The 144,179-nt window shown below is 45.5% G+C and overlaps 1 protein-coding gene across 1 annotated transcript; it reads left to right on the plus strand.

Annotated features, from left to right (window-relative positions):
• The first annotated feature begins 9,928 nt into the window (after positions 1 to 9,928).
• On the plus strand, positions 9,929 to 73,385 carry LOC137504658 (vomeronasal type-2 receptor 26-like). The gene is made up of 5 exons (XM_068233242.1): positions 9,929 to 10,058; positions 20,869 to 21,110; positions 50,316 to 51,095; positions 67,457 to 67,580; positions 72,472 to 73,385. Exons 1-5 carry the CDS (start codon positions 9,929 to 9,931, stop codon positions 73,383 to 73,385), a joined length of 2,190 nt encoding a protein of 729 aa, XP_068089343.1.
• Positions 73,386 to 144,179: the final 70,794 nt, after the last annotated feature.

The following is a 144,179-nucleotide window of genomic DNA, read 5'->3' on the forward strand; positions in this document are numbered from 1 at the left end:
TTACATGAGAAATCTATTCCTTTTCACAAACAGACCATCAGGGGGCGCTGTATGACTGATTTTGTGGTGAAACCCCTCCCACAAAAAACTCTGAGGACCATGGTACTCCTGGCAGTTTCCTGTCTGTGAACCTTGTTGCATTGTGGGAAATAGCTGTTTACAGCTGTTTCCAACTGCCAAAAAAGCATGCAGCAGCTACATCACCTGTCAGCAGTAAAAATGTCACCATGTAATAAACGTCAGAATGTAAATCAGGGATTTAAAAGATTTTACAATGGGCAAACACTGACTAAATCATTTATACATAATTATTGTAAAAATGAAGCACTTTTTTATTACATTATTTTCACTGGAGTTCCTCTTTAAATCTGAATTATCGCAAATACCTTCTGTTTAAAGAAGGCAACCCACACTAAGCATTCTTCACGAAAGCAAGCCACTCATGCCTTCATTTTTTTAATGGTTTTTAGGTATTTTATTTTTTATGGGCGCCTCCTGTCATTCTACCTTCAGTTTGCACCATAACTACTGATTTTACAATGACGTTTTATGTATGCTAACACTTTAAAGGACACCTGAGTGAGGGGGATATGGAGGCTGCCATATTTATTTCCTTTTAAGCAATACCAGTTGCTTGGCTGTTCTGCTCATCCTCTGCCTCTAATACATTTAGTTACAGACCCTGAACATGCATGCAGCAGATCAGGTATTGCTAACATTTTCATCAAATACGACAAGATAAGCTGCATGCTTGTGTTGTCTGATGCAGCCAAATAGATCAGCAGGGCTGCCATGCAACTAGTAATGTTTCAAAAGTAAATAAATATGGCAGTTTCCATATACTTTTTGCTTCAGATTCCCTTTAAGTTTGGGGTGTGGGCGATTTTTCCAGATTGACGCATCTTTCGCATAGATTGTGTTCTAACGGAACGAAAGGCCATGGATAAAAAACTGATGCCTTTTAGAAACTGACCTGTTTGTACGGATCAGTTTTTTCTATCCTGCAGTGTCAACCGGCCCTAAGAAATAAAACGTAAAAAAAAAAAATAAACACACACACAAAAAAAAAATTAAAAAAAATTGTGTGTTTTAATTTTGACCAAATGTAATCCTAATATGAAAAACCAACTCATATTATTGTTTTCCTCCAAATAGGAAAGATTTGCGATCACCAAATTATTGATTCTCCTCATCACTGCCAGATGCTGCTCATCCCTTCCTATGTGTGGTCTGGAGATGATTGATGATGTCCAGCAAGTGATGGAGCCGGGAGACCTCACGTTGGGCGGAATCCTACAACTTACTACATCTCGGTTGTCTAACAGCTATCACGATGTATGGGAAGGATTGCCCAAACACCAGTGCATCCTGTAGGAAGGCTCTAATGAAGATAAAAGAATGTGAAATTATCATTGTGTAAAAAAAAAAAAACACAGTATTTTTATTTGGATGGCCAAGTCCATTCACATATAAGCAATGCCAATTAATGCATGCAGTTTGGAACCATTACCACTTGCTGTGATGGCATGTGGTGTGGCCCAGATTAGTATCTATAGGAGTGCAGGCATGGCTCACGCCATAGGTGCCACAGCACTATGGGTGCCATGCCTGCCCCTTAGGGCGCTTACCAGATGTGTATGCACACCTATTGGTAGTGAGATACAGGCTTGTAGTGATTATCGCCCACCATGGCTGCAGATGGATATACACTGCTTACCCCAAATTATGCCCCTGCTCGTCAAAGTAGTGGGTATGCACTTTTTATGTCATAAGGCCCCCGGAACATCCTTCATTCCATTTCAGACTCCAGCTCCAAAATTGTCAATATGTTATCACATAGTTGAAGTTGTAAAATTATACAGAAAAGCGCACTTGGGGTATCAAAAACCTATCAATACAAATATGTCATTGCTACTGGTGGGATAGGAGCAGGGAGTGAAGGCCTTAGGGGGCTATGCAGAATGTATAGGGGAGCAGTGAGCACTGGCACCAAATTTATATTTACCTTGCACAGTGTTCAGTAGACATCAACACAGCCTTCTATTGAAAATGTATAAAATTAATCTCAACGATCTCACCTCATCCCGCTTCCAGCGGTGCTTCTGCTGCTTTCAGGAATCATATTACTTTCGATGGGATGCACTCCTGTATGTCACAATGTAATGTGCCTGGTTTTTGGCTTCAACAGCACAATGAGCCAATAGCTGCTTGTAAGGAGATGAGACCAGCACCTTCAATTTTCTTTAATTTACAAGCTCTTTTATTGTATAGCACATAGTAATCTAATTGTTTCGGAGGATATTTCTCCATTGTCAAGCTCTGCAGCTTGACAAAGGAGGTATACCCTCCGGAAATGTTTCGATTACCATGTGCTATACCTGTCTACAATAAGAGATTCATCAAAATGTATTGCGCCAGTCTCTTCCAGAGGTGCTCTCATAATAATAATAATCCGAACATTTATATAGCGCTTTTCTCCTGTTGGACTTGTAGCACTCACCCCCTAAGGAGCGGCTGAAGATAGATTTGGGTTCCCTACCGTACCAGCTGCAACTCACTTCAGAAACTGGACCCGACAATAATCATAGTAAAACCACTAACAGTGCGGCTTTAATAATAGCATATGAAGCCTTGTTAGAGCGGAATTTAGATAAACAGCAAACACATAAACATCAAACATGCAATAATAAACTGAGTGTGGGATAAATCTGTCTATCACTTTAAGTCCCTGTCTTTCCACTGGCCAGTGGCTATATAAGTTCTATGATGGCCGGCGTTGGGGCCCTTTGAGAGCGCTCCGTCCCTTTAAAGAGGGCACTTGTAATCCACAGGGAATGAAGGCAAACTATATAAAATGTATTCCGAAACAGAGGATAAAAATAAAGGGTTTCTCAATCCTGAGAGTCAGCAATAAATCCAGAAAAAGAAAAAGGGATCTCTGTTATGGCTCCTATAGAAACTGTAATCAATTCTCTGCTTTCAGTCAGAAATAAACATGGCCGTGAGGCCTCTCACCAAATCACTGCTGGCCACAGTCTCAGATGAACCTGGGTCAGAATGCAGGCAGATAGTCCACAAGTCCCTCTGTCCAGATGGAGGTTCTCCTTCCCTCTCAGATGATGGAGGTACTCTCACCCGCAGCAATGTTTTTGTCCTGTGCCAACAGTCTGGCTGGAGGGGTTCAGTTCTGTGTCCTTCCCACACCACTCTCTTCCCTCTCCACACCCTGTTCCCCGTTCTCACTCCTCCCTCGGGAAACAAAAATCAGCTCTAAAAGTTCCACTCTGTTTAGGGGCAGGCAATGCATTTTGGAAAACAATGAAACAGCACCACCTAGGGGCTACACACTCCCCCCACTAAAAGTCTTTGGTCCCCAAAGATAGGTTGGTAAGTTACAAACTAACCAAACTTTTGAGCTTAACCGTTATATGGGGCCAGATAACAATTTGTAATATATTCATTAGACAGAGGTACTTTCCACCATGGGATGTCAGGAGCAGAGTGAAGTGAGTCACAAACTGATACAGCAGCTTGGGGTATTTGAGCCTCTAGGTTCCTGCGAACAGTGGTGATAGCTTGTTCAGAGCTCTTCCCCATGAAGTCATAGGTCAGCCTTTTGGGGGGTTGAATTGCACGCTTTCCTCTTTGTTCCAGAGGTAAAGGTGGTTCAATTTCAGCCAATTGTTCTGCAACTTCAGTAGATGGAGGTGAAGGTACTGCTACCGAGGTATTAGGTTCCAGTTCTTGCTCAGACCCAGGTAGACTTTCTTCAGGTTCTTGATCACAACTTTGTGGCATGAACTCTGGAGCGTCAGCTCTCAATGGGCTAGAATGAGGTTCAGCTACAGTTAAAGGGTTTGTATCTGCATCTGTTGGCCACAACCACTGCGCTCCTAAGTAATATTCCCAATCATTGTCCTCATCTTCATCATCATCTTCCTCTATCAAAGGGGGTGGCGAAGATCGAGTTACTGGAGCTCTTCTAGGAAGAATTCGTTCTACTGGTTGTGACACTCGTACGGCTTCACTGAGTGGTAGAAGGTGGTTGCGGTGCCAAGTCTTCAGGGGACCAGTCTTTCCCTCAGGACGAATTTGGTACACAGGAAGACCAGGTAGTTGAGCACACACAATATAGGGCTGTGAGCTCCACCTATCACTGAGCTTATGTTGTCCACGAAGACCAAGATTTCTCAGAAGGACTCGATCACCTGGTTGCAGATGGTGGATCCTCACTCTTAGATCATAGCGTCTTTTATTCTGCTGTTCCCTACTACTGGATGCAATTTGGGCCTTCTCATAAGCAGTCTTGAGGTTTCGCCTAAGTCGATCAACATATCCCTTGTGGGACGTAATAGAGGTATCATCAGGTGAGATGCCAAAGGCTAAGTCCACAGGCAATCTGGCTTCCCTGCCAAACATCAATAAGTAAGGGGAGTGCCCAGTAGAATCATGCTTTGTACTATTGTATGCATGAACCACAGCAGATATATGACGACTCCAGTGCTGTTTCTTTTCTGAAGGTAATGTCCCTAGCATATCTAGGAGTGTCCGATTAAATCTTTCTGGCTGAGGGTCCCCTTGAGGGTGGTATGGGGTAGTTCTTGATTTCTTCACACCCAACATACTCAGTAACTCTTTGATGAGTTTGCTTTCAAAGTCTCTGCCCTGATCTGAATGTAACTTTTGAGGCAGGCCATAGTGAACAAAGAATTTCTCTATCAGGACTTTGGCTACGGTAGATGCTTTCTGGTCTTTGGTAGGGAAGGCTTGGGCATAGCGGGTGAAATGGTCGGTCACCACTAGAACATTTCCCTGTCCGCTAGAGTCCGGTTCCAAACACAGAAAGTCCATGCACACCAGTTCCATGGGACTTTGACTCTGTAAATGGCCCATTGGGGCAGCTCTGGAAGATAGGGTCTTCCTCTGTATGCATCTCAGGCAGGAATGACAGTAGCTTTCGACCTCAGCTTTCATGCAGGGCCAATAGAAACGGTCTCTGACTAGATGAAAAGTCCTTTCTGCTCCAAGATGGCCATGTTCATCATGTAGGGCTCCCAACACGGTAGTTCTGTGTTTCTTTGGAAGGAGCAACTGCCACTTTTCCTGTATGTCATCTACAGGTGCTTGTCTATAAATCAGTCCATTTCTAAGCTGAAGTCTGTTATATTCCTTGTAGACTAATTTTGCCTCCTCTGGAACTTCAGTTTGTAAGAGTTCTGGTTGCTGGCTTTCTAAAGCTTTCAATGTCAGTCGGCAAAGAGGGTCTTCTAATTGATCTCTCCTTAAATCTTGTCTGCTGAGGATGGGCAGACCTCCCTTCTTTACTTGAGTCAGATTGCAGTAGAAATCAGGGACTCCTGCAGCACTTACACCAACAGCTCCTGCCCCTGCAGCTCCTCTGACCCTATGTTCAACCCCTTGACACAGGGCTTGGATCCCTTCTGGGGTCAATCGTATCCACTCTTCTTCAGATACCTCTGTATTGTAGGGTCTCCTAGACAGTGCATCAGCATCTCTGTTCCCAACGCCTGGACGATACTTCAGGCTGAACCGAAATCCAGCCAAGGCTGCCAACCACCGGTGACCTGTTGCATCTAGCTTGGCGGTTGTGAGAAGGTAGGTGAGTGGGTTGTTGTCTGTCTTGACTTCGAATTCAGCACCATACAAATAGTCCTTCAATTTGTCAACTACTGCCCACTTCAAGGCCAGGAACTCAAGTTTGTGGGTAGGGTAGTTTTTCTCTGATGGGGAGAGGCTTCGGCTCACATAAGCCACTGGTCTCAATTGTCCATCATGTTCTTGGTACAACACTCCACCGATCCCCTCTCGGCTAGCGTCAACATGTAGTTCATAGGGGCGAGCTGGATCAGCATAGGCTAAGACTGGTGCATGTGTCAAACCCCACTTTAACTTCTCAAAGGCTTGCTCACATTCATAAGTCCATTCGTCTTCAATAGCCTCTTTTGACTTCCGAGGTCCTTTGGCTGATTGGCTATGATTAGGTGGCTTAGAGTCATCTTCTTCACCATAATTTTTCAAGAGCTCATTGAGAGGTCGGGCAATCTTAGCAAATCCTTCTACGAATCTTCTATAGTATGAACAGAATCCCAGGAAGGATCTTAGCTCTGATACAGTTTTCGGTCTTGGCCAGGTTGTCACTGCTTCAAGTTTCCTGGGGTCAGTGGCCACCCCTTCAGCAGAAACTACATGCCCCAGGTAAGTAACAGAAGGCATGCAGAACTGGCACTTTTCCAAGGATAACTTCAGCCCCTCTTCCCAAAGCCGGTCTAGCACTTTTTCTAAACGTTCTTCATGCTCTTCTAGAGTTCTTCCAAAAACAATTATATCATCCAAGTACACCAAAACTTCCACCAGGTGCATGTCACCCACTGTTCTTTCCATCAGACGCTGAAATGTAGCTGGGGCTCCAGTCAGGCCTTGAGGCATTCGGTTAAACTCAAAGAACCCAATGGGACAGATGAAAGCAGTTTTTTCTTTGTCTTCAGGATGCATGGGGATCTGATGGTAACCACTTCGAAGGTCCAAGACACTGAACCACTTTGCCCCTGAAAGGCAGTGCAATGCATCTTCTATGCGTGGTGTGGTATACTGGTCGGGAATGGTTCTTCGGTTTAGAGTGCGGTAGTCGATACACAGTCTGATTGACCCATTTTTCTTTCGCACCACCACAATGGGGGAGGCATAAGGACTCCTTGATTCTCTAATTATTCCTGTTCTTTTCAGTTCTGCAATCTGCTGTCTCAAGTCTTCTAAGTCACCAAACGGGATCCGACGTGATCTTTCTCGAAAGGGCTTGTCATCTTGCAGACGAATCCGATGTTGGGTACTATTGGCACAACCCACATCAAACTCATTTTTGGAAAATAGCTCCTGTTTTCTCAGTAACAGGTCCTGAAGACTCTTCTTCCATTCAGTGGGTGCAGGAGAATTTTCTGGATAGAAGCATTCTGTGGAAAGCCTATCTGCTGCTCCCCCCACTAAAACAGATGGTGAAACAGGGGTGGCTGAATTCACTTGTCCAAGCAGCATTTGGGAATTAAGTTTCACTGGGGAATCAGTAGTGTTACGAAGGCTTACAGGAACTCTTCCTTTAGTTCGCTGCAAATCTTTAGTTGGGACTACTTCAGGCACTAGCTGTAATCCAGTTTCTTCACCCTTTTTTCGATCTGCTTCTAACATAATATAGGGCCCTGGCTGTTTCCAACTCAGCCGTACTTCAGCTCTGAGACAGGCTACTTCACCAGGTTGCAGAACTCTCTCTTCTTTACCAAGCAGCCATAACTTCCCCACTCCCTCAGCTGGAGCTTCCTGTTCCTGGATCAGACCTTGGTATATGGGCCGCAGCAATGGGTGTAATTCCCCCTCAGCTAGATGAGCCTCGCGGGACAGTAATGGTTCTAGCATTCTCCTCACTAGATGTGTGTTTGTTCCCACTATCATGGAGCTCCTATCAGACCCTGGGGGTCGAGAGCACACAATCGCAAGGGCATCAAATGTTCCAGACTGTCCGAAGATCAATGGATCAGCTGATATCTTGATCTGGAGATAACCATCATAGGGAAACTTCTTAGCACTAAGACCCCAGATTTCAAGATCTTCCAGCTTCTGCAAAGGCAAGTGTTTTAAATGCTTATCATAGAAGTCTTTGTACAAAAGGGTCACTTGTGCACCTGAGTCAAGGAGGGCTTTGGTGTAAATTCCTTCAACCTGAACAGGTATCACTGGTGATGGTCCTATTAGCTCAGCTGGGAATCTCCTGGAAACACTTGGGGCAGCGGGTCCTGCAGGTTTAGCATGTATCCTTCTCTTTCTCCTGACCCGTTTGTAGCAAGGTATCTCACAAGGTATTTTGGATTGTAGTGTATTTCTTTCCTGTTGAATGGAGTCAGACACAGAGGCAGGGGTTTTAAAATCTCCCTTTACTTTGTTCCTAATTTTAGGGATGGAGCGGACAGAGGAAGGTGGGCACCCGGGTGGCTCCTTCACCGAGGCCCTCTGTAGTTTCCCTGTGGCTTTCCAGGGCATCCTTGGTTCTTGTTGTACTTTAACCCAACCTCTTCTTTGATCCCAATGGGACTTGAGCAAGTGCTTTTATAATGTCCTAGCCCTCCACAGTTGTAACAGATTCCTGGACTAGCTGGCTTCTTTAAACCAAGGGAAGACACAGCCTTTGTTTGCTCTAATACATCCTCTTTCATCTGATCTTGATGTTTGACGGTTAACTGGGTCAGCATGTGCATCATTTGGGACATTTGAGATTTAAGAGTGTCTATTTCGGAATTGACATCATCAGCACCCACTACTGCAACTTCAGCTGATCTTCGTGCATTGCCTTGTTCTCTGTCTTTAGCTTCTAACATAGCTTCTTCCTCTCTCACTGTCCTTATCAACTCAGGATAATGTAGTTCCTCATAATCTTTACTTGTCCTAAGTTGGAGCATGATGGGGTCTAAAGGCTGCGCCCCTCTCAAGACCTGTCGAACTCTAATCTTGTCCACCGTGCTTGGGACTAAGCCTTTCTTGAGTAATATTTGGTGCAGGATCTTATCCAGCCGTCCCATATATGAAGACAATTTTTCTCCTTTCTTCTGATAAGTGTGTTCAAATTGATACAGAAGGTCTGAGATCTTTTCTGTTCTCCCAAATACATCTTGTAGAATACTGAGATAGTCATAGGCTGTGCATTCAGGCTGACTGAGTTTTAGATTTCTCACTGCATCAGAAGCAGCTCCTCTCAAACTTTCAGCAATTCTTTGTTTCTTTTGCGCCTCAGGGACATCCCACTCATCCAGCCCCTGCATAGCCTGGTCCATCCACCCCTCAAAGTCTTCTTCTCCAGATGGGACAGGTGTTTTCCCTGAAAAAAACCGCAGCTTTCTATAGCCATATCCTGTTGGGGCATCAGGGACCTTCAGGCAGCGCTCCATGACTTTCTCAAATTTTTCAAAGAAGTTTGCTTGTGAGTCTGTGCTAGGTGCAGACATGCTAGGGGCTAAAACATTTGGTGGGCGTGCCTGTGTTGTATCAACTTTGCTTGCTTGTGAACCTGGGTGGCATTTAGGGGTTATGATATCAGCTTCTAAACCATCGGACAGCAGTATTTTCTGAGCCTGAAAGCAAATGGGTACTTCATCTCGCCACTCTAACAGTGCATAAGTCCGAGGCCCTTCAGAGTCCTCTGTACAGTCCAGAACATAAACTCTGCTTTCAGGCGAAAGTGCTGTGACCACGTGGCGAATGCGGGCTGCAGACCATTCATTTCCTGGAAGGCTAAGTATAATGCACAGTTCTGGCCTAGCTTTCTGATGGTCACACCACTTGGTAGCAGCTTCTGGGTCCATTCTGCCTTCGCTCATTTTCTCTGGCAGAGGGGTAGTAAATCCAAGGACGAGCCCCCACGTGTAGCACTCACCCCCTAAGGAGCGGCTGAAGATAGATTTGGGTTCCCTACCGTACCAGCTGCAACTCACTTCAGAAACTGGACCCGACAATAATCATAGTAAAACCACTAACAGTGCGGCTTTAATAATAGCATATGAAGCCTTGTTAGAGCGGAATTTAGATAAACAGCAAACACATAAACATCAAACATGCAATAATAAACTGAGTGTGGGATAAATCTGTCTATCACTTTAAGTCCCTGTCTTTCCACTGGCCAGTGGCTATATAAGTTCTATGATGGCCGGCGTTGGGGCCCTTTGAGAGCGCTCCGTCCCTTTAAAGAGGGCACTTGTAATCCACAGGGAATGAAGGCAAACTATATAAAATGTATTCCGAAACAGAGGATAAAAATAAAGGGTTTCTCAATCCTGAGAGTCAGCAATAAATCCAGAAAAAGAAAAAGGGATCTCTGTTATGGCTCCTATAGAAACTGTAATCAATTCTCTGCTTTCAGTCAGAAATAAACATGGCCGTGAGGCCTCTCACCAAATCACTGCTGGCCACAGTCTCAGATGAACCTGGGTCAGAATGCAGGCAGATAGTCCACAAGTCCCTCTGTCCAGATGGAGGTTCTCCTTCCCTCTCAGATGATGGAGGTACTCTCACCCGCAGCAATGTTTTTGTCCTGTGCCAACAGTCTGGCTGGAGGGGTTCAGTTCTGTGTCCTTCCCACACCACTCTCTTCCCTCTCCACACCCTGTTCCCCGTTCTCACTCCTCCCTCGGGAAACAAAAATCAGCTCTAAAAGTTCCACTCTGTTTAGGGGCAGGCAATGCATTTTGGAAAACAATGAAACAGCACCACCTAGGGGCTACAGACTCAAAGCGCTCAAGAGCTGCAGCCACTGGGACGCGCTCAGGAGGCCACCCTGCAGTGTTAGGGAGTCTTGCCTTAAACTCCTTACTGAATAGGTACTTGACCTAGCCAGGATTTGAACCCTGGTCTCCCATGTCAAAGGCAGAGCCCTTAACCAGTACACTATCCAGCCACTGTACTCTATTCAGCCTCTATTCAGCCACTCTCATGATTCAAATGAGGCTTATTTGGTGCAAGTGTGCACAGGCCCGGATTTCTGCAAAGGCCGCAGAGGCCACGGCCTAGGGCGATAAAATCAGAAAAGATCAAAAGGGCGGCATGACTTGGAGAGAGAAGAAGTCATATGTCAAAGTAAATCATCTCCTCTGTTCCCGCAGCGCAGCCAGCCAGCGCCCTGCTCTGCACTAATAGAGGAATTCCAGAGTTCCCCAATCCCTGCACCTCTCACTTCCTGATGTGTTATAACAATCAGGATCAATCATAACTGTCACCTGATGATCCAATTATTTATATGGATCGACATACAGTACAAGTGGATGTGAGAAATACCAGGGATTTACATTACAAAGAAGATAAAACTAAGTTCCGCTGAGTTCTAATGCAGGCATTCACAAACATTTCTGCTAGTTTCTTCGCCTTCTCTTTTAGAGCTGTGACACTGTCTGACCCCAGCAGTTGTAAATTACACTTTCTTATCTAGGCCTAATTTATTGCTTTTTTTTCTTTCTAGCCAGTAATCTCGTCTCTGCTTAAGTTAACTCTTTCCTGACTCATTTTCTGTCCTTCATCTCCGACCATCTATGATAACTGCTGCAGCCTGGAATAAAAATGCTGTATGCTTCCCTTTCATTGCTACACTGTCACTGTCGCCTGAGCTGTTACTACCTCTATGCTAGTGTGTATGAGTTGGCATCCTTCTGCTTTCCTGTAGCAGTAGAACATTGTACCATCTTAGCCATCAGCAAAAGCAGAGAGTTTTGAATCAGGGTGATACCATTTATTGGCTTAAAAGAAAAAGAGTAATCTTTCTGCTAATAAGCCTTCTTCAGACTTTGTTCCTGTATACTGTCTATATGTTAAAGCACACCGCCATATGTACATTCAGCATTCAAAAGAGATACGTAGATTTTTCAGCAAATATAAATAAATGTTATTCAGATGCTTTAAAGTGGAGCTGAACTCTTGCACAGGACAGAAGGAAACCATGCAGAGACATGCACCATGTATGTATTTAGAGAGCCTTTCTAATTCCTCCACATCTGTGTCTAATCACAAATTTGATATCTTCCCTGTGTCACCTGACTGCCACAGCATATAAGCTTATTTTAAAGCACAAGATGTTAATATATTTGCTTCCATGAAAGTAGGAATTAGACACACTGTCTATTTATTGCAGGATTTGTATCAGCTGTAACAAAGAAACGTTTTTTCTTTAAAGGTTATGTTGTTGAGTATCTTTTAGAGCAGAGAGGAAGTTCTGAGTTCAGGTCCACACTAATTACAACCAAACATCCAAAGTGGGTCCTGACAGGATGTTTGCTACTTACCTGTTCTCTGTTTTGTTTGGGCTTTTCTCCATTGCTCTGCCCTGCCACCTGTCTGTGGCTCCAACTGCAGTCAGCCGCACAGAGGACAAAGAAGCAGCGCATGCTCTGGCCACTCGCGCTCCCTGCCACCTGTTTGTGGCTCCAACTGCAGTCAGCCGCACAGAGGACAAAGAAGCAGCGCATGCTCTGGCCACTTGCTCTCCCTGTAATTTCCTGCTCCTGCCCAGATGTGCACAGCAACCAAGGCCGGTACAGTGTTATGCATTCTTGACGAGTACCGATCATACATCAGCGTAATTTCTCAAGTATGCATTCCCAGAACACTATCGGCTGCTGTGCACATTCGAGCAGGAGCGCAAATTTCCATCGTGAGAGGACAGAGCATCCACTGATTCTTTGTTCAATGAGGGGCACAGCAGCACAACTGAAATGAGCCCATTCAAACCAGTCATCGCTAGTCAGATAGTTGGACAGAATGTTTTTTGGTGGTGGTGGTGGTGGCGGGGGGGGGGGGTTGGGGGGCGCTTGGTGACAGCAGGCCTAGGGCACTGGTAAGTACAAATCCGGCCCTGAGTGTGCAGCGGGGATACAAGGGGTTATTTACCCATAATTCCGCCATCAGCCTCGTGTTCCAAACAGCTTGCATGCATCCTATTGGTCGCGTTGCAAGTCTCACCATGGCGCACTTCCTCCTTCAAGCCTCCTACAATCATGAGTAAGAGCACCTCTGGTCTTTGCTTCTGGTAACCAGCATGGGCGATTGTGCAGCTCACAGCAGGGGAGCATGTCAGATCGTGCTGCCCTAAAATGTATGCTGCCCCGCATGCGCTGTACGATCCTGTGATGTGAGTTTTCCCTGTTCTATTATGCTGCGGGTGATATCTCCACAGCCATGCCTCCTGCACTCCCTAAATGTTGAAGGTATGGAGGGGACCCCTCGAACTACCTCTGTGTTGCAGCTCCCCAGCCCCACTTCTTCTCAAGAGAAACTTGTTTACTCTTGGGAAATGCAATTTGGCACAGAGGTAGTTTGGGGTGTTCCCTCCATACCCTAACAATTTGGGTAGTGTAGGAGGCATGGCTGTGGAGATATTTGGAGTCATTTTTTTAAAGTTTCCACTGATCATGAGTATCACTCAGTGAGGAAGGCAACTTAAAAGTAGTACGATCAGAAACAGCAATAGCATTTCTGAAAGTCCCTTCGGATTCCTTCAATGTGGCTACATGAAGCTCTTGGCGTGCTCTCTCAAGCGCCTTGGCTGACCAGGAAGTGATTGACTCTTGGCTCAGAGTCAATCACCATTGGCCATAATGTGTGTTCAATTGGCTGTCTATGTGCTTGGCTCCTTCTCATTGGCTGATGCTAGTATTTCACCTCCCCGGCGGGATGATTATTTCCAGATTTTAGGGTCTATTTAAAAGTTTCAGACCCTAAAATCAGCAATAGTTTCTGCAGCAGCCCCTGCTCTCACTGCAGCAGCCCCTGTTCTTACTCACCTCCCTGGGCTCCAGTGCTGCAATTTTTCCTCCGTTCTCTAGGTGGGGCTGTAACTATGTAGTGCGATCACTGACACCTATCTCAACAGAGTGATTCAGAGCCTCAGAGGACAGGAAGGGGAATGGCTACCGATGTCTGGATCCCCCGGGAGGTGAGTAAAAACGCTCGCAGTGCGCTATACTCTGCATTAAGCTCCCGGCAGCTAGCCTGAGCGTAGCTCGGGATTACCACCAGGTAGGTTAAAGGAGTCATCAGGGAAATTCTAAGAAAATAAGTGCTACTTACCGGGGGCTTCCTCCAGCCCCAAGCTCCCAGCATGTCCCTCGCCGCAGCTCCGTCCCGGTCCCCGGCGATGAAGTCAGGGCGACCTCCAGGTTGGCCTGTACTGCGCCTGCGCGACCGGCGCTGTCAATCAGCCCCACGTGGGCCGGAGCGGACTGCGCAGGCGCAGTAGTTCTGGAGACCTGGGGGTCGCCCTGACGTCATCGCCGGGGACCGGGATGAAGCTGCGGCGAACGGCTGCGTGGAGAGCTGCGGCGAGGGACATGCTGGGAGCTTGGGGCTGGAGGAAGCCCCCGGGAAGTAGCACTTATTTTATTAGAATTTCCCTGATGACGCCTTTAAGACAGACTAACAGACCTGTTAGTTGCCTGTGACAGTGTTAAGTTGCTAGAGCTAGCTGGAAGGTGGCCATACAAAATTCAACCAAAATGTTTGATTTTTCCAGATTAGTTGTACAGAAAACTTAATTTGATGGAGACTCTGTTTAACTGTGTTATTTGTGGGACATTTTGTCTCATTGTTTTAATTTGTGGACATGCTGCTTAATTTTAGTACAATGGCTGCCTTAATATAATATTTGGGGGCAGAGGTGGCCTTAGAGTACGCGGGGCCTGGGGCGAGTGTCATATGCAGGGCCTAGAGATATATGCTGTGGATACACACGTTGTGGAAGCCCACACTCTGTATAGGTGAGATAGGTAGGTGCCCCGAAGTATAGATTAGATAGGTAGGTGCCCTGCAGTATAGATTAGATAGGTAGATGCCCTGCAGTATAGATTAGATAGGTAGATGGGTAGGTGCCCCGCAGTACAGGTTAGATAGTAAGGTGGCTGCAGTGCTGGGGAGAGCAGGCATAGTTGTTAAAACTCACGTGTCTCCGATGCTCCAGCTACCATCTATTTCCTCTCCCAGCATCGCATCTGTGTATTGGTAACAGTGCCCCCCTGTGGTGACATGCGGTCACGTCATCATAGGGGGCGCTGTTACCAATACACAAATGCTGGGAGAGGAAATAGATGGTAACTGTGAGTATCGGAGACACGTGAGTTTTGCCCGCTCTCCCCAGCACTGCAGAGGGTGCGGGGCCTCCTCAGACGCAGGGCCTGGGGCGATTGCCCCACTTGCCACCCCCAAAGGCCGGCTCTGTTTGGGGGAATACCACTTAAATGCTTATCCCACAACTACAGAATATCTACGTCCTCTGACTTCAAAGACATCAAAGCCATGAGTATGTAGACATACAATTTAAATTTCCAGCCCAGCTGTGCACAATCAGCACTATTAGCTACATTACTAATTGGGAAAAGGGAACATGTTCCCTTGTAGCCAATTAGAGATCCTACTTTTTAAGTTTTCACAGTTTCATTGTGTCTGCTCAATGACACATGGTACGGGGTAGTGTAGTGCGCTAACATGCATACACTGTTTACTTGTGTTGCTATGGTAATGCTCTCACGCTATTGTCGCAACGAGCGATACTAGATTCAGTGCAGGCCGGCAACACTGTTGTGCGGTGTGCAATGTTATTGGCGTTTTCTGCATCAACCCCATAGGGCCTCATGCACATAAGGTCAGCAGTTTTACCAGGAGCACCATCCGTAACTCTACGAGTGCCACGTGCATTACCATGGCAAGGCATGCATTGCTATGGTAACGTGTGTTATGCCACTTGTCCCCATAGCAATGTGTGCATTATCCCTTTAAAACCCATGGCGCTAATAAAGTAATGAGTGTTGCTCCCCTGGGCTTAGGACCAGTAAAATTGCCGGGTGCTACCTGCGCACATCAACACTACCGGTCTCTCATGCATCAGGCACATGCTATCTGATTTTCTGATTTAGGGAACTTGCTGTGTAACTTTTTCATTACAGTTGGGTTTGGCTTTAAAGAATCTATCTCAGTGGGTCACTGGATCACTGAAGGCCAAATATGTCAAAGAAAATGTTTGCTTACACCAGATTTTCATCTTAAAAGATCATGAATGACCATTTTGGGCACCCCCAAATCTAGTACAATATTATTTTCGTACATATGCTCTGCTATCAACACTGCTGAGAGTAGGGTATTCTCAAATTAAACCTGAACTCAGAACGTCCCCTCTGCTCTAAAAGATACACAACACCAACATAATAACCTTTGTTACAGCTGATACAAATCCTAAAAACAAATCTGCACTGTTTCTACTGATTCAGGGAAGCAGACATATTGTTAGCATCCTGTGCTTCCAAATGAGCTTATCTACCACTCTGCCATGGCAGTCAGGTGACACAGGGGAGAGATCAAATTAAAACTTGTGATTACACCAATGAAGGGGAAAACAAACAGGCTAAACCAGGCATGGGCAAACTCGGCCCTCCAGCTGTTACGGAACTACAAGTCCCACAATGCATTTGCCTTTATGAGTCATGACTGTAGCTGTCAGACTCCTGCAATGCATTGTGGAACTTGTAGTTCCGTAACAGCTGGAGGGCTGGGTTTGCCCATGCCTGGGCTAAACTCTCTAAATACATACAGGGTGCATTTTGCTACGTTTTCTTTGTGTCTGTGCAAGAGTTCAGGTCCACTTTAAAAAAAAAAAGAAAAGTGCAACTTCTTAATTAAAACAATTGAAATGAATCAGTTTCTGAATGTATCTTGTAAATGTGACTTTTTCTTTTCATTCATTTACATTTTATTTTACATTTTGTAAAAGTGAGGTCAGAATAGAAACTACAACATTATCTCCACAGAAAAGCAAAACCAGTAATGTGTTATAACTGCATGTTGATCAGGCAGCAATTTGAGGTTAATTTAAAGTGGGATTGTCAGCCATTAACCCTCTGGGCGATACAATTATATCGCCCAAGAGGTGGCGCAGCACTATTTTTTAATTTTTTTTATTTTTTAAATCATGTAGCGAGCCCAGGGCTCGCTACATGATAGCCGCAGCGCAGCGGCATCCCCCCACCCACTCCGATCGCCTTCGGCGATCAGAGTAAGCAGGAAATCCCGTTCAGAACGGGATTTCCTGCTGGGCTTCCCTGGTCGCCATGGCGACGGGGCGGGATGACGTCACCGACGTCATGGACGTCGTGACGTCATAGGGAGTTCCGATCCACCCCTCAGCGCTGCCTGGCACTGATTGGCCAGGCTGCGCAAGGGGTTGGGGAGGGGGGGCTGCGCGGAACGGCGGGTAGCGGCAGATCGGCGGCAAGCGGCGGCGAATCGGAAGTTACACGCAGCTAGCAAAGTGCTAGCTGCGTGTAACAAAAAAAAAATTATGCAAATCGGCCCAGCGGGGCCTGAGAAATCCTCCTGCGCGACATACCCCGAGCTCAGCTCGGGATTATCGCTCAGGAGGTTAAATCAAATTCCATTTACCCACTGCTCTGCATTTATTATGCAGCCTGTAACCTGACCCTGCATTGCAAGCATTCCAATCTAATCAGAAATGTTTCTGGCTATAATAAGTCTAATCTCAGTCAGCCTGGCTCTATTTGATACATTGCCCACGAGAAGGAAGCTTGTCATCTCCCCTCCAACATTCCTGTTCCTCGCTGATTGGCTGAGGGCAGTTCAGTGAGCTGCTGAAATCCGATCTATGCTGTGCTCACACGTGTTTACAAAGCAAGCTAGATATGACAGTGCAGTTTCTAGGAGAAAAAAAAAGAGTATGGGAGAACATTACATTAGGATTGGCTTCAGTCAGGTGTAAAAGATGGAAAATGCCTGAAACAGTTTTGTCTTTATTTACTATATAAAATGCACTGACATCAAAACGTGGACAGTACAATAATTATTTATCTACTTAAAGGACCGCTTTCGCGAAAATCTTAAAAATAAAAATATATATGTTAACATACACAATTAAGAAGTACGTTTCTTCCAGAGTAAAATGAGTCATAAATGACTTCTCTCCTATGTTGCTGTCACTGACAGTAGGTAGTAGAAATCTGACAGAAGTGAAAGGCTTTTGGACTAGCCCATTTCCTTATGGGCGGTTCAAAGGGATTTCTTTATTTTCAAAAAGCACTTCGTGAATGGCAGTTGCTCCGTCCAACTGCCAAAAGAGTTTATGTTGAGCAGGGAGGCTGGCCAGCATCTTTGTATGAATCCTTTTCAGGGAGTGTCCTTATAAAGAATAAAGACCATGCTGATAATCCCCAGCGAAGATATGGACTAACCCAAAACCTGTCAGTAATGTCAGATTTCTACTACTTACAGTAAGAGACAGCAACATAGGAGAAAAGTAATTAATGGCTCATTTTACTCTGGAAGAAACGTACTTCTTATTTGTATGCGTTTTAAATTTTAAGATCTTCGCGACAGTTCCTCTTTAAAGGGACACTTAAGTCAAACAAAAAAAAATTAGTTTTACTCACCTAGGGCTTCCAATAGCCCCCTGCAGCTGTCCGGTGCCCTCGCCGTCTCCATCCGATCCTCCTGGCCCCACCAGCAGCCACTTCCTGTTTCGGTGACAGGAGCTGACAGGCTGGGGATGCGAGTGATTCTTCGCATTCCCAGACACATTAGCACCCTCTATGCTGCTATATGGTATATGATATACAGTATGCTATAGCAGCATAGATGGCGCTATTGTGGCCAGGAACGCGAAGAATCACTCGCGTCCCCAGCCTGTCAGCTCCTGTCACCGAAACAGGAAGCGGCTGCCGACGGGGCCAGGAGGATCGGAGGGAGATGGCGAAGGCACCGGAAAGCTGCAGCGGGCTATTGGAGGCCCCAGGTGAGTAAAACTCGTTTTTTTTGTTTGACTTAAGTGTCCCTTTAAGTATGTGTTTTGTTTTTCCTGGGGTAGTATGACTGATCGTGCTTCTTTATTACATTTATTTTATAATGCACTTTTTTGGGTTTTGAAATTTGTTGTTTGACAGTACTAATTCCATTCTCTGAGCACACAAGTTAAGGTGTACTTTTGTGCCGCCTACAACCTGGCCTGATACTGGAGTATTTCCTGTACTTCCTCAACAGCAACCGGACAGGCAAAATAGCCACATTCTTTAATACAAATTACTGGAAATCTTCAAAAATCACAATAGATTAGGGGTGAGCAATAGAATTCCTCAGAATTCCAAATTTCGAGTTTACAATCGCAATTTGTAATGACGGAAAACGGGGTGGTCAAAATCACAAGAAATTCTACCATTTACATTACAGGCAATACTGCAAACTCTAGTGGTTAATTGAAAAGCCCTCACACATGCTATTGTCACCAAATTTGATGTGAGGTATTAGGGAGAGTAGTGAGAACACTTCAGAAAGACCTTGTAGCTTTTGAGAAAATTGATTTTAAAACATTCAAAGAAAAACTTTTTTTATATGCATAAAATTATATGTTTCTGTAGTTCACATTAATATGTACCGCGTTGCAAGCTTTGTATACATTATAAGAAGCCCCCCCCCAAGCCCGTTTAACCCCTTATCACCCAGGAAGGCTGGTACAGGCAGAATTTGAAACTTGGGCTTCATGGGACTCCACACCCTCAGTATACCAGCCTGCAAAGTCCATGACCCGGGAGGGGGTTCGAAAAGAGAGGGGCATCAAAGCCACCCCTCTCCCACCTTTGGCGACAATAAGGAGGTAAGGATTGCTATTCCTAGCCTGTGAATGTAGGCCAGGGAGGGTTCATGGTGGCATCTGGGGGTCCTCTTTAAGAAGATGCCCACCCCCTGTCCCAATTCTTATGAGGATTTGCGTTGGTATAATAAGTGAACCAATAGAGGGCCCCAGCAGGACATTTAGCTTAGTATAGCAAGTGCCAGCTGCTATACTATGTGTCGTGGATCTTCAATCAAGGTCTGGAGGATATTGTCATGGGATAATTTCTGAGAATATTGACAATACAAATAATGTTTATTTCTCCAGGTGGAGTCAAAGCACTTTAGCTGCTGCCACTAGTAGGCACGCTCATTAGGCCACCCATTAGGAAGTCTAGCCCAAGGACAAGACTTACGGAACAGGAAGAGCCAACTCCCAAATCCCCTGTGTCAGAGGCAGAGACTTAACCATTACACTATCCAGCCACCACATGGGCATGCAATTATTAATTAAGTGAAAGTATTTACGGTTTATTAAAGGACAACCGAGGTGACATGTGACATAATGAGATAGACGTGTGTGTGTACAATGCAAAGCACACAAATTACTATGCTGTGTTCTTTTTTTTTCTTTCTCTGCCTGAAAGAGTTAAACTTCAGGTATGCAAGTGACAGTTTCTGTCTGGGTCAAGGCTGGGTCAGACTATAGCATAACCCTCACTGATAAGTAATTACAGCCATAAAACACTTTCCTGCCAGTACATGGCTTCTGGGAGCAGGAAAGATATAAAAAGGGTTAATAGTTCATAGATTTAAGCTCTGGCATACTGCAATGAATGTGTCATTGAGTAGAGACAATGAAACCGTAAAAACAAAAACTAGATTTAAATATAAAATTAATCTATGAGATATCTAAAAAAAGTCATTTTTAGGAGAAGGATCATAGATACAAATCTTTATTTCAGCACTTTATTTTCACCTCGGAAGTGCTTTAAGAATATTAAAATAAGTTTTGTATTGTGGTTTTATAATTAAAAAAATAGCATATATATAATTTGTGGAAATGGGTAGGGGTACATTAGTATCCCTATACCTATTTCAGCTGGAGAAGGGGTGAGCATCTGGAATCCCGCTGTAAAAAAGGACCTTAGATGTCGCCATGAACCATGAACCCCCAGGGACCTTCAGCCACAGGCATAGGTAGCTGCCCCTTGTCCATGGTATGGATAAGGGTTTTTGGGTAGAGGGGGAAGCTTTGCTGCCCCTCTCTTCCAGAGCCCCTCACACATCATGGACTATGTGGGCTGGTATAGTTCAGGCTATGGATCCCCACTGCAGTATATAACTTTAAAGTTTTGAAAATTGACTTTCTCAAAAACTTCAAGGTCTTTTTGAAGATTTTTTTTTTTACTTGATCACGACAGCATGTATTTGACTTTGCAGTATTGACTTTGCAGTATTGACTTTATTGTAAATAATGGAATTCTGCAAAATTCTACAAAATTTCTAAGGAAATTCCTAGGCGGAGTTCAGAATTCCATTGTGTTTTCTGACTATCCCTACAAAAGATTATTTATATTCATAAACCCTGATTTCTATTATGAAAACATTTGTGCCAAATAGATGCAAAACGTGAAAACAAAAGTGAGGTTTGAGATACAAATGTTATTACTTTTAGGCCAAATGTTCAATATCTTCGGCATCTCCTGGCCTTCATGTTTGCTGTAGAAGAAATAAATAGAAGATCTGACCTCCTACCTAACACCACGCTGGGATATATGATATATGATGCCTGCATGTTAGAAGATAAAGCTGTACAGAGTGCTCTGAGTATATTATCTGGGGTGGAGGAGGCCGTGCCAAATTACAGCTGTAACCAGAAGAGCAAAGTGGTGGCTTTCATTGGACACTTGGAGTCTTCACCATCACTCTCTATAGCTGGAGTAACCGGGATCTACAGATATCCACAGGTAATAATACTGCTATAGCAGAATTATCCTACAGCTGAAAATCTCAAAGTGCTTTTTTTCAAAGACTTTTATCTTTTCAGAAACTTTACGGTGGTGCTCGTCGTAATGGCTAATTTCAACTTTGAGTAACTTTGTTGTAAATTTTCTGTAATTACGGTTCGAGTTGTAATTAAGTTTTGAATCAGATTGGACTTCCGATTATGATTATGATGCGTAATTACAGGTGGAATTTCGACTTGAAATTTGCTTGCATTGGGCACTGTTTCATATATATATATATATATATATATATATATATATATATATATATATATATATATATATACATATATATATATATATACATATATATACATATATATATATACATATATATATATATATACATATATATACATATATATATATATATATACATATATATACATATATATATATATATATATATATATATATATATATATATATATATATATATACATATACATACACTAGCTGATGGCCCGGCATTGCCCGAGTATGTATTCCGCTGGTGTTGGCTCCTCCACTTTTTCTAACCCTAACAGACCATTACTTAAAGCCAATGGGTACCGTTTCTAAAAACAAAAAGTCAGATACTCACCTAAGGAGAAGAAAGGCTCGGTCCTAATGAGCCTTCCCTCTCCTCTCCCGGTGCCCTCGATGCTGCGCTGGCTCCTCCGTTCGCGTCCGCCGCCGCAGGGACTTCGGAGGTCTTCGGGAGCACTCGGGCTTCCGAAGACGGGCCGCTCCATACTACGTATGCGCGAGCACGTCATAGAGGGCGCTCGCGCATGCGTAGTATGGAGCGGCCGCGTCATCGGGAGCCAGAGTGCTCCCGAAGCCTTCCGAAAGCTCCCGAAGGCATGCGGAAGTGGCAGTATTTGACCGAACTGGTCGAATACTGCCACGGGGGATCCTGCGCGGGACCGGGCACCGGGAGAGGAGAGGGAAGGCTCATTAGGACCGAGCCTTCCCTCTCCTTAGGTGAGTATCTGACTTTTTGTTTTTAAAAACGGTAAACATTCACTTTAACCACTTGAGGACCGTGGGCTTTACCCCCCTTAAGGACCAGGCACTTTTTTTCCATTCAGACCACTGCAGCTTTCACGGTTTATTGCTCGCTCATACAACCTACCACCTAAATGAATTTTGGCTCCTTTTCTTGTCACTAATAAAGCTTTCTTTTGGTGCTATTTGATTGCTGCTGCGATTTTTACTTTTTATTATATTCATCAAAAAAGACATGAATTTTGTCAAAAAAAATGATTTTTTTTTACTTTCTGTGCTGACATTTTTCAAATAAAGTAAAATTTCTGTACACATGCAGCACGAAAAATGTGGACAAACATGTTTTTGATAAAAAAAATAACCCATTCAGTGTATATTTATTGGTTTGGGTAAAAGTTATAGCGTTTACAAACTATGGAGCAAAAAGTGAATTTTCCCATTTTCAAGCATCTATGACTTTTCTGACCCCCTGTCATGTTTCATGAGGGGCTAGAATTCCAGGATAGTATAAATACCCCCCAAATGACCCCATTTTGGAAAGAAGACATCCCAAAGTATTCACTGAGAGGCATAGTGAGTTCATAGAAGATATTATTTTTTGTCACAAGTAAGCGGAAAATGACACTTTGTGACAAAAAAAAAAAAAAAAAGTTTCCATTTCTTCTAACTTGGGAAAAAAAATGAAATCTGCCACGGACTCACCATGCCCCTCTCTGAATACCTTGAAGTGTCTACTTTCCAAAATGGGGTCATTTGTGGGGTGTGTTTACTGTCCTCGCATTTTGGGGGGTGCTAATTTGTAAGCACCCCTGTAAAGCCTAAAGGTGCTCATTGGACTTTGGGCCCCTTAGCGCAGTTAGGCTGCAAAAAAGTGCCACACATGTGGTATTGCCGTACTCAGTAGAAGTAGTATAATGTGTTTTGGGGTGTATTTTTACACATACTGATGCTGGGTGGGAGAAATATCTCTGTAAATGACAATTTTTTAATTTTTTTAACACACAATTGTCTATTTACAGAGATCTTTCTCCCACTCAGCATGGGTATGGGTAAAAATACACCCCAAAACACATTATACTACTTCTCCTGAGTACGGCGATACCACATGTGTGGCACTTTTTTGCAGCCTAACTGCGCTAAGGGGCCCAAAGTCCAATGAGTACCTTTAGGATTTCACAGGTCATTTTGAGAAATTTCGTTTCAAGACTACTCCTCACGGTTTAGGGCCCCTAAAATGCCAGGACAGTATAGGAACCCTACAAATGACCCCATTTTAGAAAGAAGACACCCCAAGGTATTCCGTTAGTAGTACAGTGAGTTCATAGAAGATTTTATTTTTTGTCACAAGTTAGCGAAAAATGACACTTTGTGAAAAAAAACAATAAAAATCCATTTCCGCTAACTTGTGACAAAAAATAAAATCTTCTATGAACTCACCGTACTACTAACAGAATACCTTGGGGTGTCTTCTTTCTAAAATGGAGTCATTTGTGGGGTTCCTATACTGTCCTGGCATTTTAGGGGCCCTAAACCGTGAGGAGTAGTCTTGAAACAAAATTTCTCAAAATGACCTGTGAAATCCTAAAGGTACTCATTGGACTTTGGGCCCCTTAGCGCAGTTAGGCTGCAAAAAAGTGCCACACATGTGGTATCGCCGTACTCGGGAGAAGTAGTACAATGTGTTTTGGGGTGTATTTTTAAACATACCCGTGCTGGGTGGGAGAAATAACTCTGTAAATGGACAATTGTGTGTAAAAAAATCAAAAGATTGTCATTTACAGAGGTATTTCTCCCACCCAGCATGGGTTTGTGTAAAAAATACACCCCAAAACACATTATACTACTTCTCCCGAGTATGGCGATACCACATGTGTGGCACTTTTTTGCACACTAACTGCGCTAAGGGGCCCAAAGTCCAATGAGTACCTTTAGGATTTCACAGGTCATTTTTGTTTCAAGACTACTCCTCACGGTTTAGAGCCCCTAAAATCCCAGGGCAGTATAGGAACCCCACTAATGACCCCATTTTAGAAAGAAGACACCCAAAGGTATTCCATTAGCAGTATGGTAAGTTCATAGAAGTTTTTATTTTTTTGTCACAAGTTAGTGATTAGTAGTTAGAAATTTATTTTAATTGTTTTTTTTCACAAAGTGTCATTTTCCGCTAACTTGTGACAAAAAATAAAATCTTCTATGGACTCACCATACTCCTAACGGAATACCTTTGGGTGTCTTCTTTCTAGAATGGGGTCATTTGTGGGGTTCCTATACTGCCCTGGCATTTTAGGGGCCCTAAACCGTGAGGAGTAGTCTTGAAACCAAATGTCGCAAAGTGACCTGTGAAATCCTAAAGGTACTCATTGGACTTTGGGCCCCTTAGCGTACTTAGGGTGTAAAAAAGTGCCACACGTGTGGTACCGCCGTACTCAGGAGAAGTAGTATAATGTGTTTTGGGGTGTATTTTTACACATACCCATGCTGGGTGGGAGAAATATCTCTGTAAATGACAATTGTTTGATTTTTTTACACACAATTGTCCATTTACAGAGAGATTTCTCCCACCCAGCATGGGTATGTGTAAAAATACACCCCAAAACACATTATACTACTTCTCCTGAGTACGGTGGTACCACATGTGTGACACTTTTTTGCAGCCTAGGTGCGCTAAGGGGCCTAACGTCCTATTCACTGGTCATTTTGAGGCATTTGTTTTCTAGACTACTCCTCACGGTTTAGGGCCCCTAAAATGCCAGGGCAGTATAGGAACCCCACAAGTGACCCCATTTTAGAAAGAAGACACCCCAAGGTATTCCGTTAGGTGTATGGCGAGTTCATAGAAGATTTTATTTTTTGTCACAAGTTAGTGAAAAATGACACTTTGTGAAAAAAAAACAATAAAAATCAATTTCCGCTAACTTTTGACAAAAAATAAAATCTTCTATGAACTCATCATACACCTAACAGAATACCTTGGGGTGTCTTTTTTCTAAAATGGGGTCACTTGTGGGGTTCCTATACCGCCCTGGCATTTTACGGGCCCAAAACCGTGAGTAGTCTGGAAACCAAATGTCTCAAAATGACTGTTCAGGGGTATAAGCATCTGCAAATTTTGATGACAGGTGGTGTATGAGGGGGAAAATTTTGTGGAACCGGTCATAGGCAGGGTGGCCTTTTAGATGACAGGTTGTATTGGGCCTGATCTGATGGATAGGAGTGCTAGAGGGGTGACAGGAGGTGATTGATGGGTGTCTCAGGGGGTGGTTAGAGGGGAAAATAGATGCAATCAATGCACTGGGGAGGTGATCGGACGGGGGTCTGAGGGGGATCTGAGGGTTTGGCCGAGTGATCAGGAGCCCACTCGGGGCAAACTAGGGCCTGATCTGATGGGTAGGTGTGCTAGGGGGTGACAGGAGGTGATTGATTGGTGTCTCAAGGTGTGATTAGAGGGGGGAATAGATGCAAGCAATGCACTGGCGAGGTGATCAGGGCTGGGTTCTGAGGGTGTGGGCGGGTGATTGAGTGCCCTAGGGGCAGATAGGGGTCTAATCTGATGGATAGCAGTGACAGGGGGTGATTGATGGGTAATTAGTGGGTGTTTGGAGGAGAGAACAGATGTAAACAATGCACTTGGGAGTTGATCTGACGTCGGATCTGCGGGCGATCTATTGGTGTGGGTGGGTGTTCAGATTGCCCGCAAGGGGCAGGTTAGGGGCTGATTGATGGGTGGCAGTGACAGGGGGAGATTGATGGGTGGCAGTGCCAGGGGGTGATTGATGGGTGGCAGTGACAGGGGGTGATTGATGGGTGATTGACAGGTGATTGACAGGCGATCAGTGGGTTATTACAGGGAAGAACAGATGTAACTAATGCACTGGCGAATTGATAAGGGGGGGTCTGAGGGCAATCTGAGCGTGTAGGCGGGTGATTGGGTGCCCGCAAGGGGCAGATTAGGGTCTGATCTGATGGGTAACAGTGACAGGTGGTGATAGGGGGTGATTGATGGGTAAATTAGTGGGTGTTTAGGGTAGAGAACAGATGTAAACACTGCACTTGGGAGGTGATCTGATGTCGGATCTGCGGGCGATCTATTGGTGTGGGTGGGTGATCAGATTGCCCGCAAGGGGCAGGTTAGGGGCTGATTGATGGGTGGCAGTGCCAGGGGGTGATTGATGGGTGGCAGTGCCAAGGGGTGATTGATGGGTGGCAGTGACAGGGGGTGATTGATGGGTGATTGACAGGTGATTGACAGGTGATCAGTGGGTTATTACAGGGAAGAACAGATGTAACTAATGTACTGGCGAATTGATAAGGGGGGGGTCTGAGGGCAATCTGAGCGTGTAGACGGGTGATTGGGTGCCCGCAAGGGGCAGATTAGGGTCTGATCTGATGGGTAACAGTGACAGGTGGTGATAGGGGGTGATTGATGGGTAATTAGTGGGTGTTTAGGGTAGAGAACAGATGTAAACACTGCACTTGGGAGGTGATCTGACGTCAGATCTGCGGGCGATCTATTGGTGTGGGTGGGTGATCAGATTGCCCGCAAGGGGCAGGTTAGGGGCTGATTGATGGGTGGCAGTGACAGGGGGTGATTGATAGGTGATTGATGGGTGATTGACAGGTGATTGACAGGTGATCAGGGGGATAGAGGTATACAGTACACAAGGGGGGGGGGGGGTCTGGGGAGAATCTGAGGGGTGGGGGGGGTGATCAGGAGTCCCCAGGGGGCAGTTTAGGGTTAAAAAAAATAGCGTTGACAGATAGTGACAGGGAGTGATTGATGGGTGATTAGGGGGTAAACAGGGGTCTGGGGGGTGGGCAGGGGGGGGGTCTGAGGGGTGCTGTGGGCGATCAGGGGGCAGGGGGGGGGGAGATTAGTGTGCTTGGGTGCAGACTAGGGTGGCTGCAGCCTGCCCTGGTGGTCCCTCGGACACTGGGACCACCAGGGCAGGAGGCAGCCTGTATAATACACTTTGTAAACATTACAAAGTGTATTATACACTTTGTATGCGGCGATCGTCGGGTTAACATCCCGCCGGCGCTTCAGTATGGCCGGCGGGATGTTGCGGCGGGTGAGCGGAGACAGGCGCCGGCGGAGGATCGAGTCACAGATGACGCGATCGCTCCGCCCATGCCCCTACAAGGACCGCCGCCTTTGGGCATGAGCTGGTCCTTGCGGGATCCACTTCCCGGCCGCCTCTGTGCGTTAGGCGGTCGGGAAGTGGTTAATGACAATTACTTAATGATTCATAATATTAGTATAATATTAGTATATATCTGTGTATAGCCACATACATTCATTTATACATGCATACCAATATGCATATATGGAAAAAAAATTGGCATAAGCGAACCGTTTTTTTTTTTTTTATTCTTCTTCTCCAACTCCATCTTCTCCTTCTTCATCTTTTTCTCCAACTCCATCTTCTCCTTTTTGATCTTCTTCTCCTTCCTCTTCCTCTTCTTCTTCGCTTTGGCAAGTAAGGTTGGCATGAGCGCACTTGTTTCTTCAACTCTACTTCTTCTTCTTCCTCTTCTTCTTCTCTTTGGCAAGTAAGGTTAGCATAAACTCACTTGTTTCTTGAACTCTACTTCTTCTTCTTCTATTTCTTCTTCTCCTTTTTCTTCTGCTTCTTCCTGTTCTTTTTCTCACGTAAGGTTGGCATAAGCGTTCTAATGTCTTCTTCTTCTACTTCTTCTTTTTCACTTGTCTTTGACATGTAAGGTGTGCACCTGTATCTTGAACACATTGTCTTCTTCTTCTTCCTTTTGGCATGTAAGGTTGCCATGAGCACACCTGTTTCTTGAACACAATTGGTTGTAGCAGAGTAGGTTGTGGAACCTGGTGGTAGTAGCACCCCTGCAATAATTATGTCAGCACAGCAGCAACAGCAGAAGGAGTTGCTATTAGCAAAGTATCTTGTGGAACCTGGCGATGGTACCAGAGTAAATAATAATAACCACAAATTATGACAGGTGCAGAAAGAGTAATTGGTGGCAGCAAAATGTGTGCTGTGGAATCTGGCGGTGGTAACACAGCAAATAATAATTAAAATTATGATAGAAGCAGGAGGAGGAACTGGTGGCAGCATAGTAGGCCATAAAACTTGGCAGTGGTTAGAGATGGGCAAAGTATTCACCAAGTGAATCATTCACTGCGAAAATTGCGTATTTGCATTCACCACCTCAGGCGAATACATGGTGGATTTGGTTCGCACCCTATACATCATCATTGAGCTACACTTTGACCCCTTACCTCACAGTCAGCAGACACATGGTAGCCAATCAGCTAGCACCCCCTCTTGAACCCACCATCTCCCTGTAAATACGCCAGGACAGCAGTCATATTGGATTCATTCTGTGACTGCAGTGTTAGGGAGAGAGCTGCTGCACATAGGGAAAGCATTAGCTAAGTCTCTGCTCTGTGTCCTCAGTTCAGCTTCATGCTGCTACCAGCTAAGCCCTTCTTAGGGCTGATTCATAATTTTTCTTGCTATTGTATTGCTCTTCTGAGGCCAGTGCAAAAGTTAGCTGTTGGAGACAGGTCTGCTGGTCCTAGTAGTACACCGACCACAACCCACCTTCACACTACTACTGGCATCTAGTATCCACTGGCCCCTGTGTAAAACCTCAGTGTTGTGGGAGACAGGTCTGCTGGTCCTAGTAGTGCACCGACCATAACTTAGTAATGCTTCACACAATTACTGGCATCTAGTATCCACTGGCCCCTGTGTAAATCCTCAGTGCTGTAGGCAGGGGTCCCCAACCCCCGGTTCGCGGCCCACTGCTGGTCTGTAGGCTGTTTTGTGCTGGGCCGCGGGTCTAGCCTCTTCTCTCTCTCTTTTTTTTTTCTTCCAGCAGAGCAGCATGTATCAGAGTGTCAGTAGGTGGCGCTGTTCTCATTACAACATCAGTTGTGCTTCCTCTGAACAGCTGATACTAAAAAACTCTCTGCTGCATGCTGCTCAACTGAAAGTAAATAGAAGATGACAGACCCGCAGTGATAAGGCTGACAGGGGGGGCACATCTAGATACCTAACCTGGGAGGGGGCTACAGAACGCTGGGAGCACATCTAGTTGCCTAACCTGGGTGGGGGGCTACAGAACGCTGGGGGCACATCTAGCTGCCTAACCTGGGAGGGGGGCTACAGAATGGTGGGGGAACATCTAGTTGCCTAACCTGGGTGGGGGGCTACAGAACACAGGGGGCACATCTAGCTGCCTAACCTGGGAGGGGGGCTACAGAACGGTGGGGGAACATCTAGTTGCCTAACCTGGGTGGGGGGGGGGGGGGGGGCTACAGAACACAGGGGGCACATCTAGCTGCCTAACCTGAGAGGGGGGCTACAGAACACTGGGGAGACATCTAGCTACCTAACCTGAGAGGGGGTCTGCACAATGCAGGGGGCACATCTAGCTGCCTAACCTGAGAGGGGGGCTACACAATGCAGGGGGCACATCTAGCTACCTAACCTGGGAGGGGGGCTCCAGAACGCTGGGGGCACATCTAGCTGCCTAACCTGGGTGGGGGGCTACAGAACGCTGGGGGCACATCTAGCTGCCTAACCTGGGAGGGGGGTTACAGAACGGTGGGGGCACATCTAGCTGCCTAGCCTGGGAGGGGGGCTACACAATGCAGGGGGCAATTCTAGCTACCTAACCTGGGAGGAGGGTTACAGAACGGTGGGGGCACATCTAGCTGCCTAGCCTGGGAGGAGGGCTACACAATGCAGGGGGCACATCTAGCTGCCTAACCTGGGAGGGGGGCTACAGAATGCTGGGAGCACATCTAGTTGCCTAACCTGGGTGGGGGGGCTACAGAACGCTGGGGCACATCTAGCTGCCTAACCTGAGGGGGGCTACAGAACACTGGGGGCACATCTAGCTACCTAACCTGGGAGGGGGGCTACAGAACGCAGGGGGCACATCTAGCTGCCTAACCTGAGAGGGGGCTACAGAACGCTGGGGGCACATCTAGCTACCTAACCTGGGAGGGGGCTACAGAACGCAGGGGGCACATCTAGCTACCTAACCTGGGAGGGGGCTACAGAACGCTGGGGGCACATCTAGTTGCCTAACCTGGGTGGGGGGCTACAGTATGCCAGGGGCACATCTAGCTGCCTAACCTGAGAGGGGGCAACAGAATGCTGGGGGCACATCTAGCTGCCTAACCTGGGAGGGGGGCTCCAGAACGCTGGGGGCACATCTAGCTGCCTAACCTGGGTGGGGGGCTACAGAACACTGGGGACACATCTAGCTACCTAACCTGGGAGGGGGCTACAGAACGCTGGGGGCACATCTAGTTGCCTAACCTGGGTGGGGGGCTACAGTATGCCGGGGGCACATCTAGCTGCCTAACCTGGAAGGGGGGCTCCAGAACGCTGGGGGCACATCTAGCTGCCTAACCTGGGTGGGGGTCTACAGATCACTGGGGATACATCTAGCTAACTGGGTAGGGGGCTACAGAACACTGGGGGTACATTTAGCTATCAATACTTGGGAGGGGACTACACCATAGCTCCCAACTGTCCCTCTTTAGGAGGGACAGTCCCTCTTTGAGAGCCCTGTCCCTCTGTCCCTCTTTCCTCCTCATTTTTCCCTCTTTCAGTGTAGGGGACAGGTCTGCTGGTCCTAGTATTGCACCAACCTTAACCCAATAATCCTTCACCACAACTGCTGGCATCTAGTACTACTGCTGGCATCTAGCACTACTACTGCCCCCTGTATAGGGCCTCAGTGCAGAATCAGTGTTTTTTTTGGTTTCTTAACTGTCAGTGAACTACCTCAGCCTGAGCATAGAGGCTGGAAAACTGTGATCGCCTGCACTCCCACGATTGTGCGCACAAGCACGGCGGCCACTACGCAACCACTACACAAAGATTGCCACTGAGAGGACCAACATTTATGTCCTGGAGGTGTCAACTAGTAAAAACAAAGATATGCTCACCTGATGTAATCACTGAAAGTTTTTGCAGTTGTTTGCGGACTGCGGTGCGTTAAACGCGGCGTTTCGTCTGTCAGTGTGAAGCAGGCGTAACCCTTACACTACCTGATCAACATGTACACACACCGGATGTTTAAAGCACTTTATTCCACCAATTTAGGAATGTAATGTGATTTCTACCCTTTAGCAATTGAAACATGACTCTGTGCCATGATCTCCCTCCGGCATGCCACAGTCCAGGTGTCAGGCCCCTTGAAACACATTTTCCATCACTTTTGTGGCCAGAAATGGTCTGTAGGTTTTAAATTCTACTGTTCATTGAAGTCTATGGAGATTTGCAGATTCGCCAGATTCGTGAATTTTTGTGGAGATTTGCAGTTGAAATTTGCGAACCCAAAATTTGATGTTCGGCCCATCACTAGCGGTGATCAGTGCTGCTCGGATACCCCTTTTCAAAATCCGGATCCGATTCGGATCCGAATACCCAGATATTCGATCCGGGTTGGATATCTGATTTCAAAAATTTCCAATCCGAATCGGATATCCGACCCTAGTGTCAAAAACCTGAGCGCTTCTTGCCTTTTTCATGATTGCTAACTCAGTAAAGGACCAGCCCTTAAAGCGTTGCTATCATATAAATCCGGCATAGTGGGGTCTGAACCCTCTATAACAGTAATTATAGATTGATGGTGTACCTTGAAATGAATCAGAGCACTCAGTATATGATTTTATATAAAAAATTGTATTTGCTTATCATACAGCATATACATAAAATATGAACAGTTCCAAGTAGTGTTTCCTTCTAACAGTATTCCATCTTATCAAGGCTTTATAGCCAAGTGATCATCAATCTTCTAAGTACATTCAAAAAAGAATATAACAGTTGTGTTATGTAGAATAAGATCAAAAGTAGTCTCATCGGTATCAATAGCTGTGTATATAGTAGCTGTGTAAAACTTGTAGTAATCTTCTTAAAGAAATAACAACAAAAATAACTTCTAAAAAAACTTCTTACTAACATCTTAACAGAACTTAATGCTGAAAAATTAATAAAGTAAATCACCAGAATATTAAGCATATTACCCCTTCTCTGTCATCTCTTCAGCATATAGAACCACTTGTGGGAAGGTAGCCTTCTGCCTCATGTGTCTTCTCAGGAGATTGTTGGGCTTCTGCAAACTATGAGCTTTCAGCTCCTACTTTTATAGGGATAGGATGCAATATGGCTGCCTAATCTAGAATTTCCCTGAATCCCAGGTTCTGATTGGCTAAAGCTTCCGTGCATCAATGCTTTATCATGTTTTGAATACCTAAATCATAGTATTATTGTTTATAAATTCTGATTAGGTCATTTCTGACGCAGTTGATTAAAAATGGACGTCACCAGCCATCTTGTCTGCTGGTTGACCTTTTTCCCAAGACATTGAGACTAAACAATGTCATTTATGACGCATTTCTGATAAGATGTCCTTCTGCTAATTAGGTTCAGGTTGTAATGTGTCTATACTTTCCCAGGTCAGGTTGACACTATAACACTGTACACGGACCTGTAAGAGCCTTCAGGCTTAATGAAGCATACAGGGCTTCTAATATACTCATTTGAATATAAAGCTTATTATATAATTCTTCTTAAAACAATTCATATAATATATAGTTGCATATTAGAACTTAATAATATAAAATCATGTTCTATATATTTGCCTCTCTTTATGAACAAATAAATGTTATAATTCCACCGACAGATGTCACTATCTCATCATAAATAACAAGCAGTATTAATAATATTAATTATAAGCCAGGTGGCATAATTTGTCCTAAATACGGGAAAATACAAAACCCATGGAACTTCTATTGACATTCCAAAGAACAATCATAGTCTAAACAACTTTGTGGAAAACAGCTAATGTATTTTGAAACTTTCACTGCAGAATCCAGCTTTTTAACTGTATTTCAAAGTATTTAAATTATATTATATAGGGTTTAACAATATTTTTTTCTCTCTTTAGAAGGACTGTATTGATTATTAATATTTAGATCAATAATATGTATATGTAATAATTGAACAAATGTGTATATATATATATATATATATATATATATATATATATATATATATATATATATATATATATATATATATATATATATATATATATATATATATATATATATATATATATATATATATATATATATATATTAATGTGACTTTTAAACTAGCATTCTGTCTTACACATACTGCGCAGTCTACCCTTGACATAAACAAAGAATGTTTTAGCTTCTTGTAACCAGTACGTCAACAATCTTCCAGCTTGCAAGTTAAAATAATCTTATAAGGTTTACAGCCTGGGATATGCTGAGATGTCACAGAGCAATATAAAGTACTCTAACTTAACAGTTTACAATGACTTTTGCATAGAACATTAAAACTTAAAACCTATACATATGACAGCTTTTCCTGCATAAATAAAACCGCTAGAATTCTGACACTAGTATTCGAAAAAATTTGGATAACCGGATAGAAAAAAATGTAAGTGCCCTTTAAATTGCTTTAAAAACTTTTTTTAGGGTATATGAGGCATGTAGCATCATTATTTTTTAAAGGGGAACACTAATTGATGATGTGGGACTTAAAATCCCCCCCCCCCAAAAAAAAATGGCTGTGTAACAATTGGTGTCAGCACACAGAGAGAATCTGATTATTGATGATCTGCAGAATCATCAACAATACAGATGTATACTCGATTTTGGATGATCTGCAGAATCACCAATAATACAAGTATGACTAACCTCTGGACACCTAATAAAGTGTAAGTGTTTGGTGTAACTGTAGGATATCTCCCGTGAGGCGGGAGACACAGACAGCTCAGCCAGGAACCACCTGAGGGGCAGGTGGTCCTCGCCTGTGCAGGAACTATCCTCTCTCTCGAAAGAGGAAATAGAGAGAGCCTGACCACCCATGATACTTGGTGATCAGTTCTTGGCTGTATTGCAGCCAGGGGGCTCCAAGGAGCAGAGGCCACTGGCTGTCAGCAGGCCGGACTCTCTGAGGAGCAGGAGTCCTAACAGCTAACTGACACTTGGTCACAGCTAGTACAGACAGACTGAGCACTCAAGGGATGAGTGACAGCCTGGAGGGTCGGGCAGGCCAGGTCGGCAACACACGGGCAGATAAGGTACAGAGACAGAAGGCTGATTCGGTAACCAGGTACAGGCAGGGTTTGGCAACAGGTAGGCAGATATGCAGTGGTACCGAATCAGTAAGCAAGAGAGAGGTCGACAAAGCAAATAGTCATAACATATATAGAACAGAGTCCTAGCCTGGGGTGTGAGGTCCTTGGTCTTGACACCCGGGAACTAGTCTAGAGAATAACACAGTAATGACACAGTATTCCTAAGCTTGGGTGTGAGGTCCTTGGTCACAACACCCTGGAACTGGTCTAAAGTATAACACAGCAATGACACAGTATCCCTAAGCTTGGGTGTGAGGTCCTTGGTCACAACACCCTGGAACTGGTCTAAAGTATAACACAGCAATGACACAGTATCCCTAAGCTTGGGTGTGAAGTCTTTGGTCACAACACCCTGAAACTGGTCTAAAGTATAACACAGCAATGACACAGTATCCCTAAGCTTGGGTGTGAGGTTCTTGGTCACAACACCCTGGAACTGGTCTAAAGTATAACACAAGCGTAATTTGGATAAGTGTGAATTCCCAGGTCCTCCTGGTTCTAACACACTGTGGGATCTGACTGGTCTGAGTGCTCACACGTAAGTATTCGCAACGGCAGACAACCAGCAACTGACAGGCAAGATGTATATTTAGTGCAGCGCTCCACAGCGCCGCCCAGCACCACTCAGCCAATAACCCACTGCGCTGGAATCAGCTGACCGTCCTGATCAGCTAATCCCTCTTCTACTGGCATAAAGGTCCTGCCTCCCAGCGTGCGTGCGCGTGCGTAGCTCTCCATCTGTGTGCACTAGAAGGCTCAGACAAACCAAACATATGCTGCTGTGCGGAAACCGCCTGTCTGAACGCGGAGACAGCCGCGTGGCGGTGTCTCCACAATCCATTACAGTACCCCCCTAAGGAGTGGACTCCGGACACTTCCCACCAGGCTTCCCTGGATGTGAGTCATGAAATTCTTTCTTTAATTCCTCCGCTTGCATGCGACAATCTGGCACCCAAGTTCTTTCCTCCACACCATATCCTTTCCAGTGGACCAGATACTGCACGGAATTCTGCACTAACCGAGAGTCCAGAATCTTTTCAATCTCATATTCTGGTTGGACATCAACCAACACAGGGGGGGGGGGGGGGAAGGAATCCACGTACACTGCTGGCTTTAATAGAGACACATGGAATGATCTCACACCTCGCATACTGGCTGGGAGATCAATCGCGAAAGTGACATTATTAATTTTCTTGGACACTGGGAATGGTCCTATGAATCTAGGACCAAGTTTGGGTGACAGTTGCTTCAAGGCCAAATGCCGAGTGGATACCCACACCAAATCTCCTGGAGAGAACTTCCACTCTACGGACCGCCTTTTATCTGCCTGTCTTTTCTGGGTCTGGAAAGCTTTCACCCGGTTCTTCTTAACCATTCCCCAAATCTCCTTCAAAGCCCTCTGCCAATCTTCCAGGGCCGGAAATGGTGTAGATGCCACCGGCAATGGAGCAAACTTAGGTGATCTTCCCGAAACTACCTGGAATGGGGAAAATCCTGAAGAGGAGCTTTTCAGGTTGTTGTGCGCAAATTCTGCGAATGGCAATAATTTTACCCAATCGGATTGCGCATCTGCAACATAACATCTGAGAAATTGTTCTAGGGATTGGTTAACTCTCTCGGTCTGGCCATTGGTCTGTGGGTGGTAGCCTGATGAGAATGCAAGGTCCATATCCAGCTGATGGCAAAAGGCTCTCCAAAACTTAGATACAAATTGGACTCCCCGATCTGACACTACATTTTCCGGAATGCCATGCAGCCGGAAAATGTGCTGGATGAAGAGATCAGCCAATTCCTGGGCCGAGGGGAGTCCTTTCAAAGGAACAAAATGAGCCATCTTACTCAATCTGTCTACTACCACCCAAATGACTGTCTTGCCCTCAGACCTGGGGAGTTCTCCCACAAAATCCATGGACAAATGGGTCCATGGTTCACTTGGGACTGGTAAAGGTTGTAAAGTACCAACAGGAGCCTGACAAGAAGGTTTACTCCTAGCACACACTGCACACTCTCTTACAAACTCCTTACAATCTGTTGCCAATGTAGGCCACCAAGCACATCTGGCCAGTAAATCCTGAGTTCTGGTGGCCCCGGGATGACCAGCATTCTCGTGGGAATGAAACAGCAGTAAGAGTTGTAGACGGAAAGGCAGTGGCACAAACATGACCCCATCAGGCTTCCCCTTTGGAACATCCTGTTGGTAAGGACTCAGAGTGACTGTCCAATCCTTTCAGGTCTCAGTGGCTGCCAGAACTACCTTCTAAAGTAGAATGGTCTCAGGGGCTGAGGGCTGTACTGTCTCGGGCTCGAAACACCTGGACAAGGCATCGGCCTTGATGTTTTTACTACCAGGGGTATACGTAATTACAAATCTGAATTTTGCAAAGAACAGGGACCACCGAGCCTGACAGGGGCTAAGTCTCTTAGCACCCTCTATGTACTCCAGATTTTTATGATCTGTATAAACTGTGATAGTATGTTCTGCACCTTCTAGCCAATGTCGCCATTCCTCAAAAACTAATTTGATGGCTAAAAGCTCCCGATTGCCTATATCGTAGTTTTTCTCTGCGGGTGAAAACCTACGAGAGAAGTAGGCACATGGATGGAGTTTGCCCTGCAAGCCTGATCGCTGAGACAATAACGCCCCCACCCCCACCTCTGAAGCATCAATCTCCACGATAAAGGGGAAGGTGACATCTACATGTCTTAATATAGGTGCGGAACAGAACAGTTTTTTCAGTGTAGAAAAAGCAGCATGTGCCTCTGCTGACCAGTGGTGAGTATCAGCCCCCTTCTTGGTGAGACTGGTGAGGGGCGAGACTACCGTAGAGTACCCCTTTATAAACCTCCTGTAGTAGTTGGCAAAGCCCGGAAATCTCTGGAGTGCCTTCAGTCCCACAGGTTGAGGCCACTCCAAGACAGCAGAAACCTTCCCTGGATCCATAGAGAGGCCAGACGTAGAGATAATGCACCCCAAGAAGGCAACAGAGGTTACTCGAAAAGGCATTTCTCTAATTTAGCGTAAAGCAGATTCTGTCTTAACTTCCCTAGAACAAACTTAACATGCTTTCGATGTTCCGAAAGATTGGATGAGAAGATCAGTATATCGTCCAGATAAACTAGGACAAACGTCCCCACCACCTCCCTGAGTACCTCATTAATCAACTCCTGGAAGACGGCCGGAGCGTTGCACAACCCGAAGGGCATCACCAGATACTCGTAGTGCCCGTCGGGCGTGTTAAAGGCCGTCTTCCATTCGTCACCATCCCTAATACGAACTAGGTTGTATGCACCTCTCAAATCTAGTTTTGAGAAAATCTTGGCATTGGTAACCTGAGTGAATAAATCGTCAATCAAGGGTAAAGGATAACGATTTTTCACTGTGATTTTGTTTAAGCCTCGATAATCAATGCAGGGACGAAGGCCTCCATCTTTTTTTTTTACAAAAAAGAATCCTGCCCCTGCTGGTGAACGAGAGGGGTGGATAAAACCCTTAGCCAAGTTTTCTCTGATGTATTCCTGCATTGCAAGTTTCTCAGGCTCAGACAGATTATAGAGGTGACCCCTGGGAGGCATACAACCAGATCTTAAATCGATGGGAAAGTCGAAGGTACGGTGGGGGGGGGGGGGGGAGTTTATCTGCTGATTTGGGACAAAATACGTCAGCAAATTCTGCGTATTGTTTTGGCACACCTTTAATCTGAATCTTGGTGTTACCCACGGTTACTTTCGCTAAACAGTGATGATAACAATGGGTAGACCAGCTCGTTAGCTGACCTTAAACCCAATCTATCTGAGTAGAGTGAAGTTGTAACCATGGCATGCCAAGAATGACGGTGGAGGTTGCCATACGCAGGACCAAAAATTGTAGATTCTCCTTATGTAGCACCCCAACGCTGAACCTCAAATTCGGGGTTCGAGACAGGGGATGTCTACTTTGCAGAGGAGAGTCATCTACTGCAGTGACCAAAACCTGTTGGTCTAATGGGAGTATAGGAACCCCCAAGTTTTTTGCAAACTCGTAATCTATAAAGTTAGCCGCTGAACCAGAGTCTATGAAAGCTTCAGTGGTAACAGTCTGTCCCCTGAGAATCCCCTGACAAAAGGGTCTTAATAAATGTAATTCTTTGTGCCTCAGTTCCTGATAAATTGGGTCTTAGCTCAAAATACGACATTACTCGATTTTTAAAGTTCTGAAAGTCAGATCTATGACCAGAAAACCTTTCGGGTACAGACATACGTAAGTCTGTAACTGGAGAGGATCGCACTGCATTTACAGCCGTCTGAAGGACCTATATGGACCCAGACAATGCAGTGATCTGGGTCTGATGACCGTCCAGCACCCTGATGAAATTCTCCACCGAGGTGGTGAGTGCATCAAGACGGCTGTTGAGTGCGTCCATTTTGTTTTTCAGGTCTGCCGTTCTGTAACGATTGGTGTCAGCACACAGAGAGAATCTGATTATTGATGATCTGCAGAATCATCAACAATACAGATGTATACTTGATTATGGATGATCTGCAGAATCACCAATAATACAAGTATGACTAACCTCTGGACACCTAATAAAGTGTAAGTGTTTGGTGTAACTGTAGGATATCTCCCGTGAGGCGGGAGACACAGACAGCTCGGCCAGGAACCACCTGAGGGGCAGGTGGTCCTCGCCTGTGCAGGAACTATCCTCTCTCTCTCGAGAGAGAGGAAATAGAGAGAACCTGACCACCCGTGATACTTGGTGATCAGATGTTGGCTGTACTGCAGCCAGGGGGCTCCAAGGAGCAGAGGCCACTGGCTGTGAGCAGGCCGGACTCTCTGAGGAGCAGGAGTCCTAACAGCTAACTGACACTTGGTCACAGCTAGTACAGACAGACTGAGCACTCAAGGGATGAGTGACAGCCTGGAGGGTCGGGCAGGCCAGGTCGGCAACACACAGGCAGATAAGGTACAGAGACAGAAGGCTGATTCGGTAACCGGGTACAGGCAGGGTTTGGCAACAGGTAGGCAGATATGCAGTGGTACCGAATCAGTAAGTGGTACCGAATCAGAGGTCGACAAAGCAAATAGTCATAACATATATAGAACAGAGTCCTAGCCTGGGGTGTGAGGTCCTTGGTCTCGACACCCGGGAACTAGTCTAGAGAATAACACAGTAATGACACAGTATTCCTAAGCTTGGGTGTGAGGTCCTTGGTCACAACACCCTGGAACTGGTCTAAGGTATAACACAGCAATGACACAGTATCCCTAAGCTTGGGTGTGAAGTCCTTGGTCACAACACCCTGGAACTGGTCTAAAGTATACACAGCAATGACTCAGTATCCCTAAGCTTGGGTGTGAGGTCCTTGGTCACAACACCCTGGAACTGGTCTAAAGTATAACACAAGCGTAATCTGGCTAAGTGTGAATTCCCAGGTCCTCCTGGTTCTAACACACTGTGAAATCTGACTGGTCTGAGTGCTCACACGTAAGTATTCGCAATGGCAGACAACCAGCAACTGACAGGCAAGATGTATATATAGTGCAGCGCTCCACAGCGCCGCCCAGCACCACTCAGCCAATCACACACTGCGATGGGATCAGCTGACCGTCCTGATCAGCTGATCCCTCTTCTACTGGCATAAAGGTCCTGCCTCCCAGCGTGCGCACGCGTAGCTCTCTATCTGTGTGCACTAGAAGGCTCAGACAAACCAGACGCATGCTGCTGTGTGGAAACCTCCGGTCTGAATGCGGAGACAGCCAGACCGTGCGGCGGTGTCTCCGCAATCCATTACAGGCTGTCAATTAACATTAGGTCTATGTTCCAGACAGCGGTCGTGCAGCCTACATTGTGTCCAAAATCCAACCGCACAACTGGGACATGACAGTTTTCAGCCAAGGCACCTCCAAAAAATTACGCAGCAATTGTGTTTTGGGTTAAATATAGGTGGTATCAGTGGCATATGGCACCCTAGCCTGGTGGTGGGAGCTGCACAGGCATCAGGAGCAGGGCAATGCAGCAGCAGCAGGTGTAACGTGTGCAAGGAGCATGCCGGATGTGGCACGTGGCAATTGGCACGTGTCATGTGTCACTTGGCAAGTGTCACGTGGCACGTGTCACGTGGCAAGTGCCACGCGACACGTGCCACGTGCCAAGTGACAGTCAGACAGCAGAGGAGAAGACACTAGTGCACACTAACTGTCACACTGGCACTGCTCACAGCACAGCAGTTCTGTAGAAAGCTAACACTGTAGTACTACTACTCTAACAACTACTAGCACTGACTGCAGTACTACAGTACTAACTACTCAATAACACAGTAATCCTATCCCCTAATCCCTAACCTAACCTATATCTAAGGTTAATAGCTGGCCAGCAGGCAGCTGCTGGCCTGGTCTGTGCACAGCACACACACAGACACATAGCAGCTGCAGCAGCACTGGAGCACACACTCTGACTGTCACACAAATGACATCAAGCTAATTAATGATAATAGTGACAATGACAATAGTGTAGTGATAGTGAAGGGGTTAATCACTGAACAGCTTTCAGTTTATCACTGTGTACAGCCCTTGCTAGGCCAGCAGCACTGGAGCACACACTCTGACTGTCATGCAATGACATCAATCAAGCTAATTAACAGTTTAACAATAGTGTAGTGATAGTAGTGAAGGGGTTAATCAATGAACAGCTTATCACTGTGTACAGCCCTTGCTAGGCCAGCAGCACTGGAGAACACACTCTGACTGTCACACCAGGACATCAATCAAGCTAATTAACAAATTAACAATAGCGTAGTGATAGTGATAGTGAAGGGGATAATCACTGAACAGCTTTAAGTTTATAACTGTGTACAGCCCTTGCTAGGCCAGCAGCACTGGAGCATGTCTCTCAGTGAGCATTCAGCAAGTTAGGACGATATGTCTCATCATGGCAGCCCTCCTTATTATACAGGGGCACTGGCCAGTGTTCCTTTCTGTGATTGGGTGCCAGGGTTTAGGCTGGGAGCCCTCTGATTGGCTAAATGAGGTCAGGTGGGTCTGGCCAGGGTTCCCCTCTGTGATTGGTTGCTAGGGATTCTGCTGGGAGCCCTCTGATTGGCTCCAGGACGTCATCTCCTTAGTTACAGTATTTTGAATCCGGATATCCACAATATCTGCGGATATCCGCGTTATCCGCGTTAATATTCGCAGATAGCTATCCGGATTTCTGTAGATATCCGGAATCCGGATCGGATAGCTGAAAAACGGTTGGATATCCGGGTTACCTCACATCCGCAACTGCTGCTGCTACATGCGTTGGTGTGCACACGATCGCTTGGTCACGGAGACAATCTGTGCTTGTGCAGGGAGAATGATCACTATTTTTGTTCAAAAACAGTGATCATTCTTATTAGATGTAGGCGACGTGCGTGTGATCATGCTGCTGCACACTCTTGCTCACTCCCGCCGCCCATTAGAGGGGAGATGAAAGCGTTCCCATTCATTAACCACTTCACCACTGAGGGGGTTTACCCCCTGACCACCAGAGCAATTTTCACCTTTCAGCGCTCCTTCCATTCATTCGTCTATAACTTTATCATTACTTATCACAATTAAACGATCTATATCTTGTTTTTTCCACCACCAATTAGGCTTTCTTTAGGTGGGACATTATGCCAAGAATTATTTTATTCTAAATGTGTTTTAATGGGGAAATAGGAAAAATGTGGGAAAAAAATTAATTATTTTTCAGTTTTCGGCCATTATAGTTTTTAAATAATGCATGCTACTGTAATTAAAACCCATGAAATGTATTTACCCTTTTGTCCCGGTTATAAAACCATTTAAATTATGTCCCTATCACAATGTTTGGCGCCAATATTTTATTTGGAAATAAAGGTGCATTTTTTTCAGTTTTGCGTCCATCCCTAATTACAAGCCCATAGTTTATAAAGTAACAGTGTTTTACCCTCCTGACATAAATATTTAAAAAGTTCAGTCCCTAAGGTAACTATTTATGTATTTTTTTTATTGTACATTTTTTTAATTTTTTTTTTATTACAAAAAAAAAAAAATTGGGAGTGTGGGAGGTAATGAGTTAATTTTTTGTGTAAAAGTAATTTATTTGTATGTGAAAAATGTGTAGGGTGTAGTTTTACTATTTGGCCACAAGATGGCCACAGTAACTTTTTGCTTTAATGCGACCTCCAAGCTTCCTTCCGGAAGCTTGGAGGAAGTACTTGGAGGCTGGGTAAGTTTGTATCGTTTCACAATGATCGCGCTGCCCATCGGAGAGCAGCGGATCATTGCGGGGCTAAGATCAACGAACGGGAATGGATTTTCCCGTTCATTGATCTCCGGGCGAGCGGGCGGCGGCGTGTTTACTAGCGGCGGGCGGCGTGTTTAGGAGCGGGAGCGCGGGCAGCGGCGGGAGTGCGCAAAGTACGGATTTCTCCGTCCCTGGGGGTTAAAGGATGGAAAAAGGGACGGAGAAATACGTACGGGCGGGGGTAAAGTGGTTGATCTAAGTCTCCCTGTGAATGATTGTCGGCATTTATGAGATGCCGCGTTCATTCGTAACTTCTGACGTACCATGTCCGCGCATTACTTCCTATTTGCGTACTTAAAAGTACAACACCAATAGGAAATAATGCCATCTTGTGACCAAATAGTAAAATTACACCTACATACATACACCTACATACCTTAAAGGATACCCGAGGCGAAAATAACCTAATGAAATAAATGATTGTATCTATCTTCCTTCTCCTAAAAATGACTTTTTAAGATATTCCACGTTTTTATTTTATGTTTAAATCTCTTTTTTAAGTTTTAACTGTTTTATTGTTTTTGCTCAATGACACATTAATTGAAGTATGCCAGAGCTAAAATGTATGAACTATTGACCCTTTTTATCTTTTCCCAGCTCTCAGAAGCCATTTTATGCTAGGAAAGTGTTTTATAGTTGGAATTTCTTATCAGTGAGGGTCACACTGTAGTCTCTTCCTGTCTGAGTCTGGACTGAGTCAGCCACTTACATACCTGATATTTAACTCTTTCAGTCAGAGAAAGAAAAAAAGGAACACAGCCTAGCTATTTGTGTGCTAGGCACTGTACATGTCTATCTCATCATGTCACATGTCACCTCGCGTATCCTTTAATTCTAATAAAAAGACCCACACAATTAAATTATGGGCTTGTAGTTAGTGATGGACGTAAAACTGAATAAATGCACCTTTATTTCCAAATAAAACATTGTCGCCATACATTGTGCTAGGGATATCATTTAAACGTTGCAATAACGGGGACAAATTAGCAAATAAAATGTGTGAGTTGTATCCACACTAGAGCATTTTATTTAAAACTATAATGGCTGAAAACTGAGAAATGATAAATCTCTTCAATTTTTTTCTTATTATTCCCATTAAGATGCATTTAGAATAAAATAATTCTTAGCAAAAGGTAACACCCAAAGAAAGCCTAGTTGGCGCTGAAAAAAAACAAGGTATAGATCATTTTGTTATGATAAGTAGTGATAAAGTGTGGCTGGATGGTGTAGTGGTTAAGGGCTCTGCCTCTGACACAGGAGACCAGGGTTCGAATCTCTGCTCCGCCTGTTCAGTAAGCCAGCACCTATTCAGTAGAAGACCTTTGGCAAGTCTCCATAACACTGCTACTGCCTATAGAGCGTGCCCTAGTGGCTGCTGCTCTGGCGCTTTGAGTCCGCCAGGAGAAAAGCGCGATATAAATGTTATTTGTCTTGTCTTGTCTAAAGTTATTGGGGAATGAAAGGAAGGAGCGCTGAAATGTAAAAATTCCTCTCGTCCATAAGGTGTAAACAACCCGCAGGCTGAAGTGGTTATCCACTTCAGCCTGAAGGTGTTTTTTACCTCTAGGACAGAAGCAATTTCCCCTGTCATTGCTCCTTATATTCATTCACCAATAACTTTATTACAACTTATCACAACATAACGATCTTTATCTTGTTTTTTTTTTTTTTTTTTTTTTTTTGCCACCAATTAGGTTGTGGTACATTTTGCTAAGAGCTATTTTATTCTAAATGCATTTTAACGGGAATAATAAGAAAAAAAAACGGGGAAAAAATCATTATTTCTCAGTTATCGGCCATTATACTTTTAAAATAAAAAGGCGTTACTGTGCATAAAACCCACACATTTTATTTGCCCATTTGTCCAGGTTATTGCAACGTTTAAAATATTCCCCTAGTCAATGTATGGCGCCAATAGTTTATTTGGAAATAAAGGTGTATTTTTTTTCAGTTTTGCATCCATAATCACAAGCCCATACAGGCAGAATATAACAGTAATATACCCTCACAATATGCATATTAAAAAGTTTAGCCCCTAAGGTAACTATTGATGTATTTTTTAAAACTGTCTTTTTTTAAACTTCTTTTTTCTTCGCTTTGGAGGGGGGTGGGTCAGTCTTTATTAAATGTGTATTTTTTTCTACTTTAATTTTACTCTTTGGCTAAGTACTCTCCTGGAAGATACAAGGGAGTACCAGATCTCTTTTTTTTTTTTTTTACATTTCGTGACATTACGTTTTCATGAGTCAAGATGCCTCCTGATTGGAGGCATCTTGAATAATTCACAGGGGATCGCTTGCCCTGGGGGAAAACTCATTTCCCTTTCGCAATCAATCGCCTGTAATAGCGGCAGGGAACAAACTGCCTGCACACCTATATGCATGTGCAACCGCCGTAACACCGCTGGATGAATATATTTACTCTGATAAGGGGTTATGCTGACAGTCTGTTTATGTGTGGGACAGGGGATGTAATTGTTTGTCTGTATTTATAATGTTATGCACAGTATATTATTTACTCCTGATGAAGGCAACATGTCGAGTTTTAACTGTTAGTGCACTGGGTGTATCTATGTATCCCCACACTGTCCGTTTTTTACTCTGTGTCAGAGAATAGTAAAATGTATGATCTGTCTGACCAAATATGCGTAATAGTTTCATTATAGACCCACCCTTACATGCAACTGGGTGCGTCTGACTGAGCAGATATATGTTACATACGGTCAATGGGAACCCTCCAATCGATATAAATCTGGGATTTTTCTGATTATTTTGACCTATATGCGCATTCGGCTTATTTGAGACCCACTCCTATATGTATTAGGGTGCGTCTGATTGTACATATCTGTGTACACATATGATCAATATGCGCTTTTGGCTTATTTGAGACCCACTCCTATATGTACTAGGGCAGTGTTTCTCAACATTTTATTGGTATGTACCCCTTTTAAAACCCGTGTACTCCCCAAGTACCCCCTAGCATAGTAAACATTATGAAAAGTACCCCTTAACAAATATATATTGAATCGTAGTGCATGATAATGGTTCTAAACAACTTCCAAGTATTTACTATTGCTTTTAATTAGCTAAAATTCTAATATTGTGTTCTTTAAATAAGATTTATAATTTTCTAAAACTCTAAATTGGTTATTCTTGGTTAAGTGTATCAAGCCAGAGTACCCCCTGGAACCATCAGAAGTACCCCCTGGGGTACACATACCGCATGTTGAGAACCTAGGTGCTAGGGTACGTCTGATCTTGCATTTATATGTACACACATGGTCCAATAGAAACTCCCAAATTGAAACAATCCTTGTTTGGTCCGACCATATATGCGCAATAATTCCGTTATAGACCCATGCCTATATGCAGTAGGGTGTGTCTGATTGCGCATGTATGTATACATATATGGTCCAAACGGAATTTCCAAATTGATATATTCTGACACAGATCCGGTGAAATAATACACACCTACACAGTCTGTCGGTTTTATATGTTCGCTGCTACCCAAACAGTGTGTTTTTAATAGTGACTAATAAAAGTTATGTTTTAGTGCGTTAGGGGCCTATCCCTTATTGGGAATACGTATCAGTTTTAGATTTCCCCCGAGTGCTGTTAATTTGTATTTGCATTATGAATATATTTGTTTCAGATTGCCTCTGAGCGGCGCTTTCTGGACAAATATATTCGTCCAGTTAGGCAGAAGTGGTTAATTACTGACTCGTATTAATAATTTTGAATGAAGCTTCAAGTTCATCCTTAATCAGCCCCCATAATTTCTCTTGATTACGAATGTCCGATTACGATGCGTAAGTGCCATTACAAATCGTTAACTACGGAAACATATAATGGCCAATTCGGTACTAGCACCACTAATAAAGATAAATTAATTGGCATCCCCCAAAAAATGGGAATTAGGAGGATTCTTCCTGAATTAGGCATAAACAGAAGGGCACTTTGGTAGTCAAAGGACAAGAGGGCACTTGTTAAGGCAGTAAAGGAGGGGGCTAGAGTGCAAAAGGGGCCATTACTATAAGAGAGAGCATTGGGGAATGATACAGTGTGCAGCATAGGACACAATTGGTGAATGGAATGAAGATTGACTGAAGAAGGGCTGTAAATGGCAGCAAGGAAGTTGCAGAAAATTCTCCTCCAAAAATTTAAAATTGTATAGGCAACAGCATTAACAATCTCTCTCTATATAAAATCGTATGTATCTATGTATGTGTGTATGTGTGTGTGTGTGTGCCGCGATCATTCGAAAACGCCTTGACCGATTTGACCGAAACTTGGTATACAGATCCCTTACTGCCTGGGATGATATGTTCTGGGGGTCTCGTGTCCCCCCTGCACACCTGGGTGGAGCTACAAGCAGCAAATCAGATTCCACACATTCAAGTCAATGGAAAAAATGTAAAATATTGCCATTCTCACAGTAATCAAGCCAGAGTCCCCACGCTTGGCATAGTTGATCACTCGGTGACCGAGAGGTTACAAATTCAAAAAAAGTGGGCAGAACATAAAACAGCCAATGAAATGTCAGCCATTCATTTTAAATGGGAAACTGTGAACTGCAGCCATTCTTACACTGCTAATGGTAGGGTTTTCAAACTTGCCACACTTGGTCACTGGGTGACTGGGATTAATATTTAGTGGGTGGAGCCTACAACAGCCAATAAAAATTCACCTATTGATTTCAAGGGGAATATTTAAACTGCTGCCATTTTTACACTGTTTATGGCAGAGGCTTCAAACTTGCTACAGTCGGTCATTCACACATTTTTGAGGCCTGAAACCCAAAAGCTCACAAACTTGGTCATTGAGTGACTGTGTGTCAAGGTTACAAAAAGTGGGCGGAGCCAAAACAACTTTCACTGAGAAAATAGAAACTACAGCTATTCTTACACTGTTAATGGCAGGGTTCTCAAACTTTGCCCAGTTTGTCACTGGGTGACTGTGATTAATATTCAGGAAAATGAGTGGAGCCTACAGCAGCCAATCAAAATTCACCTGTTGATTTTCAAGGGTAATATTTAAATTGCTGCTATTCTTACACTGTCAATAGCAGATGCCTCAAACCTGGTACAGTCAGTCATTGGGGGAGCCACAAACAGCCAATCCAATTTATTAGATTGATTTCAGCCATTATGTTATTGGCAAGGTTCTTAAACTTGACACAGTTGGTCACTGGATGACTGGAATTAATACTCAGGAAAGTAGGTGAAGCCTACAACAGCCAATCAAAATTCCCTATTGATTTTCAAGGGGAATATTTACATTGCTGCCATTCTTACTTTCTTAATGGCAGAGGCCTCAAACCTGGAACAGTCAGTCACTGGGAGACTAGAGTTTAAATTCTGAAAAGGGAGTGGGCCACAAACAGCCAATCAGATTTGTTTAATTTCAATGGGAAAATGCAACTTATTGATACCAAGGACCCCAAAGCTCATTAACTTGGTCATTGAGTGACTGTATGCCAAGGTTAGAAACAGTGGGTGGAGCCAAAAACAACAAACGTTTTACATGGGAAAATATAAACTGCAGCCAATCTTACACTGTTACTGGCAGGTTTTTCAAACTTGACACAGTTGGTCATTGGGAGACTGTGATTAATATTCAGAAAAGTGAGTGGAGCCTAAAACAGCCAAACAAAATTGACCTATTGATTTTCAAGGGGAATATTGAAACTGCTGCTATGCTTACACTGTTAATGGCAGAGGCCTCAAACCTGCTACAGTTGGTCATTAAGTGACGGGGTTCAAATTCACTGAATAAACTGCTTCCATTCACACAATTTTGATGCCAGAAACCCAAAAGCTCACAAAATTTGTCATTGAGTGACTGTGTGTCTAGGTTACAAAAAGTGGGTGGAGTCAAAAACAAATGTCCCTGGGAAAATTTCAACTGCACCCCTTTTTCACTGATAATGGCAGGGTTCTGAAACTTTGCACAGTTGGTTACTTGGTGACTAAGATTAATATTCAGAAAAGTGGGTGGAGCCTAAAAAAAGCCAATCAAATTTTGCCTGTTGATTTTCAAGGGGAATATTTAAAGGGCTTCCATTCATACACTGATAATTGCACAAGCCACAAACCTGGTACAGTTGGTCATTGGGTCACTGGGGTTCAAATTCAGAAAAGGGGGCGGAGCCACAAAACTCCAATCAGATTTGTTTCATTTCACTGGGAAAATACAAATTATTGATGCCAAGGACCCCAAAGCATAAACTTGGTTGAGTGACTGTGTGTCCAGGTTACAAAAAGTAGGCAGAGCCAAAAACTAATTTCCCTGAAAATATAAACTGCAGCCATTCTTACACTGTTAATGGCAGGGTTCTCAAACTTTCCCCAGATGGCCACTGGGTGACTGAGCGTAATATTCAGGAAAGTGGGAGGAGCTTATAATAGCCAATCAAAATTCACCTGTTGATTTTTAAGGGGAATAGTTAAATTGTGGCCATTTTTACACTGTCAATAGCAGATGCCTCAAACCTGCTACAGTTGATCATTGGGTGACTGGGGTTCAAATGCTGGAGAGGAGCGGATCCTCAAACAGCCAATCTGATTTTTGTTAATTTTAAGGGAATATACAAATGATTGATGCCAAAGACCCCAAAGCCCACAAACCTGGTCATTGAGTGTTTGTGTGTTAGGGTTAGAAAAAGTGGGCGGAGCCAACACAAGCCAAATACATACCCGGGCAACACCGAGTCAGTAGCTAATATAAAATGCATGACAAAAAAAGCATTGAGCATATCCCTCAACTTGAGTTTTAAACTTTACTTTTAGGAGACTGAACCTATACACCTCTAAAATACATATGCCTCCGGAATGCTGAAGTTCTGATGGAAGGTGTGACCATGTGGCTTTTTTGAATTATTTTTATTAAGAGTGTAGACTGCAGTCCAATGGGGCACCTAGACATGAAAGAGGGGTTTCTACATATGAAAGAGAAGATTGCAAATGGGGAGAAACACATGAAAAAGGGAAAATGATGCTCAAGGGAGCTGTTCATAAAAGAGGGAGGCTGCAATATGGGAATAATACACATGAAAGAGGGGGCTGCTCATGGAATAAGAGGGGTGCTGCTGCACAAGAAAGGGGAGTCACAATATATTTTGCCAAGGGACACAAAAAGTATACCTTATATACTCACGTATAAGCCTAATTTTTTCAGCACAAACAAATGTGCTGAAAAGTTACCCCCTCGGCTTATATGCAGGTCAGTAGAGCAGAATGGATGGTGGAGCAGGTTTTGTTACTGGCAGAGGAGCGTAAGGTTCGTGCACTAGTGGTCCTGGTCTTGCCATCTGGCTTCGTGCTGTGATTGTGCTTCCCATCTCCTCCAACTTGGTGTGTAGATGCTCTGCTCAAGACTACCTGTGTCCACTGGCTTGTGGAGCGGAGTGTACAGCAGCGTGTCAGTAGTGTAATGAACAAGGATTCTTCCTGTGTGGAAATTGGCTGTGGGGAGGGAGGCTGACTTGTACTGGGGGCACATCTGGCTACTGTGGAGGGGGCTATACTGGGGAGGGGGCTTATACATGAGTCAATCACTTTATCCTGGTTTCTGAGGGGAAAAGGGGTTCTTCAACTTATACGCGGGTCGGATTATATGCAAGTATATATTGTAAATCCGGCCTTGTCTGCTATACTGATTCCTGCTTTGCCTTTGCTGACATGTTCAATCATACTCCCATTTCTATCTCTTCTCCTCAGATCACTTATGGAACGATGGATCCCATATTCAGTGACAAGCGCCTCTTCCCCTACTTTTACCGTTTGCTTCCTGATGAGAGAGCCCAGCACAGAGCCATTGTTCTCCTCCTGATTCATTTTGGCTGGAGCTGGGTGGGGATTCTGGTGGGAGATGATGAGAGCAGCCAGAAGGCCAGCATGGAGCTCTACAAGGAAATCATCCAGAGCGGGGTCTGTGTGGCTTTCATGGAAACTATTAATAAAAAACAATTTTTGAAAAGGGGAAATACTTTACTTAAAACACTATTTAAAACCAGCAGCAATGTTTTAATATTTCTTGGAACCTCTGAAGGTGTTTTTGAATTTTCCACTCTACTTTGTAAGAAACCTAGTTTTAGAAAGGTTGTAATTATGCCAGCTATGCATTTAATTCATATTGCAACAATGATCATGCTAAATAGATCACTGCTGATTTCACCTCCAAGAAGACATGTTCCAGGGCTGGGGGAGTACCTGCTCATTGCTGGCCCTCACAAATACTCACATGTGCAATTTATGGCCAGAGTGTGGGAAAACTATTTGGGTTGCTGTATTGGGAATTGCCGTGGCTTTTACCGACCCTGCAATGAAAAGGACCTTCTCAGTCAGGTGGACTCTTCTCTCTATGATGTGAATAACTTCTGTTACACCTTCAGCATCTACGCTGCAGTCTACGCTGTGGCCCATGCACTACATGATTTGTTTTCCTCTAAAGAACACAGCCAGTTACAGAGCTTCAGGAGATCACATCAACCATGGAAGGTAAGCATGAATGTCCATCAATGGGCTGCCTAAAAAAAATGAGGTCTACACACTTCCATCTTCTTATATGTTTTGACAAATATTCTGTGAACCTTAAAGAGACTCTGTAACAAAAAAAATTTTCCCCTTGGGGGTACTCACCTCGGGAGGGGGAATTCTCAGGGTCTCAATGAGACTTCTGCCTCCCCTGTAGCTGCAGGCAATGCAGCGCTGGCTCCCCCGAAGTCTCTGGCAATCCTGGCTCGACAAGTCTGTCAAACTACATTTATTTACCATCCCTGGTTCCAGCGGGGGCGCTGTAGCGGCTTTCAGCACGGAGATAGATGGAAATAGCCAATCTCCGTTGGGTCCGCTCTACTACGCAGGTACAGGAGACTTGCGCCTGCACAGTAAAGCGGCCGACAGCGATCGGCTATTTCTGCCTATCTCCGAACGGAGAGCCGATACTGCACCTACACTGGAGCTGGGAAGGTAAATAATTACATCTCCGCTGTTCCGGGAGCTTTTTTGCTGCCGCCGTGGGACGCTGGAGGACAGGGGAAGCCTCGATAGGATCCGGAGGCTTCCCCCACCCGAGGTGAGTACCCCCCGGGGGAACTTTTTCTCATTACAGGTTTTCTTTAAAGCAAGTCTGAAGCAATTTTCCAAAAAAAAACAGATACTCACCTAAGAAGAAGGAAGACTCTGGGTCCTATAGAGCCTTCCTGTTCTTCTCAGTGTGCTCATTTTATCGCAGGCTCCTCTGTTTGAATCTCTCATTGCGGGAGTCTTCAGAAGCACTTGAGCTCCCAAAGACCGTCTCGCATGGATTGTGTGCAGTACAGAGAGGCCCTTCTTTGGAAGCCAGAGTGCTTCTGAAGACTGCCAAAGACAGCCCAGCCCGGAAGAGAGAAGTGTACGACCACCAGGAAGGCTCTATAGATAGGACTCAGAGCCTTCCCTCTCCTTAGGTAAGTTTCTGTTTTTTTTTCTTTTTAAAATCGATTCAGACTCCCTTGAAAGGAAACCAGATCTCTCCCTATTGGCTGTCTGTCAAATCTACCGCACAGAGAGAGCATGCAGTGAGTGAGTTATTGGTTGGTAATTGCTAGAGAGTAATATCAAACACTTTTGACCGATTACCGAATGCGTAAATCTTTGTGAATTGTAATTTCTTGAGGCAATTATCGCACAAGTTGGTAATTTACCTCACTTGTTGGTAATTCTTATTTTCTGTACGCTAATAGGTTAAGTGAATTGATATTTGGGAAAATCTTAGGTAAAATCTGTTTGCAGCATTACCGATTTACCGAATGCAGTAATGCTTAGTGAATTGAGGCCATTGTCAAATAATATCATCTTTATGGATCACTGTTTGATTGCTGTGGGGAACAAGCAATATTTTTTTTTTTCAGAATAAATCTTAGAAATATCTAACTATTCTTAGATGTATCTAGATATTTATAGCAGGCTAGAAATTGAAATGAATGGAAAATTTCATTTTTGATCACTTTAATTAAACTGTAACGTGCCTTGTGCAGTACTAATGTATGACACAACATTTTTTGCCTTAGAAAAATTCTATTTCCTTTAAAGTGAAACGAAAGCATAGTAAATAAAAAGAGTTATACTTACCTATGGCTTCTACCAGCCCCCCGCAGCCGTTCTGTGTCTGCGCCGGACATCAGTGATCCTCCATTCCCCCGCCACCACTTATTTTTCGTTTCTGCCAACTGATCAGCCAATGGTGCACTGCACCACCGCAGCCCTGGCCGCCCGCATCCTCGTACGAGTTCACGTCGGCAAGAGCATCCAGCGCATGCGCATTAAGAGAAAACCTCGTACTGCATCTGCGCAGCACACTATTGCCGATGTGAACGCGGACACGGATGTGTGCGACCAGGGCCACACAGGTTCAGTGGATTGATGACTAATCAGCAAAATCAAAACTAAGCAGCGGCAGGGATACAGGGCATCGTTAAGGACCGGCGAGGACACAGGACGGCTGCGGGGGGCTGGTAGAATCCCCAGGTAAGTGAAACTCTTTTTATTTACTGCAATTTAGGTTCACTTTAAGGGCAAGATGGCAGAGAGAAGTGGTTACAATAAGTACAATAAGCTGAATGGCTATGCAAGCAGAGACAAGACTGTGAAGACAGAGAAGGTGGAATTTGTTAGAAAGAGGTATGCAGGTAGAGGTAAAGGACGTGTGAGAAGTATGCAGTCATAGAGGGCAATATGTTTGAGGGGTTTCCAGGCAGAGAAGAGGATAGTGGTGAGGGGATGTGCAGGCCAAGAGGAGGATAAGTGTGAGGGGATATTCAGGCCAAGAGGAGGATAAGTGTGAGGGGATATGTAGGCCAAGAGGAGGATACGTGTGAGGGTATGTGCAGGCGAAGAGGAGGATAAGTATAATGGGATGTGCAGACCAAGAGAAGGATAAGTGTGATGGGATGTGCAGGTTAAGAGGAGGATAAGTGTGATGGAATGTGCAGGCCAAGAGGAGGATAAGTGTGATGGGATGTGCAGGCCAAGAGGAGGATAAGTGTGATGGGATGTGCAGGCCAAGAGGAGGATAAGTGTGAGGGTATGTGCAGGCCAAGAGGAGGATAAGTGTGAGGGTACGTGCAGGCCTAGAGCAGGATAAGTGTGATGGGATGTGCAGGCCAAGAGGAGGATAAGTGTGATGGGATGTGCAGGCCAAGAGGAGGATAAGTGTGAGGGTATGTACAGGCCAAGAGGAGGATAAGTGTGAGGGTATGTACAGGCCAAGAGGAGGATAAGTGTGAGGGTATGTGCAGGCCAAGAGAAGGATAAGTGTGATGGGATGTGCAGGCCAAGAGGAGGATAAGTGTGATGGGATGTGCAGGCCAAGAGGAGGATAAGTGTGATGGGATGTGCAGGCCAAGAGGAGGATAAGTGTGAGGGTATGTACAGGCCAAGAGGAGGATAAGTGTGAGGGTATGTGCAGGCCAAGAGGAGGATAAGTGTGATGGGATGTGCAGGCCAAGAGGAGGATAAGTGTGATGGGATGTGCAGGCCAAGAGGAGGATAAGTGTGAGGGTATGTACAGGCCAAGAGGAGGATAAGTGTGAGGGTATGTACAGGCCAAGAGGAGGATAAGTGTGAGGGTATGCGCAGGCCAAGAGGAGGATAAGTGTGATGGGATGTGCAGGCCAAGAGGAGGATAAGTGTGATGGGATGTGCAGGCCAAGAGGAGGATAAGTGTGATGGGATGTGCAGGCCAAGAGGAGGATAAGTGTGATGGGATGTGCAGGCCAAGAGGAGGATAAGTGTGATGTGATGTGCAGGCCAAGAGGAGGATAAGTGTGATGGGATGTGCAGGCCACGAGGAGGACAAGTGTGATGGGATGTGCAGGCCAAGAGGAGGATAAGTGTGATGGGATGTGCAGGCCAAGAGCAGGATAAGTGTGATGGGATGTGCAGGCCAAGAGGAGGATAAGTGTGATGGGATGTGCAGGCCAAGAGGAGGATAAGTGTGATGGGATGTGCAGGCAAAGAGGAGGATAAGTGTGAGGGGATATGTAGGCCAAGAGGAGGATAAGTGTGAAGGTATGTGCAGGCCAAGAGGAGGATAAGTTTGATGGGATGTGCAGGCCAAGAGTAGGATAAGTGTGATGGGATGTGCGGGCCAAGAGGAGGATAAGTGTGAGGGTATGTGCAGGCCAAGAGGAGGATAAATGTGATGGGATGTGCAGGCCAAGCCCAAGAGGAGGATAAGTGTGAGGGTATGTGCAGGCCAAGAGGAATATACAGTGGTGTGAAAAACTATTTGCCCCCTTCCTGGTTTCTTATTCTTTTGCATGTTTGTCACACTTAAATGTTTCTGCTCATCAAAAACCGTTAACTATTAGTCAAAGATAACATAATTGAACACAAAATGCAGTTTTAAATGATGGTTTTTATTATTTAGTGAGAAAAAAAACTCAAAACCTACATGGCCCTGTGTAAAAAAGAAATTGCCCCTGAACCTAATAACTGGTGGGGCCACTCTTAGCAGCAATAACTGCAATCAAGCGTTTGCGATAACTTGCAACGAGTCTTTTACAGCGCTCTGGAGGAATTTTGGCCCACTCATCTTTGCAGAATTGTTGTAATTCAGCTTTATTTGAGGGTTTTCTAGCATAAACCGCATTTTTAAGATCATGCCACAACATCTCAATAGGATTCAGGTCAGGACTTTGACTAGGCCACTCCAAAGTCTTCATTTTGTTTTTCTTCAGCCATTCAGAGGTGGATTTGCTGGTGTGTTTTGGGTCATTGTTCTGCTGCAGCACCCAAGATCGCTTCAGCTTGAGATGACGAACAGATGGCCGGACATTCTCCTTCAGGATTTTTTGGTAGACAGTAGAATTCATGGTTCCTTCTATCACAGCAAGCCTTCCAGGTCCTGAAGCAGCAAAACAACCCCAGACCATCACACTACCACCACCATATTTTACTGTTGGTATGATGTTCTTTTGCTGAAATGCTGTGTTACTTCTACGCCAGATGTAAGGAGACACGTACCTTCCAAAAAGTTCAACTTTTGTCTCGTCGGTCCACAAGATATTTTCCCAAAAGTCTTGGCAATCATTGAGATATTTTTTAGCAAAATTGAGACGAGCCTTAATGCTCTTTTTGCTTAAAAGTGGTTTGCGCCTTGTATATCTGCCATGCAGGCCGTTTTTGCCCGGTCTCTTTCTTATGGTGGAGTCGTGAACACTGACCTTAATTGAGGCAAGTGAGGCCTGCATTTCTTTAGATGTTATCCTGGGGTCTTTTGTGGCCTCTCGGATGAGTTTTCTCTGCGCTCTTGGGGTAATTTTGGTCGGCCGGCCACTCCTGGGAAGGTTCATCACTGTTCCATGTTTTTGCCATTTGTGGATAATGGCTCTCACTGTGGTTCGCTGGAGTCCCAAAGCTTTAGAATTGGTTTTATAACCTTTACCAGACTGATAGATCTCAATTACAGTACTTTTGTTCTCATTTGTTCCTGAATTTCTTTGGATCTTGGCATGATGTCTAGCTTTTGAGGTGCTTTTGGTCTACTTCTCTGTGTCAGATAGCTCCTATTTAAGTGATTTCTTGAGTGAAACAGGTGTGGCAGAAATCAGGCCTGGGGGTGACTACAGCAATTGAACTCAGGTGTGATAAACCACAGTTAAGTTATTTTTTAACAAGGGGGGCAATCACTTTTTCACACAGGGCCATGTAGATTTGGAGTTTTTTTTCCTCACTAAATAATAAAAACCATCATTTAAAACTGCATTTTGTGTTCAATTATGTTATCTTTGACTAATAGTTAACGGTTTTTAATCAGTAGAAACATTTACGTGTGACAAACATGCAAAAGAATAAGAAATCAGCAAGGGGGAAAATAGTTTTTCACACCACTGTAAGTGTGAGGGGATATGTAGGCCAAGAGGAGGATAAGTGTGAGGGTATGTGTAGGCCAAGAGGAGGATAAGTGTGAGGGTATGTGCAGGCCAAGAGGAGGATAAGTGTGAGGGTATGTACAGGCCAAGAGGAGGATAAGTGTGAGGGTATGTGCAGGCCAAGAGGAATATAAGTGTGAGGGGATATGTAGGCCAAGAGGAGGATAAGTGTGAGGGTATGTGTAGGCCAAGAGGAGGATAAGTGTGAGGGTATATGCAGGCCAAGAGGAGGATAAGTGTGAGGGTATATGCAGGCCAAGAGGAGGATAAGTGTGAGGGTATATGCAGGCCAAGAGGAGGATAAGTGTGAGGGTATGTGCAAGCCAAGAGGAGGCTAAGTGTGATGGGATATGCAGGCCAAGAGGAGGATAAGTGTGAGGGGACATGCAGGCCAAACCATAGTAAATAAAAGATGAGAGGGTATACCTGCACGTTGTGCCCCCTGCTGGTAATATAGTCTACGATTATGTCCAAACGAACCCTCTCACCTGAATTTTGCTGAAGGGGATACATACGACAGGTGTGCAGGGCAGAGAAGGGGATTCGTATGACAGGTGTGCATGCAGAGATGGGCAGAAGTCTGACAGGTGTGCAGGCAGAGAATGGGATACATATGATAGGCGTGCATGCAGAGATGGGCAGAAGTCTGACAGGTGTGCAGGCAGAGAATGGGATACATATGATAGGCGTGCAAGCAGAGAAGGGGATAAGTGTGACAGGTGTGCAGGCAGAGAATGGGATACATATGATAGGCGTGCAAGCAGAGAAGGGGATAAGTATGACAGGTGTGCAGGCAGAGAATGGGATACATATGATAGGCGTGCATGCAGAGATGGGCAGAAGTCTGACAGGTGTGCAGGCAGAGAATGGGATACATATGATAGGCGTGCAAGCAGAGAAGGGGATAAGTGTGACAGGTGTGCAGGCAGAGAATGGGATACATATGATAGGCGTGCAAGCAGAGAAGGGGATAAGTATGACAGGTGTGCAGGCAGAGAATGGGATACATATGATAGGCATGCAAGCAGAGAAGGGGATAAGTATGACAGGTGTGCAAGCAGAGAAGGGAATATGTATGACAGGTGTGCAAGCAGAGAAGGGGATAAGTGAAAGGTTATGTGCAGGCACAAAAGCAGTTAAGTGCACAGTAGCTGTACAAGCAGACAGAGTAGCAAGCCAAGGAAGCACAGACTGAAGAGATAAAGGGCTTGATTCACAAAGCGGTGCTAACTGTTAGCACGCCTGTGAAAACCCCCTTAGCACGTCTAAACGAGATTTTTGCGCACAAAACTTTACACGCGCAAAACTTTATGTGCGTAAAACTTTACGCGCACTGCACAGAGCGCAGGGCGCTCCGCGCGAAGTGCCCATTAAAGCCTATGGGACTTAGCACGTGCATAGGACTTTGCGCACGATCTGATTGAGAAAACCGGTGCTAACCTATTTAGCACCCTGGTTAGTGCGCCTAAAGACTTTAGACGTGCTAAGTAGGTTAGCACCGCACAGTGAATCAAGCCCATAGTGTGTGGAACAGATACCTTTTATATCGTATTTATTTATTTATGCCTCCTTTATATTCAGCCAGTTTTTTTTCTCTCTCTAGCTTCATCTGTATTTAAAAAACCTTCATTTTAACACCACCGGTGGAGACCTCATATACTTTGATGAGAAAGGAAATGTACCGGCGCAGTTAGATCTGCTGAATTTTATCCTTCTTCCAAATAATAAAACAATAAAACAACGAGTTGGATATTTTCGTGAGCTTCCTGATGATCACCAGTTTCTGCGTATCAACACAAAAATTCATTGGGATCCGAAATTTAGCCAGGTAGTATTTCCAGGCAGCAATCTAACAGAGACCAGAGAGGAGACGTCACCATTTGCCGCCGGAATTACACTTATTTTTTGAGTTGCGGTGGGAAAACTATGCTCCTGCCGCATCCCACTGCAAAAAATACAACCCTGCTGTAGAGTGCGCCGGCAGGGTCATATGCATATCACCACCTCCCTTCCCCCCGCTAAAGTGACGTACTCATCTCTGAGATGCATGCGAGTCGTACCGTAGCGATGGGAGTGCAGTGCACCATGACGCGCATGCACAGCAGCGTGATGCAGACTTTGTGTAAGCTCAATGGCAATTTGAAAACTTCTGGCGCAACACAACGCGGTAAGTATACAAGGCTCCATACACTTGCATTGCCGTTGTGTTATCCTGCAGTAAAACAGGGTAAGGGCTTGTTTCTACTTGGATAGTGATGCGAATGTGGCTACCTCGCCGCTTCGCACCACCTCCACTGCTGGCCGCGTCACTTCCGCATCTTTCGATGCAGAAGTGTATTGGAGGTAGAGTTGGGCCGAACGGTTCGCCTGCGAACGGTTCCATGCGAACTTCCGTGGTTCGCGTTCGCGTCCCGCAGGCGAACCTTTGCGGAAGTTCGGTTCGCCCCATAATGCACATGGAGGGTCAACTTTGACCCTCTACATCACAGTCAGCAAGCCCAGTGTAGCCAATTAGGCTACACTAGCCCCTGGAGCCCCACCCCCCTTATATAAGGCAGGCAGCGGCGGCCATTACGGTCACTCGTGTGCCTGCATTAGTGAGAGTAGGGCGAGCTTCTGCAGACTGTCTCTCATAGGGAAAGATTAGTTAGGCTTAGCTTGTTCCTGGCTGCATACCTGTTCTGTGAACCCAACACTGCATACCTGTTCTGTGAACCCACCACTGCATACCTGTACTGTGAACCCACCACTGCATACCTGTTCTGTGAACCCAACACTGCATACCTGTTCTGTGAACCCAACACTGCACACCTGTTCTGTGAACCCAACATTGCATACCTGTACTGTGAACATACCACTGCATACCTGTACTGTGAACCCACCACTGCATACCTGTTCAGTGAACCCAACACTGCATACCTGTTCTGTGAACCCACCACTGCATACCTGTTCAGTGAACCTGCCACTGCATACCTGTTCTGGGAACCCACCACTGCATACCTGTTCTGTGAACCCACCACTGCATACCTGTTCTGTTAACCCACCACTGCATACCTGTTGTGTTCAGTGAACCTGCCACTGCATACCTGTTCTGTTCAGTGGACCCGCCACTGTATACCTGTTCAGTGAACCCGCCACTGCATACCTGTTGTGTTCAGTGAACCTGCCACTGCATACCTGTTCTGTGAACCCGCCACTGCATACCTGTTCTGTTCAGTGGACCCGCCACTGTATACCTGTTCTGTTCAGTGAACACGCCACTGTATACCTGTTCAGTGAACCCGCCACTGCATACCTGTTCAGTGAACCCGCCACTGCATACCTGTTCTGTTCAGTGAACCTGCCACTGCATACCTGTTCTGTGAACCCGCCACTGTATACCTGTACTGTTCAGTGAACCCGCCACTGCATACCTGTTCTGTTCAGTGGACCCGCTACTGTATACCTGTTCTGTTCAGTGAACCCGCCACTGTATACCTGTACTGTTCAGTGAACCCACCACTGCATACCTGTTCTGTTCAGTGGAGCCGCTACTGTATACCGGTTCTGTCCAGTGAACCCGCCACTGCATACCTGTTGTGTTCAGTGAACCTGCCACTGCATACCTGTTCTGTGAACCCGCCACTGTATACCTGTACTGTTCAGTGAACCCGCCACTGCATACCTGTTCTGTTCAGTGAACCTGCCACTGCATACCTGTTCTGTGAACCCGCCACTGTATACCTGTACTGTTCAGTGAACCCGCCACTGCATACCTGTTGTGTTCAGTGAACCTGCCACTGTATACCTGTTCTGTGAACCCGCCACTGTATACCTGTACTGTTCAGTGAACCCGCCACTGTATACCTGTTGTGTTCAGTGAACCTGCCACTGTATACCTGTTCTGTTCAGTGAACCCGCCACTGTATACCTGTTCAGTGAACCCGCCACTGCATACCTGTTCTGTTCAGTGAACCTGCCACTGCATACCTGTTCTGTGAACCCGCCACTGTATACCTGTACTGTTCAGTGAACCCGCCACTGCATACCTGTTGTGTTCAGTGAACCTGCCACTGCATACCTGTTCTGTGAACCCGCCACTGCATACCTGTTCTGTTTAGTGGACCCGCCACTGTATACCTGTTCTGTTCAGTGAACACGCCACTGTATACCTGTTCAGTGAACCCGCTACTGCATACCTGTTCTGTTCAGTGAACCTGCCACTGCAAGTTGTTTTAAAGCACTTTAGGCCTGTCATTTAGCATTCAATGTGATTTCTGCCCTTAAAACGCTGCTTTGCGTCAAATCCAGATTTTTCCCGGGGACTTTTGGCGTGTATCCCACTCCGCCATGCCCCCCTCCAGGTGTTAACCCCTTGAAACATCTTTTCCATCACTTTTGTGGCCAGCATAATTTTTTTTTTTTCAAAGTTCGCATCCCCATTGAAGTCTATTGCGGTTCGCGAACTTTAACGCGAACCGAACCTTCCGCGGAAGTTCGCGAACCCGGTTCGCGAACCTAAAATCGGAGGTTTGGCCCAACTCTAATTGGAGGAGATAGGAAGTGGGTGAGGGCGGATGAGGCCTTGCAAGAATCTTCAATATGCTGCAGATTCTCAGATCTTTGCACAACAGGAAACTATTCCATTGACGTGCATGTGTTTCAGGACACCCCCAGTGCGATGCGGCTATGTAGCCACCACTGGCCAGGGACTCACCCATGTACCTAAGTGCTTCTTCTGCAATATTCTTCCTTCACTGGAGAGCACAGCCACACCATTCATACTCACTGCATTCAATGCCACCACTGACCAGGAACTCACCCATGTTCTTCTGTGCTTCTTCTGCAATATTCTTCCTTCACTGGAGAGCACAGCCACACCATTCATACTCACTGCATTCAATGCCACCACTGACCAGGAACTCACCCATGTTCTTCTGTGCTTCTTCTGCAATATTCTTCCTTCACTGGAGAACACGGCCCCACCATTCATACTCACTGCAATCAATGCCACCACTGACCAGGAACTCACCCATGTTCTTCTGTGCTTCTTCTGCAATATTCTTCCTTCACTGGAGAACATGGCCCCACCATTCATACTCACTGCAATCAATGCCACCACTGACCAGGAACTCACCCATGTTCTTCTGTGCTTCTTCTGCAATATTCTTCCTTCACTGGAGAGCACAGCCACACCATCCATACTCACTGCATTCAATGCCACCACTGACCAGGAACTCACCCATGTTCTTCTGTGCTTCTTCTGCAATATTCTTCCTTCACTGGAGAACATGGCCCCACCATTCATACTCACTGCAATCAATGCCACCACTGACCAGGAACTCAGGCTAGAATTTCCACTAAGGCTTTTTATTCATTCTTTTTTTCCTTTTTCTTTTTGACCAATGGGATCCCTTGGTGGCATATTTAAGTCAAAGCAGGTCTCACGCTCCGAGCCATGCAACGCCTGCTTTGGGTGATGCCATAGACCATAATGTTAATTACGACTTCAGCTGTGCTCGGCAGAATTTGTAATTTAGGGACACACTGTAATTACACCACCAGACGGACAAACTAGGTACCTTAATCAGTAGGGGAACATACTTTTACTATTCCACTAAATTACCTAGCGCCAGTGTTGTTTGCGAATTTTTGTCAAAGTCATTTTTGCATTGAAAATGCTATTTTCAATTTCGTGAAAATATTTGCAAAAATACAAAGTGTTTTTGCAAAACGGAAAATTCATGAAAAATGCAAAAACAATTTATTTTTCTGTGAAAAGCGGCAAAATAGTTTATGTTAGCACAAATTTAAAAAAAAAATGCAAACAAATCACAAAGAAATTCTAAATTGATTTTCAATGGCATTAATTTGTCGCCTGAACGTCGAATTTTATATTATTTTCATGCAAATGAATGCAAAAAAAGAATATCAGCATTTTCGCTTTTCACTGCCTAGCACAGAAAGAGAGATATCTCTCGGCTTTCAGTCAGTTGTGGCAAGGATTGCTATAAGTACAGTTTGGTGGCCTAGTCCAATCAAGCTAGAAAATATGTACAACTAGAAGCAAAATATGGCTGCGTACAAATGTAGGCTAATATACAGGTCCTTCTCAAAAAATTAGCATATTTTGATAAAGTTCATTATTTTCTGTAATGTACTGATAAACATTAGACTTTCATATATTTTAGATTCAAATACACACAACTGAAGTAATTCAAGCCTTTTATTGTTTTAATATTGATGATTTTGGCATACAACTCATGAAAACCCCAAATTCCTATCTCAAAAATTAGCATATCATGAAAAGGTTCTCTAAACGAGCTATTAACCTAATCATCTGAATCAACTAATTAACTCTAAACACCTACAAAAGATTCCTGAGGCTTTTAAAAACTCCCAGCCTGGTTCATTACTCAAAACCGCAATCATGGGTAAGACTGCCAACCTGACTGCTGTCCAGAAGGCCATCATTGACACCCTCAAGCAAGAGGGTAAGACACAGAAAGAAATTTCTGAATAAATAGGCTGTTCCCAGAGTGCTGTATCAAGGCACCTCAGTGGGAAGTCTGTGGGAAGGAAAACGTGTGGCAGAAAACGCTGCACAACGAGAAGAGGTGACCAGACCCTGAGGAAGATTGTGGAGAAGGACCGATTCCAGACCTTGGGGGACCTGCGAAAGCAGTGGACTGAGTCTGGAGTAGAAACATCCAGAGCCACCGTGTACAGGCGTGTGCAGGAAATGGGCTACAGGTGCCGCATTCCCCAGGTCAAGCCACTTTTGAACCAGAAACAGCGGCAGAAGCGCCTGACCTGGGCTACAGAGAAGCAGCACTGGACTGTTGCTCAGTGGTCCAAAGTACTTTTTTTTCGGATGAAAGCAACTTTTGCATGTCATTCGGAAATCAAGGTGCCAGAGTCTGGAGGAAGACTGGGGAGAGGGAAATGCCAAAATGCCTGAAGTCCAGTGTCAAGTACCCACAGTCAGTGATAGTCTGGGGTGCCATGTCAGCTGCTGGTGTTGGTCCACTGTGTTTTATCAAGGGCAGGGTCAATGCAGCTAGCTATCAGGAGATTTTGGAGCACTTCATGCTTCCATCTGCGGAAAAGCTTTATGGAGATGAAGATTTAATTTTTTCAGCACGACCTGGCACCTGCTCACAGTGCCAAAACCACTGGTAAATGGTTTACTGACCATGGTATTACTGTGCTCAATTGGCCTGCCAACTCTCCTGACCTGAACCCAATAAAGAATCTGTGGGATATTGTGAAGAGAAAGTTGAGAGACGCAAGAACCAACACTCTGGATGACCTTAAAGAGAACCTGTACTGAGTAAAAATATTTAAAATAAACACCTGAGGTAACTTCAAATGAACATTACATTGTTGCCTTGCCATCAGTTCCTTTCAGAAGCTCATCATTTTCTTCTGACAATAATCCCTTCCAGTTCTGACAATATTTTGTCAGATCTGAAATATATCAGTTGCTGTCAATAAAATATCAGTTGCTGTCAGTTATAGCTTAGAGGAAAACTGATGTACCAGGTAATGTCCATGTTTCCCTATGGCTCAAGTGTGCGATGTTACAGTTTAACTGTGTGCTGACCAGAAAGCTGTTATGGGTAATGGCCATTTTCAAAATGGAGGACGGAAAATTGCCTCGATCACAGTGAACAAACAGGACGCTGGAGAGGAGAAAGACACTGAGGAGTAGACTACATGGAAGGTAAGTATGACTTGTGTATGCTTATCTTGACTTTTAATTTTCAGTTCAGTTTTTCTTTAAGGCTGCTATCGAAGCATCCTGGGCCTCCATAACACCTGAGCAGTGCCACAGGCTGTTTGCCTCATTGAAGCATTGAAGCAGTCATTTCTGCAAAAGGATTCCGACCAAGTATTGAGTGCATAACTGAACATAATTATTTAAAGGTTGACTTTTTTTGTATTAAAAACAATTTTCATTTATTGGTCAGATGAAATATGCTATTTTTTTGAGATAGGAATTTTGGGTTTTCATGAGCTGTATGCCAAAATCATCAATATTAAAACAATAAAAGGCTTGAACTACTTCAGCTGTAGTGTAATGAATCTAAAATATATGAAAGTCTAATATTTATCAGTACATTACAGAAAATAATAAACGTTATCACAATATGCTAATTTTTTGAGAAGGACCTGTATATGTGTAACCAGAGATTAATCTTCTTTGATAAACAGAAGTAGTCCTCCTAAACTCTGAATGTTTGGAAGTTTCTACCATTTCAACTACTGAATTAGCTTGTGGAAGTTTCTACCATTTCAAATACTGAATTAGCTTTTCTAGAGTACAGTATTTATTGTCATAGCTGGTACGGACTCTCTCACTGTCTGGATCCAGAGAGTACTGCCTAGTAGAGTTGCGGCACCTCCTTAGAGAGGGTGAGTACTATTATGCTGTTGTGTATCTTATAGAGCAGAGAGGTCGTTCTGAGTTCAGGTTTTTATACTAAATTTGAGTATAAAACCACTTTAATTGAACAGCCTTCACTAATCTAGAGAGTCCATAATGCAACTTTCATTATGGATCCCACAGTCCTCTCCTAGCTACTGTTCTCCTCTTTCATCTCCTTTATAGGGGAAAAATTACTTTGCGCATGACAATGTTATAGTGTACTTATGTCAGTTACATAGCACGTGTTGTGATGCGCGTTGCTGGTGTAACGCACATGAATCTATTCTGCTATATTTATTCTATCAAAAGAGTATGTACTGTATATGTATGCTTGCTTTTTTATATATCACCCATGATGTGTCTATGTATTTTGTGGTAGTGTTGTTGGATTGATTGTACTGTGCATGTTTATGTATCTATAGTCTCCACTATTGTCTATTTGGTACTTTGTACAATGCCTTGAAAGTTGTTGGCACTAAATAAGATGGGAATAATAATGATGAGATGAATGATGATATTAAAAATGGAGATGGAGATGGAGAGTCAGGGCAGGGAAGTAGGAAATGTCGGCTCCAGTGGCTCCATGGGCACCGCCATAGGAAATTTGGGTGCCAGAACCACCCAATAAATAGTGGGCACTGGGGCATTTGCATTTGCAAACATTTTAAGTTTCCACATTTGCCATTTTTTGGGGAGGGAGGGGGGGGGGCTAGTGATTAACCACTTAAGCCCGAAGGGTTGAATTTTTTTTACATCCGAGCAACTTTCACCCCCCATTCATTTGCCAATAACTTTATCACTACTCATCACAATTAATTGATCTATATCTTGTTTTTTCCGCCACCAATTAGGCTTTCTGTGGGTGGTATATTTTGCTAAGAGCCACTTTACTGTAAATGCATTTTAACAGGAAGAATAAGAAAAAAATGGAAAAAATTCATTATTTCTCAGTTTTCAGCCATTATAGTTTTAAAATAATACATGCCTCCATAATTAAAACTCATGTATTGTATTTGCCCATATGCCCCGGGTATTTCACCGTTAAAATTATGTCCCTATCACAATGTATGGCGACAATATTTTATTTGGAAATAAAGGTGCATTTTTTCCGTTTTGCGTCCATCACTGTTTAGAAGCCCATAATTTATTAAATCATATTGATATACTCCTTTGACATGAATATTTAAAAAGTTCAGACCCTTAGGTAACTATTTATGTTTTTTTTTTGTTTTTTTTTATTGTAATTTTTTTTTTTTTTTTTAATTTAAACTTGTATGTGGGTATTTTTTGGTGTGGGAGGTAAACAGGGTTTTTTTTAATATATTTATAGGTTAATTCTTAAAACTTTTTTTTTGTAGGTGTAATTTGCTATTTGGCCACAAGATGGCCAGAATCAAAAAGTCCTGGAAGCGATCGATCTCGCTCCCAGGCAGAAGAAAGGAGACCAGAGCTCAGAAAAGCCGCAGCGTCTGAAGAGACGCTGTCGGCTTTTCTCCGGGGGGGTCAGATCAGCGAAAGGGATTTATAATCCCTTTCACTGATCGGTGGGCTAGCGGCCAGCAGCGGGGGCGCGCACGGGGGGGCCCGCGCGCGCGACCCGCGGGAGTGCGCACAGCCCAACTGGACGAGAAATCTCGTCCAGTTGGGCTTAAGTGGTTAAAGAGGAACTCCAGCCTAAACAAATATACTGTCATTAAGTTACGTTAGTTATGTTAATTAAAATAGATAGGTAATATAATCTCTTACCCACACTGTTTTAAAAGAACAGGCAAATGTTTGATTTCATGATGGCAGCCATCTTTTTGGTTGAAAGGAGGTGGCAGGGAGCATGAGACACAGTTCCAACTGTCCGTTGTGCTGATCACCCCTCCCAGTTGCTAGGCAACGTGAACAACAACATAGGAAATCCCATCATGCTCTGCACAGCATTAGGGAAAAAAGCCCGGGCTTTTTTTCTTTGATGGGTGGAGCTTAGCTAAAAATGCAGCTAAAAATGATGCTTTGGTAAGAAAAACAAAGTTCTGATGCTGTGAAACTGTTAAAGAAACACCAAGCCTTTTCAGTTCTGCTGAGTAGATTTTTAGTCCGGAGGATCACTTTAAGGTTAGGCATTAAGAAGGGGGTTTAAAGGTTGAGGCATCAGGAAGGGGGTGGTTAAAGTTAGTCATGGGAGGTGGTTTAAGATTAGGCGTCGGGCGTGGCTACGGTTAGGCATTGGAGGAGGGAGGGTTCTGTGTTAGAGTAGGGTTAAGTTTAGCTGTACTAAAATATTGGTAATATTTACTGATATGTTACTAACGGATATTACCACTGTAAATAGTAGAATGTTGGTTAATGTTACGAGTATTCTACTACTGGTTACTGCCCAGTGTCCAGTTTTTGCACCCTTTTTTTCCCAATGCTGGCTTTTTCTAGTAGGAGTCACATTTTTCAAGTCCAAGTGAATAATAATAAAAAAAAAATAGATATTTATATCGAGTTGGCTCTCTATCATGACTATCTCTTTACAAATGTTTGGATCTATTTTTTCACAGATCCCGTCTTCTGTGTGCTGTCCCAGCTGCTTCCCCGGATACAGAAAGGTCCCCCAAGAAGGACAACAGAAGTGTTGCTACTACTGTGTGCCCTGTGCAGAGGGCGAGATCTCCAACCAGACAGGTGAGGAGCATCTGCTTGAATGTCTGGAAATTATCAGTCAGTCAAAACTAAAGGGGAGTAGGCTTCAGGAACGGCTCTTTTTTCCTAATGGGCAACTGGGGTCTATTTATGAGAACTTTCTAAAAGTATTTCAAACTAGCTGATGACCCGGCATTGCCCCGGTATGTATTTGGCTGCTGTTGGCTCCGCCCACTTTTTTTTAACCCTAACACACAAACACTCATTGACCGAGTTTGTGAGCTTTGGGGTCCTTGGCATCAATAATTTGTATTAACCCATTAAAATGAAACAAATCTGATTGACTATTTGTGGCCCCGCCCCCTTTTCTAAATGTGAGCCCCAGTCATCCATTGCCCAACTGTACCAGGTTTGAGGCTTTTCCCATTTACAGTGCAAGAATGGCAGCAATTTAAATATTCCCCTTGAAAATCAAAAGGTGAATTTTGATCGGCTTTTCCGGTCCCTCACTGCCAGCTTGTTTCGTTTTTGCCGACTGGGAATCGGCCATACATTTTTACACATTCCCGCTGGTGCAGAAAGCTATCGCGGACATTAACAAGTACATTTTTACGCGTTGTAAAAATGTACACATTGCACCTGTAACGCATAAAAATGTACTTGTTAATGTCCGCAATAGCTTCCTGCACCAGCGGGAATGCGTAAAAAGGTACGCATGGCGGTCGGCCGACTCTCAGTCGGCAAAAACAAAAATAGCTGGCAGCGGGGGACCGGAGGAGCCATGAGTAACTGTGAGGGCACAGGATGGCTGCGGAGGGGCTGGTGGATGCCCCAGGTAAGTGAAACTCGTGGGTTTTTTTGAGTTAATGTTCCCTTTAACATATGTAGAATAGTGGCAATAGCATGTATGGGGGCTGTGCGATTATCCACAAAATTTGGCACGTAATTACGCAAAAATGTACGCAAAATTACAAATGATTAAAATTACAGATTACATTAATTACAATTTTTCCCCAAATTTTGCATTGGAATTGTGAATTTTAATGCAAAATGACGTCTATGCAAAATTTGTACTCGTCACTACTTTGGATTACAAGAAACTTTCTGAAACTAATTTTGCTCGCAAACCAAGGTTCCACTGTATAATCAAAGAGTACAATGTTTGTAGGTTCAATTTTTCCAGATAATGGTTTCAGCTGAAAAATTCAACTGTTTCTCCTGAGGTATGGAACAAATGATCGAGTAAAATGTTTGAAGGCAGTTGCTGTCTTCCTCCCCTTTACTTTTGATCATCTTCTTCCTCTCAATCCATGACTCTGTTGCATATATTATATCAAAGGCTAGCCTTGACCTAACCCAATCCACTTATCAGGAAAAGACCAACTTTAATAGTAGTATACTGTAGATTAGCGATTACTATAACAGAATATGCTTTAAAGGAAACTTGATCTTGATAAGTAGTGTATTTATACTTACCTGGGCCGTCCTCCAGCTCCATGAGGTGCATGGGCTCTCCTCTCCGCCCCCTGCCCCATCGCGCTCCCACATCGGGAGGTTTCTGTGCAGGCACAGAATGCTCCCATGCAAAGGAGAGTGATGGGGCATTCACGTGGCTGGACAGTGTGACGTATGCGCAGTCACCCACCAATTCCTGTTCCCTTTGCTGCAGTTTACCATAAAGCCCCAGACCCTGAGAGAATCCTGAAGGCAGTCAGCACTGCAGGCAAAGTAACCTTTTGGATTGGTTGATTATATATTCAATCAATACAATCTGTGCTCTCATATAGAGGCTAGGTGGCTGCCACCAATCCGCAATGAAGCGTACGGATGCGCTAAGTCTAACTCTAGCTAAATCCTGTAGGAAAAAAGGGTTAATACACAACCTTTCTAAAGATAGAAAAATAACAATATTAATATCAACACTGTTATGGTAACATCTCTCTTTGGAGATGTGAATCCTTGTTGCAGAGATTTTTCAGAACAGCACTTAGACGAACGATTTTTAATCATTTATTTAAAGAAATAATGCAGAACTAAATATAGCAATAGAAACAAATTGATACAGAAATAATAAGGATTAAATGGGTCAAAAGTAGAAATTAGAGGAGCACTCATCCATAGGAAGGAACTGATGTGTGCCCAAGCCTTGGGTTCCTGTATCCTCAGAATCCTCAGAAATCGTCAGAATCCTCAGAAATCGTAAGCAGAAAAAGGCTGGCACCACCCAAAGTAGAAAAGTAAAAATTAGCTCTTTATTAATCAGCCATCATGGGCTGAACGGCTTGAAAAAGAGCTATAGCAGCTCGAAACAGCGGGCTGTCGCCGCTAGAGCCTACTTTTGACCATGCTGTCATTTTAATGACTGATTAATAAAGAGCTAATTTTTACTTTTCTACTTTGGGTGGTGCCAGCCTTTTTCTGCTAAGGATTAAATGGGAAAATAGCTATTTATAGTCTGAGCAATTTGTCAAGTTACCGTGTCCTTTGCGTTAATAAGTCCAACAGAAGATATGAAGTCCAGTTATGGAAAGTTGTGTGGAATGGATAGAAGTCCATGGATAACAAGCCGATCCGTGATGGTACAGGATGGCTGCAGCAGGACTCTCTCCCAGCCTGAGTGTCCAGTCAGTTTTTAACCCTCTCTCTGCCAGAGGGTGTGGATGGTAACAAGAGAAGTTTCCCCACCCTTAGCAATCTGACCTCAGGCTGCTGAAATCCGCCCCTATTGTCTGAGGGACCGAATTGGCATTTTCTCCAATTATGCCATAACTCAGCGGATATCTGACATATCATATAAAGACCAACATTTTACATTCCGTCATCATGCGCTAAACCAATCAATATCAAACTCGCTTGGAGTGACATCTTCCCTGACTAGGGAGTCGATATCTCAGCCATAGAAGGTGGCAGATCAACGCTTTGTGGACCAGATACCTCCAGCTCAGGTTGGAGGCATCTCTGATCATTTTAATATGCTTGCCATCTACGGATCATTGATTAATTTAGTAAAATGTCTGAATGACTATTCTTTCATTCCAAGGTGAATTAAAAGTCATGTCTCTACTCTGATCAGGCTACGTGCAGGAATGTGAATGGGTCCTAATGATTTTACGACCCGGTCTTTTTGTCCAGGCATAGCTAGTATCACCTTTGAAGTAGGAACCAGTGACTCTGCCATCATGATTTAACCACTTGATGACCACAGTGGTAAACCCCCCTAAAGACCAGGCTAATTATTGTTAAAATGGCCACTGCTGCCTTAAGGCTGCACACAGCACACAAGTGACCCCCCCCCTTTCCCCCCACCAACAGAGCTCTCTGTTGGTGGGGTCTGATTGCCCCCCAGATGTCTATTTTTTTATGTAAATATTTATATCCTGCTTTTTGAATGTTTTTGTCTATTTATTTATTTATTTTATTTGTATCCCCGCCCTCCCTCCCCCCACCAGCCAATCCTTGTGATCGGCTGTCATAGGCTTCAGCCTATGACAGCTAATCACTCCTGACACGCACCATGGAAGGGACAGCCGTGTCACACGGCTGTCCCCAGTACAGCGGTGCTGCTGATCGCAGCGCTGTACATGATTAGACGGCGGTTTTGCCGTCTAACAGTCTCCCGAGCGGCGATTGCCACTCGGAGACTGAAGGCGGGGTGGAGCTGCGCCCCCCTAGCAGGAGATGCGCACGCAGCCTGCGCGCGATCTCCTGCAAAATGCAGCCCCAGGACTTGACGCCAATTGGCATTAGGCGGTCCTGGGGTTGCCGCCGCAGTCACGACCATTGACGTGAGGAGTTCTTAAAGTAGTTAAGGAAACCTAGCTAGGCCGAATACACACCACACCATTTCCTCTAATGTGTGGATGGCTTAGACATGCAGAATAATTTCTTGTCCATGTATCTTCTTTTCAAAACCTTTGAAGTATATCTGATTCTTGAGCTATGTGAATGGCTCTGGTTTTAGGATTTTATTGGGGCTCTCAGGAAGCATAACAAACACCCACATCCCTCAGTGCAGGGGTGGTGAGATGGAAGAGAACTGAATTTTTCTAAATGCAGGCTAAGGAATTTAAAGGGACTCCGAGCAGTGCAAAAACTATGGAAATGCATATCATTTTAAAGCTCTATTTCTCCTCTTTAGAATGATATATAAACCGCCACCCTACGCCTTTTAGTTTTCGCTATTTTCGCGATTGAAATCGCAGTGTCCGCAATTTAGATAGCGAAAATAGAGAAAACTAAAAGGCGTAGGGCAACGATTTAGGGGTCGTCGGAAAGAGGAGAAAGAGTGCTTTAAAATTATATCCATCTTTCCATAGTTGCATTGTATTACACAGGGTGACTTTTTCTCAAAGTCAGCAGCTCCATTCAACAGAAAAAGTCGCCCTGTGTAATACAATGTAACTATGGAAAGATGGATATCATTATAAAGCTCTCTTTCTCCTCTTTCTGACGACTCCTACGCCTTTTAGTTTTCTCTATTTTCACGATCGAAATTGCGGCCGCGGCAATTTCAATCACAAAAATAGCGAAAACTAAAAGGTGTAGGGTGGCGGTTTATATATCATTGAAAAGAGGAGAAAGAGAGCTTTAAAATGATATGCATCTTTCTATAGTTTCTGCACTGCTCGGAGTCCCTTTAAAGGGTTACTCTAGATCATATTTTGTGCATATTTTTGTATGATTGTGCAGATGGCGTGGTTCTGCTGGTGAACCCAACCGTCACAGACAGTACATGTGCAAAAGAGCACGACTGGCTGCAACAGGCCAGATTACTGGTGGGGATAACTAAAGAATGTAGTAGCTGCAGAAATTGGTGAGGGATCCCACGCACCTCATGGGGCTGGAGGAAGCCCCAGGTAATTATAAATAAACTGCTTATTAAGATCTCAGGTTCACTTTAAGGAACTACACAATGAATATTTCTTCTACACAGATGTGGAAAAATGTATGAAATGCCGAGATGATCAGTGGTCCAATGAAATGAAAGACACCTGCATTCCAAGACCAGTTGAGTTCCTTTCTTACAGAGAAGGACTAGCCATATCTTTTCTTGTGTTTAGTCTCTTCTTCTGTTTTTTAACAGGTTTTGTGTTAGCAATATTCATCATGTACAGAGACACTGCTATTGTAAAAGCCAATAACCGGAACCTCAGCTTCATACTCCTCATCTCGATGAACTTCTCCTTTCTGTGTCCTCTGCTGTTCATCGGACAGCCTACCAAGATGTCTTGTCTCCTCCGACAAGTGGTCTTTGGAAATATGTTTACATTGGCACTCTCTTCCATTTTATCCAAAACAATCACTGTTCTCTTAGCTTTTTACACTATCAAACCAAACAGAAGAATGAGTAACCTAGTAGGAAAATATTTATCCACTTCTTTTGTGATCCTTGGATCTTTTGGGCAATTTGTGAACTGTGTCTTCTGGCTGATCTTCTTCCCCCCATTCCCAGAATATAACATGCAGGTGGAGGTTGGTAAGATTATATTACAATGTAATGAGGGTTCTGTCACCATTTTCTTCATTGTGATTGGCTACATGGGATCTCTGGCTATGATAAGCTTTATTGTGGCAATTTTCGCCAGGAAACTTCCAGATGCCTTCAATGAAGCTCAGTACATCACGTTCAGCATGCTGGTCTTCTGCAGTGTTTGGATTGCCTTCATCCCAGCCTATCTCAGCACCAAAGGAAAATACATGGTAGCTGTGGAGGTCTTCTCCATCTTGGCCTCCAGTGTTGGACTCCTGGGCTGCATCTTTATTCCCAAATGTTACATCATCCTGATGAGACCAGAGCTGAACACTAAGACTGGTGTAATGATCAGAAGAACATTATCTAAGAAATGAATTGTCTTATATTGCATAGCATGCTTTCAATTAGTTTACAGTAGGTATTTTACATAAATCCCCAAAAAATAAAAATAAAGGATTTGCTTTAAACATGTGTTTTACACGGAACTCATTTATGTTTTTGGCTATATCGGTATGACCCCTCACACCCCCTCCCCCCTCACACACACACACACACACACACACACACACACACACACACACACACACACACACACACACACACACACACACACACACACACACACACACACACACACACACACACACACAAAATCAATTATTAGTGGGAATTCAGGAAACTTAGAAAGCTATCCCATAATATTCTGGTTCAGCATGCAGGGATAAGTGGGAGAGCCTGGCAACCTCGGTCACCCATCTTAGACTACTTTTCCTCTGACACATTGCGGTGTCTTGCAACAGATAACATGGCATGGCAAACACAATACGATTATAATGTAACTAGCTGATAACCCGGCATTGCCCGGGCATGTATTTGGCTGCTGTTGGTTCTGCCCACTTTTTCTAACCCTAACATACAATCACTTAATGATTAAGTTTGTGAGCTTTGGGGTCCTTGGCATCAATCATTTGTATTTTCCCATTGAAATGAAACAAATCTGATTGGCTGCTTGTGACCCGTCCCCTTTTCAGAAAGCTATGCAAATATTCCCCTTGAAAATCAATAGGTGAATTTTGATTGGCTGTTGTAGGCTCCACCCACATTTCTGAATATTTATCCTAGTCACCCAGTGGCCAACTGTGTCAAGTTTGAGAACCCTGCCATTAAGGCTGCTTACACACTAAGACGTTACAGGCGCACGTTAGTGCGCCTGTAACGTTCCCCCAACGCACAGCAATGTAACACAAGTGGGCTGTTCACACAGCCCACGTTGCGTTACATGTAACGCTGCACGTTCTCCGGAAAGTGCAGTTTAAGGCTTGGTGGTGTATTCTCCACAGTCAGCATGCAACGCATGAGCTGACGTGGAGGAGGTACACACACTAGCACAAGGAAACAGGCTATCCCTAGTATAGTGGAGGGGAGGACTGACTCCAAAAGGAGATTGTGGCGCACAGAGCCGGTGCAGATCCGACAGCCACAAACAATACTTTTGCGATAACGTCTCAGCGCAAGGTAGCGCTGAGCGCATAAACCAGAACTGAGGAGATCAGGACAGGTAGACAGAATGAACGCTTGCTAGCTAGCCGCTACTTAGTGACAGCAAGCGTCCACAACAAGACAGACTGGAATGAGGCAGCCAATGAGTTTGCAGCGATGGCGTGCCTCACAAAGACAGGACAGGATAGTCAGGAAATAGCAGGATCAAGATAGATGAACGTAACACAGACAAAAATACAATAAGTATGTTTTCCTAGCGTATTACAATTACAGCTATCAATGAAACTATTTGTAACGGCTGACTAACATATGTATATATCGGCAATGAACCGATATATGACATAAGCAGGAACACTGACTTAGGACTGGAACGATACAGGGAACAGGACTCAGAAGGATTCGCTATCTCTTTGCAGAGATGAACGCAATCCACAAACGGTAACAGGACAGGATTCAGAAGGATTCGTTATCTTCTCGCAGAGATGAACGCAATCCACAAACAGGACCAGGAACAGGATAACTAGCTCAGCACGGGTGATCAACGCGCCAGAACTGACTAGCCGAACACTGGATACAAACAGTTCGTGTACGTATATATCAGCGTCACTGATGTATCAACGTAACACGAATACAAGGAAAATAATAAACGTGCTGGTATGCATATATATAGGCAATGAACCAATATATGATGCAAAACCAGCAAAGTATCTTTAGAACAAGAAACACGATCGGGGGCTGAAGCGACAGCAAGACAGGCTTAAACTGAAGCTATGAAAACCCGAGGAGTCCTGCAGGAAGCAGATCTTTATACTGAGGTCATCCAATGGGAGCAGACATGCAGATTCCCACACAGGTGAATGATAATCAGTCACAAGCTGACAGCAGGGAAAGGCAGACAAAGCTATGCAGCTTGCATGGAAAGATATCAGAACTACCTGAGCTGCAGCACTACTACTTCCAGCAATACCTGCTGCAGCAGCGATCATGACATGCAGCATGCTACGGCGTTACAGCGGCTATAGCTGCGTTAGACTGTTTGTACATGCGCAGTGGGGGGCGGAGAGGAGGCGGGGAGAGCCAGCTACAGTAGCTGCACACATGGCTACTTAATATTCACTGCACTGGCGGCCGCTGATTGGCCGGCGGGACCACGTGATGCAGAGTGTCTCGCTCCGCATTAGCGTTGGGCGAACAGTGTTCGCCACTGTTCGGGTTCTGCAGAACATCACCCTGTTCGGGTGATGTTCGAGTTCGGCCGAACACCTGATGGTGTTCGGCCTTTTAAGTTCGGGTTCGCCCCGAATTACTGAATGGCCGCCGAACAGGGCCGAACAGGGCCCCTGTTCGGTCGAACAGGGCCCTGTTCGCCCGAACATGCCGCAATACAGCCCCCCTATTGGGTCGCAGGCATAAGGGGGGAGCATGCCCCGATCGCGGGGGGGGGGGTCGGAAATTCCCCCCACCCCCTCCGCTAGCGCTCCCCCCTCTGCCCGCTTCCCCATACAAAAGTTTAAGGCAAGTTAAATAGTACTTGGTGGCTGGCACTGGCAGTGGAGTGAGGAGGAGGAGGAGTCCGAGTAGCAGAGTGACGCGTTGAGGCCGGGCAGCGGGCGGTTCAGCGGTAGTACCCTTGTGGTACTTCCGCCCTTTCTCTGACCTCACGTCCTCTGCATACGAGGGTACGCGTCACGCGTACCCTCGTATGCGTCATCACGTAGAGGACGTGAGGTCAGAGAAAGGGCGGAAGTACCACAAGGGTACTACCGCTGAACCGCCCGCTGCCCGGCCTCAACGCGTCACTCTGCTACTCGGACTCCTCCTCCTCCTCACTCCACTGCCAGTGCCAGCCACCAAGTACTATTTAACTTGCCTTAAACTTTTTTTATGGGGAAGCGGGCAGAGGGGGGAGCGCTAGCGGAGGGGGTGGGGGGAATTTCCGACCCCCCCCCGCGATCGGGGCATGCTCCCCCCTTATGCCTGCGACCCCATAGGGCCCTCAAAATGGGCATGTTCGGGGGTCCCATTGACTTCCATTGAGTTCGGCGTTCGGGCCGAACATGCCGAACATCTGGCCCATGTTCGGCCTGTTCGACCCGAACATCCAGGTGTTCGCCCAACACTACTCTGCATCACGTGGTCCCGCTGGCCAATCAGCGCCACTCTGGGAGACATTATAGGAATCGAGCCGCCTAACGCGGCTCACTCTACCGTCCTCACTTGCAACACCATACGTTGTGTTAGGTGCACGTTATGCGACCTTAACGTAGCACCTAACGCAACATCTTGGTGTGCAAGTAGCCTAACAGTGTAAGAATAGATGCAGATTATATTTTCCCATGTAAAAAATGTACTTGTTTGCGATGCCCACAATTTCTAACCTTGACATACACTCACTCAATTACCAAGTTTATGAGCTTTGGGGTCCTTGGCACCAATAATTTGTATATTCCCATTAAAATTAATCAAATCTGATTGCCTGTTTGTGGCTACAAGTCCTTTCTGAGTTTTAACCCCAGTCACCCAGTGACCAACTGTACCAGGTTTGAGGCTTATGCCATTTACAGTGCAAGAATGGCAGCAATTTAAATATTCCCCTTGAAAATCAATAGGTGAATTTTGATTGGTGTTTGTAGGCTCCACCCACTTTTTTGAATATTTATCCCAGTCACCCAGTGACCACATGTGCAAACTTTGAGAACCCTGCCATTAACAGTGAAAGAAGGGCTGCAGTTTACATTTTCCCAGGGAAATCTGTTTGTGACTTCACCCAGCTTTTGTGACCTTGACACACAGTCACTCAATGACCAAGTTTGTGAGCTTTCAGGTTCCTGCCATAAAATTTGTGTGAATGGAAGCAGTTTATCCAGCAAAGAAATCTGATTGGCTGTTTGTGGCTCCACCTCTTTAGTGAATTTTAGCCCCAGTCACTTAATGATCGACTGTAGCAAGTTTGAGGCCTCTGCCATTAACAGTGAAAGAATGGCAGCAGTTTCAATATTCCCTTTGAAAATCAATAGGTGAATTATGATTGGCTGTTGTAGGCTGCAACTACTTTTCTGAATATTAATCTCAGTCACCTAGTGACCAACTGTGTCAAGTTTGAGAACCCCTACCATTAACAGTGTAAGAATGGCAGCAGTTTATATTTTCCCATGTAAAAAGTTAGTTGTTTTTGGATCCACCCACTGTTTCTATCCTTGACACACAGTCACTCAATGACCACGTTTATGAGCTTTGGGGTCTTTGGCATCAATAAGTTGCATTTTCCCATTGAAATTAAACAAATCGGATTGGCTGTTTGTGACCCGCCCCCTTTTCAGAATTCAAGCGCCAGTCTCCCAGTGACTGACTGTACCAGATTTGAGGCCTCTGCCATTAAGAATTAAATAATGACAGCAATTTAAATATTCCCATTGAAAATCAACAGGTGAATTTTGATTGTCTGTTGAAGGCTCCACCCATTTTCCTGAGTATTGATCTCAGTCACCCAGTGACCACATGTGCATAAATTGAGAACACTGCTATTAACCGCATAAGAATGGCTGCAGTTTATATTTTCCTAGTGAAATTTGTTTTGGCTCCGCCCACTTTTTTGTAGCCTGACACACAGTCACTCAATGACCAAGTCTGTGAACTTTCAGGTTCCTGGCATCAAAAATGTGTAAATGGAAGCAGTTTATCCACCAAGGAAATCTGATTGGCTGTTTGTGGCCCCGCCCCTTTAGTGAATTTGAACCCCAGTCAGCCAATGATCGACTGTAGCAAGTTTGAAGCCCCTGCCATTAACAGTGTAAGAATGGTAGCAATGTAAATATTCCTCTTGAAAAACAATAGGTGCATTTTGATTGGCTGTTGTAGGCTCCGCCCACATTTCTGAATATTAATCCCAGTCACCCAGTGGCCAACTGTGTCAAGTTTGGGAACCCTGCCATTAACAGTGTAAGAATGGCTGCAGTTTATATTTTCCCATGTAAAAGCTTAGTTGTTTTTGACTCCACCCACTACTTCTAACCTTGACATACAGTCACTTAATGACCACGTTTATGAGCTGTGGCATCTTTGGCATCAATAAGTTGCATTTTCCCATTGAAATTAAACAAATCTGACTGGCTGTTTGTGACCTGCTCCCTTTTCAGAATTCAAACCCCAGTCTCCCAGTACTGACTGTACCAGATTTGAGGCCTCTGCCATCAAAAATGTAAGAATGACAGCAATTTAAATATTCCCCTTGAAAATCAACAGGTGAATTTTGATTGGCTGTTGTAGCCTCCACCCATTTTCCTGAATATTGATCCCAGTCACCCATTGACCACATGTGCAAAGTTTGAGAACCCTGCCATTAAAGGGGAACTGAAGTAAGAAATTAGTAAAGATAATTAGTGAGAAGAGTATACTCACAAACGTGGGTTACCACAAAGGCAACAACTTTATAGGCAGGTGAGGAGATTAGACCTGTCCTCACTCAGGATTAAGTAGTCGCTCTCTGTAGATCAGAAAACCTTGACACACAGTCACTCAATGACCAAGTTTGTGAACTTTCAGGTTCCTGGCATTAAAAATGTGTAAATGGAAGCAGTTTATCCACCAAGAAAATCTGATTGGCTGTTTGTGGCCCCACCCCTTCAGTGAATTTAAACCCCAGTCACCCAATAACTGACTGCAGCAAGTTTGAAGCCTCTGACATTAACAGTGTAAGAATGGTAGCAGTTTAAATATTCCCCTTGAAAATTAATTGGTGAATTTTGATTGGCTGTTGTAGGCTCCACCCACTTTCCTGAATCTTAATCTCATTCATCCATTCATCAAGTGTGCAAAGTTTGAAAACCCTGGCATTAACAGTGTAAGAATGGCTGCAGTTTACATTTTCCCATTTAAAATGAATGGCTGAAGTTTGATATGTCCCTCGGCATCTTCTGCGCCTTTGTGAGTACGTGGCCATGCTTCTTGCAATCGCACTAGCATGGCCTGGAGTGTTTTACGCAGGCCACCTAGGTCCTCACATCCTGCTGTGGGAGGGGTTTAACCACAATATCAGCCATATAGACCCCACTGATGATCTATTCAAGGAAAAGTAAAGATTTGTCATGAGAAAGGGGGTATCGGCTACTGATTGGGATGACATTCAATCCTTGGTTACAGTTCTTTAATCCCTACTATTTAGTCGTGCCCAGACTATGAAACAGTACAGTACAATACTGCTTTTGTAAAGTGCTTTTCTCCCATAGGACTCAATACACAGTTGCAGGCTAGGGTGGGTGGACTGTGTTACAGGGGAAATATTCAAGGGTTCATAAATGCTAGACTGAACTGGTGTGGTGGCTTTTCAGCTTGGATTTACAAAGGAGCTGTAAGGTGACAATTAACTCACCACCACTGTTAAAGAGAATCTGTACTCATAAGCATACCATTCTATTCCTTATTTTCTCCTGTGCCCCTCTGTGCTGTTTCTGCCACTCCCTGCTGCAATCCTGGTTTGTAATGAACAGTTTTAGGCAGTGTTTACAAACAAAAGACTGGCTTCTAAACACAGTATCATAGGCTGAGAACTAGCTTACTGTGTGACTCATGCAGAGCTTGGAGGGGGTGTGTAAAGCTTCTGCCAATGACAAGCAGTGCTGCACATTCCACACATTCCAGCCTCAGCCCGACAGACACGACACAGGAAAGGAGATAAGATTTATTACAGAGACAGTGCAAGTAGGAAAGGCTGCAGTAAGACAGACCACATTAGAACAGGTATAGGAACTTATAGGATAGAAGAAATAAGGCTTAAAATTTTGTTACAGAGTCTCTTTAAGCTGATGGCAAGTTTGTCAGGGAAAACTCAGTTCTCAAAGGGGGAAAAGTCCTGCAGCCAATGGAAATCCAACTGAAAAGGTGAAACCCCGCCCACAGTGTATGCCTAATTAAAATTTCACTAACTGATGCACAGCATTGTGGGTAATGACATCACATGCAGCTCCTTCCTGATTTGTATAATGCTCAATTTAAAGGCTCAATATCTCAGCATTCATAGCCCCTACACACTCTAAATTTTGAAGGGATCTCCGAACTACCCCTGTGCCAAATTACAGTCCCCACACCCAACTCCGCCGGTTGACGAGATAAAGTCGATATAGCCTACATTATGAACCAGCAATAAGTATGCAATGTGTCTACTTCCTGCTTTCATGGACGGAGACAAAAAAATGAACATCCTGTGTTTAAAAATTAGCTGCTCTGCCATGGCAGGAGAGATTCCTGAGCTAACACAGCTGAGAGACCATATTACAGTGGTGATTAGTCACATATGAGGGGGGATTAGACAGGCTAAACTCTCTAAATACATACCGAGCGCGTTTATCTATGTTTTTCTTCTGGCCTGGGCAAGAGTTCAGGTCCACTTTAGACTTTGCAGAACAGTTTGCCGGGGGAATAGTTCCCAGCGAACTTCCACCATTCGCATTAAGGCTGCTTTCAGAGTGGGACGCTACAGGAGCACGTTAGAGCAGCCTTTAACCCTCCTGGCGATTTGCTAAAAAATCGCCAGGGGGCAGCAAATCTTTTTTTTTTAAATTTTTTTTTTGTTTTCTCATGTAGCGAGACAAAGTCTCGCTACATGATCAGGAGATCCCGTTCAAAGAACGGGATCTCCTGGAGGGCTTCCCCCGTCGCCATGGCGACGGGGCGGGATGACGTCACCGACGTCATCGACGTCGTGACGTCAAAGGGGATTCCGATCCACCCCATAGAGCTGCCTGGCACTTATTGGCCAGGCAGCGCACGGGGTCTGGGGGGGGCGGCTGCGGCGCGATGAATAGCGGCAGATCGGCGGGTAGCGGCGGCGATCGGGCACTGCACGCAGCTAGCAAAGTGCTAGCTGCATGCAGCAAAAAAAAAATTATGCAAATCGGCCCAGCGGGGCCTGAGCGGTGCCTTCCGGCGGCATAGCCCGAGCTCAGCTCGGGCTTACCGCCAGGAAGGTTAATGCAGCCCAACTCACAGTAATGTAAAATCAATGGGCTGTTCCCAGTGCCCATGTTGCGTTACATTGTAACGCTGGACGTTCAAAGAAAGTGCAGCATGCTGTGCGTTATTTGCGGTTGTAGCCGCGTTAGACTGTTTGCACATGCTAAGTGCAGGAGAGGAGGAGGGGAGAGTCCGCTATTGTCCCTAGCCACATGGCTAATTAATATTCACTGCACTGTGTGACGTGCAGTGTTTACTTCCTGGAGCGGCTGCTTTGTGCGGCGATTGGCTGGCGGGACCATGTGATGCAGAGTGTTCCGATCACGTGGTCTCCACAGTCTTTGGATGCATGCGCCGTTTTCATTCTACCAGTATCGAACTAAAACGGCACACCAAGAGACGCATAACGTGTCTCTATGTAGCGTCCGAGTTTAGCACCACCATGCGTTGCGTTAGGGGAACGTTATGCAACCTTAACGTCCCCTCTAACGCAACGTCTCTGTGTGAAAGAGCCCTTAATGCAAACTTTCTCTAAACGTTCTCTCTTTTTTTTCTAAAAACAGAGCAGTGGGTAAATGACATCACACATGCGCTGGCGTGCTAGGCGCCGCCAGCATGAACACTACTGATAGGTTGATACATTATCTGTCATTTAACCACATTTATAAATTTACTTTTTTCCTATTGTAACTTATTATTCCCACAGTTCTCCTTAAAGGGAAGGTTCAGGGAAACCTTTAAAAAAATAAAAATCCATATCCACTTACCTGGGGCTTCCTCCAGCCCGTGGCAGGCAGGAGGTGCCCTCGCCGCCGCTCCAGAGGCTTCCGGTCGTCTTCGGTGGCCGACCCGACCTGGCCAGGCCGGCTGCCAGGTCGGGCTCTTCTGCGCTCCAAGGACGGGCTCTTCTGCGTCCCACGCGGGCGCGCTGACGTCATCGGACGTCCTCCGGGCTGTACTGCGCAGGCGCAGTAGTTCTGCGCCTGCGCAGTAAAGCCCGGAGGACGTCCGATGACGTCAGCGCGCCCGCGTGGGACGCAGAAGAGCCCATCCTTGGAGCGCAGAAGAGCCCAACCTGGCAGCCGGCCTGGCCAGGTCGGGTCGGCCACCGAAGACGACCGGAAGCCTCTGGAGCGGCGGCGAGGGCACCTCCTGCCTGCCACGGGCTGGAGGAAGCCCCAGGTAAGTGGATATGGATTTTTATTTTTTTAAAGGTTTCCCTGAACCTTCCCTTTAACATATCCTACAAATGTGGCATTTCTTTCACATACAGGGACTTTGCTATTAACTGCTAAAGTCAGTTGGCGGCCTTTTCCCACACTCTAAACATAAACTTTAAAGGGGAACTGAAGAGAGAGGTATATGGAGGCTGTCATGTTTATTTCCTTTTAGACAAAACCAGTTGCCTGGCAGCCCTGCTGATCCTCTGCCTCTAATACTATTAGCCATAGCCCCTGAACAAGCATGCAGCAGATTAGGTGTTTCAGTGGTTCAGACTTATAAGTCAGATCTGACAAGACTAGCTGCATGCTTGCTTCTGGTTTTAATCAGATACTACTGCAGAGAAATAGACCAGCAGGCCTGCCAGGCAACTGGTATTGATTAAAAGGAAATAAACATGACAGCCTCCATATACCTCTCTCTTCAGTTCCCCTTTAAAGTCAATGTTTTTAAAAACGACAAGGTCTTTTTGAAAATTCTTTTCTCCTTGTTCCCACACTTTTCCTTAGCACATACTGCAATTTTGATGATTCTAGCATGTATTGGGGCTTTGCTATTAACCACTAAACTTGGCGGCCATTAAAATTTCTTTAAAGAGACACTAAGGCGAAAAAAAAATTATGATATAATGATTTGTATGTGTAGTATAGCTAAGAAATAAAACATTAGGAGCAGAGACATAAGTCTAGTATTGTTTCCAGTACAGGAAGAGTTAAGAAACCCCAGTTGTCATCTATGCAAAAAAGCCATTAAGCTCCACGACTTTCAAAGTCGCAGAGGGCTTTATCTTCTGAAGCTTATTATCTCAGCTGTCAGTCATTGTATCTTCTTTTTCTCTCCACAGGACTGGTCAATAGTTCACAAGACTGCTCTGTAAAAACATTTAAAATGCTGAGTAGTTTGTAAACTGCAAATATTAGAGAATGATGCAATGTTATTAAAAAAAACACTATATAACTAAAAATAAAAATATGAGAATATTTTCTTTGCTACTAATCTTTTAGTATTTATCCATACTACACAACCAATTCATTATATCATAACTTTTTTTCACTTCAGTGTCTCTTTAAAATAACCATTAAAAAAGTGTTTGCATACCTACAATTGGAGAACGCAGACAGTGAAATATCTTGGGATCTACCTAACGACCTCATACTCTACTATCTACAAACATAATTCTCCGACTCTTATTCATCAGATCCTACAAGACTTACACAAGTGGACTACATACAAAATCTCATGGGTGGGTAGGATTATACTCCCACACTTACTTTATTTGTTTGAGACCCTACCAGTTCAAGTCCCTTCGGCTCAGCTCTCTAAATTACAGTCTGAGTTCTTTAGTTTTGTTTGGAATCATAAATGACCACGGGTCCTAAGATCCATTCTTCTGTCGCCTGGAGAACAGGAGGGTTTGGGACTTCCCCATTTAAAATTGTATCACCAAGCTGCTCATCTCCGACAACTGACACAGTGGTCTGACTTGACGGTATACTCAAAATGGAGTTTAATAGAGGCCAAAGACATCTATCCAATCTCCCTGGCATCTCTGATTTGGGCTGAAACACCCCCTAAAATACCCCACCCTCATCCACTACCAACAATATTATTCACCCTTCACCTCTGGAAATCTGTTGCAGTATCTGCAGGTCTGAGATCACATATCTCCCCATTATACCTTATGTTAGGGAACCTCACTTTTCCGCCTGGAACCTCTGATGCTTTCATGTCTCGCTGGTACTCCTTAGGCTATTTCAATCTAAGTCATTGAACAGACTTCTCCACAGGTCAGTCTTGGAAGAAAAATCACTTTTACACTTCAAATTTTCCTGGAATATAACCAAATCTCCCATTGTCTACACAGTTATATCAACAGGGCCACGTCTATATCCACACACATCTCTTTTGAGAGGATATGTACTCATAAAGGTCACCAGAAAGGCCTTCATATCTCAAATGTATTCTCTTCTCCAAAATAAATGGGCCCCTGTCCTCCTCCCCCTCTGCCCCCCCCCCCCCCCCAGCCCGGCGGGTGCCTATGGAGGTGGTTTCCCCCTGGGGTTCCCCCTCTCCCAAAGTGGGGTGAGGGGGAACGGGTGTGTGGGTTTTTCCCCCTTTTTTTTTTTTTTTTTTCTTTTTCTCCCCCCCCTTTTCTTTTTCCCCGGTGCCCCCCCCCCCCCCCCCTACCTCATGGGAGATGCAGAGCCCCATCTTTGTGGCTCTGTGCTGGATCTGCCCCACGGAATTACAATGGCCTTGGTGGCCAAATACCATGTTAATTTACTAGTTAATGGGGAGGCAATGAGACCCGAGTGGGTCCATAGTTGTGGATGGAGTTGTATGAGTGGGTTTGTGTTTTATTTTTATTTTTTTCTTTCTCCTCCTTTTCTCCTTCCCCTCTCCCCTCATGGGCCCGGACCTGGAGCAGAAGGACAGGTAATACATGACAAGAATTAAGATGATGTCGCTAAATGTCAGGGGCCTGAATATATACCGGAAAAACGTATGGCACTATTCAGGTACCTTAATAAACATCATATAGGAGTTGCTTGCTTCCAGGAGACACATTTTTCATTGAAAGGGACCCCGGTCATGAGAGATAGAGCCTACCCACATGTATATTGTAGTATTATGCAGCCCACTAAAGTTAGAGGTGTTGCCCTCCTGGTCTCTTGGACAATTCAGTTGGAGCAATTGGAGGAGTTGAGAGATGAGGAGGGCAGATATGTCCTTGTTAAGGGTATAGTTGAGGGGCACAAGCTGACAATGGGTTCGGTATACTTCCCTAATGAAAAGCAAAATAGATATTTATAACAGTTCCTAGAGAAGCTAGAGTATTTTGGGGAGGGGAGTATCATATTGGGGGGAGACCTGAACTTAGTTTTAGATCCTGAGCTGGACACCTCAACAGGTAGGTCTTTTATGCCGAGGAAAGCTTTGGCTAGAGCTAGTGCCCTGTTGCACCGTCAGCAGTTGGTGGACATTTGGCGGGTACAGCACCCTCTGGATAGAGATCATGCGTTTTTTTCACCTTTGCACAAGTCCTACACTAGGATAGATTACTTTTTCGTGTCTCACGATTTGTTCTGAGAGTCCTAGTTCAGATATTGGTACTGCTGCAGTGTCTGATCATGCTCCGGTGTTCCTGGACCTGTTCTCAGATGGCCAGTGTAGACCCCCATTTAGATGGAGACTTAATAAAGCGTTATTGCACGATGGAGGGGTAGATTCTATTGTCGGCACAGAACTGAAAAACTATTTTGCTGAAAATGATCTACAGGGGACTAAAATATGTACTCTGTGGGAGGCACATAAATGTGTCGTAAGGGGAATTTTCATAAGGGAAGGGGCTAGACGCAAAAACGAGCGCTCTAAAGCAATTGTGGAGGCATGGAATAGAGTGCAGGAACTGGATAAAAAACATAAGTGTAAACCCTCCCCGGCTTTATATGAGGAACTTAAAGGGGAAAGAGAGAAGTTGAAAACGCTCTTGTTCCAAAAATCTAAAGAAATGGCAGCAAAATGTAGGCTGGTATGGTATGAATATGGGAATAAGACTGGGAAACTCCTGGCAAAGTTACTTAAAAAGCAACAGAGGGAACTATACATCCCCCAGATTCTGGGGAGTACCGGTGTGAGACACACACAAAGCGAGTCTATTGCAAGGGTTTTTATGGACTTTTATGGGAATTTGTACGATATAGAGAAGCCGGGGATATACCCCAGAGAGCAAAGATTAGAGAAAATAAAGGAATATATATTAAGCTCCCAGATGCCTACGATATCGACGGACGATATAGAGAGCCTGGAGACTCCCTTCACTGGTGAAGAGTTAAAAAAGGCGATACAACAGTCCCCATCCAACACGGCTCCGGGCCCTGATGGACTAGGAGCTGAGTACTACAAAGAGTTTTTCGATATTCTTGCCCCCCAGATGCTGAGGTTTTTTAATGGAGTTGGGGCTACGGATATGGGTGGCCATACTTTCTCACAGGACCTATTAAGATCCGATATAGTAGTAATCCCTAAAGAGGGTAAAGATGCAACGCTGTGTGGCAGCTATAGACCGATTTCGTTACTTAATGCCGAGATCAAAATATATGCAAAGATGATTGCCAACAGGCTATCAGGGTTGATCTCCAAAGTTATACACTTAGATCAAGTAGGCTTTGTGCTGACAAGAGAGGCGAGAGATAACACCATTAGGGCATTGAACCTGATTGAATGGGCCAGGACCCAGTCCCAGCCCACCCTGTTGGTGTCGACTGAGGCGGAGAAGGCATTTGACAGGGTGGGCTGGGACTTTATTGATCAGCTGCTGCAGCATATTGGGATTAGAGGGAGGATGAGAGATAGAATTATGGCCCTATACTCAACCCCGATGGCGAGGGTGGGTGTAAATGGGGTCTCATCTGAGACCTTCCCAATAAAGAACGGAACCCGACAGGGGTGTCCCCTCTCCCCTCTTATATCCCTACTGTGTTCCATCAGAAACAGCGGTGGAATACAGGGAATAGCTATGCCCAAGTCTAGTCATAAGGTGTCAGCTTATGCCGATGACTTGGTTTTTTTAAGGTCCCCACACATCTCTTTGCCCAACTTGATGCAGGAATTCTCCATATATGGGGAAGTTTCCAATTTTAAAATCAATTATAGTAAATGTGAAGCATTGGCGGTGGGTCTGAGCCAGGATACGATAGCATCTATTGGTCAAAATTTTCCATTTAGATGGGCCCAGAAGGGACTGAAGTACTTGGGTATATAGCTCACACCCTCGATAAAGGAAATGTATCAGAGAAACTTCCCACCAGTATTGGAGAGCCTGGGTAGAGTTGTGGAAGAGTGGGGGGCGGGTACTTTTTCATGGTTAGGGAGAGTGAGCATTCTAAAAATTATAGTTATGCCGAAGCTGCTATATCTATTTCAGACAGTGCTGATTGCCCTTTCCCCACATTTCTTTCAACACGTTAAAAGAATGTTTTCAAGGTTTATCTGGAGGGGGAAAAAACCCAGAGTTAGGGCCACATTTCTATATGTGAATAAAGAAAATGGTGGTCTGGCCGCACCTAATGTTAGATTATATCATGTGGCCGCAGTTTTGACCCGAATAGTGGACTGGTCACGACACGGGGAGACCAAACAGTGGGTGGGAATGGAACAGGAGCTGTTAAATTATCCTATATGTAACATATCATGGATTGACAATAAGACTAAAATAAAGCATCTCGCAGGTACACTGGTAGCTTCTACGCTTGATATTTTTGGTAAGTATAGAGGCATTTCCCCCTGGCCCTCGCCACTTGTCCCCCTGGGGAGGAACCCGGGGTTGGCTGGAGGTGCAGTAGAAGGAGGGCCCTCATGGCGGAAGGAGATACGGGAAATGAGGGCTATGCACTTAGTGGAGGGGGGAGAGTGGACCCCTCAACAACAAATTGAGCTGCAGCTAGGAATTCCTCGGCTAGATGAATGCAGCCTGATTCAATTCAGGCACTACTTGCTATCATTGAGCAAAAGGAGAGATTTTTCAAGAGATCTCACCCCTTTCGAGGAGCTTTGTAGAGCACAGGGGACCTCTAGAGGTTCTCTTTCGAGAATTTATGCTATTCTGAATGATGAGGCGAACCCAGCAGGCTACTGTAATGAATAGCGGAGATGCCGCTGCATGGGCAAGCGGCATGGCGTCTATCTTCGTGTCCCAGCCGGCGGCTGCTGCCGCGCAGCAGCGTGAGGCTGTCTTGCCTGGTCCTTCTAGAGCACACAGATGGAGAACTACGTGCGTGCACGCCAGGCGACAGGACCTTTATGCTGCTGGAAGGGGAGTCAGCTGAACATGTCGATCAGCTGACTCCAGCTATGCTCCGGATTGGCTGAGTGTCTGGGGCGGCGCTGTGGAGCGCTTTTATTATATATAGGACTTGCTTGCCACTTGCAAGTTGTCTGCTGTTGCGAACATATACGTGTGAGCGCTCAGACCTGAGTCAGATCCCACAGTGTGTTAGAACCAGCCGGAGCTGGGAATTCACACTGAGTCAGATTCCATTGATAGCTTTAAAGTACTATTGCTTGCTACTGTTTGTGCTAGACTAGTTCCCAGGTGTGGAGACCAAGGACCTCACACCTAAGACTAGGAGTTTGCTATATTGTTACTATTATCTGTTAGACTAGTTCCCAGGTGTTGAGACCAAGGACCTCACACCTAAGACTAGGAGTTTGCTATATTGTTACTATTATCTGTTAGACTAGTTCCCAGGTGTTGAGACCAAGGACCTCACACCTAAGACTAGGATAGAGAGATATTACTGTCACCTGTTATGACCTTTGGCTTTCCTGACTACTCTCCTGTTCTCTGATTCGGTACTTCCGCCCATCTGATTATCTGTTGCCAACCTTGCCTGTACCTGGATACCGAATCATTCTTCCGCCTCTGTACTTTGTCTGTCCGTGTGTTGCCGACCTGGCTTGTCTGACCTTCCTGGCTGTCACCTAGCCCTTGGGTGATCAGCCTTACTGTACTCCTGTGACACCTGCTCTTCAGGTTCTTACTAGCTGCTATATCAGGCCTATGGTCACCAGCTCCTCTGGAGACCATCGTGCAGCACAGCCAGTGGGTCTCTACCTCTCTAAGGTCCACTGGCTGCAGTACAGTCCGATTCCCTGCCTCCCCGGGAATCCTTGGCTGCAGTACAGTCTGATTCCCTGCTCCTCAGGGAATCTCTAGCTGCAGACCAATCCTCACTACATCACTCCATTCAGTGGTCCCTGCTCCTCAGGTATCCACTGGCTGCAGTACAGTCTGATTCCCTGCACCTCAGGGAATCCTTGGCTGCAGTAGTGTCTGTATCTCCCGCTTCTCGGGAGATAACCTCTCCCATTACTGTTGCACAAAACACTATATCACATTGGGTGTCCTGTGTCTAGCTATACTGGTATTATTGGTGATTCTGCAGATCACCACATAATCGGGTATAGCATCTGTATTATTGGTGATACTGCAGATCACCAATAATCAGAAAATTCTGTGTTGCTGACACCAATCGTTACAGAACAGCAGACCAAAACAATATGGATGCACTACACAGCCGAGTTTAGCCACTTCGGTGGATAATCTTATCAGGGTGCTTGATGGCCATCAGACTCAAATCACAGCTTTGTCTGGGTCAATACAGGTTCTCCAAATGGCTGTGAATACAGTGCGATACCCTCCAGTTACAGACCTTCGCATGTCTGTACCTGAAAAAATTTCTGGACATAGATCTGACTTTCAGAACTTCAGAAATCGAGTGCTATCATATTTCGAGTTGAGGCCTACCTTATCGGGAACTGAGTCTCAGAGAGTTACGTTTATAAAGACCCTTTTGTCAGGGGATTCACAGACATGGGCATATAGTCTTCATGCAGAGCATGAGGCTCTGACATCAGTTCAGGAATTTTTTAAAGACATGGCCATTATATATGATAATCTGGACATTGCTTCCACCGCTGAACGGAAGCTAAAGACCCTGCGCCAGGGTCGGGATCCGGTAGAGGTTTATGCGGCAGAGTTCAGGAAGTGGGCCGTATCAGCTAGGTGGGGAACATATGCACTGTTAGACTGTTTTTTGTCAGGTTTATCTGATGCAGTTTCCGAATTGATGTTGGGACATCCTGAGCCTATGTCCATTGACGAGGCAATCGCTTTAGCTGTCCGGGTAGATCGCCGCTTACGCTATCAAAAACAGTCCCGGGGTAGAAATGCTGTAAGATAAGTCTCCTACGCCTCCTCTCCACCCTCGTCACCCCCGCCAGAGCCGATGCAAATCGGACACTCTAGATTGACGCAGGTGGAAAAGAATCGCAGGAAGTCGGAAAAACTCTGTTTATACTGTGCTGAGGAGGGTCACAAGGTTCAGAATTGTCCTAAGAAGTCGGGAAACGCAGCCGCCTAGGTGTAGTCAGAGGTAATACCCTAGGCGAGCAGTCACTACCTCTAAACAATAATCGTTTGCTCCTTCCCTGCTCCATCACGTGGGGAAATCAGACTGTCCCCACAGAAGCCTTTGTAGACTCCGGCTCTGCAGCCAATTTCATTGATTATGATTTTGCTAAGAAATTGGGAATTCTCCCTTACTTCCATTAGACCGACAGATTCTGGTTACTGCAGTCGACAACTCTCCATTACAGAGTAGACAACCTCTTTCCCAGACCCCATTTTTGGTGTGTAATGTAGGGGTGTTACATAAAGAGAGTTTACAGTTCTTGGTCCTGCAGATGGCAACCTCTACCATTATTCTTGGTATGCCTTGGTTGCAACTTCACTCTCTTCAGATTGACTGGGCTTCAGATCAGCTAAAGAGCTGGTCGGCTCATTGTCATCATCATTGCTTAGAGAAAGTTGCTGTTTGCGCTACCAAGATTCAGGCTAAAGGTGTGCCAGTACAGTATGTGTAATTCGCTGATGTGTTCTGTCCCAAGTCTGCAGATAAACTCCCACCTCACCGTAGCTACGATTGTCCCATCGATTTAAGATCTGGTTGTATGCCTCCTAGGGGTCACCTTTATAATCTATCAGGACATGAGAAGGTGGCAATGCAGGACTACATCAAAGAGAATTTGGCCAAAGGCTTCATCCGCCCTTCTCGCTCTCCAGCTGGGGCCGGATTCTTTTTCGTACAGAAAAAGGATGGAGGCCTCCAACCCTGCATTGACTACCAAGGTTTAAATAAGATTACAGTAAAAAATTGTTACCCTTTGCCGTTGATTGACGATTTATTCGATCAGATGACTAATGCCAGTATTTTTTCCAAACTGGAATTACGAGGTGCATACAATCTGGTACGGATTAGAGATGGTGACGAATGGAAGACGGTGTTCAACACACCCGACGGGCACTACGAGTATCTGGTTATGCCCTTCGGGTTGTGTAACGCCACTGCCATCTTCCAGGAGTTGATTAATGAGGTTTTTAGGGAGGTACTGGGGAAATTTGTGCTAGTGTATCTAGACGACATACTGATATTTTCTCCTAATCTGACAGAACATCGTAAACATGTTAAGTCCGTTTTGAGGAAATTGAGACAGAATTCACTGTATGCCAAGTTAGAGAAATGCCTCTTCGAGGTCACTTCCGTTCCTTTTCTGGGTTATATTATCTCTACATCTGGTCTCTCCATGGATCCAGAAAAAGTCTCAGCTGTTTTGGAGTGGCCACAACCTGTGGGTTTGAAGGCACTCCAAAGATTTTTGCACTTTGCCAATTACTACAGGAGATTCATCAAGGGTTTCTCCTCGGTAGTGTCACCCCTAACCAGTCTTACCAAGAAAGGGGCTGACATGTACCACTGGTCAGCAGAGGCACATTCGGCCTTCTCCACATTGAAAAAAACTGTTCTGCTCTCATTTTGAGACATGTGGATGTCACCTTCCCCTTCATAGTAGAGGTCGATGCCTCAGAGGTCGGGGTTGGGGCTGTACTGTCTCAACGCTCTGGTTTGCAGGGCAAACTTCACCCCTGTGCTTACTTTTCCCGTAGATTCTCTCCTGCTAAGAAGAATTACGATATTGGCAATCGAGAGCTTTTGGCCATTAAATTAGCCTTTGAGGAATGGCGACATTGGCTAGAAGGGGCAGAACATACTATCACAGTTTATACTGATCATAAAAACTTGGAGTACATAGAAGGGGCCAAAATACTTAGTCCTCGACAGGCCCATTGGTCTTTGTTCTTGTCAAGATTCAGATTTGTCATAACGTACACACCAGGGAGTAAGAACGTCAAAGCTGACACCCTATCTAGGTTTTTCGAGACCGACACAGTGCAACCCTCAACCCCAGAAACCATCCTACCTCAGAAAGTAGTCTTGGCAGCTACTGAGACCTGGAAGGATTGGACGGCTACTCTGGGCCTTCACCAACAGGATGTTCCAGAAGGGAAGCCTGAGGGAGTCATGTTTGTACCACTGCCCTTCCGCCTGCAACTCCTGCAATTGTTCCATTCCCATTAGAATGCAGGGCATCCTGGGGCAGCCAGAACTCAGGATTTGCTGGCCAGATGTGCTTGGTGGCCTACGCTAGCAACTGATTGTAAGAAGTTTTTAAGAGAGTGTTCAGTTTGTGCCAGGAGTAAGCCCTCTCGTCAGGCACCAGTGGGTACACTCCAACCCCTACCAGTGCCAAGTGAACCCTGGACCCATCTGTAAATGGACTTTGTGGGAGAACTCCCCAAGTCTGAGGGCAAGACGGTCATTTGGGTAGTAGTAGATAGATTCAGTAAGATGGCTCATTTTGTCCCTCTGAAAGGACTCCCCTCGGCCCAGGAGCTGGATGATCTCTTCATCCAGCACATTTTCCGGCTGCATGGCATTCCGGAGAATGTAGTGTCAGATCGGGCAGTCCAGTTTGTGTCAAAATTTTGGAGGGCCTTTTGCCATCAGCTGGAGATGGACCTTTCATTTTCATCAGGCTACCACCCACAGACTAATGGCCAGACCGAGATAATAAACCAGTCCCTTGAGCAGTTTCTCAGATGTTATGTGGCAGATGCTCAGTCCGACTGGGTAAAGTTTTTGCCGTTTGCAGAATTTGCACATAACAATCTGAAGAGTTCCTCTTCAGGATTCTCCCCATTTCAGGTAGTCTCGGGAAGATCTCCCAAGTTTGCTCCATTACCTGTGACATCTACCCCATTTCCGGCCCTGGAGCATTGGCAAAGGGCATTGAAGGAGATTTGGGGAATGGTTAAGAGGAATCTGGGGAAAGCCTTTCAGGCCCAGAAGAAACAGGCAGATAAGAGACGGTCTGTAGAATGGAAGTTTTCCCCAGGGGACATGGTGTGGGTCTCTACTCGGCATTTAGCTTTAAAGCAACCGTCACCTAAACTGGGACCCAGATTTGTAGGACCATACCCGGTGTCCAGAAGGATTAATGACGGCACGTATGCGATTGATCTCCCAGCTAGCATGAAAGGTGTGAGATAATTCCATGTGTCTCTGTTGAAGCCTGCAGTGCATGTGGATTCTTCCCCCCCCAGAGGCGTAGCTAGGGTTTTCAGCGCCCGGGGACAAAGACTATTAATGCGCCCCCTAAGGTGAAGGGTCGTGACCAAATGTGAGCGTGATTATGGGTGCTCCACATTTGGTCACGCCCCTTCAAATGTACATGGAGGTTAGCAGGCTCACGCTCACACACCCTCCCTCAGTATGTACCTTCTAGCATGTTTCAAGACAAATTTAGCAATCATGAGCCCCCCCATCAAGACAAATTCCGCAATCATGAGTAAACATGAGGCCCCCAACATGACCAACTCAGCAATCATGAGGCCCCCAACATGACCAACTCAGCAATCATGAGGCCCCCAACATGACCAACTCAGCAATCATGAGGCCCCCAACAAGACAAATTCAGCAATCATGAGGCCCCTAACAAGACAAATTCAGCAATCATGAGGCCCCTAACAAGACAAATTCAGCGATCTTGAGGCCCCCAACAAATCATGAGGCCCCCAACAAGACAAATTCAGTAACCATGAGGCCCCCAACAAGACAAATTCAGCAGTCATGAGGCACATAAATAGACAGCATTTCACATAAATAGGCAGAATGCCCCCTTAATATGGTAGACACCTCTCACCTGGCAGCAGTTCCCCAAAATACACTCAATCTGACAGCAGTGCTTCCCCAAAAATAGGTAGCCCCAGGTCTATAGGTGTCCCCAGAATAGGTGGCCAGCAGTATAGATGTCCCCAGAACAGGTAGCCAGGGGTAAAAATGTCCACAGAACAGGTAGCCAGGGGTATATGTGCCCAGTATATGTAGGCAGGGGTATGTGTCCCCAGTATATGTAGCCAGAGGTATATGTGCCCAGTATATGTAGCCAGGGGTATATATGCCCAGTATATGTAGCCAGGGGTATATATGCCCAGTATATGTAGCCAGGGGTATATGTACCCAGTATATGTAGTTAGGGTTATATGTGCCCAGTATATGTAGGCAGGGGTATATGTGCCCAGAGTAGGTAGCCAGGAGTATATGCCCAGTATATGTAGGCAGGGGTATATGTGCCCAGAGTAGGTAGCCAGGGGTATGTGCCCAGAGTAGGTAGCCAGGGGAATATGTGCCCAGAGTAGGTAGCCAGGGGTATATGTGCCCTGAGTAGATAGCCAGGGGTATATGTGCCCAGAGCCAGTATATGTAAGCAGGGGTAAATGTGCCCAGAGTAGGTAGCCAGGGGTATATGTGCCCAGAGTAGGTAGCCAGGGGTATATATGCCCAGAGTAGGTAGCCAGGGGTATATGTGCCCAGAGTAGGTAGCCAGGGGTATATGTGCCCAGAGTAGGTAGCCAGGGGTATATGTGTCCAGAGTAGGTAGCCAGGGGTATATGTGCCCAGAGTAGGTAGCCAGGGGTATATGTGCCCTGAGTAGGTAGCCAGGGGTATATGTGCCCAGAGTAGGTAGCCAGGGGTATATGTGCCCAGAGTAGGTAGCCAGGGGTATATGTGCCCAGAGTAGGTAGCCAGGGTATATGTGCCCAGAGTAGGTAGCCAGGGATATATGTCCAGTATATGTAGGCAGGGGTATATGTGCCCAGAGTAGGTAGCCAGGTCAGGTGTCCCCCTCCCCAGCAGGAGGGGAGCAGCGCAGAGAAGAGCTGCTCTCCCTTCCTCGCTGTCCCCTCCAATGTCCGGGTGGCTGGCAGCGGCGGGCGGAACTTACCTCCGTCTCGTCGCAGCGCCGGATGGATCTGCCACTACTCTGGTCTGGTCCAGACCAGAGCAGCGGCTGCGCACCCGAACTTCCGCCCGGCGCTGGAGCGAGACGGAGGTGAGTTCCGCCCGCCGCTGCCAGCCCAGCCACCCGGACATTGGAGGGGACAGCGAGGAAGGGAGAGAGCACCTAAGGTGAGGGAAGGAGGGGGGATATGGCCCCCCTTCCCCACCGTCTGCACAGCTCTCTCTCTTCTCTGCGCTGCTCCCCTCACCCGCCGAAAAAAAAAACAAAAAAAAACCCCGCAGCTAAGCCAGGCGGAGGGCGCCCTTGGGGACCAGGCGCCCCGGGGCACTTGTCCTACCCCGACCCCCCCTAGCTCCGCGCCTGTCCCCCCCCCCCCCTCTGTGATGGTTAACGACCAACCCGAGTATGAGATCGAGAAGAATTTAGATTCTCGATTGGTGCAAAATTCTGTGCAGGATCTGGTCCACTGGAAGGGGTATGGTCTGGAGGAGAGAACTTGGGTGCCGGATTGTCGCATGCATGCTGAGGAATTGAAAAAAAGAGTTTCATAACTTATACCCTGAGAAACCGGGTAGGAAGTGTCCGGGGTCCACTCCTCAGGGGGGGAGGTACTGTAATGAATAGCGGAGATGCCGCCACATGGACAAGCGGCATGGCGGCTATCTCTGCGTCCCAGCCGGTGGCTACTGCCGCGCAGTAGCGTGAGGCTGTCTTGCCTGGTCCTTCTAGTGCACACAGATGGAGAACTACTCGCGCGCATGCTGAGGAATTGAAAAAAAGAGTTTCATGACTTACACCCTGAGAAACCGGGTAGGAAGTGTTCGGGGTCCACTCCTCAGGGGGGGAGATACTGTAATGAATAGCGGAGATGCCGCCACATGGGCAAGCGGCATGGCGGCTATCTCTGCGTCTCAGCTGGTGGCTGCTGCCGTGCAGCAGCGTGAGGCTGTCTTTCCTGGTCATTCTAAAGCACACAGATGGAGAACTACTCGCGCTGGAGTCATGCCGATCAGGAGAACTACTCGCGCTGGAGTCATGCCGATAGCTGGAGTCATGCCGATCAGCTGACTCCAGCTATGCTCCGGATTGGCTGAGTGTCTGGGGCGGCGCTGTGGAACGCTTTTAGTATATATAGGACTTGCTTGCCACTAGCAAGTTGTCTGCTGTTGCGAACATATACGTGTGAGCGCTCAGACCTGAGTCAGATCCCACAGTGTGTTAGAACCAGCCGGAGCTGGGAATTCACACTGAGTCAGATTCCATTGATAGCTTTAAAGTACTATTGCTTGCTACTGTTTATGCTAGACTAGTTCCCAGGTGTTGAGACCAAGGACCTCTCACCTAAGACTAGGAGTTTGCTATATTGTTACTATTATCTGTTAGACTAGTTTCCAGGTGTTGAGACCAAGGACCTCACACCTAAGACTAGGAGTTTGCTATATTGTTACTATTATCTGTTAGACTAGTTCCCAGGTGTTGAGACCAAGGACCTCACACCTAAGACTAGGATTGAGAAATATTACTGTCACCTGTTATGACCTTTGGCTTTCCTGACTACTCTCCTGTTCTCTGATTCGGTACTTCCGCCCATCTGATTATCTGTTGCCAACCTTGCCTGTACCTGGATACCGAATCAGTCTTCCGCTTCTGTACCTTGTCTGTCCGTGTGTTGCCGACCTGGCTTGTCTGACCTTCCTGGCTGTCACCTAGCCCTTGGGTGGTCAGCCTTACTGTACTCCTGTGACACCTGCTCTTCAGGTGCTTACTAGCTGCTATATCAGGCCTATGGTCACCAGCTCCTCTGGAGACCATCGTGCAGCACAGCCAGTGGGTCTCTACCTCTCTAAGGTCCACTGGCTGCAGTACAGTCCGATTCCCTGCCTCTCCGGGAATCCTTGGCTGCAGTACAGTCTGATTCCCTGCTCCTCAGGGAATCTATATCTGCAGACCAATCCTCACTACATCACTCCAGTCAGTGGTCCCTGCTCCTCAGGTATCCACTGGCTGCAGTACAGTCTGATTCCCTGCACCTCAGGGAATCCTTGGCTGCAGTAGTGTCTGTATCTCCCGCTTATCAGGAGATAATCTCTCCCATTACTGTTGCACAAAACACTATATCACATTGGGTGTCCTGTGTCTAGCTATACTGGTATTATTGGTGATTCTGCAGATTACCACATAATCGGGTATAGCATTTGTATTATTGGTGATACTGCAGATCACCAATAATCAGAAAATTCTGTGTTGCTGACACCAAGTTACAGCTACATTAGAACTAAATGGGAGAGGGACCTGGATAAGATTTTTTCAGATGAACAGTGGAGAAAGGTGCTACTGTTCGGTTCGCACATAGATCTTAAATGGTGTCTAAAACGCAAGAGGCGAACTACAAGTTCCTTACAAGGTGGTACATGACACCAGATAGGCTAAATAAGATGTTTCCAAGGGTTTTTAACTACCTGCTGGCGGTGCAATAGGGCAAAGGGCCCGATCCTTCACATATTTTGGGAGTGTGAGGAGCTAAAGGACTTCGGTAAGAAACTTAGGGGCTATATGAGCAGGATAGTGGGAGAGGATTGCCCTGATGACCCTGCCTTCTATCTGTTACATGTTAATTCATGGAGCATTAAGAAATATAAAAGTATGCTCCAGAGGCATTTGATTAATGCAACTAAGATTCTAATTACTAAAAGATGGAAGGCAGTTAAACCTCCAAAAATAGGTGATTGGATTCGGGAGGTAGAGGAGATCATTCAGCCTATATTGATTGGTTTGGGTAAAAGTTATAGCGTTTACAAACTATGGTGCAAAAAGTGAATTTTCCCATTTTGAAGCATCTATGACTTTTCTGACCACCTGTCATGTTTCATGAGGGGCTAGAATTCCAGGATAGTATAAATACCCCCCAAATGACCCCATTTTGGAAAGAAGACATCCCAAAGTATTCACTGAGAGGCATGGTGAGTTAATAGAAGATTTTATTTTTTGTCACAAGTTAGCGGAAAATGACACTTTGTGACAAAAAAGAAAAAAAAAAGTTTCCATTTCTGCTAACTTGCGACAAAAAAAAAATGAAATCTGCCATGGACTCACTATGCTCCTCTCTGAATACCTTGAAGTGTCTACTTTCCAAAATGGGGTAATTAGTGGGGTGTGTTTACTGTCCTTGCACTTTGGGGGGTGCCTAATTGTAAGCACCCCTGTAAAGCCTAAAGGTGCTCATTGGACTTTGGGCCCCTTAGCGCAGTTAGGCTGCAAAAAAGTGCCACACATGTGGTATTGCCGTACTCAGAAGAAGTAGTATAATGTGTTTTGGGGTGTATTTTTACACATACCCATGCTGGATGGGAGAAATATCTCTGTAAATGACAATTTTTTTTTTTTACACACAATTGTCCATTTACAGAGATATTTCTCCCACTCATCACGGGTATGTGTAAAAATACACCCCAAAACACATTATACTACTTCTCCTGAGTACAGCGATACCACATGTGTGGCACTTTTTTGCAACCTAACTGCGCTAAGGGGCCCAAAGTCCAATGAGTACCTTTAGGATTTCACAGGTCATTTTTGTTTCAAGACTACGCCTCACGGTTTAGGGCCCCTAAAATGCCAGGGCAGTATAGGAACCCCACTAATGACCCCATTTTAGAAAGAAGACACCCCAAGGTATTCTGTTAGGAGTATGGTGAGTTCATAGAAGATTTTATTTTTTGTCACACGTTAGTGGAAATTGAATTTAATTGTTTTTTTTCACAAAGTGTCATTTTCCGCTAACTTGTGACAAAAAATAAAATCTTCTATAAACTCACCATACTCCTAACGGAATACCTTTGGGTGTCTTCTTTCTAGAATGGGGTCATTTGTGGGGTTCCTATACTGCCCTGGCATTTTAGGAGCCCTAAACCGTGAGGAGTAGTCTTGAAACCAAATGTTGCAAAATTGCCTGTGAAATCCTAAAGGTACTCATTGGACTTTGGGCCCCTAAGCAGGGACGGATCTAGAACAAGTTGCCCCAAGTTGCGCCTGGGGCAAGGTCAGGTTTTGGCGCCTAAAGTGCCATTCCCCATCCAAATTTTGCCGCCTTTTTAAGAATTCAACAAACTGCGCCTGGGGCAAGAGACCTGCTTGCCCCCCCCTAGATCCGTCCCTGCCCCTAAGCGCACTTAGGGTGTAAAAAAGTGCTGCACATGTGGTACCGCCGTACTCAGGAGAAGTAGTATAATGTGTTTTGGGGTGTATTTTTACACATACCCATGCTGGGTGGGAGAAATATCTCTGTAAATGACAATTGTTTGATTTTTTTTTACACACAATTGTCAATTTACAGAGAGATTTCTCCCACCCAGCATGGGTATGTGTAAAAATACACCCCAAAACACATTATACTACTTCTCCTGAGTACGGCGATACCACATGTGTGGCACTTTTTTGCACCCTAACTGCGCTAAGGGGCCCAAAGTCCAATGAGTACCTTTAGGATTTCACAGGTCATTTTTGTTTCAAGACTACGCCTCACAGTTTAGGGCCCCTAAAATGCCAGGGCAGTATAGGAATCCTATTAATGACCCAATTTTAGAAAGAAGACGCCCCAAGGTATTCTGTTAGGAGTATGGTGAGTTCATAGAAGATTTTATTTTTTGTCAAAAGTTAGCGGAAATTGATTTTAATTGTTTTTTTTTTCACAAAGTGTCATTTTCCGCTAACTTGTGACAAAAAATAAAGTTTTGTAGAAGAAATTTTGGAAAAATAAAGATTATGTAAAAAAAAAAGAAGTTCAAGCAATGATTACGTTAGTTACTGGTGTCTCAATTCCTCTAGACCCGCTTAATATGTTATTGGCTAAACCAATTACGGGGGTCAATACCTCTACTACACGTTTAATCACTCATATCCTGACAGCTACCAGACATTCTATTGCCTCAGCCTGGAAAATGATATAGCTCCTCCTACTATTTCAGAAGTAATCAATAAAATAAAATGGACTAAATCCATGGAACAGTTGACAGCTTCCTTAAGGGATACGGAACATACATTTAAAAGAATTTGGGACCCTTGGTTTCAACACTTCACAGATTACATGCCCCCCTTGAACCTCCTTTAATCTTTACCACTGGCTATTCAGATTCAAACTTGGACAGATATGCTGGAGTAGTTGAGACATCTAGGCTTCCCCTCTTCAAGTACCTGGACCCAGAGCCGGGACAAGGTCCTCCAGCATCCAAGGCTGAGACACCAAAGTGCGCCCCTCCATCCCTCCCACCTCAGCTGTCACACACTGATTACTATTAGACTAAGAGGGCCACAGGGCCCACAACCTCTCCAACACCTTAATATCTAGTCATCTGGCTTGCAGTCACTGCTATGTATCCCCTTTTCTTATTTCTTTCTGCTTCATACACAATTAGGAATGACAGCTGAATAAATTGTGCGCCCCCTCCTACACTGCGCCCTGGGGCTGGAGCCTCTCCAGCCTATGCCTCGGCCCGGCCCTGCCTGGACCCTAGCCTTGGGTATATATATTTCAGGTCCTTTAGACAAGACAAGACAAGACAAATAACATTTATATTGCGCTTTTCTCCTTGCGGACTCAAAGCGCCAGAGCAGAGCAGCAGCCACTAGAGCGCGCTCTATTGGCAGTAGCAGTGTAAGGGAGACTTGCCAAAGGTCTCCTACTGAATTAGTGCTGGCTTACTGAACAGGCAGAGCCGAGATTCGAACCCTGGTCTCCTGTGTCAGAGGCAGAGCCCTTAACCATTACACCATCAGCCAACTTCTTACCGTACTTTTCGCCGTATAATACACACTTTTTCTCCCCAAAAAATGGGGGGAAAAAGTCCCTGCGTCTTATACGGCAAAGGCAGGGAATCCCCGACTTACGAATGCCCGCCGTTACGAACCGCGACCCGCTGTCGGGGATTCCCTGCCTGTGCATCCTGATGTGGCCATCTCCTCCCGCCCCCTGCTTGCCCCCCTCCTCGTGTCCCCCGTGTGTCCTCGGGTCTTCCCCGATTGAGAAGCGGCAGCTGCTTACCTCCTCCATCTTGTCCGCGGCGATTGAAGACATCCAGCTTCTGTGGGTGGCTTCCTCTAGTGCCGGCTTGTAATGACGCGTCATCAAAGGTTTTAGATCTTCGCCTGCCCATTAAAATCAGTGGAGCTCGCCAGTTTGTTTTTATCTTAATTAATTACCTTGAGCTACCTTAATTAATGATCCCACCCAAATGTAGTCTGAAATGTCTCACCCTAATATACTCTAAGATGTTGATTGAAGATTGTTATAATTCACCTTTTTGCTTCGACACCAGAAACTTCTTAGAGTTTCACCTCACAGACTGTGAGATAACTTGACTCTCCACACAGCAAGCATTATAGGAGATAGACCGTTCTCAGGCTTCTTTAATATACAAGTAGTTTATTCAGGAAACAGATATACAGATACAGTTCGTCATATCTTAGCCAAGCAGAGTCTTGCCTTGCGTTACAGCTGCGTGATTACCTTCCTGCTGAAGATAATCAGGTCCTCTTATGTCTATCCTACGTTACATCTAGACTAACTATGTACAGCATACATTATATCAGATTACATAAAGAAATGAAATAATTAGGGGTTCCAGTCAGAATATAGAGAGCATGAAAGTAGGAATAAGAATGCGCTTCGCTGGCACATCCGGTACTTTAATACTGACTAGGAAAGAGTTAAATGTGGCCTCATCTGAGCCCTCCCCCAGATCCGACTATTGGCTTAGACCCCTTGTGGTGTCATAATACCCACCTAATCGATTAATATTTAATGATGCCTTTCACTTACTTACAGGAATGTTCTCTGTTTGTAAATATGGCCTATGTTGATTGTTCTCGTAGTCCATTTGTCTGGGGCAGTGTAGGCCTGTGGCCTTCCTTCAGGAACATGTTCTCAGTATCTGCTTGCATTATCTGCTTCAAGCAGACACTGAGATGCTTCTGCCTGCATCTTTGAAACCTCTATTTAAAGGTATATTCTGCGAACAAGCCTTTTACCTAAAACTCAGTCTAAATAACTGAGGCCTACTTAAATTATAACAAAGATCTCCACCAACCACCAACAGTCCGCCACACATGTTGCTCTGCACTGCTGGCACTTACCATATGTATAGGCAGGCGTACATGCAAAAAAGGGGTGCTTGGGAAATTTGGGTGCCCAGGAAACCCGTTAGTAGAATTCTACTATTACAGTAGAAATGACAATAGTAAAATATCGGTAATAACATTCAGAATTTTACTAAAGCTAAATATAACCCTATTCTCACATGGAACCCTCCCACTATTGATTCCTCACCTTAAACACTCCACCTTGGCTACCCTTAACACCACCTCCCATGGCTAGCCTTAACCACCCAACCCCAGTAGCTTACCCTAACCACCCACCCCCTACGGCTCACCTTAACCACCCGCACCCCACCCTAACCTTAACCATCCCTTCGCCGTCAAATGCTGCAAAAGATGAAAAAAAATGCCATTTTTTGGATTGAAATATCAATATTGATGGGAAATTTGGAAGCCCGTGGCACCCGTATTTCCAGTCATCATGGCAAGCACCAGTAAAGCATCTTTAAATGTACCACCAGGGCTCCCTATTAGCCCTTAACAGACCAATGGAAAACCTCTCTGAGGAGGATTCCCATTGGTCTGTTAAGAGGCCAATGGGGAGCCCCCGGTGACGCAATCTAAAGATGCATTGCAAGCCTCCTGCTGCTGACACCTGCTGCCCCTCTCAGCACCGCCACCCATAGTGCCCTCCACCGCCACCCATAGCATCCCTGACACCCACCTAATTTTTTGGCACCAGCCAGTGCCCCCTACACCTTCTGCACCACCAGCACCAAGGCTCCCTCATGCTCACTGCAGCTGCACTAGTAGGGGAACCCTGACAAAATAATCTTTTAATTTGCAGCTGATGTTTCCCATTGATTTTTACACTGACTAATGAGATCCCTCCATTTTAAATTATCCAATTGGTTGGGAATTATTGCCATAGGTCTTCCAAAGGACCAATGGGGAGCCCCGGCGACATATTTAACTATTTCTGGCGCCCGGACGTGAAGCTCACGTCCGGGTGGCTGCTCTGATGCGGTGGCGCGCTTCGGTCGCCCCCGCCTACCCGTGGTCTCCCCCGGTAGCCCTTGGATCAGTGAAAGGGAACATGGTTCCCGTTCACCGATCCCTTTCCCCTGCAGAAAAACCGAAGCGCTCACCTGTGAGGCTTCAGTTCTTCTGCCTGGACAGATTTCCGTATCCACCTTGTACTTCCGCTTAGCGAGAAGTACAAGGAGGGAAACCAAAACCGAAGGTGGCCATCTTGTGGCCAAATAGTAAAACTACATCTACACATTATTTTCATTACAATTTACACATATAAAAACATTAAAAATTAAATGTTTATGTCCCACACCAAAATATTCCCCTCCCCCAAAAAAAATTACAATAAAAAAAAAAAAAAAGAAAGACATAAATAGTTACCTAAGGGTCTGAACTTTTTAAATATGCTTTTGAAAGGGGTATACTACAAACATTTTTTAAATTATAAGCTTGTAAATAGTGATGGGCGCAAAACGGAAACAATGCACCTTTATTTCCAAATAAAATATTGGCGCCATACATTGTGATAGGGACAAAATTTAAATGGTATAATAATCGAGACATACGGGCAAATAAAATACATAGGTTTTAATTATGGTAGCGTGTATTATTTTAAAGCTATAATGGCCGAAAACTGAGAAATAATGATTTTTTTCCATTTTTTTCTTATTAATCCTGTTAAAATGCATTTACAGTAAAGTGGCTCTTAGCAAAATGTACCACCCACAGAAAGCCTAATTAGTGGCTGAAAAAACATGATATAGATCAATAAATTGTGATAAGTAGTGATAAAGTTATTAGCGAATGAATGGGAGGTGAAAATTGCTCCGATGCATAAGGTGAAAAATCCCCGCGGGCTGAAATGGTTAAAGATGCTTTGCTGAGCCTTTCTATTTCTCTAGTGTTGCAAGTTCTGTGTGGTGGGGGAGGGGGGAGAGGAGTGGCATGTGCAGTGCTGTTTGGCGGAAATATTTAATCAAGACCTTAGAGGATAGTGGCATGGGGACATATATGAGGATATTGACAAGTTATAATTCATTAACCACTTTACCCCCAGCCGTACGGATTTCTCCGAACCTTTTTCCACCCTGTTACCACCAAGGGACGGAGAAATACGTACCTGACGCCGCTCCCGCCGCTGTCCTCGCTCCTGCTCACTCGTCCGCGCGCCCCCGCACTCGTTCACGCCACCACCTGCTCGCCCGGAGATCAATGAACGGGAAAAACCTTTCCCGTTCCTTGATCTAAGCCCCCCGCAATGATCAGCTGCTTCTACGAGAATCAGCGCGATCATTGTGAAAAAAAAAGTTGCCCAGCCTCCCTGAACTTCCTGCAAGCGTACTTCCTCTACGCTCGCAGGTCACATAAACAAAAACTCATTGTGGCCATCTTGTGGCCAAATAGTAAAACTACACCCTAAAGCATTTTTCATATACAAACACATTAGTTAAACATTAAAAATTAACTCATTACCTCCCACACTCCCCAATTTTTTTTTCTTGTAATTAAAAAAAAAATACAATTAAAAAATACATAAATAGTTACCTTAGTGACTGAACTTTTTAAATATTTATGTCAAGAGGGTATAACACTGTTACTTTATAAACTATGGGCTTGTAATTAGGGATGGACGCAAAACTGAAAAAAATGCACCTTTATTTCGAAATAAAATATTGGCGCCAAATATTGTGATAGAGACATCATTTAAACGGTTTTATAACCAGGACATATGGGCAAATAAATTTCATGGGTTTTAATTACAGTAGCATGCATTATTTAAAAACTATAAGGGCCAAACCTGAAAAATAATAATTTTTTCCCACATTTATCCCTATTTTCCCATTAAAACACATTTATAATAAAATAATTCTTGGCATAATGTCCCACCTAAAGAAAGCCTAATTAGTGGCGAAAAGAACAAGATATAGTTCATTTCATTGTGATAAGTAATAATAAAGTTACAGACGAATGAATGGAAGGAGTGCTGAAAGGTGAAAAATGCTCTGGTGCTCAAGGGGTAAAACCCCTCAGTTGTGAAGTGGTTAAAGGTATGTTTTTATGGTTAAGAACATTAAAGTACTTTTTTTATGGTAGTGTTTTTACAGGATGAAATATTGTCCAGGAAACCCAGACAAACAGTGAATAGAGACCAAATCAAAACAATTATAGCTTAATTAGATCATGAATAGTACCTACCATTTATTCTTATGCTAATCAATAGTGCCCATTTAATTGTTAAAATTACCATTAGTGCTAGTAGTTATTTATAAGAATTGTATAAAGCACAGTCTGCTAGGAATAGCTCCTTGGTGCCTCCTCCAGCAGCATCTGCCTGGTTTGTCTATGCCTAAAAACAGCCTGGTTTGCGTAGGGCTTCATTTCACCTTAATCCATCTCTGCTCCCTGGTGGTAGTGGCATAACTAGAGGGGGGCCTGAGCTGTGGGGGGCTCATCTACTAACCTTACCTTTCTCTGATACAGGACTCCATAGATCAGGGTTTTTTTTGTGTAGCTACACTTGTTATGGGTGTGAAGAGCATGATGACCACACTTGTTTTATGACCCTTGTGAGATGGGTTTTAAAGGGAAGCAAGGGGGAGGGGGTGAAGGGGTGTGAACATTAAAGAGAGAGGCATTCAAGTTTTGCTAGGGTCCCTTATATTGTAGTTATGTAAATGAACATGAAAGCATAGCTCCCAATAGTGTTGGGCGAACAGTGTTCGCCACTGTTCGGGTTCTGCAGAACATCACCCTGTTCGGGTGATGTTCGAGTTCGGCCGAACACCTGACGGTGCTCGGCCAAACCGTTCGGCCACATGGCCGAATTAAGAGCGCATGGCCGAACGTTCCCCGAACGTTCGGCTAGCGCTGTGATTGGCCGAACGGGTCACGTGGTTCGGGCCCGAACACGCTCTGATTGGCCGAACGGTCACGTGGTTCGGGTAAATAAATACCCGAACCACGTCATATCTCCGCCATTTCTCTGTGGGTTTAGCTTTGGGTAGGCAGGCAGGGTAGTTCGCTCTCCAGCCACGCTAGCCAGGGTCCCCCCCAGTCATTGTGTGTCGCTGCTGGGAACAGTAGTACACCGCTCGCTCAGCCACACTATATATATAGCATTGTTTACTGCCACTGTGTACCTCGCTCAGCCACGCTATATATAGCATTGTGTTTTCTGACACTCTGTGTACACGGCTTAGCCTGGCTATATAGCATTGTGTGTACTGCCACTGTGCACCTCGCTCAGCCACGCTATATATAGCATTGTGTTTTCTGACACTCTGTGTACACGGCTTAGCCTGACTATATAGCATTGTGTGTACTGCCACTGTGCACCTCGCTCAGCCACGCTATATATAGCATTGTGTTTTCTGACACTCTGTGTACACGGCTTAGCCTGACTATATAGCTTTGTGTGTACTGCCACTGTGCACCTCGCTCAGCCACGCTATATATAGCATTGTGTTTACTGCCACTCTGTGTACACCGCTCAGCCAGACTATATACAATTGTTTACTGACACTCTGTGTACACCGCTCAGCCAGACTATATACCATTGTTTACTGACACTCTGTGTACACGGCTCAGCCTGACTATATAGCATTGTGTGTACTGCCACTGTGCACCTCGCTCAGCCACGCTATTTATAGCATTGTGTTTTCTGACACTCTGTGTACACGGCTTAGCCTGACTATATAGCATTGTGTGTACTGCCACTGTGCACCTCGCTCAGCCACGCTATATATAGCATTGTGTTTACTGCCACTCTGTGTACACCGCTCAGCCAGACTATATACCATTGTTTACTGACACTCTGTGTACACCGCTCAGCCAGACTATATACCATTGTTTACTGACACTCTGTGTACACGGCTCAGCCTGACTATATAGCATTGTGTGTACTGCCACTGTGTACTTCGCTCAGCCACGCTATATATAGCATTGTTTACTGACACTCTGTGTACACGGGTCAGCCAGACTATATAGCATTGTGTGTACTGCCACTCTGTGTACACGGCTCAGTCAGACTATATATCATTGTGTGTACTGCCACTCTGTGTACACCGCTCAGCCAGACTATATAGCATTGTGTGTACTGCCACTCTGTGTACACCGCTCAGCCAGACTATATAGCATTGTGTGTACTGCCACTCTGTGTACACCGCTCAGCCAGACTATATAGCATTGTGTGTACTGCCACTCTGTGTACACCGCTCAGCCAGACTATATAGCATTGTGTGTACTGCCACTCTGTGTACACCGCTCAGCCAGACTACATACCATTGTTTACTGACACTCTGTGTACACCGCTCAGCCAGACTATATATCATTGTTTACTGACACTCTGTGTACACGGCTCAGCCTGACTATATAGCATTGTGTGTACTGCCACTGTGCACCTCGCTCAGCCACGCTATATATAGCATTGTGTTTTCTGACACTCTGTGTACACGGCTTAGCCTGACTATATAGCATTGTGTGTACTGCCACTGTGCACCTCGCTCAGCCACGCTATATATAGCATTGTGTTTACTGCCACTCTGTGTACACCGCTCAGCCAGACTATATACCATTGTTTACTGACACTCTGTGTACACCGCTCAGCCAGACAATATACCATTGTTTACTGACACTCTGTGTACACGGCTCAGCCTGACTATATAGCATTGTGTGTACTGCCACTGTGTACCTCGCTCAGCCACGCTATATATAGCATTGTTTACTGACACTCTGTGTACACGGCTCAGCCAGACTATATAGCATTGTGTGTACTGCCACTCTGTGTACACGGCTCAGCCAGACTATATATCATTGTGTGTACTGCCACTGTGTACCTCGCTCAGCCACGCTATATATAGCATTGTTTACTGACACTCTGTGTACACGGCTCAGCCAGACTATATAGCATTGTGTGTACTGCCACTCTGTGTACACGGCTCAGCCAGACTATATATCATTGTGTGTACTGCCACTCTGTGTACACCGCTCAGCCAGACTATATAGCATTGTGTGTACTGCCACTCTGTGTACACCGCTCAGCCAGACTATATAGCATTGTGTGTACTGCCACTCTGTGTACACCGCTCAGCCAGACTATATAGCATTGTGTGTACTGCCACTCTGTGTACACCGCTCAGCCAGACTATATACCATTGTGTGTACTGCCACTCTGTGTACACCGCTCAGCCAGACTATATAGCATTGTGTTTACTTCCACTCTGTGTCTGCTGGGCCTGGGAACAGTAGTACACCGCTCACCCGCCACTGTATAGCATTGTGCTCTGTGTCGCTGCTGGGAATAGTGGTACACCGCTCACCCGCCACTGTATAGCATTGTGCTCTGTGTCGCTGCTGGGAATAGTGGTACTGTATAGCATTTCTGTACTGCCACTGTACTGCTGCCAGTCAGCGTGTACTGTAAGGATAAGTGAAATGAGGAAGAAATCCGGTGAAAGAGGAAGGGGCAAGGGAAGAGGTGTTTCCCCTGACGGTTCACGTACAGGCCACAGGGGAGCACCCAAGAAAACCCACTCAATACCGCCCATGTTGTCCAGGACAACAACCCTCACAGATCCAAAAGAACAGGACCAGATAATTATTTGGATGACCTCTCAAGCGTCCAGCAGTGGGTTAAGCAGCACCAGCACATCACGCACGAGGTCCGAGTCCTCAGCCAGTTACAAGGAGCCAGTGGGCACAAAGCTGACACAACCGGCAGCGACACCACGCACACAACTGCCAGATAACCAGTCCGATGAATTACCTCAGGACACAATGGGGTATTCGCAGGAGCTATTCCCAGCCCAACAAACTTCCACCTTTCAAAGGTCAATGGAGGAACAGCCAGAAATGTTGTGCCCGGATTCACAACCATTAACTGTGGGAAATGCACCGCGCACTGAAATACAAGGCGAGTCCAAGGAGGACTCGGAAACCCAAATCCCAGAGCAAGTTGGGCAGGAGGGGTTGCAATTGCAGGAGGTCGGCCGACAAGATCTGTAAGACGACGTTGGAGTGAGCTGTGCAGAGGTTGTTCTGGGGAGCTCTACTCCACGGCGGCGGCGGCCCCCCACAATGACATATGACGAGTTTGAGGAGATGGAAGAGGAGGGTATGGACAATGTGGACATAGACCCAGATTTTGTTTGTGAACGAGAACATCGCCGTCGTAGCAGCAGCACAGATGAGTCTGTTGAAGAACCCACTGCTGCACGAGTTCGCCTTGTGCCACAAGGTAGGCGGCGCGCAATTTCAGGCACCACAAGCGTGGAAGTTCAAGTGAGAGGCAAAAGAGGAGCAAACAGAAATCGCCAGCAAGGAGGCAGGTGCTCCAAAGTCTGGGCTTTCTTTGAAGACTGCACTGAAGATGTTACCATGGCGATTTGCAAGGTGTGCAAGACCCGCCTGAGCAGGGGGAAAAGTATTAACAACCTCTCCACCACCAGCATGAGCCGCCACATGCTATCCAAACATCCCACTCTGTGGGCAAATGCGGCAGGACAGGGTACCAGCAACACTGCCTCCCTTGGGTTCACCAGACTCACCACTAGACCCGCCTCAGCAGCAGCAGTAGCCCAGCCATTGCGTGGTTCACAACATTCACAAACATCAGACGACGCTGACACTGTCACTTTCCGGAGTAGTGCTCTTGAGGTCTCCCAGTGTTCATCAAACACAACAACCAACAGCCCTTCCGTGTGCAGCGCTACGGTTCAGTTGTCTGTGTCGGAGATGTTTGAGCGCAAGAGGAAATTGCCAGCAAATGACCCCCGGGCCATGGCAGTAACAGCCAGCATAGCCAAGCTTCTGGCCTGCGAAATGCTGCCATATCGAGTGGTGGAGACAAACAGCTTCAAGGGCATGATGTCAGTGGCCATCCCACGCTACGTGGTTCCCAGCCGCTACCACTTTGCGCGCTCTGCAGTGCCTGAGTTGCATGAGCACGTGGTCAGCAAAATAACCCGAAGCTTGAAGAATGTCGTTGCCTGCAAGGTTCACCTCACCACTGACACTTGGACGAGTGCGTTCGGACAGGGTCGATACATCTCCCTTACCGCGCACTGGGTGAACCTTGTGGAGCCTGGCAGCGATTCCTCACCTGCTACGGCGCGGGTGTTGCCCACGCCGCAAACAGCTGCACCGCCGTCCCTCCCACTGGATAACAACAGCAGCACCTACCTCTCTGACTCCTTCTCCTCCAACGCATCTCAAAGCTGTACCTCATCCGGAAACGCTAACCCAGCAGCAGTAGGATCGTGGAAGCAGTGCAGCACAGCTGTTGGCATGCGTCAGCAAGCGTTGCTGAAGCTGATCTGCCTTGGGGATAAGCAGCACACAGGGGAGGAAATTTGGAAGGGAATAAAGGAACAGACGGATTTGTGGCTGGCACCGCTGGACCTGAAACCGGGCATGGTTGTGTGTGATAATGGGAGTAATCTCATTCGCGCTTTAAGGTTGGCTAAGCTGACACACATTCCTTGCCTGGCGTACGTGATGAACCTAGTAGTTCAGCGGTTCCTGAGGACATACCCAGGCGTGGACGATCTTCTGTTGAAGGTGCGTCGAGTGGCCAAACATTGTAGAAATTCCAGTACTGCTTCGGGGGCACTCGCCAAGATGCAGGAGCGCTTCAATCTCCCCCACCATCGCTTGCTGTGTGATGTCCCTACGCGCTGGAATTCTACGCTGCACATGCTAGCACGCTTTTGTGAGCAGAAGAGTGCAGTGGTCCAGTACATGACGGCGCAGTACCGAGGCGCATCCGGACAGCTGCCAAGCTTCTGTGGATCCGATTGGGCCAACATGTTGGACCTCTGCCAAGTCCTCCAAAATTTTGAGCAATCCACGTTGCTTGTGAGCAGTGACAACTCTTCAGTCAGCATTACCATACCACTGCTGTGTTTACTGAAGAGGTCAATGTTGAAAATCAAGGAAACAGCTGTCATGATGCAACTGGGGGAATCTGAAGGAGAAAACGATCAGCGTGATGGTACCAACATCAGGCCATCCGCCTCAGGGAACACTGGCCCCAGCAGCTATGACGAAGAAGAGGAGGAGGAACAGCTGGAGTTGGAGCAGGAATTTCATGCCACCACTGACGAGGGCCAGAGCGGTGCACGTTGGACTTCCACAATTCAGCGCGAATGGTCAGCAGAAGCAGACCAGGAGGAAGGTGACGACTATGATGCATCACAACAACTATCACAACGCTCACAAGAGGATGATGAGGATTCTGGTAGGACTCTGGCACACATGGCTCAATTCATGCTAGACTGCATTGAACGCGACCCACGCATTGTGCGCATTCTGGACAACACCAATTACTGGGTTTATACCCTTCTGGATCCACGGTACAAACACAATGTTCCAAAACTGCTTGAAGAAAGAGTCAGACAGGTCAAAATGGAAGAATACCAGCAGGCCCTTGTGGAGACTTTAGAGAAGAGATTGACATCCTCCCCCTCCTCTAGCCAGTTGTACGCCGACAGACTGACTTCCGCAAACCCAGGACGACCAGGAGGGCAGCAAACAACGCAAGCCGCAGCTAGTGCCCAAAAGGGAATGGTATCGGCAGTGTCCTTGGAGTGGGAAAATTTTCTGACACCCATGCAGCAGCAGCCCACTGAACAGCAAGCGTGCAGATCCACCTCCAACACCGATCGCCTGGAGAAGATGGTCAAGGACTACATGTCAGATGATGTAGCTGTGTCGAACAATCCATCTGCACCCTTCAACTATTGGGTATCGAAGCTAGACACCTGGCACGAACTGGCAATGTACGCAATAGAGGTGCTGGCTTGCCCGGCAGCCAGCGTTATGTCGGAACGCTGTTTCAGTGCTGCCGGAGGCATCGTCACAGATCGGCGTATCCGCCTCTCCACAGAAAATGCAGACCGTCTGACTCAAATTAAAATGAATCAATCCTGGATTGGAAATGACTACGCAACACTCCAGGACCCCAACCAAGTAACATGACCAATGAACATCTGGGATGGTGTAGCGTTTCCGGTCCCTGTTTATTGAACCTCTCATCTGTATTACATTTATGACTGCATGGCGGCAAAAAGCATTGCTGCTATATCTGCACGCTTTTTGTCCTCATGCAAGGCCTGGGTTGTTGTGTCTCAAAAAGCATGGCCTTCTCCTCCTGCGTCTGCTCCTGTTCCATCACGTCTGCTGCTGCTGGGTTAGCGTTGCCGCGTGGTCCCTGTTTATTGAACCACTTATCTTTATTACATTTATGACTGCATGGCGGTACAAAGCATGCTATCCGCACGCTTTTTGTCCTCATGCAAGGCCTGGGTTGTTGTGTCTCAAAAAGCATGGCCTTCTCCTCCTGCGCCTGCTCCTGTTCCATCACGTGTGCTGCTGCTGCTGCTGCTGGGTTAGCGTTGCCGGTCCCTGTTTATGGAACCTCTTATCTTTATTACATTTATGACTGCATGGCGGTACAAAGCATGCTATCCGCACGCTTCTTGTCCTCATGCAAGGCCTGGGTTGTTGTGTCTCACAAAGCGTGGCCTTCTCCTCCTGCGCCTCCTCCTGTTCCATCACGTCTGCTGCTGCTGGGTTAGCGTTGCCGCGTGGTCCCTGTTCATTGAACCACTTATCTTTATTACATTTATGACTGCATGGCGGTACAAAGCATGCTATCCGCACGCTTCTTGTCCTCATGCAAGGCCTGGGTTGTTGTGTCTCACAAAGCGTGGCCTTCTCCTCCTGCGCCTCCTCCTGTTCCATCACGTCTGCTGCTGCTGGGTTAGCGTTGCCGCGTGGTCCCTGTTTATTGAACCACTTATCTTTATTACATTTATGACTGCATGGCGGTACCTCATGCAAGGCCTGGGTTGTTGTGTCTCACAAAGCGTGGCCTTCTCCTCCTGCGCCTCCTCCTGTTCCATCACGTCTGCTGCTGCTGGGTTAGCGTTGCCGCGTGGTCCCTGTTTATTGAACCACTTATCTTTATTACATTTATGACTGCATGGCGGTACAAAGCATGCTATCCGCACGCTTCTTGTCCTCATGCAAGGCCTGGGTTGTTGTGTCTCACAAAGCGTGGCCTTCTCCTCCTGCGCCTCCTCCTGTTCCATCACGTCTGCTGCTGCTGGGTTAGCGTTGCGCGTGGTCCCTGTTTATTGAACCACTTATCTTTATTACATTTATGACTGCATGGCGGTACAAAGCATGCTATCCGCACGCTTCTTGTCCTCATGCAAGGCCTGGGTTGTTGTCTCACAAAGCGTGGCCTTCTCCTCCTGCGCCACCCTCCTCCTGTTCCATCACGTGTGCTGCTGCTGGGTTAGCGTTACCGGTCCCTTTTCCTGGAACCTCTTATATGTATTACATTTATGACTGCATGCCGACAAAAAGCATGTTACCTGTGCAAAGAAAACAGACATTTCCCGCATTTAAAAGACAGTTTTCCCTTTGAAACTTTAAAATCGATTTTCTCAAAAACTATAAGCTCTTTTTGCTAATTTGTTTTTCCTCTTGTACCCACTCCCAAGGTGCACATACCCTGTAAATTTGGGGTATGTAGCATGTAAGGAGGCTTTACAAAGCACAAAAGTTCGGGTCCCCATTGACTTCCATTATGTTCGGAGTTCGGGTTGAACACCCGAACATCGCGGCCATGTTCGGCCTGTTCGGCCCGAACCCGAACATCTAGATGTTCGCCCAACACTAGCTCCCAACTGTCCCTCTTTTGGAGGGACAGTCGCTTTTTGGGAACCCTCTCCCTCTGTCCTTCTGTCCCTCCTCATTTGTCCCTCTTTCGGGACTAATGTACCGATCTATGAAAATATATGTATTTTTCTACTGAAAATGTGTTTAATTGACCCTAAACTTTATTCCCATCATTTAAATTGATATATTTCTTATCTTCAAATGTTAATATCAAGGAAAATGAGCTAGGATAGTAAGGACCAGTGTGGTTTGAATAAAAAAACAACGTATTTTTCCTATGAAATTTTTATAGTATGCGTGATTAGGGGTGTGTCAGGGGTGTGGTTAGAGGTGTGGCAGGGGTGTGGTTTAAGTGTCCCTATTTCTTGTGGCAGGGGTGTGGTTTAAGTGTCCCTATTTCTAAACTCAAAATGTTGGGAGGTATGTGAAAGACTTGTGGAATATATTCTGCCCTGTGTCTATTTTTCTTTTTCTTTTATTATCATATCAAAACCAAAAAAAATTGTGACATTTTCTTAGCTTTATATAATAAACAGCAATTTATGTTTTAAAGTACGTATGTTTTCGCTTAACTTGTCAGTATTTTCTCTTGTCCTTGTATTCCCCCGTCGCCCATCACCTCGCCGCACACAAGCTTTATCCTTATAAAATGTAGAGATTCTACCAGCTGCCTTCCAGTGTCAGAATTCCCCGGACACTCCACTGAGCGTGTGAGTAACATTATCATTATTCTTCCTCAGAATCTGTGTGGCGGGAAGGGAGGGGGGCTGCTCACAGCTGCAGACTTGTCACTTCTGTCACCTCTCGGCTGATTTTTCATCAACATTGTCTGGCAAAATATTATCAGTTTTTGTTACAAACTTCACCAGCGTGGCATATCAGAAATGTGATGAATTGTGCAGCCTTCATACTTTTCCCAGATATTTCTGCCCACAACCTCCGACATTTTTCCACATGTCCGATTCTGCATCTGTTGATTTTGCAGTTTTGGCCTTTCATATTTTCTTCAGCGATTTTATGCATTTTTAAAGCAATTTTCACAATCAGATTTTTCTAAAGGGAAATGACGTTAAAGTACACCTGAAGGGAAAAAGTCCCAATTTGGGTATTTACCTTGGGAGGGGGAAACCTCTGCCTTCTCCTGAGGCTCCCCCTGTCGCTCTCCTTCTCACTGGTCCAGCGCTGAGACCCCTGCAAGCCCATCGAGAAAGACCTTGTCTATGGAGTTCACTCGCACTGTGCAGAGGCAGACAGCTCCCGCCTTCGCACTAGCACAGAGCCTAACGGGCTCAGCTTTTTCTGCCCAGCCCGTGCGGTGGCTCCTTGCTACTATGCATACATGAGCCATGTACACCTGTGCAGTGTAAGTAAGCTCTGTGGAACTTCAGTAAGCGAGGGGTAAAGCTTCAGGGGATCCATTGACATGTTGATAAGCAAATCGCATGTCCATTGTGAAAAACAAAGCTTATATGCCCAGTGGCGTAACAATAGGGGCTACAGCCCCTGCATCCATGTGTGTGTGTGTGGGGGGGCCCTCTGAGATTCACTCAGGGTTGTTTTGAGGGGTAGGAGGGGTTGCAGCATGAGGGCCCCCACATTGGTGGGGAGGGGGCCACTCCCCCATCCCTCACCTCAGGCTCTCCCCTCAGCGTGCTCCCCTCCTGCATAAATAGGTGGCAGCAGCGACGGCAGGGACACAGGCATACCTCTGTGTTCCACCGCAGAGGTCCGATGACCGCTGACAGGGTGGCTGGTTTATGTGCTGATGGGGCCCCTTTGACTCTGAATGGGGGCCCCAAGTGACTGCTTTTGTTGCCTGGTTGGTAATCCGGCCCTGCCACCAGGAGAAAAGCGCAATATAAATGTTATTTGTCTTGTCTTGTCAAATGATGCCATGCGCTGCTGATTGTCTTCAGAGTCAGGTTCTCCTCCTAGGTCTCCCTCCTGCTACTGTGCACTCTGCCGCTGCCCACTCCTCCCTCCCTTCCCATAGAGAACCACAGCTGCAGCAAGAATGATAGCAGCACACTTACCTATCCATGATCCAAGCGATAGAGATCCCGTCATCTGAAACCCATCTGTCTCTTCTACAGTGCAGCCGCTCGCTCTGAACTTCCTGATTCTCAGATCAGACAGGAATTAGGAAGTAGTAATAGTAGTAGTAACAGAGCAGCAGCACTCTAGAGGAGACAGATGGGCTCCGGATGACGGGTAGAGATGTGGTGAACGATTCCCAAACGGTTCGCCGACGAACATCTCCAAATCCGTGGGGCTTTTACTACTTCCGGGTCGCATTGACCCGGAGTAGTACGCTTGCGCTGCCCGGCGGAGCGCATCCTAGATCGCACTCCTATTGCCGGGCACTTTCTGCACGTGTGCGTGACGTCATGAACGACGTCACGCTCATGCGCAGAGAGTGTCCGGCCACAGGAGCGTGATCGAGACGCGCTCCGCCGGGCAGCGCAGGCGTACTACTCCGGGTCAGTGCGACCCGGAAGTAGTAAAAGCCCCAGAGATGTTCGCCAGGTGAACAGTTCGCCGCATCTCTAATGACGGGACTTCTATTGCTTGGATCACAATAGGTGAATGTGAGTCATCTGGTGCTGTCATTCTCCCCGCTGCGGCTGCCTTCTCTGGCGGAGTATTGTATTCACTGGGATGGAGGCTGCATGGTGGCTGTCTAGTTTGGGAGGAAATCGGTTGTTCGGTGGTGGGGGTGGTTATGTAATTCTGTCTGGGGAACGGCTTCCGGTTTGGTGGTGTCCAGAGCTTTCTGCTATTGCCAGGCATTGGAGATGCAGGGGGAAAGTGCTGCTGCTGTGAAATCTGGCGCCCTCTTCACAGGGGTGCCCCAGCCGCTCAGTGCAAATGTCCCAGCCATTCATCTCTCACTCTGCATTTTGCCGCTGCTATTCCCTGCATTGTGCACCCACAGAGGAAAGCGGGCTGTTGCCCATAGCAACCAGTAGCTCGGCTGCCCCGGTGTGTGCGGCATGTTGCTGTGCAGCTGCATCTTCTGATTCTATCACGACATGATGGGGGGGCCAAATCAGTTACTTTGCTTAGGGCCCCATTTAGCCTTAATCCGGCTCTGAGCGCATGATCTGTCCACTTGCGCTCCTTGTAATTTTGCACTCCTGTACGGATGTGAACAGCAGCCAAGGCTGGGAGTGTTATGGGTATGTATATTCGACAAGTGCTGCTCATATATGAACGTCATTTCTGAAGCATGCATGCCCAGAACATTATCAGCTGCTGTGCATCCAGGCACAAGTTCAAAATTTACATGGAGTGGACAGAGCATACACTGCTTCTTTGATGAACAGCGAGCAAAGCAGCAAAATAGAGGGGAGCCCATTCAAACCAGTGATCACTAGTCAGAGTTGGATAGATGGGGGGGGGGGGGGTTGGGGGGCGGTTAGTGACAGCTGGCCTGAGGCAGTGGAAAGTACAAATCCGGCCTTGTACACAAGGCATAGAGTATTGAGTAGAGTACAGCATAGGTAGAACGATCCATAAAGATGGACCCAGGAAAAAGGACTCAGGAGAAAGGACCAGGGGGATATCCGCTGTTGTCTAGGCCCTCAAACGCTTTACAGCGATAATTTGACAGTTTAACTGCAGGTTGGTGAATATATTCCTTAGTATGAAGACATACAGCAGGAATACTTAGGCCTGGGGCACACCAGAGGAGTTTTTCTGAGCGTTTTGAGTTTTTAAATCTGCTGCTAATGCTATCCTATGTGTCTGTGCACACTGGAGCAATGAGGTTTTGTAAAAACCCCCATAGCATTACATTGGGAAGAGCTTTTGAAACCTCTAAAAGCTCTTCCCAATGTAATGCTATGGGTTTTTTTTACAAAACCTCATTGCTGCAGTGTGCACAGACACATAGGATAACATTAGCAGCAGATTTAAAAACTCAAAACGCTCAGAAAAACTCTTCTGGTGTGCCCCAGGCCTAAGACTTTTTAACCACTTCCCTACAAAGGGGTTTTTACTCTTCTGTACCAGAGCAATTCCTCACTTTCAGCGCTCCTTCCATTCACTCCCCAATAACTTTATCACTACTTATCAGAACAAAACAATCTATATCTTGGGTTTTTTTTGCCATTGGGTGGTACATTTTGCTAAGATTTATTTTATTCTACATGCATTTGAATGAGAAAAATAAAAATGGAAAAAATTCATTATTGTCATTATGTCATAAGTTAATGACATCCTACGTCACATTGCAAGTTAACGAAGGTTATATCCATAGGCCTCAATTCACTAAGCTTATCTCCTGTCTTTAATAACGTTTGTATAGTTATCTATTATAGGTAACTTAACTAAAGAGGAGGTAACTTAACTACAGAGGAGGTAACTTAAGGAATGAAGAGATAAGATAACTCTCTCACTCTGTGGTGGCAGGTTATCTCTTGCCTTATTATCTCCAGCATAATCTTAGTGAATTGAGGCCTATACTCTTTTACACTTTCACCTAGTTTAAATAGGACCTCTTAACTGCGATAACCACTTAGTTAAATAACAGATCATGAGAAAAAAGTGGGGGGACGGCTGCGCATCCCTAAACTCATGCTGTAATTGAATAGTTAATCGCACAGGCATACACTGCCTCTATTAGACTGCAAAAATGCATGCCCTGCATCCAAAACAATGCTAACATTTATTACACTAGGGGGAACTTTAGCTTCCAATATGGTTTGCATGCAAAGCATAACGTACTAGACACTTGCGCCACAGTGAGGCAAACCTCCGGGCAAGTGACCTAACCTAAATTTAAAACCTTGGGAGCAGCTAAGCAAAAAAAATTATGTGTAACTTACATTTTGTTGGACAGCGAGGAGAACGCAAGCGCATACCACTAAGGCTGCATCTGAAATGACCACCAGCTCATGTGTGCAGCACCTAAATAGACTTTCTGCACACTTCGCATTCAATTCAGATGCAAATCATATGCAAATCTGCTACTACTTATCATGCAAACAGGAAACTCAGGAGGAGGGGCTGGGAGCAGCTAACCTGATAGTTATATACTTACAGTGTTAAGAAAAAAGTGGGGGGATGGCTGCGCATCCCTAAACACATGCTGCAATTGAATGGTTAATCGCATAGGCATACACCGCCTCTGCCAGACTGAAATAACAAATCATACTGAGCAGCCTCTATAGCCTAACAGTTCTCTGTCCCTTGCAAATTAGGCCCCGTTCACATCACAAACGCAGATGGCCACGCATGCGGAACGCAACGCATGCGAACGCACACCATCCGCGTTTGTGTGCGTTGCGTGGCTGATCCCATCACTGAAAAGTGAATGGGACAGCCACGCGTTTTTACAAAAAATGCCTGCAGCATGCGTTCCCGGATCGCACAGGTCCGGAACGCATGCAGTGTGAACATCAGACATTGCACTCTATGCAATGTCTGATGTCGAGCGTGTCGGCCACCTGCACGCGTTTCCAAAACGCGGCTGGAAACGCGTGCAGTGTGAACGGGGCCTAAGTCTAAACTTGGGACTGCTCAGCATTACTCCCTACTTCACTGGGAAAGTAACATTAAAGATAAATCCAGTACTAGGTGAGTATACAACTTCAGCTCCACAGGGTCTATACATAAACTTTCCTCTTGGGAAGATCTTTTGCAGGCCTTAACATGTGAAATTTGTCAGTCAAAGAATAAATTAAAAGAAAAAAAAGAAAGAAAAGAAAACTGAATAAAAAATAAATAAATAAGAATAATAAATAACTTATCAGAGATTCTCTTTCTATGTTTTTCTCTCCTCAGAGAACTTTCCAGCAAGAATCAGTCATTCAGGTAAGTGTGTGAATAATTGCTTTAAATAAGTGGTGGCAAACAAGGCTCCTTACAAACGATTCTTTCCGCAGGTGAATCAATCTGTCTGGCTCTGGCAAGCTCTTTCATGGTAAGTATATGCTAGATTAGTGACTGTAGTAGATAAATTCATGCCGCTATTAGACTGTTTACATTGTACAGCACTGCGATCTATGGCAGTGCTGTACTGGGGACAGCCATGTCACTCGGCTGTCCCCTGGGGAGGATCAGAGAGAAATCGGCTCTCATAGGCTGATGCCTATGAGAGCTGATCGCTGTGATTGGCTGGTGGGGGGAGGGAGGATAGCTATATAAATAAATATAAAAATAGTGATAAAAATAAATAAAAACTAAATATAGCAGCAGCGATCAGAGCCCACTAACAGAAAGCTCTATTGGTGGGCAGAAAAGGAGGGGGGATTCATTTATGTGGTCAGTTGTGTTGCTCTGCAGCGAGCCATTTAATCTGCAGAACACTTATTTGCAAAAAAAATAACCTGGTCACTAGGGGGGTTAAAGCCTGTGGTCCTTAAGTGATTATTGGTTTATTGCTCAGTCATACAACTTAGCACTCAAATGAATTTTACCCCCCTTTTCTCGCGTACGTACAAAAAGGGCGCCTGGACAAAAAGGGCGCGGGGTGTAAACTCTAAATAATAATTAATCATTAATAGGGTTTATAAATATAGTGTGCTATATTTCGTTTACAAATAATGTTTAACAAAATTATAAATCATTAAATAATGTTTATGAAATCGGAAATTGTGAAAACGTTAATCTTCCCTGTTCCAAAAGTTAAACTTATAATTACGTTTATAAAAAAACCAATAATATATGTTTAATTGTTATAATTGTATATTATTGTGAATAACCGTCATTTATGGTTTGTTCTTATAATAAAATCTGAAAATATTGTTTATAAAGATGATATAAATATAACTACGTTCGTAATAAGTGTTGTAATACATTAGTAATTATTACTAAAATTTTACTAAAACTATACCTAAGCCTACTCTTACATAGAACCCTACCTGTACCTATCCCTAACCCCTAGACTCCCCTGTTGGTGCCTAAACCTAAGACCCCCCTATTGGTGCCTAAACCTAAGACCCCCCTGTTGGTGCCTAAACCTAAGACCCCCCTGTTGGTGCCTAAACCTAAGACCCCCCTGTTGGTGCCTAAACCTAAGACCCCCCCCTGTTGGTGCCTAAGTAACCCTCCCTGTACCTACCCCTAACCCCTAGACCCCCCTCTTGGTGCCTAAACCTAAGACCCCCCTGTTGGTGCCTAAACCTAAGACCCCCCTGTTAATGCCTAAACCTAAGACCCCCCTGTTGGTGCCTAAACCTAAGACCCCCCTGTTGGTGCCTAAGTAACCCTCCCTGTACCTACCCCTAACCCCTAGACCCCCCTCTTGGTGCCTAAACCTAAGACCCCCCTGTTAATGCCTAAACCTAAGACCCCCCTGTTGGTGCCTAAACCTAAGACCCCCCTGTTGGTGCCTAAACCTAAGACCCCCCCTGTTGTTGCCTAAGTACCCCTCCCTGTACCTACCCCTAACCCCTAGACCCCCCTCTTGGTGCCTAAACCTAAGACCCCCCTGTTGGTGCCTAAACCTAAGACCCCCCTGTTAATGCCTAAACCTAAGACCCCCCTGTTGGTGCCTAAACCTAAGACCCCCCTGTTGGTGCCTAAACCTAAGACCCCCCCTGTTGTTGCCTAAGTACCCCTCCCTGTACCTACCCCTAACCCCTAGACCCCCCTATTGGTGCCTAAACCTAAGACCCCCCTGTTGGTGCCTAAACCTAAGACCCCCCTTTATTATGTGGATAATAATGTTTTACTAATTGTGGATTCAAAAAATATTTTGCAATTTATGTTACGTACTGATCGCTTTATTTTGTGAATAATAATGTTTTACAAACAGTAAGGGATAAAACTTTAAATAATGTTTTAATTATTTAAATAAGATAAATATGTTTAGTATTTTCATAAACGTTATTCGGCACGGGTGCATTTTATAAACGTAAATCACCACAAGTTCAGTTATAAATCATTAAACATCGCCGGGCGCCGTTTGTAAACTTTATTTAGCTCCTGGCGCCGTTTATAAACTTTATTTAGCTCCGGCGCCCTTTTTTCCTACTCGGCGCCCATTAAACTCTATTTATTATGGGAGTGAATGGCGGCGCCCTTTTTGTCCACTAGCGGCATGCGCCCTTTTTTCCCAGCTCCCCTTTGCTCCCCAATTATAGAGTTTTCCTTTGGTGGTATCTGATTGCTGCTGCTACTTTTAGGTGTTTTTTTTTTTTTATTATTAATAATAAAAGACTGACATTTTGCATTTTTTTTAAACAGCCCTTCTGAGGACTATTTCATCCTTCTGCTGTTTGTTTTTGTGTGTGTGTGACACTCCACAGCCCACAGGCACCCACCATTGTGCCCAGTGCCCTCTACAAGCACAATAGTGCTCCAGGGCCTGTGTTATTATCAATGTATTGTGTTTGAACTGTTGCAGCATATTCTCAGTGTCTGTGTGTTAGTGCACAGCCATTACACTGGCACAGAGCCACACACATGCCCACTTACATTGATATTGAATTGTGTGCCACAAAAAAGAAGCACATTTTTTCCTCTACTGCTTCAGGGCCTCTGTTATTATCAATAAATTGTGTTTGAAGTGTTTCGGCATATTCTCAGTGTCTGCCTGATAGTGCACAGATAAAGCCCACTAGCACTGAGCCACGCCTGTGCCCACTTACATTACTATTGAATTGTGTGCCACATAAAAGCCCAAACACATTTTTTAACTACTGTGCTCCAGGGCATCTGTTATTATCACTGTATTGTTTTTGAACTGTTACGTATCTCGGTGTGTGACGCTACACAGCCCAGAGCCCGCTGACAACTAGTGCGATTGTTGTTGCCATATTCAGTTGCAGGCACCTCCACTGCATTACTTGTTGCAGGCACAGTACCCCAATTAAAAAAAAATTGCTCGGCAGGGGCTAGCCACCCCGCAAGTGTCCTCGAAGTCGTGCTGCTGTGATTTCCTGCAGCACTGGAAGAATGCACAGTGTTCAGAGGGCACGTACCCTCAACCTCCAAAATTCTGAGGACGTGGTTGACAGGCTTACACAGCGTACCCCATCTTCTACAGCTTCTGCTCAGAACCTTCTTGATGCACCGTCCTCCTCCTGCTCTGCTTCTGGTACCCCACAAAAACTTAACACCACCACTAGCAACCCAGCTGCTCCACTTGATATATCAGAGGAGTTATTCACACATGATGCATTTAATGATACACTTGGGGTCAGCCAGCCTACACGCCCTTCAGCGCCTGCTGTTGCCACCACCCCAATGCCGACATTCCAAAGCTCACCAGTCTGGCATTTTTTTTGTTTGTGTGCCTCTGAGACCAGCAATGCCATCTGCATCCTCTGCCAAAAGAAACTGAGTCGTTGGAAGCCCAACACCCAACTAGGGACAAATGCTTTGTGAAGGCACCTGATCGCAAAACACAAACACCAATGGTATGCACACATTAAAAACAAGCAGCACAGAAATATAATAACGTTAAAAATAATTTATGATACTTTTGACATACATGCTTTAACCTCCTTGCCGGTTATCCCAAGCTCAGCTCGGGGTAACCTGCGCAGGAGGATTTCTCAGGCCCCGCTGGGCCAATTTGCATAATTTTTTTTATTGCACGCAGCTAGCACTTTGCTAGCTGCGTGCATATTACGATCACCGCCGATTCGCCGCTACCCGCCGCGCCGCCCTCCCCTCCAGACCCCTTGCGCAGCCTGGCCAATCAGAGGCAGTCAGCGCTGAGGGGTGGATCGGGATTCCCTCTGAAGTCCCGATGTCCATGACCTCAGTGACGTCATCCCGCCCCGTCGCCATGGCGACCGCGGAAGCCCAGCAGGAAATCCCGTTCTGAACGGGATTTCTTGCTTACTCTGATCGCCAGAGGCGATCGGATTGGGTGGGGGGATGCCGCTGCTCAGCGGCTATCATGTAGCGAGCCCTGGGCTCGCTACATGATTTAAAAAAAATGTTTTTTTAAAAAGTGCTGCGCTGCCCCCTTGCCGCAGGAATTGGACCGGCAAGGGGGTTAAGAAAAACAAAAGAAAATAATAGGTTGTACAGTGAGACAGTCTGCTTGCTACCATCATAAAGTTCTATTCTATAATTAACTACTGTAATTATCTATAATAACTTCCCATCCAGGCCTCTGGCATGTGACATGACACGGTGCCACACTGGTCCATTTACTTCAGCATAACGCACAAACTTAATAACATTTTGTTGTAAACAACATTGACATTTGTAAAAAAAATTCTTATAAATAACGCCCAAGCTGGCCCGTTCAGTTGAGCGCACATGCAGCACCGACACAGCTAAGGGCCTTACAGACCTGTTTTCGCCCAATCTCACGTGGCTGCATGGTCACATAACTAGTTACCATGGTGGAGCTCCAGGACCTCTCTTATCACTTTGTTGTGTGTGCACTATTGCATAGCTCTGTGTCTGCCTGATACTCCACAGACACAACACTGTCACTGAGGGCCTAGGGGGGAGGAGGAGACCTTTTGTGACCTCAGTAAGAAAGAGAAGCTGGATGTCTCGGCATCCATACTTGTTCAAATGGGGTCTATCATGCTGTCCTGCCTGTTGAGGGAGGGACTCGGTATAAAATTGATGAAAGTGACTCAGAGACGAATTAAACTAAAGCTTACCCAGGGCTTCCTCCTGCCCCATAAACACGTCTAAGTCCCACGCCGCCCTCCCACAGTCTGCTGTTCAGCCGAGGTGAGCCCCGGTTACAGGCTCAGTGATGTCAGTCCGGGTCTACTGCACATGCGCGGGAGCTCTGCACATGCCCAGTAGATCCGGACTGGCATCGACTGAGCCTGTTACCGGGGCTCACCGTGGCTGAACGGCAGACCGCAGGAATTTATGGGAGGAATGTCAGAGGAATGTCCGCTCCCCACAACTCTCCTCCAAGCTTGCAATTTCTCTGCAGCTAAATTTTCGGTGCAATGCTTCTCAGTTTTGTTGGATTAGAGATTGTTTTTACATTCACAACTTGAGAAGGCACAGGTGTTTCTACACAGCACAACTTCTTTATGGCACCATACAGGTCATCTCTGGTTCCTGATATTATGATTAGGAGCAGCTACACCCTTGCCTCCTCTTCTACTAGTGACTAGGGGTAAGCAAGGCTTTATGCCCATGCACAGAAAAAGTGAAAGTGCATAAATACCCCACAAAAACGTGCATGGATGGCCCCGGGCCCCACCGAAGCTGGCCCCTTTCTGTTTTTCCCTCCCACTTTGCCTTCAGCGCAGGCACCTCTACTAGGTACAACCACCACAAATGGCAGGCAGGCCTGCTGCCAGCCTCCTGTCACCCCACTGAATACCAATGGCAAATGTGGCGGCAAGCCTCCACATGCGTGACTCTGCATTGGAGTTGATGGTGACACCACCACATTATCCCCACCATGAATGGCAGGCAGGCCTGCTGCCAGCCTGTCACCCACTGAACACCAATGGCAACTGGTGGCAAGCCTTCACTGCACTGGAGTTGGTGACACCACCACATCACCCCCACCATGAATGGCAGTCACGCCGGCTGCCAGCCTGACACCTGCTGTGCTGACTTAACTTTTTTTAAAAGTTTATCATTGAAATTATCATTATATAAAATGTTGTATTTTTTATTAACCTATTAACACAATTTTATTTTCATTTTTACTTTTTTATTAAACAATTTGTATTTTTTTTTATTTGTTATAAATAACTTTTCTATACATAAATAACTTTCAAAATATTTTTTTATCTAGAACTTTCACAAATAGGCCCAAGAAAAAAATAAAATGTCACCTGTACACTGAGCCAGTCTGCCTCAGTTGAGCGTGCTTGCGGCGCCCACACGCCTAAGGGCCTTACAGACCTGTTAACGCTCAATCTCGGTAAATGCTGCATTTGGTCCTTCAGTGTGAAGCAGGCATAACCCTTACATTACCATTCTGGACATTTTAAAGCAGCCCTTTTCCTCAAATGTGGGAATGTACTGTGATTTCTGCCCTGTAGAGATTGAAACCTGACTCTGCATCAAGTCCAGAATTGCATCAACTGCAGAATCATAGTTTAAGGGTTAGTAATTATTAGTAAGCATGTATCAACAGTTCTCTACTAAGTATTGTAGTAATATCACCCAAGGAAGAGGGGACTCCGTCAATCCTCCGTAGGGTAAAACACCTGGCGACACAATCCATCACGTCTTATGGCCGCAGCAAAGTCCCGGAGTCCAGGCATTTTCCCAACCCAATTATACTCCCTAAACCACGGGCAGACGGGCAGCACGGTGGCGTAGTGGTTAGCTCTCTCGCCTTGCAGCGCTGGGTCCCAGGTTCGAATCCCAGCCAGGGCACTATCTGCAAAGAGTTTGTATGTTCTCTCCGTGTCTGCGTGGGTTTCCTCCGGGCACTCCGGATTCCTTCCACATTCCAAAAACATACGGATAAGTTAATTGGCTCCCCCTAAAATTGGCCCTAGACTACAGTACTTACACTACATAATATAGACATATGGCAATGGTAGGGATTAGATTGTGAGCTCCTTTGAGGGACAGTTAGTGACAAGATATATATATACATTGTACAGCGCTGCGTAATATGTCGGTGCTATATAAATACTAAATAATAATAATAATAAACCATAACACACGCAAGTGCATATTCGGTCGCTGTCGTAGGCGCGTGATCACAGTACAAACCTATGCTATCAGCTTTTGCGTAATACAGCCAGGTGTGAACACCTCGTGCCCAAGCAATGTCATCGGCCTTCATGAATATGAAAACATATTGTGCAAAGCCAGATAAAACAAGTTAGAATAAGATAAAGGTGGAACTGCAATGTAACAAACCTATTATTCTGACCCAAAGTAGCCTCCAGTACTTTCAGAGGCTTGAGGGTAACTCCAGCGGCTCAAATGTAACTTTATAGATCAGATGGGATGTGAACAGCAATCTAATCCATACAAACAATTCATATATGTCACATGTGTATCTTATTCGGCCTCTAGATTAATGTTCACGATCCATATGATGCTAACTTAACCTTAGGCCGATACACTCTGCACGCTATATAGAAATTCCAGAGTGACAGAAAGGATACAACAATACACAACATTAGCACAGGGTGAAACTAAAAGCTTTTAGAGCAGATGGAGTATACCCAGTAAAAAATATCCCACCAATGATGAGATGTTGCATCAGCAATTGCAAAACCAATTTTATCAGTCTGACCACCCACAATAATAGTGGAAACAATATGTTGTACCGATGATTAGTTCAGCACCCGGATTTGTTGTTTGCACAGCAGCCTTTAATTTGGTTACCGGTAAATTGCAGGAAAAATAATATTTTGTCATAAGGAGACGGAATCCCTCTTATCTTAATATAATAAAAAGTTTTGTTATGCCAAGTTAGTATAAGTGCATTAAATAAACATCCAGCAAAAGCAATGTTATGTTTCCAATGACTGCCGTATTAGTAATTATGCAATATGCTATGCAGCTATTTCAACTAACATCCCATAGGACAATGGTAAAACTGTCCATTTACAAGTAATTTACATAGCTTTCCTTGCGCAAAAGGAAAGATCATGCACTCTGTTATTTTGATCCACATATGGGTCACAAAATTCTACCTGCCAGTAATGTTGACCTCCAGAGGAACCCATCATTAAGGGTAGGATAACATATTTGCATATAAGAAAGGTCTTGGAAACATTATATATTTTACCAAAATTTCTACACACACGGTGTCATTACAGATCATCTCAGTAGGTTCCAAATGATGCCAATATAACACTTTTATTAAAGAGAGTTCTTCACACATGTTCACTGCCTGTCATCAGAGCAATTTGCATGTGGTCCTTATGTTGAACCTGATAAAATGATCTGAAAATGCACAACGTCCAGTTTACAAATTGGACTATATTTGTATCAAAACAAATATAATGCAATATTGTAGATTGTAGATGTAGATTGTAATGCAGATTGTAGGCATTCACTTTGCTTGCAAAGTTAAAGGGACTCCAGCTCAACCTAAAAAGCAAAATAGTACTCACCCGGGGCTTTCTCCAGCCCAGTGCTGGTCGGGAGGTCCCACGACGGCGTCCTGGCTCCTCTCCCAGGCCCCGCTCCCGAATGGCTGACCGGCGGCAGCATGGCGACACTCGGCCGAGTGTCGGGCTCCTTCTTCCGTGTATGACGCGGCTGATATCACGACGCCGGCCGCCTCGCGTCATCTCGGCGGCGATTAAAGCGCGCATGCGCCGTACTGCCACGCCGGCCGCCGTGATGACGTGAGGCGGCCGGCGTCATGACGTCAGCCGCGTCATATGCGGAAGAAGGACCTCCCGACCAGCACTGGGCTGGAGAAAGCCCCGGGTGAGTACTATTTTGCTTTTTAGGTTGAGCTCGGAGTCCCTTTAAAGCCTCATTTATTTTATTACCAGCATTATGCAAGCAATTTGCTAAAGTCTCTATATCAAAACCATTAACAGTCCCAGTTAGTGACCCATAACCTGCCAGTAAGGTGTCATACCAAGTTCATTTTATACGGCCCCATGACAAATTTTAGTCTGTGGTAAAGTCACTGGTGCATGAACCACTGTCTTCTGGACATGTTGTCCAATGTTTTCACAAGTAGATGAGAGTCTCTCTTGTGTCCAGAGTCAATTTTAGACATTAATGTTCGCGAATCCTTGTGGGGAATGGATATCAGTAGCATTCTTACACACGGGGACCCCTTTAAGTACATTAACAACATTAAAAAGAACCAGAGACGAAGCACCCTCATGTATTTTATTACACTTATCAGTGGAAACATGACAGCAAACACCTACCCTGCTTTTAGTTTCATTCGACTCTGCTTAATCTGTCTGTTATCAGCTGTGATAAGAATCCCCGACTGAGCACTCAGTCTAGGTTTGACCTGGAATTAATATAGCTGAGTCAGTCTTCTGTGAAGTCTTTTCAAGCCCAAGCCCGCCCCCTCCTGGCTTTGCTTTCCTGCTTTGCATACTTAGAGCTGATGACATGGGAGCGGCTGCTCCTGCAGAATAAAGCTCTGAAACAGACAAGTGTGGCTGTGTGATCTGTTCAATCAAAAGAGAGAGGTTGATTGGCACAAGATGCCTGCGGACTGCAGACAGGTAGGGGGTAGCAGGTCACTCTAGCTGTGCCTCCAGACATTTAAACTGTAATCCATAGAAGTAGAACCAAAGCATCCGGGCACCAACAACAGCAATAATGCTTAGTAGACCTTTAATTCATCCCCATACCAATTGACATACAAAGTGCAATGCCTAATGTCGTTTCACAGGATAAACCTGCTTCCTCAGAGGCAACCAATAACACAGTGACCCAGAACACAGCATACTTAAATACAATACAATAAATTACATGGGCTTACCACACCTCTTGCAACAGCCCCACCGCCGAGCATGCGATTGTTTCGCCGCACCGCCCCGAGCTACTGGCTCTGTGAGTAGTTCAGTGAATCACTTCCGGGTGGATCGATCAGGCGCTTCCCTGATTGGTTGTTGGGACGTCACATGACTATCCCATCACTTCTGCCCATACAGAATCACCAGTAGTATCGGTAGAAGGGGGTGTGCCGGCGTCTAGTTACCTAGGCAACCAGCGAAGAAGCGTGGCGTGCCTGCAGATAATAAAACACACGACATAGAACATGTCATTAAAATCTTTCGGCATAAAAACATTTGTCAAATACAACAAAACGTATATATAATCACTGTAACAGTCGCATATGATCTGTAATATGCAGAACAAGTATAGTTAATAGCAGAAGTCAGAGTAAGGATTTTGAAGTATATATAAGGGGTATGCCTCTCTAAATTTCCTGATAAAAGCTGAACCATACCAGTATTCAGCAAATACACTAGACTAGATAGAGACCATTCTCCATCCAGTGGCACCTCAGAGACCCGAGGTTATCACTCTCAGTGAGATTTTAGATGTCAGTGAAGCATAGCCATATGCTTCACTCGTATCAAAACTTATGGAAAGGAACAAAAAAAAGTATATAGGATGGAGCAAAAACTGCTTAAGAACAGATAGGTATATACATTTACCAGATATCAATTATAATTTTAATGCTTATCTAGAAAACACCATAGCTCATTTCTCTCATTAAGACCCAGATTACCGCACGCATTAGTGCGAGAAATCAATTTAGCTTCCTCCCTACGGAGGCATTGATCATGATTACCCCCTCTATGTGGAGTTTCGACTATTTTAAGACCACAAAAACGTAAACAGTCAGCGTTTCCATTGTGATTGTCTCTCACATGGGCAATAAGTCTCCCAGCCCCTTTACCTGTCTCTATTGATTTATAGTGTTCCTGAAAATGTTGTTTCATGGGTCTTGTAGTTTTTGACTGATACAGTCAGGATTTAAGTAAAGCCCTTGGAGTTAAAGTGGCCGAACAGAGACTAAATTGGCTGTCAGAAAAAGAAACTGCAACTATTCTGGACAGTCGCTACGCTAAAATGATACGATTAAAAACAGATTGCTGCACTTGGTTTCCGCAAGTATAGGGAAGCTATTGAGTACGATGACAACCCAGAATTTATGAAAATCTGGAGGGAACAACAACTGGATAACGCACGTAAACTTCAAAAAATCGTTTTAAATAGAAGCGAAGTTGAATATAACAAAATTTCTCAAGAATTGAGTGATTGCAAAAAAGATCTGAGTCTACTAACTACTTCCACTCAATTCAGTGAGATTACTACAAAATTTGACAAGAGGCTGGGGCCACTTCAGGACAGTATTAAGGAGCGTAAGTTACGCAAGTTCAAACAGGATGAAGAGGACTTCAGGAGAGGACAAATCTTTAATTGGGGTCAATTGGGCCCCTCGGGAGGAAGGAAACAGCCGGGATCAAAACCTAGGTGCCAGAGAAAGAAATCTGGAGGCTACTGGACAACGGACTCTGGTTCGGATTCAAGCCCAGAAAAACCGAAACAAGTACCGGTTAAACCAAAGACACTGGAAGCATATGCATGGGCCCCTTTGGCAGAAAGACGAGGCGAGGCTGGAGGAAACCCCGTAGGCCCCTTACAAAAGAGGGTGAGGTGGCAACAGAGGACTTCTGTCCGGAAATTCCGGAGGAAGAAATAACTTCTTCCTCGGGTGAGAGTGACCTCCAAATTATTAATATCTCAGGTGCCTCCCTACTGGAGGGTTGTGCGTCCCTATTAAAGAAAGGGCTTAATTTCTCTATTAATTGTAACTTTGATAATTTGCGGTTTGAAGTGGACTGGTACAAAGCTATTAGGAGATTAAATATTTCCACATTCCACTTCAAGCAATCACAACCTGGACTCAAAGATGAGCCTACTGATTTGGGTTTTATTGTGACAAAATCACAGATTGACCTCCAAGTTTTTAATGACCTATTGTCACTTTTGGAGGAAAATCAAAGGACAGTGCAACTAGAACCCTGTACGAGTGTAGAAGTGGATAAGGTGTCCTTTATACCCTGCAAGTCAACTAGAGACTTTCCTCCAACTCCGGGTTCTGCTATTGAGTTTTTTGATAAGAGTACTAGAGAGGACCTGAGAGCCCTAATTTATTCTGAAAGCGATCAAAACCTGAAAAAACAAGAACAGGAAGCACTGAGGTGGTTCAGCCAAAGTAACCACATTGTGGTGAAAAAGGCAGATAAAGGGGGTAATTTAGTAATAATGTCAAGACAGGGGTACTTAAAGGAGGCCCTAAGACAACTAGAGGGACCCGAAGGGTTTTATGAAAAAGTACGGGGTGACCCAACCTTCCAATATAAGAAAGCCCTATCTACCCTCCCTCGGAGGGGGATAGAGGGGGGCTGGTTAACTCGGAAACTAGGGGAGGGCCTACTACCAGACTTCCCTAGAAAACCTGTTTGGTATTTTTTACTCAAGATTCATAAAAGTCTTGAGTCCCCACCAGGTCTGCCAATCGTGTCAGCCAGGGGCTCAGTGACAGAGCCTCTGTCCAAATATTTGGACTATCTGTTGAGACCATTTCTGGAAAATGTACCATCTCACTTGGCAGACACATTTAAATAAACAGATTGGGTAGCACATTAATAATATTAGTAAAGGGTATGGGGGACACAGTGTCTCTAAACATATCACTGAACGACATGGAAAAAATTCTAAACTGTTAAAATTCTGTGGGTTGCAAAAATTGACCACTAGGTGGAGGGGGTGTCATAAGATTAGGGAGATTTCAAAAATGCAGACTAGGTGGATTTATGATCTAAAAACACTGACCCCTGGTGGATTGAACGTTGAACTTGAAATAAACTGTTATATAGCTGATGATTAAATTAATGGATCCTTACATATGTTAACTGTTTTCACTGTGCATTTTTGCCAGTATGGCCGAGATATGACCATCATTTATGTTGGCATAATAGGCATAGTGAATATGGGTTATGTGGGATGATGTGGGTGGGAGTCCAGAATATATCCTGAGTTTATATTGATGTATGTAGAATGATAACATTTAAATTATGATGTGGGCAGATTGATATTGTATATGATGTACGTTGATGTGTGAGTGCTATGAGCTGTATATTAGAAAAATCAGTGGGGATACTTGCCTTCTCTCATAAATTGAATATTAATATAATATTAAACCTAAATAAAATATATTTTATTTAGGTTTGTTTAGGTCCAGGTTTTATTATTATGATGCTGGTTTTAAAATTGTATTGGGTTTAGTGGAGAAACGGTGAATACAGGGCATTCTTATCCCTGGAGTTCGCCAGATATTGCATTGAACATACGGGTACATGTAGCTTGAGGGAGTATGGGAATTGTAGTTGCTTGTATAAGGAAGTAATTGCTGCCTTGGAGCAGTATGGGCAACTGCATTCTTTTGATAGGATGTGATAGGTTGGTTATGTGCAGCCCGGGGAGGGATGGGTAATGTAGTCGTCCTGGAGCAGTATGGGTAGTATAGTGCAGGACACGCCGGGGCCAGTAGAGATGAGTGCTATAAGACGGCACAAGAGAACGGCGAATAGTGCTCACTGACTCATAGGATCACGTGATGTAAGGGAGGGAATTTATGGCATCTGTGGGCTCCTATTGGCTAAGCTCCTGATGAATCGAATAGACGAAACTAGTAGGGCGGTGCTATAGGAGCCGGTCAGACGCTTAGAGACCTCGAGGAGAAACTTTTTATGCGCATATTTTATGGATTGTTTGTAATATCATGTTGATGATGAATAAACGGAATTACAATTACGCTATGTTACACCTTGCTTGAGTCCTAGGACCATTTTGTTGAAGGAGAGATATTTATTAACAAGCTGAAAGTGCTGGTCCGTGACAGGTCGGCAATCTTATCTGGTGAGAAGCTTGAGTGCTTAGCTGGTGGAGGCACGTAGGGTGATGCTGGAGTGAACTGGGAGCACTGGTGGTAGTGATTATTACATAACCAGATGGTATCACACTATTGCTGTACCCTTATTCTTTACCATGCACATGGACGTGTGAGAAGTCTCAGCTGGGAGATATTGGCGAGTTGGAGAACTGGCTTGGTCCAAAAACATGAATGCTGATCCTTAGTGGTTGGCCAGGAGATCTGGTGAGCATATAATGTTACTCAATCACAAGAAAATGTATGCGTGCTCTACACCAAGCTTAACCCTTTCAAGTCTAGCTGTGCAAATCTGGCTAAAATGGCTTATCATGAGACATGCTCATGCAGAAATGCATCTGCTTTCGCATGCCAAACTTTGCAGGGTCAAAAACCAATACCGCGAAGCGGTTGCCCTGCGGGAATTAGTTCATGCTATACAGCACTATCCAGGAGCGCCTCGGGGAGGCTTCCCATTGCCCCCATACAACCGGGGGGGCTGTGGGACCCCAGGCTCTCTCACTGCCTAGGGACCACAGCAACACCCCGGAGGTGGAGGCTGGGTAGCGCAGACGACCCCCCCAAGCGTGGCCGGCGCCGGGGGGGGGGCCATCCGCACCCATCTCCCAAAAATTTAAAAACAGGCACTTACCTGAACGTCCATTGCGTTCTGCTGCTGCGCATCGACTCGGGGCACTGCATGGGAAAGGAGTGACGCATGGGTCACCCCGAGCTGTGGGGCTCAGGGCTGGCTCACACACATCACTCCAGAAGGGGGGGGAGGACAGGCACAGACAGCCCACTTATAGAGCAAACCATCCACCACCTGCCTCCAAAGGACAGAATGCAAATATGCTCAATCACAAGAAAATGTATGCGTGCTCTACACCAAGCTTAACCCTTTCAAGTCTAGCTGTGCAAATCTGGCTAAAATGGCTTATCATGAGACATGCTCATGCAGAAATGCATCTGCTTTCGCATGCCAAACTTTGCAGGGTCAAAAACCAATACCGCGAAGCGGTTGCCCTGCGGGAATTAGTTCATGCTATACAGCACTATCCAGGAGCGCCTCGGGGAGGCTTCCCATTTCTGCATGAGCATGTCTCATGATAAGCCATTTTAGCCAGATTTGCACAGCTAGACTTGAAAGGGTTAAGCTTGGCGTAGAGCACGCATACATTTTCTTGTAATTGAGCATATAATGTTACTGCCATGAATTGTATATGAAGAAGAACTTTGGACTTTTTATGAGTTTATTAGCCATTATTGTATGGACTTTTTGTGGGGAAACCTTTTTTTTACTCATTGTGGTTTATGTATACGCTACTTGCACATGTACTAAGAATCACAGTTGTTGAGCGCTCTGCTATACCAAATAATTATCATATATACATACCTGTGAATACTGTGCCCATTGCATTGCTTGAAGTTATAGGTTCTGTTTGGTGGATTACTATCTTTCAATCTGTATGCTACATCTATATGCAGGGTGTATTGCAGTATTGGGTTAAATAGGAGTTAGCGTAGGTGTTATGGGCTGGGCTATAGGTCAATCATATGGGCATACCTTTAGTCATTCACCAGACAGGCCTGACATGGGCACAGGTGTGGGTGAGTGCCAGTGGGCTCTGTCTGTGGAGTATCAGGCAGACACTGAGATATGCAATAGGTCAAACACAATACAGTGAGAACAGAGGCCCTGGAGTATTATTCTGCTTGTGTCTAATGTGACAGACAATTATAATAGTGAGCATTGGGCACAGCTCAGAAGGATGAAGATGCCCTCAGAAGGACTGTTTGGGGTGCTTTAACAGCAAGTCAGTCAGCGAGGATCAAAATAAATAGACCTAGCTAATGCTTTCCCTATCTCCAGCAAGCTCTGTCCCTTCCTCTAACTATTTCAGCTGAAGACAGACTAAAACATGGCGGCGCACTGCAGCATTTTTATAGGGGGTGGGTGGGTCCGTGAGGGAGTGCAGGCTGATTGGCTGCCATCATGTGCCTGCTGAATGTAATGTAAGGGGTCAAAGTTTACCCCAATAATGATGTATGGCTGCGGGTCGAATATATGCTCGCAGCTCGTGGCGAGCATGAATACCTGATCTTCGCCGAATAGTGCTCGCCGGCGAAGCATTCGGGCCATCTCTATTGAACAAGGCATATCATCCTGTAACATTGATGTGTTACGGACAGAAGCATGCTAGTGTGTTCAGTAGAGATGACCTGAACGGTTCGCCGGCGAATGGTTCCTGGCGAACTTCAGTGGTTCTCGCTCGCTGAGAACTGCTAACTTCTCCGGAAGTTTGATTCGCCCCCATAGTGCATCATTAGGGTGAACTTTGACCCTCTACATCACAGTCAGCAGGCACATTGTAGCCAATCAGGCTACACTCCCTCCTGGAGCCACTCCCCACCCTGATAAAAATGCAGGCAGCATCAAGCATTGGACTCACTTGTGTGCCTGCAGTAATTAGAGAAGGGAGAGCTGCTGTGCAGAGACCTATAGGTAAAGCTTAGTTAGGCTCGTGTGGGCTTCTTAGCTTGCTCCTTGCTGATTGTTATTGCTAAAAAAGCACCCCTCAACAGCTCTCTTGAGAGATAATCTTGTTCTTGTGATATTTTTTTTTTTGTTTGTTTGTGTGTGTGTCCCACAGACACTTGTGTTGCATAGGACAACCTTGCTAATTCCTACTGTGTGTGCCACTGCCAGGCCCAGCACATTTTGGCTGGGCCAGCACACACAGCTATTTGCGGTGCATTACACAGTGAGTTTGGTGTGTCAGTTTGAAGCAGTACTCTAATTACACTCCTTGATTGATGTACAGTGGCTTGCAAAAGTATTCGGCCCCCTTGAAGTCTTCCACATTTTGTCGCATTACTGCCACAAATCAATTTTATTGGAATTCCACGTGAAAGACCAATACAAAGTGGTGTACACATGAGAAGTGGAACAAAAATCTTACATAATTCCAAACATTTTTTTAAAATAAATAACTGCAAAGCGTCTTTCCCCGAATTTAAGACCTACTCTGAAAATAAGACCTAGCTTATATTTCGAGTATGCTCGAAATATAAGCCATCCTCCTTATATAAGGCCTAGTGCCAGGGACATAGCCGGCGCTGGGGACCTGCTCCCTGACCCCCCCCCCCCCCCCGCCCGCCCGCCCGTTTGCCCGCTTGTTTGCCCGCTCGCTTGCCCGCTTTACCTCCTAAGTTCTATGCTCCCAGTCCCCTCCATTAAGGAAGTCCGGATCCCCTGCTGCTTAACCTCCGCATAATTTACACCGCAGATCAGCGGTGACGTCAGCCATGTAGTCCGGGAACAGCTCCGCCCTGTACAGGAAGTAAACAGAGATAACTTCCTGTTCAGGGCAGCGCTTACCAGACTACATCAGCTGCCTTTACCGCTAATCTGCAGTGTGAATTATGCGGAGCAAAAGCAGCAGGGGATCCGGACTTCCTTAATGGAGGGGACTGGGAGCATAGAACTTAGGAGGTAAAGCGGGCAAGCGAGCGGGCAAACGGGCGGGCGGGCGGGGGGGGGGGGGTCAGGGAGCAGGTCCCCAGCGCCGGCTATGTCCCTGGCACTAATCCTTATATAAGGAGGATACTGGTATATACGGTACAATTGCTACACAATAGGGATTTAGCTATAGCCAGGAGGAATCTGGCTATATACTAATGGGAGATCTGGCTACCCCCCGGAATGTAAGACCTCCCCGAAAATAAGCCCTAGCACATCTTCTGAAGGACAAAATAATATAAGACAGGGTCTTATTTTCGGGGAAACACGGTAGGGTGTGCGTAATTATTCAGCCCCCATTTGGTCTGAGTGCAGTCAGTTGCCCATAGACATTGCCTGATGAGTGCTAATGACTAAATAGAGTGCGCCTGTGTGTAATCTAATGTCAGTACAAATACAGCTGCTCTGTGACGGTCTCAGAGGTTGTTTAAGAGAATATTGGGAGCAACAACACCATGAAGTCCAAAAAACACTCCAGACAGGTCAGGGATAAAGTTATTGAGAAATTTAAAGCAGGCTTAGGCTACAAAAAGATTTCCAAAGCCTTGCACATCCCATGGAGCACTGTTCAAGCGATCATTCAGAAATGGAAGGAGTATGGCACAACTGGAAACCTACCAGGACAAGACCGTCCACCTAAACTCACAGGCTGAACAAGGAGAGCGCTAATCAGAAATGCAGTCAAGAGGCCCATGGTGACTCTGGATGAGCTGCAGTGATCTACAGCTCAGGTGGGGGAATCTGTCCATAGGACAACTATTAGCTGTGCACTGCACAAAGTTGGCCTTTATGGAAGAGTGGCAAGAAGAAAGCCATTGTTAACAGAAAAGCATAAGAAGTCCCGTTTGCAGTTTGCCACAAGCCATGTTGGGGACACAGCAAACATGTGGAAGAAGGTGCTCTGGTCAAATGAGACCAAAATGGAACTTTTTGGCCAAAATGCAAAACGCTATGTGTGGCGGAAAACTAACACTGCACATCACTCTGAACACACCATCCCCACTGTCAAATATGGTGGTGGCAGCATCATGCTCTGGGGGTGCTTCTCTTCAGCTGGGACAGTGAAGCTGGTCAGAGTTGATGGGAAGATGGATGGAACCAAATACAGGGCAAACTTGGAAGAAAACCTCTCAGACTTGAGACTGGGGGGGGAGGTTCACCTTCCAGCAGGACAATGACCCTAAACATAAAGCCAGGGCAACAATGGAATGGTTTAAAACAAAACATATCTATGTGTTAGAATGGCCCAGTCAAAGTCCAGATCTAAATACAATTGAGAATCTGTGACAAGATCTGAAAACTGCTGTTCACAAACGCTGTCCATCTAATCTGACTGAGCTGGAGCTGTTTTGCAAAGAAGAATGGGCAAGGATTTCAGTCTCTAGATGTGCAAAGCTGGTAGAGACATACCCTAAAAGACTGGCAGCTGTAATTGCAGCAAAAGGTGGTTCTACAAAGTATTGACTCGGGGGGCTGAATAATTACGCACACCCCACTTTGCAGTTATATATTTTTTAAAAATGTTTGGAATCATGTATGATTTTCGTTCCACTTCTCACGTGTACACCACTTTGTATTGGTCTTTCACGTGGAATTCCAATAAAATTGATTCCTGTTTGTGGCAGTAATGTGACAAAATGTGGAAAACTTCGAGGGGGCTGAATACTTTTGCAACCCACTGTATACACATGCAAGATGTTTTAAAGCACTTTAGGCCTGCAATTTAGTATTCAATGTGATTTCTGCCCTTAAAACGCTGCTTTGCGTCAAATCCAGATTTTTCCCCAGGACTTTTGGCGTCTATCACACTCATCCATGCAAAAACTCAGATGTTAGACCCCTTGAAACATCTTTTCCATCACTTTTCTGGCCAGCATATGTGTGTCTAGTTTTCAAAGTTTGCCTCCTCATTGAAGTCTATTGCGGTTCGCGGAAGTTCGCGCAAACTGAACTTTTGCGGAAGTTCGCAAACCAAAGATCGGCGGTTCGGGCCATCGCTAGTGTTCAGGCCCTTAAAGATTATAGCATAGTGAGATTAATGAGACTGAAGCTTAAAACTGCATGCAAATGTGGAAAAATTAGCAAATGTGGAAGAATTTGAGCATTTTTTTTTCTTTTGCGAAATGTTTGCTATGTGAAAATTATCCAAATTTGCTATAAAATCAAATTTGGGAATTTTGCATTCTCCTTCCTATTGTGGACTGATTTGCATGTAAAACTAAATAAAAATTAAATACATATTCAAACAGATGAGATATAAATAAATTATGTTGTTATTGTTGTGTCTCACCAGGGCAGTCTGGCCATGCCAATCACCTCCAAATTCAGAACAATTCCTTGTCTTCTGGTCCAACTCTATGGAGAAGCTTCCACATCTTTCTGGTGCACTGTGACAATATTTCTGCAGATCTTCTGCAAGGTCTTAAAGAAAATCTGTAACAACTCCCCCCCCCCCCCCCTCCTCGACACTTACCTTGGGAGGGCGAAGCCTCTAGATCCTAATGAGGTTTTTGTCCTCTTCATCCTCCGGGATCCAGTGCTGGTAGTCTCCAAACACCGGTAAGGTAAATATTTACTTACCACAATCCAGCGCAGGCGCAGTACCGGCTTTCTGATCAGGCTCAGGTGGAAATAGCTGAGCCCGATAGGGTCCACTCTACTGCGCAGGTGTGAGTCGCTTGCGTCTTCGCAGTAGAGCGGACTGGCTCGCCAGTTTATGCCTGAGCCCAATCGGAAAGCCGCAACTGCGCCTGTGCAGGATTGCAATAGGTGATTATACTGCTCCTGTGGAACAGGTACACTTTTAGGCAAAACAGCGGTGGATTCCTGAGGCTCAGGAGAACGGTGAAAGCCTCATTAGAATCCAGAGGCTGCCGCCTACAGAGGTAAGAATCCCCCAGGGTTTTCTTGTCTTGTTTTTTTATTTTGTGACACAGTCTCTTTAAAGGGGCCCCGAACACAACTTAAAATTCGAATATTTTCTTTCTTTAAAGAACCACGCATGCGTAAAAAGCTCACAGCAACCCCCGAGCGAGACGGGCACGCAGAGGGACCGGGCATGTGCAGTTGCATTTGACTCTTGGCAAAATTGCACGGCTAACAGAGCCGCCAAAGGAAGAACAGAGGAGCCAAGAGGATGCCAAGGAACCTCACATAATGGGGGGGGGGGGGGGGGGGCTGGAGGAAGCCCCAGGTAGGTTCATATTCCATTTTCAATTTGTGTTCAGGGTTCCTTTAAGTGTAAGTGATGGTAGATATGGGTGTATGTGAAGCTATGTATAGCTATGTGTAGATTCAAAGAAAGGGAAGAGAAGGCCGGGATTCTTAAAATAACATATTTAAACTGGTGACAACGCATGTAAAGATGCAAGAGACGCTTCTTTCTTTTTTATCTGGGTCAGGGGATTCAATCAGCTGTGCAGGATAATGCTTTGGAAGCATTGGGTATGCACTGTATCATTCTATTCAAGTCAGATCACGCAGTAAGCAGGAAGTTTGGGTGATTGTGGCAAATGGACTATTTGAGCACCCCATAGGTGTTAATGCAAAACATCGGCTATTGGGGCGCAAAAGCAGAAATGTAGGTGCCCGATTAATTAGAGAGCGCCGGGCCTGTCCAACCGAAAATACTTCATTTTGAGGCTTATCGTTTTGAAAATTATTGTTTTGAAATTAATTGTTTTAGAAATTTGTCATTTTTTGAATTAACATTTTTTACGGTACAGGAAGAAGGGTCTTAGGGTTAGCCAGTGGCGTAGCTACAGACCTCTGGGCCCCGATGCGGAACTTGGACCGGGCCCCCCCCCAATCCCGTAACAGTTTCCTTGTGACTCCCACTCCCGGTTTGTTGCAGAGTGCATGCAGCGGAGTGTTCCCATTTGTCGAGGGTGCTTACTTCCCCCGTTCTTGTTTCAGCGTCCTTCTATCTTCATACCTGTGGCATCTCTGTGACCTGGCGACATGTATGCAACATCCTGGCAGGTCACAAGGACAGAGACGCTGTGGGTATGGAGACAGAAGGACGCTGAGGAAAGACGGAGGTAAAGTGCCTTCTGGACAAGTGAAAATGCTATGCTGTGTGCACTTTGGATGAGAAGCATGTGTTGGTGACCTCTTGTTGGGGGGTTTGGGGATACAGACAGTAACTAAAATTGCTAATTTGGAGGGGGGGGGGGGTGATAACTTACAGCCACTCTGCTGGATAACTGATTGTAAGATGAAAAGTGTACCACGCAAATGGGGAGAGAAGCAAAGCATAAGTATGAAGCATTAATCTGGGTGAAGTAGTAAATATACAAGAGTCAAAAGAAAAGTAATTAGCTGAAAGGAAAATCATGGAGCCACAATGGTTTAGCACAAACTGTGAGAGTTTGAGTCACCAATGTTATACAGCACTAAGAGCTAGTTATAAAAACTGTAAACACATATGCAGTCTATTTTTCACTTAAATTTGGGTCAAAAACTGTTCATTATCCTACCTAGCCCTCTTCACAGTAGTTCTCACTACTAAGTCCCTGCCCGTGCTCTCTCCAATCCCCAGTCACTAACAAGCAGCTGCTCCCTGATTTTCACGCGTACGTTAAAAAGGGGGGCTGGGAAAAAAAGGGCGCGGGGTTTTAAACGATAAGCATGGATAACGTTTAAAAATGAATTGTACTGTATTTCGTTTAAAATTAATGTTTTATAAAGTTATAAATCATTAAATAATGTGCATGAAATCAGCAATTGTAAAAACGTTAATCTTCCCTAACCCCTAGACCCCCCTGTTGGTGCCTAAACCTAAGACCCCCCTGTTGGTGCCTAAACCTAAGACCCCCCTGTTGGTGCCTAAACCTAAGACCCCCCTGTTGGTGCCTAAACCTAAGACCCCCCTGTTGGTGCCTAAACCTAAGACCCCCCTGTTGGTGCCTAAACCTAAGACCCCCCTGTTGGTGCCTAAACCTAAGACCCCCCTGTTGGAGCCTAAACCTAAGACCCCCCTGTTGGTGCCTAAACCTAAGACCCCCCTGTTAGTGCCTAAACCTAAGACCCCCCTGTTGGTGCCTAAACCTAAGACCCCCCTGTTGGTGCCTAAACCTAAGACCCCCCTGTTGGTGCCTAAACCTAAGACCCCCCTGATGGTGCCTAAACCTAAGACCCCCCTGTTGGTGCCTAAACCTAAGACCCCCCTGTTGGTGCCTAAACCTAAGACCCCCCTGTTGGTGCCTAAACCTAAGACCCCCCTGATGGTGCCTAAACCTAAGACCCTCCTTAGTGATCACTTTATTGTGTGTAGAATAATGTTTTAAAAACAGTAAGGGATAAAATATAGTACAATTTACGTTACGTACTGATCGCTTTGTTTCGTGAATAATAATGTTTTACAAACACTAAGGGATAACTTTTAAAATAATGTTTTATTGAAATAGGAAACGTAAATCATCACAAGCAGTTATAAAACATGAAAAATCTCCGGGCACCGTTGGAAAACGTTATTATTCTCGGGCGCCCTTTTTTCCCGTTCGGCGCCCAGTAAACGATAATTATTATGGGAGTGAATGGCGGCGCCCGATTTGTCCACTAGCCACCTGCGCCCTTTTTTACTGTTTCCGATTTTCACCCCTCCCTTCAGTGACTGGGAGGTGGGGGCAGAGTAGTACAGAACAGAGCACAGGCAGGCAGACTAAAATACAGCCTTTTCTGTCTGAGGGGTTAACTTACAGAGCCGCTCTGCTTCTTATCAGCAAGTGTAATAGCTCTGTCATTTTATGGCCAGCCGCTCCTGTGATCTCTGGCAGGAAATATCTGGAGGAGGAAGAACAGGGAGCAGCGTCTTCAGCACACATGTTGGGCACGCACAGGCCCCTTAAGAGGGCGGGCCCAGTCGCCACGGCGACCACTGCGACCGCAGGCCCTACGCCAGTGGGGTTAGCTGTCCAAAAGGGGGGTTTTAGGGTTAAGTGTTACTGTCAGGATGGAGTGTTTTAAGGTTAGGCATCAGGAATAGTGTTGATCGAACAGTGCTCGACACTACTCGTTATTCCCCGAATAATGGCCTGCTCGGGTTCGGGTCGAGCACAGCCGAACACCGCGTGGTGTTCGTGACGATGCTCGGCCACGCTGCTCGAACTCCCCCCATACTGTGATTGGCCGAGCGTGCAGCCGAACTTTGCCGAGCGTTCACCCGAAAGCTCGGCTCGCGCTGTGATTGGCCGAGCGGGTCACGTGGTTCGGGTATATAAATACCCGAACGCGCGGTATCTACGCCATTTGCTTTGGGGTTTAGCTTTGGGTAGGTAGAGAGTGTAGCGCACTGTCTGCCAGTCAGGCCAGCCACAGGGCCCCAGCCTCACAGCAGCACCCACAGAGCCCCTGCCTCACCAGTTACCAGTCCCACTGCCAGCAGCAGCCACAGGGCCTCTGCCTCACCGCTGCCAGCAGCAGCCACAGGGCCTCTGCCTCACCGCTGCCAGCAGCAGCCACAGAGCCCCTGCCTCACCAGTTACCAGTCCCACTGCCAGCAGCAGCCACAGGGCCTCTGCCTCACCGCTGCCAGCAGCAGCCACAGGGCCTCTGCCTCACCAGTGTCACCACTGCCAGCAGCAGTGTCACCACTGCCAGCAGCAGCCACAGAGCCTCTGCCTCACCAGTGTCACCACTGCCAGCAGCAGCCACAGGGCCTCTGCCTCATCAGTGTCACCACTGCCAGCAGCAGCCACAGGGCCTCTGCCTCACCAGTGTCACCACTGCCAGCAGCAGCCACAGGGCCTCTGCCTCACCAGCGTCACTACTGCCAGCAGCAGGAACAGGGCCTCTGCCTCACCAGTGTCACCACTGCCAGCAGAAGCCACAGTACCTCTGCCTCACCAGTGTCACCACTGCCAGCAGCAGCCACAGGGCCTCTGCCTCACCACTGCCAGCAGCTACTGTGCCCTGTTTTATTGTTGCCACAGGCCAGCCACAGTGCCCCTGCCTCACCACTGCCAGCAGGCAAAGTGCCGATCATATTTGTTCCCAGGCGAGTGTCAGCGTGTTTGTGCCACGACACTTAGGGCAGCCTTTTTCCTGCTCCCAGCTGCAAAAGCTTGTGCCCATCACAAAAAAGCACACTGTATTGCATTTTACTCTTGCTTAGTGTTTAAAAAAAACCCTGTATTTTCAGTGCCAGCTGGGATCAGTTGTGTCTGT

Source organism: Hyperolius riggenbachi, chromosome 4, assembly GCF_040937935.1.
Source record: "Hyperolius riggenbachi isolate aHypRig1 chromosome 4, aHypRig1.pri, whole genome shotgun sequence".
Taxonomy (NCBI): domain Eukaryota; kingdom Metazoa; phylum Chordata; class Amphibia; order Anura; family Hyperoliidae; genus Hyperolius; species Hyperolius riggenbachi.

Coding starts and splice junctions, on each gene's coding strand:
- LOC137504658 (XM_068233242.1), top strand. CDS start 9,929: ATGGCCGTGAGGCCTCTCACCAAATCACTGCTGGCCACAGTCTCAGAT. Junction 21,111..50,315: donor GGATCTACAGATATCCACAG/GTAATAATACTG, acceptor TCTTCTCCTCAG/ATCACTTATGGAACGATGGA. Junction 67,581..72,471: donor CGAGATCTCCAACCAGACAG/GTGAGGAGCATC, acceptor TCTTCTACACAG/ATGTGGAAAAATGTATGAAA.